Source organism: Tachypleus tridentatus, chromosome 13, assembly GCF_004210375.1.
Source record: "Tachypleus tridentatus isolate NWPU-2018 chromosome 13, ASM421037v1, whole genome shotgun sequence".
NCBI lineage: Eukaryota > Metazoa > Arthropoda > Merostomata > Xiphosura > Limulidae > Tachypleus > Tachypleus tridentatus.
Genome location: NC_134837.1, coordinates 76,214,486 through 76,343,138, shown reverse-complemented (window position 1 = coordinate 76,343,138; position 128,653 = coordinate 76,214,486). Strand labels below are relative to the sequence as shown.

The 128,653-nt window shown below is 33.3% G+C and overlaps 3 protein-coding genes across 7 annotated transcripts; 2 read left to right on the top strand and 1 right to left on the bottom strand.

Moving 5' to 3' along the window:
* Nucleotides 1–10,280: 10,280 nt before the first annotated feature.
* Nucleotides 10,281–58,570, top strand: LOC143238722 (uncharacterized). 3 transcript variants are annotated; one of them, XM_076479201.1, is made up of 9 exons: nucleotides 10,281–10,503; nucleotides 38,103–38,289; nucleotides 43,393–43,571; nucleotides 45,540–45,704; nucleotides 47,236–47,321; nucleotides 48,826–49,027; nucleotides 50,553–50,674; nucleotides 53,716–53,870; nucleotides 55,880–58,570. In XM_076479201.1, the coding sequence occupies exons 1-8, from the start codon at nucleotides 10,485–10,487 to the stop codon at nucleotides 53,842–53,844; spliced, it is 1,089 nt and encodes a 362-aa protein (XP_076335316.1). In that variant the 5' UTR covers nucleotides 10,281–10,484; the 3' UTR covers nucleotides 53,845–53,870; nucleotides 55,880–58,570. The 3 variants fall into 3 exon arrangements, with proteins under 3 accessions (XP_076335316.1, XP_076335315.1, XP_076335317.1); XM_076479200.1 differs by having other exon boundaries at nucleotides 10,283–10,503; nucleotides 38,100–38,289; XM_076479202.1 differs by lacking the exon at nucleotides 10,281–10,503 and adding an exon at nucleotides 13,263–13,406 and having other exon boundaries at nucleotides 38,100–38,289.
* Nucleotides 58,571–71,645: 13,075 nt separating this feature from the next.
* Nucleotides 71,646–102,353, top strand: LOC143237014 (uncharacterized). Of its 2 annotated transcripts, none has more exons than XM_076475808.1 (8): nucleotides 71,646–71,725; nucleotides 77,499–77,614; nucleotides 77,847–78,134; nucleotides 90,037–90,121; nucleotides 91,269–91,320; nucleotides 91,761–91,963; nucleotides 93,708–93,878; nucleotides 99,721–102,353. In XM_076475808.1, exons 2-8 carry the CDS (start codon nucleotides 77,538–77,540, stop codon nucleotides 99,811–99,813), a joined length of 969 nt encoding a protein of 322 aa, XP_076331923.1. In that variant the 5' UTR covers nucleotides 71,646–71,725; nucleotides 77,499–77,537; the 3' UTR covers nucleotides 99,814–102,353. The 2 variants fall into 2 exon arrangements, with proteins under 2 accessions (XP_076331923.1, XP_076331922.1); XM_076475807.1 differs by having other exon boundaries at nucleotides 77,835–78,134.
* Nucleotides 102,354–103,878: 1,525 nt separating this feature from the next.
* LOC143237013 (glycerol kinase 5-like) lies at nucleotides 103,879–128,443 on the bottom strand. 2 transcript variants are annotated; one of them, XM_076475805.1, is made up of 17 exons: nucleotides 128,207–128,443; nucleotides 126,416–126,584; nucleotides 125,366–125,459; nucleotides 124,765–124,840; nucleotides 123,222–123,315; nucleotides 122,139–122,228; nucleotides 120,075–120,116; nucleotides 119,434–119,571; nucleotides 116,965–117,038; nucleotides 115,603–115,663; nucleotides 112,018–112,144; nucleotides 111,307–111,411; nucleotides 109,473–109,523; nucleotides 109,136–109,179; nucleotides 108,844–109,007; nucleotides 106,966–107,099; nucleotides 103,879–106,520 (listed from the first exon to the last, which is right to left on the bottom strand). In XM_076475805.1, the coding sequence occupies exons 2-17, from the start codon at nucleotides 126,533–126,535 to the stop codon at nucleotides 106,366–106,368; spliced, it is 1,569 nt and encodes a 522-aa protein (XP_076331920.1). In that variant the 5' UTR covers nucleotides 126,536–126,584; nucleotides 128,207–128,443; the 3' UTR covers nucleotides 103,879–106,365. The 2 variants fall into 2 exon arrangements, with proteins under 2 accessions (XP_076331920.1, XP_076331921.1); XM_076475806.1 differs by lacking the exon at nucleotides 128,207–128,443 and having other exon boundaries at nucleotides 126,412–126,551.
* Between the last annotated feature and the right edge of the window lie 210 nt (nucleotides 128,444–128,653).

The following is a 128,653-nucleotide window of genomic DNA, read 5'->3' as shown; positions in this document are numbered from 1 at the left end:
ACACTGCCTGCTGTTTTTTTTTTTTAAATATACTATTAATATAATTTTATTTTATATGTATTTAGGTGTAAAATAAAGTTTGTCATAATGTTTACACACAGTAATTTCAATATGAAGAAATTATGTTCACATTAAAATATCACAATAACTAGGAGTTTAAAATATCAAGCCATCAAACAGAAAAATGCAAATTTCACGTCACTGCTGTAAAACATTTTGTTTTGGACACGTCAATATGAAACTGAACATAATTAATAAATCTAATGTCATTGTCCTTTTTACTAAACAGACCTTATGACATTTTCTTTTGACTGAACAAACATAATGGTATTACCGTTAATATAAATATGTTTACCGAACAAACCAAATGACATTGTCTTTCATCTTAACAAACTTAATAACACTAATTTTTTACTGAACAAATCTGGTGACATTATAAAAATAAAAATAACTTAACTTTAGTACTGGTCCAGTTAGTTAAAATAGTTGCTGTCATTTTATTAACAAACGGTATATGAAGATTTGCTGATAAATTAGTAGGCAGTATGTGATCTCTCAGGTACAGACAACGGACATTATCTTTCAACTTAACAAACATAATAACACTATTTTTTTACTGAACAAATCTGGTGACATTATCGTTTTACTCAACAAAAACCAAATGACATTGCCTTTTTACTAAATAAGTCTAATTGTATTATTTTTTAATGTACAAATTTAATAACATTATTTTTCTTACTGAACAAATTTAATGACAGTTTATCCGTACTGAACAAATGGCATTGTCTTTTTTACCGAAAATACCAAATGACTTCGTTTTTCTACTGAACGAGCCTGATAGCATTGTTTTTAATGAGCAGGTTTAGTGACATTGTATTTCTTTTGAGCAAACCCAATAGCATTATATTTTTTATACTAAGCAAGTTTAATGACATTGTTTTCCCACTCTACAAACCTAGTGACATTGTTCTTTATATTCACAAAACATATGATTTCATCTTTCTACTAAACAAATTGAATGGTATTATCATTCTTATTGAATAAATCTAATGATATTGCCTTTCTTGTTTGTTTGTTTTTCAAGTTAAGCACAAAGCAGCACAATGGAATATCTGCGCTCTGCCTACCACGGATATCGAAACACAGATTCAGAGATATACCGCTGTGTCACTGGGGGGCTTTTATTAACAAAGCAAATTACTTTGTCATTCTACCGAACACACCTAATGGTATTATCGTTTTTACCGAACACATTTAATGGCATTCTTTTTGTACCGAACAAATTTTTAATGACATTGTATTCTTCTAGTTAATACAACATTGGCAAAGCTGAAACGTGTAAGTGCTACATAATATAGAGTCTAAACTGAACTGTGAAGGAAACATTTACAATATTTGTACTTAGGCTTGAAGTCAAAACAGTACAAATCTCTAAAACTCTGGATTTAATTTAAAAGTTTAAAATACTGAAACTTGTTGTTCTGGTTACTAGTTCCTTTAAAATTTATATTTCGAATTGACTTCGGCCCAGCATGACCAGGTGGGTTAAGACACTCGACTCATAATCTCAGGGTCGCGGGTCCGAATCCCCGTCCCACTAAACACATGGGGCGTTATTATGTGACGGTCAATCCCACTATATTCGTTGGTAAAAGAGTTGTCCAAGAGTTGGCGGTGGGTGGTGATGACTAGCTGCCTTCCCTCTAGTCTTACACTGCTAAATTAGGGACGGCTAGCGCAGATACCCTCGTGTAGCTTTGCGCGAAATTAAAAAACAAAACAAATCGAATTGATTTTAAGTTGTGGAATTCTGATTTAAATGTGTATCAACGATATTATTAACCCTATTTTTGTATACCAGTCTTCTTGTTTTCAAACCAGCGAAGGAAATATGACTGAGTTGGTTTTCTTACTAGGTCAGTGTTGAGACATCCGAGGCAGCGTTCGAACTTCAAAGGGCATTTTCAAAAGATATCGCGCGAAAGTTAAATCAGTCAAAGTAAACCGATAATGAACCTGAAAAGCTCGTAAAAAGGATGGTTTTTGTTCGTTGAATTTCGCGCGAAGATACACGTGGACTATCTGCGTTAGCTGTCTTTAATTAAGCAGTGATAGACTAAAGGGAAAGCAACTAGTCAACACCATCCACCACCAGCTCTTCGACTACTTTAATCGAATTGCTGGGCTCAACTTCCACACTCTTTTAGCCAATGGGTAACTTTGATTCTTTTCTTCTTAATTTCAAACTAACATACATTGACTAGATATGTTTCATCAGAACTTAGGAGTTATATAATGAAGGGAGTTAAAGTTGAGAGTTTTAAAAGTTTTATATCAAGAACTTCCAGTTTGACTTCAATGTGTCGCGAAACCGATATTTTTAAAAAAGGCAAATAAAAAAATAATGAAATAATAATGGCGACTTTTAATAATTTGATTTTAGCGAGAACATTTCAATTAGAACCATATTTATATATTCTGTTATAGGCCTGAAAATGTGCACTTTGCATCTTTTATACAATTAATAAGATCCGTACTTTTACTTTTTACTTAACTGAGGATATTTCCCGGGCCGGTTTCCTTCTCATGACATGGTTCTAAAATTGGATACTGTTTACTAAAAATCAATGTCATATGGTAATTAAACATAATCTGAATGTCTAAAGTCACTAACTTATACATATATATATATCTTTGTAGTTTAATGCATTAATATTTTGTTTAAAATTCACATAAACAAATCTGTGGAAAGACCGCATGAGCACAGCCATCCCTGATTTGGAGCTAACAAAGTAGAGTGAAAGGGGTCTGGTTAACAGGATTCACCGCTAACTCCTAGACTACCCCAATCAAATAGTGACATTTGATTCATTGTCCGAGCACAATAATTACTTATTCACACCCTGCCCCGTTATAAAGATATACATTTGTGAAAATAAGTAGCAACTGAAAATTGGAATACATTTTAAAATGTTTCAATCTAATGATAATGCTGGTTACATATTGTTCATAAATATTATCATACCCTTTTTAAACACCTTTCTCAGTCATTCTCAATATGAAAAACTAATAGCTAACACCATGTCAAAGTTTGGTATATTTATACTTTGTTAACAATTGTTTAAATAATTTACATTTTTTGTAATTAGCCTTTGATTCTTCTTACAACTCTTTTCATACGAAGCTTAAAAGATTTTGTAACTTGTCGAATTTTTTATTCAACCCCGAATTAAATCGAGTTATTTTCAACGTTTTATCAAAATAAGGTTGAAATAGAAGTAAATTGTTAATTGTCCAGTTTTAGGTTAACTATAGTTTTGTCCCCCCGTGGCACAGCAGTAGTTTTACAACACTAAGAACCGGGTTTCGATACACCCGTGGTGGGCAGAGCATAGATAGCTCATTGTGTAGCTTTGTGTTTAACTAAAAAACAATCAACCTATAGTTTTGTTTTAAGTTTCTCAGTAATCTTATGATCCAAGAAACCAGTGAAAAACAAAATTTTCTCAGTAATCTTATGATTCAAGAAACCAGTGAAAATCAAGATCTTCTCAACAATTTTATGATCCAAGACGCCAGTGAAAAATAAATATCTCCTCAGTAATCTTATGATATCATGATTTGTTAAACAATACTTAGTTTTCAAAGTTTGTTTCCTGGTATTAAGAAATAAAATAATCTTAATTTGTATTCTCTTATGGTTCGAGGCACAGTTTTCAAGATTAGAATAGTGGGCGGTGACCTAGCCTTGAAATAGATGAGTCAGTGTGATATAGTTAACCCGGAAAGATGTATAACTTCTGTACTATAGGTAGGCGTTCGGGCAGTTAAAGAAAAAAGTTTACTGTGTTAACTGAAGGAGTCACACAATTGTTAATAAATAAAGAAGTACCATATCAGAGCGGAAGGGCGTTAGAATGTTTTCTTTTGTAATTACAAGCCTAGGCTTATTATAGAAATTGTGGGTAACAAAAATATTTTGTATTAGGATGGAAAGTTTGGTATAATAAGATCGCAAGTACTGAGTGTTGATTACTTGTAGTTATTGTAACACTTCTAAATGTAGAAGTAAATATTCAATGACGTGCGCTCAAATGATACAAGTAAATTAACGAAATACCAAAAGTCTTGACTGAAGTGAAAAGGAGTTTTCTTATAATAAATGCTTCGTATTTTTGTTGTTTCAGCGTCTTCTTTGTGGTGTATAATTCAAAAACGCATGCGTACAATAATTATTAGTATATTCAGGATTGAAAAGAGTGAGTAAAATGAATATCAAATGCAAAGACTTTTGAAGTCCTCGCTTTCGTGTTACGAAAATGAGCTGTATCAAAATACAGTCATAATTTACACTTTAACTGACTGTTATCCGGACAATCAGACAATGCAATCCCAGCACAATGGCTATAAAAATGCAAGCAGTAATACTATTCCCAGTAGCAATGTGGTGCTCCATTCATCGCTCCCATCGTAGTAATGCCATATAAGAGACGTGTGAAAATCAAAATTTTGCTTGGAGAAGTCTAGACCATGTGACACATTGAAACTAAATTTTATATTTCGTAAGAAACTGTACTAAAACTCCGAAGAAGATACATGTAACTAGTGCTGTTGGTATGTAGAAAGTTCAAACTCTCCCAAAGTATTGTTAAGCAATTCAGAACATGATCTTTAGGAGGTACACGATGAAATAGTAGACATATTGTCAGTAATCTATATATAAGTGCACATGTGAATACTGCCTCCATTATAGTAAGATACCCATATACACGAAGTAGCCTCAGTGGATATGTAGTTGCTTAAAAAAAAAAAAAATACGTTGTTTAAGGGAGGTAATCAAACCAAAAGTTTGAAAGCAGCAATAGATTGCAATCAATGGAATGAGAAAAATCTTGAAGAAGGTGCTAGTTAAAGATAAACTCAAATTCAGTCTGGTAAAAAAAAATCACAGATTGCTTCATAGCAGAGAGAAGAACGGTGTCACGGTCAACGTGCAACACTTAAAGTGAATCGTGCTAAGAAACCAATATAAGTATGGGGTAGTACTGGAAGTCTACACAACATCGATGGCACTTTAAATGCTGGCAGGTACAATCAAATTCTTATCGACCACATATTCACTCAAGAACAATACCTTCCAGCAAGATGTGATCCCAAATATACAGGAAGTGAGTTGAAATAATACCAAGAAAAAAAGAAACGAGGTAGATGAAACGTCACAGCCATGGATTGGGTGTAAAATGTCCCGATGTTAATATTATTAAAGCTATTTTGATATATATGGAAAATGAAAAGTTCAAACGCCAATAAAACAAAGTGGATAAATTGTGGTTAGAAATACATGATATTTTAAACTGTATTTCACAGTACATAGTACTAAAATTAATGTACAATAATAAACAGAAGTTTATTGCTCTGTTTAAAGAAAATATAAAATCTTAGTTTAATCTACGATTTATTTCTTTTTACTTTGTATTTTCTGCAATAATGCACTGAATTAATTATAAATTGACAACCTATTCATTCATTATTACTTCGGTAGGGGAATTATTCATGTCTTTCCGTAATTATTTGATGTTAAAGCTGCAAGCATTTCGGGTTCAGTTTATTCTCTCTCCATGAACACATGAATTTTACATGTGCCTAGATTGTTTTAAACAGTTTATTTAACTAAATAAATTACCCCCCCCCTCGCTAGTACAGTGGTTAGTCTACCGATTTACAACGCTAAAATCACGGGTTCGCTTACCCTCGGTGGGTTTAGCAGATAGCCCTATGTGGCTTTGCTATAAGGAAAACACACACACACTAAATAAATTTTCTCAATTAAAAGAAAAAAAAACTTACAAGAGATCTATAAAAAGATCAATAATAATTAATTACAATAAATATAACTGATGTATTAATAATACTTAAAGAAACATAGAGAGCTTAACACAGAACACCACAACTTTCCAGCTTCGATTCATTTTTCATTTATAACAATTAGCTAAGAACCCAGGGCTGAAAATTTGAAAATGAAACTCTCTGCTGCAGTTTGTAGGCCTGTGATTGGTAAAATGTTACACCCAGAGAACTAGAATCAAGACACCTGCTCGAGTGGAACTCTTAGCTTACATAAGAATTGAGGTTATTTAAATAACACGATACTGAAAAAAAAATTCAAAAATAATAATGAAAGTTGTTGTTTTTAACCAATTAGCTTTAATTTTGTTTTAACCTTATTCATACTGGTTTATCTCTAAACCAACTATTTGTTCAGAATGATCCTAAAATTAAGTGGTTAGGTATAGACAAGAAAATGTACAATAAACGTTTAAGTTTGTTTTCCCATACGGAATGTAAGAGGACCTCTCAAAGCCTAAACAAAAATATACAAACTGAAGACGTGAGATCATAGTTTTGTTCTTTAAGACTGTACAAACAAGTACACGAATGAAAACAAATAACTAAACAGAGCCTTCCGACTTAGGACTTCATTTTTATAAATAACACTAATGAAAGAAACGTCACTTCTGTGGAATGTCAATGAAACAATGATGTCACGATTCACGTATAGTACAAGTATATATTCTTTAATTGTTTTATTTACCTCTTACAATAAAATTCACCAAACTAAGTATCGTATGTTTTAGATAGTCTTAACTGTTGATCCTACCAATACGTGTTTTTTTTTTACGTATTGTTTCCCGATCAGAAATCTGTGTTCGATTTTGCTGAATGTAATAACTAAAAGAAGACTTACGTACTCCCATTATTGATTATCGACAAAAACATGCATAAGAAAAAAACAACAACAAGAGTGTCTTTATTTCCAGGAGAGGAAGTCGGGACTTAGGCAGCCATGGCAACAGAGTTCAAATTAAAGCTTGTAACCTCGCTGTCGTTGGAGGTTCGAAGATATTGAAACCAGAGGGCGAAAATGTATGTGCATTAATACTTATTTTATTTATAAGGTTAGATTTTCGGCGAAGCAGGTTTTCAGTTTATGTCACAATAGAGTTTGACTTTTCTAAAACAAATATCCAGAACTTAATATTCGACATAAAAAGATGGAAACTGCTTTGCTGTTTAAATACTACTCTTCAGTGTCAAGATGAGCGGTAAATTTTATATCACATGGAAAGATTTTTTCCACAAATCCTAACAGATAAATTAATTATTGTGAAACGAAGATAACACATATATACACGTATAATATAGAAAACTTAAAATGTCGTAATACAATTCAAGACAGGAGAATTCTGTTGCAACGAACGTCACTCTTACTGAAACGCCATCTCATGGTTAAGAAGGGAATGCTATTTAAAATTTCCATTAAACTATTTTTCTGTAAATATTTTATTATTTATTTGCAAAAAAGTTAATAGGTAGACAAAATCAAAAAAAAAGAAACATTAGTAATTAAATTGTTAAAATTGTTTTTTTCCGTTAATTTGCCCATTTAAAATTTAATCTCGCTTCTGAAAATAAATATAAGTGTATGTACATATAAGATGAAGAACGCTAAATCTGAACCTGTCTGGTTCTTATACACTTGTACGAGTACATACAAACTTTTTGTTGCAAAAAACATTCAAAAAGCTTACATTATGTTTAAATTTGGCTTGATGTTTATCGAAGATAAAAATAATATGATATTCAGCAAAACAATCGCAATGACATATTAGCTTCAGGTTAAGTAAATTCTGACTCGTAAAATCTATGCAACACTTTCTAAACAAATTGAAATACGTAACACACATGCCAAAGTTTAACGATTTGTATTAATTTTATGGGTTTTGAATAACATAGGAATTTTTTACATATACGTGATGTCAAACCTAATTCAGTTTTCAGTTAGACTTACGTGGACTCACCATCTTGTTTGTCTAAGTTTAATGAATGTGCGCTATTTTTTCACGTGTTCCTTAAACTTATATGCTTGTTTTATTGACAGTTTTGCATAAAAAAACGATATTTGCCACTGTTGTGCTCTCATAATGTTCTCTAATCTGTAGCAATTTCAAGTTGATCTCCACTTCATCTTGCCACTGTTGTATGCTCATGATGTTGTCTAATCTGCACCGATCCAAAGTTGATCCTCACTTCACCTTACTTTGATAAGACTAGTCAGTACACATATAATCATTTTCAAACTGTAATTTTAATGTTCCCACGTGTTTTATCTTACTGTACGATCTTAACTTTAAGTCATTCACAACTTTGATACATCAATGAGAGTATTATCAGCCAGATAAAACTGAAAGTTCTCTAACAAAGTTTATATGTCAGTGAGTAATAAACGTTTCTTGAAATAAAACCTTATCCAAGTTAACTTCTTCACAATTATCCGATTTTAAAAATATAGAAACGATTCATAGACTTTGTTCTCTGGATAACATGAAAGTTTATTACACATTTTTTAAGCTAGACGTAGGAAAAAGTTAATGTGTCCATCAATTAGTCTATTGTTCGCGACTCTCTTCCGCAAGAAAAATTATTCCCACCTGGGGTTGTAGATACGCCATGAGAGCAATTGGCAAATCTCATTGCTTTGCCAGCCAAAGAGTTGATATTGAGTGCTCTTCCTTAGTGCCTTTCCTCTGGACTACCGGAGTCCTAGTTTGCTCAGGAAGAAAAAAATGTCCACCTTTAGAAAGCGCTCGCGTTATATGGTTTTGTCATTTAATGCAAAATTAAGAACTGCTATGAACAGAAAACCCCATGTATCTTTGATAAAACAACAACAAAAACTCCCTTTCCCCAGAATGGCTCAGCCGTTAGTCTGCGGGACTTATAACGCTAAAAATCGGGTTTTGATGGCATCTGTGAGCACAGCATAGGTAGCCAGCCCATTGTATACTTTTGTGCTTAACAAGAAGCAAACTGATTAAGTAACTAACTTGAAAAACAACAGTAGGTGTCTCTATTATCATTGTTAAAGTTAAGGGGTCATTATTGTCTGACTGTTATTGGAACATTTAAATTTATATTAACTGTATAGTTTTCTGATAGTGAAGTCTTCTATTAAAGTGCAAGGTAACTAAAGGAAACAATTCCTCTTCAAGACTGATGTGGATCTCATCTGAAGCACGATGCCACAGTTATAAAATTCGTTTCTCAAAATTGTAAATGTATATATTTTGTCCAAGAAAGAATTAATCCGAAAGTTTCAAAATAGATATTTCTTTAAATGACATAAAAAAACAAAAAAAAAACGAGCTTTTATATTTCAAATGTAGTGTTTATTAAGGTATTAAACATTTATTATGACGTATGAATGATTAATGAGAGAAGAAAACTTATTTCATAAAACTGTGGTTAGGAAAGTTGACTCAGATATCATTTTAATTGTCCACCATTGAGACAACGGTAAATTCATGAACTCAAAACGCTAAAATCGAGAGTTCAATTCCCACAGTCGATACAGTAGACAACCTGATGTGGCTTTGCGCTAAAACAAACAAATTTGACACAAGACTAAACAAGTAGCGATGGCCTCTTAAAAATAATTCAATGTTCTTCTCTGAATTCGTGTTCACATTCTGCTTTCTTATAATAGCGCTGTCTGTTTAGCTAAAATAATTAAAATATGGAGGAAAAACTGTTTTTAACAAATTGTTTCATTGGTATCTTGTGCACTGGATCTCCATACCCCTGGTTGGCACACCACAAATAATCAATTCTGTAGTTTGATACGTCAGAGAAAACAAACAAAGACGCTGTAGCTGTTGTAGAGAGGGAAGTTTAATGGACAGCTTCTGATCTGCATATTCTAGTGAATCATATTTCGAATTTAAGAACTTTTATTATAAAGTCTGAAACGTCATCTATTACAAGTTCCATTATATTGGTAATTCTTTACATTTCCAACTCTATGTTATCATAACTGAACAAGTTACCCACTAAATATATGTGGCTTGTGTATCTATATTTCTAATAATCCGAGGGTCACATCAAACATGCTCGCCCTTTCAGCCGTGGGAGCGTTATATTTAATGGTCAATCCCACTATTCGTTGGTAAAAGAGTAGCCCAAGAGTTGGCGGTGGGTGGTGATGACTAGCTGCCTTCTCTCTAGTCTTACACTGCTACAGTAGGGACGCTAGCGCAGATAGCACTCGTGTAGCTTTGCGCGAAATTCAAAAAGAAACAATACAAATAAATATCGATATTTCAGAGCGCCATCTATTTACGGATATATTTTGAAATTGTTATTTGATTGCAATCTAACATTTTATGCATACTAAATGCATCGCCACTGATATAAAAAAAATGTTCGGGTTTCTTGACGAATTTACTAGAACTTCTGCTCGAGAGAAAGAACTAGATTAACAAGTGATGCTCGAGTGTTTTAAAAAAAGTCGATACTGGTAGAACATCTATCAACTCGACCAACTACGAGCTTGCGTTACACGCCACACTCACTCATCCCTAACGTTACATTGGTTTGCGAATTATTTACAAGAACAGGACTGGAGAGAAACGCAGCAGAAAAAACTAATGGCGACCAACAGTTTGCGTAAGAACTTTTATGTATTATTACAAAATAGAGTGTGTAACTCACACCTCAGTCGAATTTCTAACAGACAGATAGCCGAGTTGAAAACATGCTGTATGTGGTAGTCATACTGTAATCTTTAACAGCCAGTTACCTGAATTGAAACGTAATGAAAGCATGTTGCACGTGGTAGTCAAAGTGTAATTTCTAATAGATATATAGCTGAGTTGGAACAAAATGAAAGCATGCTGCACGTGGTAGTCAGACTGTAATCTCTAACAGATAGATAGTTGAGTTGAAACAAAGTAAATGCATGCTGCACATGGCAGTCAAACTGTAATCTCTAAAAGACAGAAAGGCGTGTTAAAAACTGTAAAATTATGTTCCAGTCAAAGTGTTTATGTTTTCATAAATTTACTTTTTACGTAATATTCGACTAATAACAGTATAATTCCAGTAGTAATCTAAAGTATATTATAAATTAGTTATTTTTCCCTAATCAGTGTTTATTACATCTAAATCTGTTGAGTGGTTGTGGGAAACATACATCAGTAAAATCTGTGGTCCATAAACAATAGATACAGACCTGGTTTTAACTCCTCTCCCTTGGAGTGAGAACGGAGGGCTAGTAATATTTTGTGGGGACAGGGGCACCTTACTGCAATACGTTTTTTAAAAACTGATAATGCGATTTTTTAAACCCCCAAAGAGAACGAATATGGTGGACTAGAACAACATCTCAGTATGTATTGGGTTGAGGAATAATTCGTGAGCGTTTTTTCAAGTTAAAAAAAATATTCATAAATGAAACGCTTTCGAAAAATATTTCATGTCATTTGGTAGATAATTTTTTGCTCTAATAGATGGTGTGTTTGATTTTCATATGTCTTTAATTTTTGCTTTCATTTTTAGCACATTAAATGGAATGTCAAGTGGACAAAATCGAGCGTTTTCGACACCATCTGCTTTTCGCATTTAATTTCTTGCAATTTCGTTTACAACAATGCATACTATATACCTAGGTATTACATGAAATAAAGTATCATTATAAATGTTTTGGGTGTAATGTGTTCATGCATTGAAGTATTGTATAGTCTTGCATGTAATGCTTGAATGAAATTATTTAAAAACGCTCACGAATTATTCCTCAACCTAATACAACCCATCATAGCATCGCCATAGCAACAGCCCTGAATATCATCCTATCAGCATCTCACAAAAGCTCTGACTTGAAGTGCTTAATGTAAAAATTGGGCCTGTACACCCATAGATTACTAGTGCTCTGTCAACTGATCTCATTAGCCGTACAGTACTCTTCTAGCCTGTCTTCTGACCGTATGGTCAAATGTAACTTATCTTCAGTAACAAGAAAAATCAACCACCAGCGATAAATCAATGAGAGATCGTGTATAACTGATACTCTCTTCGTATGACTCAGTTCATAATTCTGTTTTAAACCGCTTTCCATAATATTCATGTTCCACGAGTTTTAAGATACGCTATCATTGCCGATAATTTGTAATGTTAACAGAATGTGCTTCATTTTTTTATATTTCTCTTTATCAAATAATTTCAAGGTTGCTTTACTGAGAGGAATCGAACCCTCTAATTTGAATACGTAGCCTTAACGCTATCCCAAGGGAAGAATTGTTAAAAGAAACTAAAGATTTAAATAACAAACTGATTAGAAATGGATTACTGATAAGAAGTGAAGGGTAGTTAGAAACTTGTAGTTAAGTAAAAATCGGGGAATATTTGAAGCGATAAAGCAAATGAAAATAGAAAGGTGAACATAAATAAATAATTAATTTAAAATGCGGAACTAGTCAGAAGAAAAGAAACTGAATAAAAATAAGAAACTGTTTAGAAATCAGGTGATTGATTAGAAATAAAGACCAATAAAAGTATGAAGCTGAATATATGTAACACTGATTAAATATAAGGAACTCAATAGAAGCAAAAACAAATTAAATATAAAAAATATATTAAAATAGGGAACTGATTAAAAATGGGATTGTTTTGAATTTCGCGCAGAGCTACACGAGCGATATCTGCGCTGGCCGTTCCTAATTTAGTAGTGTAAGACTAGAGGAAGCCAGCTAGTCATCATCCCTCACCGTCAACTCTTGGATCACTCTTTCACCAACGAATAGTGGGATAGACCGTACATTATAACACCCACACGACTGAAGAGGCCAGATTCAGTTTAATGACTGGTTAGAAATAGAAAAACCGATTGCATAACCAAAGGAAAAAAACACAAATGTTCTTTGGTTTTATCCATTAAAAAATAAAAAGACGAAAATTGTGGTGACTGAAAAAAAAGCCATAGAAATATCACGTTCGTACCATCCGGTATGGCTAGGTGGTTAAGGTGCTGGACTCGTAATCCACGGGTCGCTGGTTGTAATCCCCATAACACCAAACATGCTCCCCCTTTTATCGGTGGGACCTTATATTGTAACGGACAATCCCAGTGTTCGGTGGTAAAAGAGTAGCCCAAGAGGTGGCGGCGGGTGATGATGACTAGCTGCCTTCCCTCTAATCTTACACTGCTAAGTTAGGGACGACTAGCGTAGATAGCTCTCGTGTAGCTTTGCGTGAAATTCAAAAACTATCACATTAATTTTTTAAGTATTTTTTTTCTGACACCAGACAAAAAATGTAGAATATTATGTTATTTTAATCCTAAAAAAATATAAATTCAATGCGAGTTTTTAACATAGAGTTAACTCAAAACTTTATAATAAAAACATCAACATAACGATTTCCACGTGCTTCTGCTTGGCGTCTCTCAAAACCACTCGGTCAGTCGTGCTTGAGTAATTTGCTAAGTCTCACGTGGTTAGTGCTTCTAGTTCGACAAGTGGATTATGATGCATGTCCTCTCAACGGAACATAATCGAAATTCATGAAGACCAACGGTAAGTAATGGATGTTCTTTCTATAGACATATTTACAGTAAAGAGCCACATACTTCAGTTTGAGGATAAAGCGGCCTCAAGCAATATATATTTTGTCATCTGTTATAAAAAAAGTTGTCCTTTCGTCAACGAGACTTCGAAACAGATCAGTGTGTGTGTGCAAAAAACAACGAAAGTTCTCCGTTGTGTTTAGAAATATACTTTCAACGCAGAGATGTCAAAGTCCGTGATTTCCAAATAGACACCAAGCGCTGGCGAAATTTACTAACGGTCATAAAATTGATACGGAACCAAATTATTGTCAGTCTTTTCTTTTATTTGAAACTATACGTGTACAAAGTGTTTCCATTTTATAAATAGAATCATATTTTCTACGTGATACATATTATGTCATGTTATCCAAACAATAATGTTTTATTTTGTGTCATGTCGTCCAAAAAATAATGTTCTTTCCAGAATTAGTTTGTCATGGCATCCAATAAGACCCTAGTGGTACAGCAGTATGTCTGCGGACTTAAAACTTCAGAAACCAGTTTTCGATACCTGTGGTGGACAGAGCATGTGTAGCATTACACTTAAATTCAAACAACGACCGTCCAATAATTAATGCTCTTTATAAAATGTGTCATGCCGTATATAAAATAATGTTCTACATTATGTCATGCTGTTCGATAAGTATAGATTTACATTATATCATGTCATCCAACGAATAATGCTAGAAAAAAAACAATTAAATTGTGAGAGATAACAGGAAAATGTTCTACATAAAAAAATACTTCATTCTTTCTAAATTTTAATTATTACCAGTGTTTTTTTTCATAATTCCTGTTATACGTAGTTTTATTCTCAGTGAATGACACACCTAGAATCTTTTATTTTTAATATTGTGCTTGTTAGTACACGTGTCATTAGGTAGTCAAATAGTCAACAATAATAAATTACAATTTCATTCTCAACAGTTTGGACACAGAATCAGATATACGACTAAAAATCACGTGGTTCTGTTCCTGATTGAATACCAAAGGGCTCTTCATGTAATTTCGTGTATGTTTTAACTATATTACTATAACATGAAAACGTTTAAGGTCATTCACAGCAGGTAAAGAAATGAATTAAATATCTAGAAACCGGATTTCGATACCTATGGTGAATAAACCAAAGATAGCCCGTCGAGTATCTATGTTCTTAACTTCCGACAAACAAATGAAAAGAAATCAAACTTCCACTATTTGAAAACAATATCTTAGAATAATTCATTTAAACTAAATGGATCACAGGGAATTTCACCCGATAAAAATTTATTTAGTTTTGGGTGTGAAAACAGGCTTAGTGCGATATTGCTTTAAATGTAAAAACAGATAGTATGTAATATTATTTTAGGTGTAAAAAACAGGATTGATGTAATATTGTTTTAAATGTACAAACAGGCTTGGTATAGTATTGTTTTAGGTGTAAAAACAGGCTTCGTGCGATATTGCTTTAAATGTAAAAACAGATAGTATGTAATATTATTTTAGGTGTAAAAAACAGGATTGATGTAATATTGTTTTAAATGTACAAACAGGCTTGGTATAGTATTGTTTTAGGTGTAAAAACAGGCTTCGTGCGATATTGCTTTAAATGTAAAAACAGATAGTATGTAATATTATTTTAGGTGTAAAAACAGGATTGATGTAATATTGTTTTAAATGTACAAACAGGCTTGGTATAATATTGTTTTCGGTGTAAAAACAGGATCCGTGTGTAAATGGTACAGTTGGACAATAAAATAGGTTTCTATTCTAAATCTCGGCGGATAGTGTTCGGCTTCGCAGAGTATGTTAATGAAAAAGAGCCAATCACTCCTCGTTAGACGTAGCCATGGCCACGTCCTCTCTGCAGTTGATTTATTGATCAAGTAACCATATAACTGGGATTCGCTTTGTAATGCTGGTAAGTATGTATAGCGTGATCTTAAAGTCATGACACACCCAAATATGAATCAGTATACCGAAATAATTATCACACGATGATTGAAACTAAAAGTACAAACAAGTTTTCTCAAATCGACTTATTAGAGTGTGTAATACAGCAACCACGTGACACTTATTGTGCAGCAAATAATAGCGAGAGAAGCCCAAACAAATTACATTGTTTATAAAAGGTGTCGGACAATATCATTGAAATTTAACAATGATATTGTTCGACACTCTAACAAATCAGGCCTCGCTGATATGTTAGTATTTTCTTTCGCTATGAAAACACGGCAAAAATTAATAATCACCTTTTCTTTTCGTTAATTAAACAAACTTGTAAGTTGCAAGATATCTTAGGAGAAGAAGTCAGCTATTGGTTTCTGAACTAAAGCACCAGTTGGGAACTAAAAATTAAGTTACATTAGAAATATCTTATCGATATTATTGGTTTTTAATTTCTGAAACCCTACCAGTGAAGGTCGTGATTGAAACGTAGTGTGTGAACGTACAGCCATGTCTATATGAAACGTAATGTGTGAGTATGCATGTATGAGTGACTACAATATGAATAAATGTAAACTTTTAGTGTAAAGAAAATTACGTACGCTTAATGGGTTTTACTTTGATATATTAAAAATAGTCCAGTCAATGTAATGCAAAAATGGTCCAACATGTAGAAGATATGCAATAAAAGCAATTTCAAATACGAAACAACATATTCAGGAAGAGAATTATATACATGGAGGGTTACAAAAATGTCATAAATATGATATTCGTACAGATCTTTCAGTAAATGCTCACCCAAAATTTTATCAGAAAATCTCATGCATGTAACACATTAGAAAGACTTTATTCTAACAGATAACACAGTGTGTAGATTTTATCGTAAATCAAAGCATTTAACACAGTCAAATATTCATTCGGAAGTCCCTAACAGCTCATTTCCACCATCGTCTCTGTCCATGTTGGCTGTTAACATAGTACTGGTCACTCTTTGACACTCTCCACAATCTAGCATTATAGTTCACGTTTCTACTAGAACTTCCTAGCGTTCTAGTTCATGTTTCTACTAGAACTTTCTAGCGTTCTAGTTCATGTTTCTACAAGAACTTCCTAGCGTTTTAGTTCATGTTTCTACAAGAATTTCCTAGCGTTCTAGTTCATGTTTCTACAAGAACTTCCTAGCGTTCTAGTTCATGTTTCTACAAGAACTTCCTAGCATTTTACTCCATGTTTTTACAAGTATTCCTTAAAGGTGAACCACTCTAGTCCATGTATTTTACAAATACTTCTTAAAGGTTAACCATTCAAGTCTACCTATGTACAAGTACGTTTTAAAGGTGAACCACTCTATTCTAATTTTTTACAAGTACGTCTTAAGGGTGAACCATTCTAGTCCATGTTTTTACAAGCATATTTTAAAGGTGAAACCTTAATTTTACAGCTGTAAAGGGTTAAGCTGAAGAATTTTATCTGGTGCACGCAAGAAATCTGTGTAAAATAAGTAAAACCTTGGCAAACCTGCATCCCCAGTTATGGGGTACATCTCTGAAGGTTTGTTTCCCAGCTACTCTATATCTTAATGATATAATCTTAAATTTTGCTGCTGAAGACAGTAGTAGCATTGGTGGTGTAACTTGAACAGTTCCTCATTCAAGTGTCCATATCACGTGGTAACAAGAGCTTCCTTTCCCAGCTGATACGACCTCTTGTCTGCTGAGTCCCTTATCAATACAATTGTTTGATCTCTGAAGTTCTGGTTGATCTGTGCCGATGCCAGAGAGATATTATATTATACCTTCCAACTGCACGTGCACATATATATATAAAATTACAAAATACCAATTTCAAGTACAGTTTTTTTTGTCCCTTTCATTTTCCAGTGCTTTGTTTTCTTCTTCTTAATATTGCCAGGTTTTGCGTGGTGGAACAAAAGCACTAAAAGTCAGCACCTTCATGAGATCATTTGCTGATTCTAAAGTTTTCTTTGTGCAGTGGAATATTTTGCACTAATCCCTTCAGTAGCTTCAGTCAACGTACACATTAACCAGTTTCGAGAAATGTCTAATGAGAACCAGATAAATTAAGATCACAGCCAGTACCTTATTGCTTCGCCTAATAGGAGTGATGCCTTTTACTGGTGGAAAATTGCCACGAGTATCAGTACGACATACTCTATAGATGGGTGAACAAGGGTAATGTATGTTGATCCATATTACCACACAACACAATGAATTAGGCAGAACATCTTGTTGTTGTTTTCCTTGTGGCAACTGACAATTTGGATTTTCCTGCACTAACTACTTAATTAGCCAATGCAACCGTAATATCTTCTCGTGGATGTTCAAAAGAATAGAATAATTTTGATGGAACACTGTAAAGTTCGTGTTTGAACGGTTATGGTGTTGTTTCCGTCGTGTTTTGAGCAGCAGTAACCAAATGTCTGAAACCACATTTAGGACTTTCTGTGAAGGATCTCATGATCAGTCGTCACTACACACTTGTAAGCAACTTGATAAGAGGTTTCGAACCAGCAGTTTCATCCTTCCTTATAAATGAGAATTCCGTGATTTTTGTTGTGGTTGTTGACGATATCTACGATTTTGTGGCTGAATTAACATTTACCATGTCGCATAAGCGTGCAAAATATACACTCCTAACAAAAACAAATTAAAAAAAAAAAAGCGATCATGGAAAGTCAATATGGCAGACAAATCAAAACGTTACGTTCTAGAAATTTCCACTGAATATATTCCCTAAATTTATATATTATTTAGTAATCTTTTCTCAGCCGAAAACTGTTAGGTTTAGTTTATTAGCGCTTGCTTAATGTCAATATTTTTATTAGAATTATTAAACTAAAACCGTTTTAAAGAAACTATAGTGAATGATAGTGAATGATTTGATTCTTTCTTTGCGAATTTTGTACAAAGACATACAAGGATACCTGCGAATAATTGCTCCTAATTTCGAACTGATAGATTAGTAAAAAGACATATAGTTAACAGCACATGCTACCAATTCTTGGCCTTCACTTGTATAACCAAACTATGAAATTGGAGAGTTATTCTTATAGGTCATCTACACCCAAAAGTACCAAATTCGCTTTTACGACAGCTTATCGCGAACCATGAATCATCCCTTTCACAGTCCACTCAAGCTAACCGCTAAGCCACTCTTGGTCCAGTAGATAAAGAAAGGCAACTAGTTTCGTAAAAGTCAACGATGTTTATTTATTTGTTTAATTAATCATAATAAAATAACGATGTAGGAATTTTGAATAATTTTTAGTGATACAGGAAGTAAATATTAACTTTTATACTCATAGCCCCTTGATGGGTTAGCCATAAGTTTATGGGCTTACATCGCTATAATTCATGGTTCGATTCCTCACGGTAAACAAAGTGCAGGTTTCTAATTGTGTTGCTTTAAACTACAATAACGGCAACAGTTCATGCCAGATTTTTTTTTGTAAAAACTTGAGCAGTTACAAGAAATGGACCCCTAGTGGCTTAACGGTATGAAAGCATATGAAGATAAAACCCAGGCTTCGATACCTGTGGTATGCACAGCATAGACAGCACACGGTATAGTTTTGTGCCTAACTAGAAACAAACAAAGTGAAAAAAACAAATAACCTTATTTCAATGAATTAATCTTTGCCTGAATCATCCATTTTGCTACTTCTCAAGACACAGTAGTCCACTGAAATAGGTGACATAAAGACATTTTACGACATTCTGGCTGGAAAAAACATTCCTAAGATGGTTTTGTGAGACACAGAAGAACGAAGTGGCTTTTATATAACATTCATTTAATCACTTGTGTAGAACTGCGAAGTCGTTAGGTCACTAAAGATAACAAACAAGGAAATTCCATTGGTGTTTCCAAGAGTTTTTCAGAACAATTATTCGATTAATAAAAATATCACTTAGGACACTGGTTTCTGACAAAATGTTTATTTACTGTGTTTGCTTTTATAACAAAGCTACATTAGGCTATATGCTGTTTCCACTGCGGGGAATCAAACCCAGGATTATATTCTTCTAACTCTTGTAAACTCTCATAAAGCAACATGAAACACAGAAGACTTTTACATCGTTTGTTTGTTTGTTTTTGAATTTCGTGGAAAGTTATACTAGGGCTATGTGCACTAGCCGTCTCTAATGTAGCAATGTAAGACTAGAGGGAAGGCAGCTAATCATCATCACTCGCCGCCAACTCTTGGGCTACTCTTTTACCAACGAATAATGGAATTGACCGTCACATTACAACATCTCCACAACTTAAAGGGCAAGCATGTTTGGTGTAACGGGTATTCGAACCTGCGATCCTTGGATTCGAGGATGCCGGGCGAGACTTTTTCATCAATAAAATATCTTATTTTCTTGAAAAGAATACACACACACGCACACAAAAGAAAACCACAATATTTTCACACAGGATACATTTAGTAGCTTCTACTTGCCTTACATATTTAACCTTCATTTCAGCTTTGTAAGCTATAAAGAGAAAAAAAAAAAAAGCGAGGTACACTGAGTTATATATACAAATATTCCATATCGCGCTATGTTTATTTCAATTGATACATTTTTCTCTCATTTTCTCTTTTTCGGATACCACTCGTGTACATATTATTCACTTTAAATAAAAAACGATATAAAACGGTGATGAAACATTTTTGACAGATTATTTATATATTTCCCACAACTGTAATATTATAAAGAAGCAGTATGGGGAGCTTTTAATCCTGAACAAAGGTGGCGCTGCTGTCAACTTTCTCCATAAATTCAATATAGTGTGACTTAGCAAATCCATCATTCCACTTTTTATATCACACAGTAGTAAAAGTTTGCTCTCCAGTTGCTACAATCTCTTCTCTTCTGGTCTTCCTTTTCAATACACTGGCTTTCTTTCTAAAGTGTCTGCTTGTATTTAACTTCTTACTAATATCGAAAATATGTTGTATCACACTTTCCATCTGTGATTACAAATATCAGTTTCTAGTTCACTTTTGTCTCTTTGATGTTCCACACCTTTATTTTATTATTATTTATGTTGATACCACCCACCCTTATATACCATTGGTTAAAAGGTAGATGTTAGGGCTAACACGCTAAAAACCGGGTTTCCGATACTCGCAGTGGGCACAACTCACACAGCCCATCGTGTAATTTTGTTTTAAAAGACAAACACGATGTTGTATTATTTTACCACTATTATAAAACTAAAAATAAATATGCAAAACGTTATAAAAATTAAGGAGAAAATATCTGGATTTCTCTCGCTTTGTTTCTTCGGCCAATTGTAACCCTAACAGATGTTCTACAATATGAGCTGGCGTTACACTTGATTTCTGAAATAAGCTTTCATTTTGTCTCATGTCGTCGCTCCAAATGAGTATCTTTATAAAATCTTTGTATCATCATACGGTAAGAGAACTTATGACATGAAACTTATTGTAAACAAAAGAGACGTTCGTTATTTCAACACTAAACTATGCTTAAGTCCTGTCGAAACCAGATAAGCGTGGCCAGCTGGGTAAAGCGCTCGACTTGTAATTCTACGGTCGCGGATTTGGAATCCCCGTCACGATCGCCAATTCAGACGTGGAGACTTTATAATGTGATGGTCAATCCCACTATTCGTTGGTAAAAGAGTAGCCTAAGAGTTGGCGGTGAGTGGTGTGACTAGCTGTCTTCCCTCTAGTCTTACACTGCTAAATTAGGAACGGCTAGCGCAGATAGCTCTCGAGTAGCTTTATGCGAAATTCAAAACAAATCAAGCCAGATAAGTCGTAACAAGTAACAACTATTGAGAGTCGCCATGAATGTGAAATCAAAGCTCTTTTCTTGATGTTTGTTTCTCGCTTAAAAGATGCCACCTGTACACAGATTATGCCGTAGGTTAAGCTATCTGCGCTTTGTCCACCAAGGGAAACCGAGTCCCGAATCTAAGCATTACAAACTCTTAAAAGTTGGCGCTGAACTACCGAGGATAATACAGTTTACAGTTAAACTTCGTGTAATATTCGAGTTATCTATGCTATATTTTTATTTTATTTTTAATTTCAACAAGTTTAAAGGTAACAGAAATACGAACTGAGCTTACGGCTGCTCACGACCTCTTTCCTGATTAGTTAGGTTTTGTTTGTTTGGAATTTCGCACGAAGCTACTCGAGGGCTATCTGTGCCAGCCGTCCCTAATTTAGCAGTGTAAGATTAGAGGGAAGGCAGCTAGTCATCACCACCCACCGCCAACTCTTGGGATACTCTTTTACCAACGAATAGTGGTATTGACCGTAACATTGTAACGCCCTCACGGCTGGGAGGGCGAGCATATTTGGCGCGACCGGGATGCGAACCCGCGACCCTCAGATTACGAGTCGCACGCCTTAACACTCTTGGCCATGCCGGGCCGATTAGTTAGGTAACGTGATATTTTGCTAAAACGGCCATTTAAAAATACACCCAGACGTCTCTGAAAGGTATGACTCCAATAACGTTGATTTTCTTTAGTTAAACAGTTTAATAAAAGATTTAAAGAACGAAACGGTTCTCTAACATCATTATCCGGTAAAACTTGGCGCCGTTCATCATAAAGTTTGTATTGATTCAGATGTTGGCTAGACAAGAATGCCAGCACTGTCCCGACAAGTGGATATCTAACTGAGATGTGCCACTGGTTTTTGTCATTGTTGTGCTTAGTAAGAGATTTTTTTCTAATACTATTTACTGTTCTGAAGTTTTAATCACCCGCTAACATTCACATAAATTTCTCTTTGACTTTCATGATATCTTTAACGGAAGACACCATAAAAGAGGCGGTATACTTAAGAAGTTTATGGCTTTATATTATTATATTTATGACAATTGCGTCGATTCAGAAGATTCATTCTAACCGTCACGTCGAGTTATGTATTGTACGGCTATGCAGACTTTATTTTGTGGAAAATAGTTTGGAAACCCCAGACTCTAGGCAATCTGTGCGTTAGCCACGAAACGAGCCCCAAATCTAATGTTATAAACCATCAGGTTTGCTGCCAATCCAAGAGAAGGTGTAGAAAATTAAAGAAGGGAATTAGTCTAGATCACTCCAGAACTTATTCTGTTCTACGTTTTTAATTTAGCGGAATACAAAACAGTCCAAACAATACCGTTCTTCTATTATTTTTGTTACTTTGAAAAAAAAAATCGTTTTTCCAAACAAACACTAAGAAATTTAAAAAAAACAACGAATTTTATGAATATAACAAAAACATATTTCCCAACCGTATATTGTTTAAGAAATTAGAGAGTTGAAATTCTAAGTTCGATTCTTCGCAGTGAACACAATAGACAAACCAGTGTAGATATGTTCTGAAATAAATAAGTCCTAGTTACTGAGACAGAAGGTTAAATCAGCAGAAATGTTATCAAGCATTAACACTTTAGTACTGTGACGTCACTTCTAAAGGATTTTTTAAATGCAGTTTTTGTTTTGTTTTTTTTTAATTTCGCGCAAAGCTACACGAGGGCTATTTGTGCTAGCCGTCCCTAATTTAGCAGTGTAAGACTTGAGGGAAGGCAGCTAGTCATCACCACTCACCGCAAACTATTGGACAACTCTTTTACCAACGAATAATGAGATTGACCGTCACATTATAACTCCCCCACGGCTGAAAGGACCAGCATAATTGGTGTGACGGGGGTTCGCACTCGCGACCCTCGGATTACGAGTCGACCGCCTTAACCATCTTTTAATGCAGACATAAAACACGTGCACACAATTAGGAATACTTTGCGTTGATATGACAACATGATGTTTGTGTTTGTTCAGTCGTTTTACGTAACCTCTATGAGGAACTGTTAGCTCTTATACAAAACAGTCACTCGGTATATTTATGTTAAAATTATTAGCAACCAGTATGTGTATGTGTGTGTTTCTTATGGTAAAGCCACATTGGACAATCTGGTGAGCCCACCGAGACGAACCGAATTTTAGTAAATTTATTTGTTCTTTTTCAGTTCCTCAATTTTGTAAAGTTCAACTTTGTTTTGTATCATTTTAGTCGTACAAGAGTTGTGTAATGTAAAAAAGATATTGCGTGTACTTATTAAATAAATTACAAAAAACACACTTAATAATCTTGAGTATGATATCTTAGAGAAACAAGATAAACATTAACAACGCTCCTTGGTTTATCCTGATAATATAAATCGTTACAGATTTGTCCATCTTAAATAGATGGGAAAATTATGGAACTAAATAGCGTAACAATTAATTTGTATATAACAATGAGAATAAACATTTTATGTAGACAAAACAGTATAAGAGTGCATTTACATCATGGAACGGCAACCCCTAGCGTCATTTCCAGAAATTAGTGAAATGCATTACCCGTGACACCTTATGCACTTACACCTCCCATAGGTCTCAATGCTCACCTTACCACCGTGATTCCTCATGAATGTACACTAAATGTGTCACCCATGTGTGACACCTACATACTGTCCATACACAACTTATATTTATCTTCTATAGGAACAAATACAGTTTAACTTATCCTTGTGAAAGTCAAGTACATCATGTGCAATGCTTTTCAAACATCACTAAAAATGTTATAAGTCATTGGTGTGAATTGTGAGAAACTTCACTCCATTAATGTTTTTCGGTCATTGGTGTGAATTGTGAGAAGCTTTACTCCATTAACGTTTTTTTTTTTAAGGTGAGGTTTCACACCAATCACTTAGAAACTATTTATTGAATTGAGGTCTCTAATTTGGATTGTTAAAAAAGGTCACTCCAATAAACAGTTTTCAAGTTACTGAAAAAATTGTTAGAAACCTAATTTCACTTAAGTTTTCAAGTCACTTGCATACTCTATCTTTTTAAACAGTGTCACTAATTAGTCCTCGGTCCTTTATGTATATAACATAGTAAGTAGGTGATTTCACTCATTAACTTTGGTCAGCTGTTTATTTTGCCTCTTGTAACGAGTAAAAACACGAAAGTATTTAAAAATAACATGGTCCAGTATGTGGACTTTAGCTGTAGCGTTAGAACAAGTTGGTAATTTGAGGAATAAAACATAACAATACATTGTTAAGTTCAATCACACTATAGCAATATTTGATAACATTTCAATAACAGCATAATACAATAAACACGTTTCAGTAGCAGGACGTCTAAAACTGTGTAGCATGTAACGCCAGCTATAACACAGTTAACACATATCTCCGAAAAACCACCTAGCCCAAACTCATTTCTGACTAAATCATGTTATCCATTACCATACCATTGACAGCAGAGCCATGGCGTCCAAACATTTTCTACTCTAGTATGTAAAGCTACTGTAAACCAATAAGTGCGTGCGACACCATAAATTTCAAAGCCATGCAGATTATATATCTCACTTTGATCGCTTCTACAGCAGTTAGTAAATTCACACTCCTTCAGTACACGAGCTGGTGGAAATAACTTTAATAAAGTGGGTACATAAATGATGGCTTTAATAAACGAGCTGGTGGAAATATCGTTAATAGCTTGAATATATAAGTTATGACTTTAATACACGACCTGGAGTGAACAGTGACCAATGACACATTGTCTTCACTTCAAATATCCAGTGCATAGGTTGTCTCATAGTGATCCGTTCACACCAATGGTGTGTTTGAGTGAAAGTGCTTAAAACTATATTAAGTTCTTGTCAGCTAGTTTTGAAAACTATAAACGGAATGGAATCAGTTAGAAAGTAAAATTATAAAGTAAAATCTCATTAAGAAAAGCTTATGTTAAATTGCGAAGACTTTTGGTTTCTTAACTTTATGATTCCCACAAAACTGCCCCTCGTTAGTAGAGTGGTAAGTCTACGGATTTACAACGCTAAAATCAGGGGTTCGATTCTCCTCTGTTGGTTCAACCGATAGTCCGATGTGTTTTTGCGATAAAATAAACACACCCTTAAAACTTTCAAGGAAATAATAACTTTAGGGAAGAAGTTTGAGTAACCCTAAATTTTATACACGAGAAACCTACTCGTTAGAAAATATAACATTGTAGAAAATTTGAATGGGTAACGAAGAAAACTATATTATAAATGTACATAATTTTGTCGAAACTCTGTACATTTATAATAAAATTTTATTCATTGCTCATTCAAGCCTATACCAAGATTTTATCTGAAATTCTCCACAGACCTGTTCAATCTGTTTAGCGTTTCAAACAAGTTGCAATATTGTTCTGTAGGTTTCAGAACATAGAAAAAAATGTTCCTAAGGAATTCTAAAGACACGTAAGCACTTAAGAATCTCTAGTTTGACATAGGTGTTATGGTGAGATGTGATGAAAACATAAAAGGATGCATCGGGTAGACCATCTTAGATTTAGATTGATGTGATCTCTCTTTCCAGGAACTCACTTTTCTTCATTTGTACTCTCCTTTATGCCGTCTCCTGATTTCTATTGTTCTTGCTTCAATATTCTATCCAAATTTATTCTTTTTATTTTTTGTTTATTACAAATTAGCTTCGAGCAGTTTTCTTCTTTTCATTATAATTTCCCTCTCTCAGCTTTCTGCCTTAACTTTTTCTTCCTTCTGAACAATAAAGCTTGTCGTGGTGTAAGACAATCCTGTGTAGTATTCTTCTTGTACAGTTACGGTCTCTGTTGAATGTATCATTTATTTCTGGACAGTTCTTATCATTTCCTAGATAAGAACAACAATAAGAATGACATTTACTATCACGTCTGGAGAGAAGAGAAACATTAAATCGTACAGTTTGATTTACTGTCTAATCTATTCCCAAAGGTCCGCATAGTTTTTGAAACACTTAGTGTTTATGATGATGGACTCTCCGTCATAGGATATTCACGATAAGAAACTTCTTTGCTGACAAGAACTAATTTGTTTTCCCTCTGGCATAATTTAACGTCTTTTTTTCCTTCTACAAACAAGTTCTTCCTTTTCCATCAACAGCTTTGTTTTCGTTGCTGAACAGACAGATTATAGCCCATTGATCAGTGTACTGAACCATGAAACTCATGTTCTGAGCAGCCCATTGGTTATCAGTAAGAGACAAATCGCGCTTCGCAGGTTTGGGGTTGCGAGTTCCTCATAAGAGTGACTGTTAAAACCCACTATTCAGTCTGAAAATATTAATCCAAAAGTTGGCGGTGGGTGGTATTCACTAACTTCCTTTGCTGTAGTTTATCACTTCGAACTAAGGGACAGCTGACGCATACATCAAGCAAACAGTTTGTGGTAAAGCACAAAGCTACACAAGGCTATCCGTGCTCTGCCCACCACGCGTATCAAAACCCGATTTCTAGCGTTGTAAAACAAAATTCACTTCGGCTTCGTGTAACACAGTATTATACAGTAAAGAGCTTAACACAAAACATCCAGTACTAAGTTTATCAGTTCCAGGTTATCATCTACATTTGGTATAGTTTATTCAAGTGTCTACTATATTTTGTTCTTTTTCTAAAGTATCAAAACCTACAGATATACAGTGTTAAAACCAGGGTTTCGATTCCCCTTGGTGGACACAGCAGACAGACAGACTGATGTGGCGTTATTATATAAAAGCAAATTATTTTTCTAAACGTGAAGCATCGTTGCAGGAGCTCGAGTGATTGAATTATTTTCTTTGATGGTAATTTTTAAAGAAAAGTTAATCTGAGATCTTGATAAACGATTTTTTTTTACGTTTTTCATGTTTCTGAGCAATCTAAGTTGTTGATGTTTTAGCCATCGCTGAAACTAAGACTTTAGTACGTTAAATCATCCATAAATCTTTTGTTTCATACATATGTGGTTTTATCTCGTAGATTAAGAGATAATTAGTTATTACTTCCACTTTAATTGCAACGTGTTTTTTCTACGTTTTGATAGTTTTAGTTCATTGGAATGTTTCGTATCCTGTTTTGAATAAACGCTTGTTTTTCAGACTCTGCGTCATACACGATATAATTTGTATTTGCTATCTCGTTTGTTTCGAATATTCTTACAAAGCAACAAAAGAGCTATCTGTGCTGACTGTTACTAATTTAGAACTGATGGATCAAAGAAAAGGCGGCTAATAGCTAGTCAACAGTGTTTAAAAGTTCATTCTAGGATTACGTTAATCAGTTTAATGGGGATAATGCCGTCACTCTTGTAACTCATTCACAACCTCCAAGTTGAGGGACGAGATTTGGCTGCAACAGGGTGCGAACCATGAACCCTCAGATACACAGTCCGTCACTCTTATTAATATGCCACGTTTTTAAAATAATTACCTTATGTATTGCTGCGGATAAATATTTGTTTAACCCTAACACAATCATCTTTATTAACCTTAGAGTGAAGTCAAACGCCTCTTGGAAAGTGTCTAATTATGACGGTTACTTTTTTAAAAAAATTAATGCACCTTATACTAAACTAGGGTGCTGACTTCCTGTAATATATTTTTGTCACTTCAACACTAGAAGTATTAGCTATTCTACAGATTATTTTTGTTCGTTTCTTTCACACCCTGTTTGTTTTGTTTGTTTGTTTTTTAATTTCACACAAAGCTACTCGAGAACTATCTGCGCTAGCTGTCCCTAATTTAGCAGTGTGAGACTAGAGGGAAGGCAGCTAGTCATCACCACCTACCGCCAACTCTTGGGCTACTCTTTTACCAACGAATAGTGGGATTGACCGTCACATTATAACGTCCCCACGAGTGAAAAGGCAATCATGTTTGATACCACCGGGATTCGAATGCGCGACTCTCAGATTACGAATCGAACGCCTTAACCCACCTGGCTATGCCGGGCCTTCATACTCTGTTATTTAATTTTAACTCTTTTAAACACCGATAGGTCGAATGTGTCAAGTACACCATTGTGCAAATTAATTGAAACAAGAAGGAAAATTACGATTTTTTCATTTTTTTTGCGTTTTATTTCTGAGAATCGAAAAATTACTCACAAATTAATACATGATATGACCACCTTTATTTTTCAGAAGATCATTAATCCGCTTTGGCATCGAGTCCACGAGTTGACTGCAATCTTTACTGATTTTTGGATCGCGGTACCACACCTCAGTTATGGCCTCAATTAGCTTATCTTTCGTAGTACAGTCTTTTCCCCGAAGTCTTTCTTTACAAAACGCCCAAAGATTTTCAATAGGATTTAAGTCCGGAGAGTTTCCAAGCCAGTCCAGCACCTTTATTCGCGTTGTAGTCATAAAATTCTTCACAAGTTTCGATGTGTCGCACGGAGCCAGATCTTGCTGAAAAATGCCAGATCCATCTGGAAATCTCTTTTTCAATTCTGGAACGACTCTTCTCTGCAAAATTTCGATGTACTGTGGTCCTCGCATCATACCTTCTACGATATGTAAGCCTCCGACGTCATAGTAGCTGAAAAACCTCCAAAACATCTTCTTCAAGGGATGTTTTACGAACTTACTGATGTGAGATTCTCGAAGTTTCTCACCTGGAGATCTGCAAACATGCAGACTTCTTTGACCTTGTACGAAGAAATGAGTCTCGTCACTGAATAACACCTTTCTCCATTGTTCTTTCGTCCAGTTCTTGTATTTCAGACCCCTCTGATACCGTTTTTTCTTCACTGAGTTGGTAAGAAGTTGTTTTTTGACTGGTTTCCTTGCCCTTCTAACGCAATTTTGAATGACGTAATATTCCTCAAATTTTCGTCATATATCCCAAAAATAGATCGCCCGTACTGCAAAACACAGCCAATGACGCCGTCTGTGTAAAAAAATGACTATTAAAGGAAATCAGCGCGTCCAGCGAGCCTACACCGGCCGCCAATGCTGAAAATATTGTAAAATGGCCATTTGTTTCAATTAATTAACACAAGGGTGTAAACTACTATCAAGGTCGAATGTACTAAGTAAACTACTATCAAGGTCTAATTTATTTATTTAACGGCGAAAAAAAAATCTAAACACCGTTATGTAGCTTCGTGCTTAATTACAATCAACCAATCTGAAATATTACATTCAATAAAATATAAGATAAAAACCAGTATTGCTGGAAACTCAAAAGATTTGCATTTATTAAGTAGTATTCAGTTTGGATCTTTAAACATTTTTCTGTTAATCTTCTACTCATTATAACTTACATTATAATTTATTTCGGACGAGTCTGCAATTTATTACGTTCCGTATGTTAACATATTACAATACAAATTAATCGGAAATTTTAATTTAGAAGTTAATTAAATGTTAATATGTATTAAAGTCATGACACTTATCAACAAGACTGATACACGCAATTTCCTTTCTTAAACACAAAGATATTTTAATATACAAACAGAGAAACCATACAATTTATAATAACGGTTATTACTAATAGTTATTACAATGATGTTTTATATACAACAGGTTTACAAACTTACAAACAATACTGAGTTTTTATCCGATTTAGAACTGAATATTGTATCGACGATCTAGGTTCACGACGAGCAAATTAATTCAGCGTTGATATTGTCACACCTCGCTTAAGTTGGCGGTTTCTTTTCTTCGCTAGCCTCACGACGGGTATAAGCTGACTCTTTCCAGCGAAGATATTTCATTTCCTCGTAGAAATAATAACATCCGAAGTAATTCACTGAAGTTGAACGGTTTCTAATGCTCAAAGTCTATAAACGTTTCTGGTTAAATTCTGTAGATCTCCAATCAATAGGCGTCAATCACAATTATAGCTTCCGAGGCTCATAGCATTGACTGCAGCTGACCAATAATAATCTTCCTATATTACTGTCTCCCAGCTAGCTGCTTTTATACGAATAACGCGAGTTTCTCGAACGGGATAGAATTTTCATAAAACAAATATTGTCGATTCTTACTTTCAAGAATCTTCTACAAATTTAAATAACAGGCGGGACATGCGCAACACATTGTCAAGAAATACGTAACATGCAAAAAAGAAAACTGTACTAAAAAACGTAGGTATTAAATAAAAGTATAATAGCAAATCTGTTAAAAAATTAATTATTGTAGTGCTGCCAAATTTTTCTCACCCCCCTACTTTTTGTCCTCGTTCATTCATAACTTATACAAGACAATCCTCATTCTATTTCGTTCAACATTACAGAGGAACATCACTATATAATTAGTTTTCGTTTATTCCATTGTTGTAAAGTTTAAACAAAATTTGTCCTGGAAATATGATATATGATTCGTGTCCCGTTGCCGCAAAATCACGCTCCCAAAGTTGGGGACGTGGGTGGGTTATATAGGAATGGCGGAGAATTCTACTATACAAATATAATATCCAAAGAGTTGACCAACGAGCTTAACTGTAGAGTCTTCTAGTTCAACGTTAGGGCAGCTAACGTAGACAGATAATGTGTAAATTTACGCGAATATCCGAAGCAAATAAATTATTAAGACATAATATTTTATTACCTCTGTTTTTTATTGTCTTAGAGACATTTAAAATACTCTGTGGAGTTTACAGTGCGTAGTATATTTGTTTTTGAAACAGTAGCATCAAAAACTCATAATGAAAAACGTTTATTTCAAAGGACGTAAGGAACATAGCTAAGCCTTTATTACAGAATGTTTCTACCGACGTTCACCATTATGCTCACGTGCGTCTGTTGAACATTCAAGGAATAGACTTTATTGCCTCAAAAAACCAAAAACCAACAACAGTTTAACAACACAAACATAGAATACAAACTAATTAGTAATTACCATGTAGCAATAAAATTATATGTAATTAATATTTAGGCTTAAACATATCCCATCGCCACAACGTCTCAGTGAGTGCTAGAAATTTTAAGGCTTAGTCCAGTTCACGAACACTACGTAAAGCTGTGAATTATCTTCCATCTTATTTCGTATAATGATTAAGAGTTCAAAATCTCTTGCAAAACTCTTCTGAGGAAATGTTTATTCTTTAGAATATACCTGGCTAAGTTGTAATAAACACAAATATATGATTTTTTTTACAAACGCTAAGGGTTCATATTCAAATAAAAACATTGCGTAAGATGTTTTAAATAGATGTTATTCGAGTAGTGACACGGCTTCTTACTATACCAAGTCCTTCGCGCTATACAGTTAGCAATCTCCGAGAAACAATAGGCCGTTTACTCTCTTGTTTAACTCGTGTCTTAGGGTGGCATGTATAATGGAGAAATAACTCCATCAAAAGCTAGAAAACATCCCTAGATGCTAAGCCTAAGGAGTTAAAAACAAGTTTTTTTAATGGCTGTGTTGCTTTCCATATCCTGAAGGAGCTAAAGAATTGCGCGAAACATGTTGCTTTCGCAATACTGCCTTGTATCTGCTGTAGAAGAGTTGAACGAAACACGTCACTTTCTGTGTATCACTTTGTATCTGCAGGTTAAGAAGGGAAATTCTGTTTGTTTGTTTTTGAATTTCACTCAAAGCTACACAAGGGCTATCTGTGCTGGCTGTCCCCAGTTTAGCAGTATAAGACTAGAGTGAAGGCAACTAGTCATCACCACCCACCGCCAACTCTTGGGCTACTCTTTTACCAACGAATAGTGAGATTGACCGTCAGTTATAAGGCCCCCACGGCTGAAAGGGCGAGACTATTTGGTGTGACGGAGATTCGAACCCGCAACCCTCAGATTGCGAGTCGAGTGCCTTAACCACCTGGCCATGCTGGATCCGATACATTGTGATGAGAAAACTTTAACTCGTGTGTTTGTATCCTATCCCTCATAGTTACCCCGTGGGACAGTGGTAACTTACAACGCTAAAATTCGGGGTTCGATTCCCCTCGGAGGATACATCAGATAGCCCATTGTGGCTTTGCTCTAGAACAAACGATAACAGCAACAACTACCTCTCGTGAAATTCGTACAGTAACTTTAAAATTAGAATAATAAGATAACACATGGTGAAAACATTCTTAACCAGTGTAACCTAGTATATTTGAAATTATAGTTTACAGAGCTGGAAGGCGAGGGTGACTAAAGTGCCTCTGGGTATTACTGGAAAACTTGGCCGTCTTAAACTTTCTACCGAAGTAATAGAATAAAATACGGTGCAAAAAGAAACTACACCAAACAGTAAATATAGTATCTAAATAAAAGAGGTCGTGACCTTAAAACTGTGTTATTTTGTGCCATTACAAAATATTATAAAAAAATCGTTTAAACGAAACCTACATTTGCTTTATTTATATGCTCACGTGGTTTCTTAGAATACGCAAATATTTGCTGTAAGTGTACTGACTGTCAAATATATATGTATTCATCACTTAACAGCCTTAGTTCTCAAACAGTGAAATAGAATTACTGACTCTCTTGTTTACCTCCGATAAACATACCACTCGCGCGACATTCATTGTTAATCTACGAGGTTTCCTCACGCCTGTCTCTGTCGGATATGCATATATTTATCCTTTTTTTCTCTACACGTCACGTGACTGCAACTAATTCCACAGATGTCCTGGGCACTAACCTGTCACGTGCCCTGTAATGAGTGAAGATCTCTTATGTATACTTTACATACATGAAGTGTTTACTCAAGGGAACTGGCCAGTATCATGAGAAATAAAATATGCAGTAGAGTGCATCCTGCTATACATATATTTGTGCACGTGTAGAAACTTGGAACTAGTCATATATAAGTCTTAATTACATATACTTGGTATAAAGGATCTATCCATACGATTTTGTTTCGGTGCACAACGAGCTATCTCCTTTGTGTCCGCCGTGGAAGATCGAATACCGGATTTGTTCTAGAACATGTAAACGTTTAGGTAATGGAATAGATTTGTTAAACCATTATGAAGACTAATTTGAAGTTTCCATTTTAGAAAAAAAATCTCCACAAAACTTTTTAAAAGTTACATAAAAGTAGTAAGTTAAGTGTTGAGCTTTGAGTAACCTGACTAACCTTAATATCTTACCACTTGAGTAACCTGATTAGCCTTAATATCTTACCACTTGAGTAACCTGACTAGCCTTAATATCTTACCACTTGAGTAACCTGACTAGCCTTAATATCTTACCATTTTAGTACTTGTAGCATGTGAGTCCAGGCAGTTTGGGGAATTAGTCCACACGAAAGTAAAATGAAATTAACCTAGTAAAAGTTATAACAGTTGGTAGTTAGAGTCCTGGAAGTAATATAGTTAAAGTAAATAGTACTGAAATACATGAAGACTTGTATGTTATTTCACAGTACCAAATGTGCTACTAAACAAAAAATGAAACCAAGATATATGCTTAGCCAAGCATTAAATCAGAAAAAGTTGACGTAAAGTACAAAATATCTCAAACTAATAACTGTACACACTACAAACATTATTAGAAACAATAATTTGGTAAATTTTACAGTTCGTACGAAACATCATTGTTATATAATGTAAGATGTGCTTAAATAAACAATGAACCTGAAAATATTATTACATAATAGAAAATGTGCTTAACCAATCGTTCAATTAGAAAAATATTGTTCTACAGTAGGAAATGTGCTTAATCAAATAACTGACTCAGAAAAAAAATTAATGTACAGAATGAAGAATGCTTAAACAAACATTGAACCAGAAAAAAAATTATTACAGAACAGAAATGTGCTTAACAAACGTTCAATTAGAAAAAAATTGTTGTACAGTACAGAAATGTGCTTAATCAAATAACTGACTCAGAAAAAAAATTAATGTACAGAATGAAGAATGCTTAAACAAACATTGAACCAGAAAAAAAAAACACGTTATTGCACAGAACGAAGTGTGCTTAAACAAACATTGAACCAGAAAAAAAACACGTTATTGTACAGAACGAAGTGTGCTTAAACAAACATTGAAGCAGAAAAAAAACACGTCATTGTACAGAACGAAATGTGCTTAAACAAACATTGAACCAGAAAAAAACACGTCATTGTACAGAACGAAGTGTGCTTAAACAAACATTGAACCAGAAAAAAACACGTCATTGTACAGAACGAAGTGTGCTTAAACAAACATTGAACCAGAAAAAACACGTCATTGTACAGAACGAAGTGTGCTTAAACAAACATTGAAGCAGAAAAAAACACATTATTGTACAGAACGAAGTGTGCTTAAACAAACATCGAAGCAGAAAAAAAACACGTTATTGTACAGAACGAAGTGTGCTTAAACAAACATTGAACCAGAAAAAAACACGTTATTGTACAGAACGAAGTGTGCTTAAACAAACATTGAAGCAGAAAAAAAATTACTGTATAGAATGAAGTGTTCTTAAACAAACATTGAACCAAAAAAAAATATTATTGCAGAGAATAAAGTGTGCTTAAACAAACATTGAACTAGAAAATAATGCTGTACATTGTTGAAACAGCCGAAACAGGAAAAACATTATTGTACAGTACAAGATGTGCTTATAATTACTGTAAAATACATGTGTATTAAATAAAATAAATCTTAAGGATACACATTAAGAGTATTAAATTCCCCCTGATAGTATATGAAGCTAAAAGAAAACGAAGGTAAAAAATAAGTTTGTTCTCTTTGTTAACGCTGTCGTCGTACAACCGACGATGCCCCTGCATGGCCAGGTGGTTAGGGCCATGATTCGTAATGTGTAATTCGTAATTCGAGTGTCGCGGGCTCGAAATCCCATCACACTAAACATGCTCGCCTTTTCAGCCGTAGGGGCGTTATAATGTGAGAATCAATCCCACTATTCGTTGGTAAAAGAGTAGCCCAAGAGCTAGCAGTGGGTGGTGATGACTAGCTGCCTCTGTTAAACTTATAAATTTGGTGTTGTTAATTAGTCACTAATTACTAATTAACGAGCAGGCTAGCCATTCGTTCACATTCCCACTCTACTGAGTCTTACAGGTTTGTTTGTTTTTTTGTTTTTTAATTTCGTGCAAAGCTACTCGAGGGCTATCTGCGCTACCCGTTCCTAATTTTGCAGTGTAAAACTAAAGGGAAGGCAGCTAGTCATCACCACCCACCGCCAACTCTTGGGCTACTCTTTTACCAACGAATAGCGCCCACATTATAGCGCCCCTATGGCTGAAAAGGCGAGCATGTTTGGTGCGACGGGGATGCAAACCCGCGATCTTCAGACTACAAGTCGCACGCCTTAACCCACCTGACCATGCCGGGCCCAAGGCTTACAGAGATCAATGCTGCAGGATTTCTCGTATGGCTATCGTGGTCCTGAACTTTGACTTCTTTAAAGTCTACATTCGCAAGGGATATTATAAATTATATTTTTGCTCCTTATTTAATTTTTGAGTAGACTGCTATATACAGCTGAAGTTCTGTTCTTTTATGACTTCTATATATTGTTTTGATCTATGTTCGTCTTTGAACAGATTGGTAACAACAGAAACGTTGTTGCTTCATAGCTTCTGAATACCGCTTTAATTTATACTAATCTTTCAGTAGATTGGCGCATACAATTGTGTTACTTTATGGCTTCTAAATAATATTCTCATGTACATTGTTTGAGAATGCTTTGAATATTTTCTGAGAAAGAATTTTGACAAAGAGAATAAGTTTGAATTGGTCTATTAGTTTGTGCTTTATTATTGGCCTTGTTCTTATTGTTTCCTTCGTTAACAAGTGTTCCAGATATTCACTGTGTACATGTTTTCTTATAGCAAAATCATATGGCGCTATCTGCTGAGTCCCCCGAGGGGAAGCGAACCCCTGATTTGATATTCACTGTCAAGGACGGTCCTAGTAATATTATTTATTCATTCATCTTTCTGCCCTCTGTATTACAAGTCGTCCGAAACAATTTTTGACGCTCGCCTTTACGTTGCTGAGACGTTTTCATTTATTAATATATAATCAAGGTGTTTACAAGTATCTATGTTTATTTGTTTTTTAACCCCTGTGTTGTAGAGTTATATACTTTCGTTTCCATTATGTCTGTAAGTGGTAATTTGCTATATTTTTCTGTTAATCGTATAAATTATATTTTATAATCTTTTCTGCTCACATTCCACATTCTTCACATGTTAAACTTTTTTCTGTTCACATTTTTGTGATGAATTTCGCGCAAAGTTACACGAGGGCTATCTGCGCTAGCCGTCCCTAATTTTGCAGAGTAAGGCTAGAGGAAAGGCAGCTAGTCATCACCACCCACCGCCAACTCTTGGGCTATACCAACGAATAGTGGGATTGACTGTAAAATTATAACGCTCCCATGGCTAAAAGGGCGACCATGTTTGGTGGGACGGGGATTCGAATTCGCAAATTAGGAAATATACATATAATTAAAGTATTAATATACATATAATCATTAATATACATATAATCAGTGTATTGAATAAACTGTAGAACGTTAATCCTGTGAACACAGTTGATAGACCGATGCGGCTTTGAGCCAAAAACAAACACAAAAAACACACCATTTGACACACACACCAGTTTAAAAAGAGGCAACCAGAATAAATAAAATTAAACTCTGATATTATAGAAAAATATAAGGTATATTGAAATACAGAAGTGATAACACTAATAAATTGGTTTAATAAATGAAATATTAACAATAAATATAATTAATTTCGTTGTCTGTTGAAAGTTGCGGAAAGTTACTCAAGAACTATCTGCGTTAGCTGTTCCTGATCTTAAAGTGATTAGAGTAGACGGTAGACAGCTAATCAATGCCAGTCATCGCCAAGTGTTTTAATACCCTAATACCCTTTACCAACAAAAAGTGAGATTTACCATCGTATTCTAATGTACCCGAAACGTGAAGAGCGAACATGTTAGTTAAACTGAAGGGTTTCAGTTCTGCGACCTACAGATTACGAGTCGAGCGCCATAATCATAAGATCATACTAGGCCAAATTCTATATTGTATTAGCAGATACAAATTTATTTAAACCTATAGTGTCGTGCAGTGCTATATAATAAAACGTTGTATAACATTCAGTAGCTACGATGGATAACAATAACAGTTGTCATTGAAAAACGATAGTTTTGAAGAGTTCGTACTACGCTGTACGTTTTTAATCCATTAAATAATGGATCACAAACTTATGTGATATTGCCCCCCCCCCCTAAATACCTATTTAGTTGTTATTGCATTGCACCTTATAACACAGTATATTACCGATATTTGTACGGTTGTTGCATTGCTCATAAAACCCTTTTGGTAATTTTCCTATATTAATTGTTGTTACAGGCCCGGCATGGCCAAGCGCGTTAAGGCGTGCGACTCGTAATTCGCGGGTTCGCGTCCGCGTCGCGCTATACATGCTCTCCCTCCCAGCCGTGGGGGCGTATAATGTGACGGTCAATCCCACTATTCGTTGGTAAAAGAGTAGCCCAAGAGTTGGCGGTGGGTGGTGATGACTAGCTGCCTTCCCTCTAGTCTTCCACTGCTAAATTAGGGACGGCTAGCACAGATAGCCCTCGAGTAGCTTTGTGTGAAATTCCAAAACAAACATGATAGTGATATTTGTACGGTAGCTCATAAAAACCCTTTTATCGTAATTTTGAATTTTGTATTTTGAGATATAATTAATATCCACTGATAGTCATAGTTGTGCACCACTCATACCGACTCTCCGCAGCCACCTTTGAGGTGGGAGGGTTCAGCATCGTTTACCCACCATTACCATAAACAATGGAAAATACCAGTGTCGAATTAACCGCAAAGTTTAATACACTTGAAGTTTAAAATACGCTATAGGACTTGCTTATGAAAAATCATAGCATAAAGTAATGGAATTATTTTACGTATATAAGCTGGATTACTCATTTGTCCAATGGCATTGAGCCTGCTCAAACAGATTTGGTGATATTGTCTTTTGTTTTCGTAGCAGTGGTTCTTGTGACAGAAGGGGCAGGATTCACGGCAAGTCACGTGATTAGATTACTTCTTAAAGAAGGTTATCGAGTTCGAGCAACAGTTTCAGATTCACAGAAAGAAGAACATCTGCTTCGTGCTTTCTGTTCTGATGATCTGGAGGTTGTGAAGGCTGGTTCTTTTCAAGACCAAGACTTGGACAGGTAGGTTTGTTCCATAAGTAATCATAATTTTGTTCACGAAACGATATTTTAAATAGGTTTTTCTAATACGGTGCAAGAACTTCCCAGTAAAGTCAGTTTACCATGCATCCAAACAGTTCAAATTAACATCATTTCTTATCAACTGTTTTGTATGTATTTATAAAGACAAACCCTTTATTTGTAATGTTTAGAATAATAAAAGTCTACTGTTGATAAAGAATGTATTATGTAGCCGACTGTTGCTAAATTCAACCATAAATTCTAGAATCTAAAAAATGCCAACAAGAGGTGATGTCAGCCTTGTTTTTATGAAAGAGATGAGATGAATTAGACAAAAAAATGAAATGGATGTTTGTTTTTAATTTTGTGCAAAGCTACCCAAGAGCTATCTGCGCTAGACGTTCCCTAATTTAACAGTGTAAAACAAGAGGGAAGGCAACTAGTCATCACCACCCACCGCCAACTCTTGAGCTACTCTTTTACCAACGAATAGTGATATTGACCGTCACATTATAACGCCCCACGACTTAAAGGGCGAGCATGTTTGGTGTGACGGGGATTCGAACCCGCGACCTTGAGATTACGAATCGAGTGCCTTAACCACCTGGACATATCGGGTCTGAAATGGATGAACTGTTTATCTGACAGACATGTGCACTGAAGTGTTTAGGAAGCATTATGCTTTAAATAATCAGTGATGTCGAGAAACCCACTTGTTGAGAAATTTATACGCAAAAACGGCTCGTTTGGGTTGAGAAAATATTTTACATAGAAGAGCGAACAACGTTTCGACCTTCTTCGGTCATCGTCAGGTTCACAAAGAAAGAGGTAACTGACCGGAAGCTGACCACATGTTTGAAGTCGTATCAATGTCAAATATTACTTATTTCAAATATATAAAACACGATGTTTATATCAAATATGATACATGTTGAAATATTACAAGCACAATTCACATTTTAAATATAAAAACAAGCACAAAATGTATGTCAAATATTAAGTATTTTAAAATATATGCATGCGTTTTAATAAATATCAAATATCAAGATATCACTATTAGTCACTTTGTAAACATTAGAACATCGGAATAGCAAATAAGCAAAAGAGCAACAAGAATGGTTAATAACGTATTTTTAAACTACCTGATGAAAACTACATCCAATCTAAGAGCCAGAACCGTAATCTCTAACCTACTGTAGTCCTTAATCAAAACCAGATGAACGGGCCTCACGGAAAACAAAAACCGAAAGATTTAAATGATAATTTAATGAGTTTAGAAGAGTAATATGTCGAGTACTATGTTTTACTATATATATCACTATGTTAATTCCCCATTATTACGTTCCTACTACAACTGTGTTTCAATTGCATTAGGGTAAATTAATAATAGAGACGACTTTATAAATTCCACATGTTCGTCATATTTCCTTCCATGTCAAACTCTTTCCGCTTACTATCACATATTTGAAATTTAGAACAAGCTATCCTCCTTGTTTACCTACTGTTAAACATTACAAAATTCCACGACGCAGTTTAAATAAAACAGTCATTTGGGGTAAAGAAGATGTTCAGGTTATTGCTGAAGAATGACGAAGAAAGTCTTGGAAAAATTATGTTCAAATAAAACAGCCATTTAATGTAAAGAAAATGTTCAGGTTATTATGTTTAAATAGTAGGTATACCCTTAAAATTAAGGATTTTCTATGATCTTCAAGGTTAATAATCGCTGCTTTTCAACTTCATCACCAAAAAAGAAATTAGGTACTAAATTTACTTGTTACTATTTAGGACAGCATAAACTTAAACTGGAAACTATTCCTACCTTCCTTTGTTTTTCTCAATCCACAAATAGCTTTCATGTATGTTTGTTTGTTTAATCAGTATTTATTTGATTCTAACACCGAACAGTCTAAATTCTTGAAAAGTTTGAAGGTCCAATCAATGAGTTAAACGATAATACAATTATTAATTAAAAACATCGTTATAAAGTTGAAATGTCTGATTCTTGAATAGTGCGTTAGTTTCCAATGTGCTACTGATCTTGCAACTGTTTTTTGTCGATGTATTCACATATGTGCAGAACAGGGGAGTAGCCAGAAATGGCTACTCGGGGGGGGGGGGGTTAGTTTGAGTGCTTGCTGCAAGCGCCGCAGGCGCGAAGCAATACGAGGGGGTCCGGGGGCATGCCCCTTTTAATAAAAAACATATAAGAAAGCCTGAAATATGCATTCTGAGACAACGTTTTTGGTAAATTTCAGAATGGCACACTGAGGTGTTTGTCTTATTTTTTAAATCATAAGTAAATATATAGGCCTATACATATAAAGTAGGCCTCATTATACATTCACTGTGATATTAAAGTTGAACCAAACTGTGTTGTAGATGTCCTGGCAAGAACGAACAGACGTGTGAGCCTTTCATAGATATTCAATTGTATTTCTCTAGTTCTGACAAAACTTACTGTATTAAAAGAGTGTTCAATCAAAAATTTGCATTTGACCATTTGTTGTGTGTGAGATTATCTGTCATGCAATCACGGATCTTTATGAAACTTCACACGTGGCAACTGAACTTGTCTAAAAAGTTTGGGCCCATGGGGGGTTTTAACACCCAACCCCCTTGGCTACGCCCCTGATGTAGAATACCACTTCTCCTTGTAACAAGAAGACAATCTTCTACCATCATCACTCCAGGGACCTATAACATGTTTCAACACATTGAGCTATATTAAAAACAAAGATATAATCTCCTAACATTTTTGTTTTGGAATTTCGCACAAAGCTACTCGAGGGCTATCTGTGCTAGCCGTCCCTAATTTAGCAGTGTAAGACTAGATGGAAGGCAGCTAGTCATCACCACCAACCTCAAACCCTTGGGCTACTCTTTTACCAACGAATAGTGGGATTGACCGTCACATTATAACGCCCCCACGGCTGGGAGGGCGAGCATGTTTGGCGCGACTCGGGCGCGAACCCGCGACCATCAGATTACGAAGCGCACGCCTTAACGCGCTAGGCCATGCCAGGCCCTAATCTCCTAACAGACAAAGTGTTATTAGCTTCTGCAGTCGCTTAAAGTATTGAGATCAGAGAGAAAAGACACACTGAGAAGAAAATCCGAACTTGCTATTCATATTATAAACATACTTATTTACATTCAAACAACGGTTTTGTTCGCTATCACACGTGTTCTTCGTTTATAAATACATAAAAACGTCCATAGTTCATAATTACATAAATGTGGAAAAAAATGGAATTTTTAAAGAAAGTAGGGATCATTGGTTAGTGGAATAAATGTTATAAGAAGTATCCAAAACCAAATACATAGTACAATAAAAAACAAGTAATAATAGTTGAGCAAATTGAATTTCACTTCCTACTTTGGTTGGCAATGCGATCCATTAGCTAAACAAAGCAGTCTCAATTTGTCAACCGATACAGGAATTTAAAATCGCTTTAAAATATATTCAACTCGTATCACTTGTTTGTGTACAGTTTATTACATCAACTGTTTTGATTTCAATACTACTTATATAGCATTTCTACGAACAACCAACGATACCTACTTTCATTAAAATTTGGATTTTTTTCCTTTTTATTTGTTCAGTTTTTGTATTTCCAAATAATGGACACAACAACTATAAACTTTCATTATAGCCGTATCCCTTGTAGCTATCATTTTTACAGGAATTTAAACCAAAATCACAAATTTATAAGATTTAATCCGTGGTTTGGGTTACAGATGAGTGTATAAAGCTGCCAAAATAAAGATCAGATTTTATATATTTACGACTGTGGTTTTAATTATTGTTTAATTACTTTTTGTGGCAGGATCCCCACTTCATTTTAAAACTCATAATTTTTAATACTCTTGTTTGTTTACTTTTATGTTATACCTGTATAAAGTGTATACTTCACTTTTAAAAATTTTCACGTGCCTATCCATCGATATGTAGCATCGTCTGTTTGGTTTAATTGGATTTAAAAAATATTTAGTTACATGCATGATATATCTGTATATATATTTATTAGAATATTAAAAGCGGACTTACAAGTCAAGTAAGCTGGAGAAATCTTGCAGCGATAATTGGAGCCCTCTAGGGGCTAGTCTCACTGACTTTATTAGGTAGGTAGTAAACAAAAATATTGATGAAATTTTGGAATTATTATACCGCAAATATTAGAGGCATTTTTAATGTATTAGTAGTATATATGTGATATACGTGCATAATATATCGTAATCAATACTTTGAATGGTCGGATTTTCGCTTAGGAATTTAATAGGGTGGTTTTTTTCGGTGCGTGAATTTATATGGAAACCTTATCGATCCATACTACTAATTAGAACTGTACTCAATAATATTTTTGTTGAGCCTTATTGTAAAAAAAGATATGTTTTATTAGTATGCCTGCACATATTCTAGCGCGTCTGTTTACATATTATGGTCGTCTATAAATGTTTCCCCCTTCCGGAGGTTCGTGAAAGTTAATGAATAGACTAGTATTAAACCCTAGCTCTCAACAAATGAAAAAAAAATTTTTTTTCTGAAATTAATAATTGTAGACACTACATTATGTTCTAACTTTAAAATAAAAATAAGTAAAGCGAAATATCACACTAAACCGTCTTAGGTTTTTTCTCGTGATAAATATTTAATTACAAATTTATATAAGACAAATAATTTCTAACCAAGTGTGAAATGTCTTTAGGTAGCAGTAGACCTTCAAGATAATAATAAAAAATGGATGTTTCGCAGTGGAACCAGTGCGAATATGAAGTAAGATTGGCGGGTGACTTCAGTTTAGCGTTTATTACTCCCATCGTTTGTAACGACTGCAAATACGTGTACGCTACTTCAACTCGCAAAGATCCCGATTTATAAAATTTATATCTAGAGCCGTAGGTCAGCTAAAATCCAGAAGTCGTTTACCCCTGGTGAACACAACGCAGATAGCTTATTTCGTGTGTTTGTTGCAGATATAGTACAAACCAATTAGTAAGTAAAATGCTCATGCGATTATATATGGTTCAGAACTTTTAGTAAAATGTAAGTACTTTATACCACTTTTAAAGATTTTCATATATTTATTATCGTCTGTATAGAATAGTCGAGGGATGCAGATATGTCATCCACGAGGCATCCAACATACTCATGTCAGAATCTCTTGAAGAGGACGTCCTCCAGCTTCACGTTGAGTGTACAAGACGAATACTTCAGGCTTGCGCAGATGATGGCCGTGTAAAAAGGATCATACTGACGAGTTCAATCAGTGCCATTCACGGTAGAAAAAACAAATTTGTAACGAAGATGTTAGTTATTTAATGCATCATTTAAATCAACATGTTATTTCATATTTAGGAAGGGCATCGAGTGGTTTTATAGAGTTTAATTTTCACCAGTGTATTGTCTTCTTGTTATTTTATATATTAGCGCAAAGGTCAACAACGAGTTATCTTGGCTTTGTCCAATGTAGAGAATCGAACCTTGGATTTTAGTATTGCCACCTTTATAACTAAAGACTAAGTTTTTATTTTCAGTGACTCTTTGTTTGGTAAGAATGACTATTATTATGGATTTTTTTCTTAAAAACTTTTGATGGATAAAGTTTTATCATGTCAGAGATCCCTCGCTAATTTTACGGACTTAGAACTCTAGAATTAGAGGTTTGATTCCCCGTGGTGGACAGAGTACAGAGAGCTTATTGGTAGCTTCGTGCTTGAAAAACAAAGAAACAAAAAGATGAAAACACTGAAGAAATGTTCAAATAGAACTAATATTAATTCAACATTTGGTCTGTGATTCAGGGAGACGTAATTGGCTGGTTGATTCTCAAACAAGATTTCCGGTACCATTATTAACTCTGAATAGATATTTGAACTCCTTGCAACATTTGCAATCTGAACTACTTAACAGCGTGGCTAAACCATGAGTTTTCATGCAGTAAGGAGTAAACCCTTGCCCTAATCTGAAATACCCCACAAAGCATGTGTACAAATTACACTGCACAAGATCTGGTTCCTCAGCTCTGTAAAGCCATTGTATCAGCGGTTTTCGTGTTTTCTCGATATAAAGTGTCAAGAAAGGCTTAACGAGCCTACTTTCCTCTATTAACTGACTAAGTGTAGATCATGTCTGAACATAAACACTTCTACTATTATATGCAAAAGGAACACAGTTTAGCCAACCACCTAAAATTCATATTTTTCTGTCCGAAAACTCTTAAGAGGTAAACTCTTTTGGCAATAAAGTGTGTTTTTTCAGGTTAAAAGACCGATTTCTTTGACGAACTATTTTTTTTTTTACTCACTTCCACTCTGGATGATAAAATTTCATTTCTAACTAATCTTAAACGGGCTATAGCCCATATACAATGTTTACTGAGAAACCGTAAAAGGATTGTTAAAAATCATCTATGGTCTCATTGTTGTAGCACACGAACAGAAATAATGCAAGTCTCTTTTAGAAAAGATTTGAGAGATTTTGTTGTGATAAATTAAATAAGCAAAAAAGGGAAATATAAAGAAATTGGAAAAATTAAATTAGGGTCACATAAATACATAAATGATATCACTAAAAGCTAGAAGCCAAGAATTGACTCAAAGTTTTTAAAAAATACAAAGACGTGCAAAGAGATCTTAAAATATTCCATCATTTCTACTAGTTTAACGAACAACAATCAGGCAAATCCGGTTAGTGACAACTCTATATTGAGTTACTATCGTGACGGTCACCTCACAGAATCAATTTTGTGGTCCATAAGATTTGACAGACCAACGAGGAAACTAAGAGGGCCTTTATCAGAAACAGTTGGAGAGGTTGGAAACTTAATGTAACTTTTTGAAGGTAGGACATAGCAGACTTTCGTGAATGAAACCAAAAATAGGTGAATGTATGAAATAGTTGATCAATTTAAGTCCACATAAGAGGGTATACTGCATGGTACAAGACACCACATAGTGATATTTAAGGCTTAAATAGCCTCTGTGGTTCACTTCATTTACAGTATACACCACATAAGTTGTTTAAAATCTTTAATGGGCAGTTGAAAGTTGTCATTCAATAGAAGTGATGTAATAACCTTCCTAAGCACCTTCTGTCTTTAAAAGAAAGCATTCAATAGGCCTAACGACCTGCAGTTTCTCTATTCATATATGTACTGAAGATAAATGACAAATAATATTGATGATTTTTTTTAAAAACATCGTACAACTGAAACGTTAAATAAAGTAATTGTAATAATGGTTAACAGATCAGAGTTCTCCAGAACTGCCACCATTGACAGATGAAGAAGGAGAAAAGAAAGTATACAGTGAAGCTGACTGGAGCCACGCGGACTCGCCAGGTCTTCAGGTATTTGCCAAAATCATCACAATGACCGAGAGAGCAGCGTGGGACTTCGTGAGAGAACTACCAGGTAGAGCTGGTTTGTTTTGAATTTCGCGGAAAGCTACACAAGAGCTATCTGCGCTAGCTGCCTCTAATTTAGCACTGTAAAGCAGCTAGGCATCATCATCCACCGCCAACTCTCGCACTACTCTTTTATCAACAAATAATAGAATTAACCGTATAACATTATAACGCCCCTACGGCTGATAGGGTGAGCATGTTTGGTGGGACGGCGACTCGAACCCGTGACCCTCAAATTACGTGTCGAGTGCCTTAACCACTTGGCCATGCCGGGCCTCCAGGTAGAGATTTTTAAAACAAATGTTTCATTTTAAACAATAGATTTACGTAGTTGTTATAAGATGGTGAAGAAAAATTTTGACATATACCGTGATATAAGTTTAAGCGTACAAAACAGTCTATACTTTGATAGATGGTTCAGGCAGAGTATCTAAGATCAAACTTATTCAAACGGGTGACCACTGTTTGTTGTGGAAACATAAATATAGAGGACGAAGTTTCAAAAGTCTTCCGAAAGGCGGAAGTTTGATGTGCAAAATTTCCTTCAAATTCTGATTTTGTAAAATTCCAATAAATGAACTTGATTATAAATTATTATACTATTACATAAAAAAAAAAGATTCGCCTTTAACATATTAACCAAAATGGCAATTTTAACTTTTTTGGTTTGTTACAGATTAAAAGATTTATTGAATACAGATCACTGAATCGTAGCGTAACTAAACAACTAAGTTTATTGCTATTCAACTTAAAAGGCTGCATTATATTTTCCAGAACAGATGGTATTCTAGTAACACATCTATTCTTATTAAATATTCACAGATATCTCTTGACAAACTAATAATCCTGTATAAACTATTTAAGATAATACATCTAAATACTTATTTATATAAGTCATGTTTTACTGCTTGAAACTCAGAATCTTAGAGATTACAATGTTGACAGTAGTATTGCACCCGGTGGCTCAGCGTTAAGTCTGAAGACTTATAAACGCTTTAAAAAACAGAGTTTCAATAGCCGTGGCAAACACATCACAGATAGACAGCCCATTGTGTAGCTTTGGGCTAAGTAACAAACAAACAAACAGTGTAGTATTCTTTCCATACCTGCAGTAAAAACTTACTTTCAGTGACAGCTTCAATACTGGGAAACTTTAAGCTCGTAACCAAACCACCTATCTCGTCACACCACACATACTCGCTCTTTCAGCCGTGGGGGCATAATGTTACGGTCAATCCCACTATTCGTTGGTAAAATAGTAGTCCAAGAGTTGGCGGTGGGTGGTGATGACTAGCTGCCTTCCCTTTAGTCTCATGCTGCTAAGTTAGGGACGGCTAGAACAGATAGTCCTCGTGTAGCTTTGCTTGAAATTCAAAACAAACCATCCACCTATCGTAAATGGATCTTTGCACATTTTTACTGTTGTTCTTGTTATAAGTTTCATAAGTTACAGATATAATACACATTACCAACGAAAACATGGTTAGTGAATTCATGACAACTTGATTGTTTCAGTGGTGATTTTTTATATTTTACAGAAGAGAAGAGGCTAGAACTTGCCGTCATTAATCCAGGTCTAATTCTAGGCCCTCTGATATGTGCCATTCCTAACAAGGATTTAGAGGTAAGTAATTCTAAAAGTCTTTCTCGAATTTCTGAAAATCATAATGTTGTGTATACTTGACAATACGTAAATCTGCAATGATACATGTAAGCAGTTTGCTATATCGTTTAGTATTTCAGATTACGTTACTGAATGTTAGTGTTAACGTTTGCTTTGTTAGAAACTAAGAAAAGAAGAAACACTGTTGTAAACTGTATTTAATATTTTAACGTAGACGTTTTATATTGGTTACTGAAGAAAATTTTGGTATGACGTAATGATGAATTTTGGCGCCTGGAAATGTCATGCATGTCTAGAGATAATGCAACTTCTATAATTTAGGGATATTTCGGGAAAAAAAAACCACAAATGAGTTGGTTACTGATTCAGTAAGTCAGTCAATGAATTAGTTAGTTATTCAGTTCAATATTGCAACTTTGTGTTTCAACAAGGTATAAAGTTTATAAGTACGTGACAGTTTATTTTTATTTTTAAGTTACGTCGTAACTTGAATAATTCGTACATTAAATACACGCCTAAATAATACGTTGAAACACGAAAGAAAGACCAATATTTACAGCTACCATGTATACCATACTCTTACTTTCTAGTAAATAATACATGTAGCACTTTTTATATGCTAACTACAGAGTGCTCGGAAAGTCACTGTGCACTTATATATTTAATAACAGACATGTTTCAATATAGAATACAGGAGGTAAATATGAATGACAATTATAAACAATGTTGAAAGTGACCCCTGTTGGCATCAATACAGGCCTGGATCCTTTTTATTTTGTTTCTAAACATCGCTATCAGTTGCTGGCTTGAAATAGACTGAATGAATGCTGTTATCGCTAGTTTCAAAACTGCACAGTGTCTTTCCGAACACCCTGTATAAATATTATATATATATATACTCTTAAATGTTTTAGCAAATGATGTTTGTTGTACTTTTGATATGTTATTTTTAAATATCACGCCACACATACACACATATTAGTTTTATGCTAAGGCACAACTATACTCCTAGTGCACAAATTCCAAAAACTTAAACCTCAAACCAGTGGAGATTATAGAACTGGACAAACAAAATCTAGTTTTACAAACTTATTCTTCTGGTTATATAAATCGTAATTCAGCAGGGGCAGAAGACATCCTACTGTTGATTAATAATGTTTGTATTATTACAAAAGTTGCATTTTACAATAACTATTATTTCTGGTGCATTTTCAGGTTCTTGCTTTGCTGGATATATATATATATACATACACACACATATATATTGTTTCGTCTTTTAAATTGTGCTATAATTATTCTCATTTCTTTGCCATGTTACATACAATATAAAAAATCTCCTTAAAGTGTAATTCTGTTTTGCTCCGCTAAACGTTTCAACACTATTATAAATTTACTTGTTAAGAGAACAGAGGTGATGGTTATTTTGACACTAAGTGTTTGTTAGAAATTTTGAAAAATTGTAATGTAGAAAAGCTACACGTTTTTCATTTCATAAAATTTTCAGATGGTGGAAAAATTATTCGACCGAACTATACAACTAGTTCCCAATATAAATGTCTGTGTTGCTGATGTGCGAGATGTAGCGCAAGCTCACTTAAAGGTCATGACCCTACCATCTGCTGGCACACATCGCCACATCATATGCTCTAAATCTGTCTGGTGGACACAAATTGCCCATATTTTAGCTAAAGAATTTCGGCCTTTAGGTAACTGTGATAATTTAATTACTAAATGTTTAGTCTATGTATGATAATGTTCTACTTGTTTGTTTGTTTTATTTAGAGCGATTGGAAAACCCTTATTCTGTCTTGATGAACAATTTAAAAGTTTTTTATCGTTAAAGTATTGTCCATAAAATATATATAAAAAATTATTTTAAATGATTTTGCTACTTCACTGTCTATAACGGCTTTCTTTATTAAACCATCTACCGGTCAGACATTCGAAAATCAGTCCTTTTATTCATTTATTTTTTGTCTAAACGACGACCAATTCAGAACCTCTTTTACCGTTTTCTGATGTAAGTGAAGTAGTAGATATAGTATCTGGATGATAAATAAATGGTATTTAAAGAAAATTTGATGTCTGTTTAAAAATTACAAATAAATTACCGAAATAACAAAATAAGGTCGCTAGTGTTTATCCGTGCTCAACGAAGTCGACACCATCATTGGGTATGACATTTTTGTAAGCCTCGTAAATCTTTTTTTTTTTATTATTGGTTAAAATACTTACGTTGGCTCATATTTCAACAATCTGTTGTAGGCGTTTCGCATATTTTCACCTACATATATAGTTCATTCGATTATATGGTTTGGATTATCGATAAAAAGCAGTTTGTATTAAATATAATTTACGTCCATAACAAAATACTATTTACATTGTATGTTCTTGTAATTATAAGCATGTGTAATTTACATAATTTTCTACAGACCTGTAACAAAAATGTTAATGTTCTGATTTAATATTTTACAAACTGATGATTTCAATGTCATTGATATTTAAAATAGTTGCGCCAAAAATAATATTCTCAAGAGATTTTACTTATAGAGTACCGATTTTTTGAACGAACATCCCTGCAGTTAAACCAAGCTACACCCCTCATTCTCCTTCTACTTCCTATCTTTGAGAAATATTTATTGTATTTCTAGATATCATTGTAACTCGATCCTCCAGAACTTTCAACTGTATGGTGGCATCAACAGAGTAATGACGTCTCGTGATTTGTTTGGGATAAGTTGTATATATCCCAGATACCCTCTATGATTCTGAGAAGTATTCAAACATCAGTTCTGAAAATATTCTATATTTTATACTTAGACTACAAGAATAATTCTATAAATATTCTATATTACATACTTAGACCACAACAATTGTTAAGTAATTATTCTATATTCATACTTAGACCACAAATGTGGTTCCCAAAAGGATGCTTGTGTTATAAAGTCCTTAGCGCATTGACAATATTTATGCTTTTAAACCACAAAATTAGGAAGAGCACGTTCCTTTTAAAGTTAAAAAATATAATTTTAATTATTTCTTTATCCATTAATTTTATTATAAAAAAATAAATATAGTTTAAGTACTTTATATAGGTACAACACATGTGAAACTGTAAGAGTTGTAAATATAATGATGGGATATTATCGGATCAATTAGCATGTTGTGTGTGTTATATATAATACATTTCTTGCCTTTTGTAAACTTGATTTTGTCTCTTTGTGTGAACAGGTTATCGTATCCCAACCGTTGCAGCTCCCTATTATCTTGTCTGGATAAGCAGTTTTTTCAATAAATCCAACAACAACATTTATCCACGAATTGGGAAAGCGTGGTTTTTCGACAATAAAAGGGTAAGAAAAATAAACAAGTCACGTTTTATAATAAATACATGGTTCTTCTGGCGATCAAAGACAGAAAACAACGTATAAGAGATTTCAGACTTTCAAAAGAGCACGTATAGCACAATTTTAATCCAATTTTAATATAATTTTAATTAATCGAAGTTAGAAAGAAATACAAGTTGATTATTTTGCATAGACGTAGTCCCTTTGTTTTTTTTCTTGAAGCAACCAGAACGTTCGAACCCTGCTTTCTAAATTGGTTTTGTCCTATTCACACAACTTACTTTTAATATGTTGATATAACACTTAAGATGATGACAACACTGTAATTTTGTATGGAACAGCGTGAATACCCATTTCATTCTCCAGCTGCTTGAGATATGCGTTGATTAAATGAAGGGTATGACTTGAGGTGTTATCTTGGTATGTTCTGTTAGCATATTTTCCAGACGAAGATCGTTCTTCATTATGCAATGTACTTTTGTCTGAGACCATGTACAGTTTGTGCCTTAACCTTTAAGTTCGTGGATTCTCCCTTGTTTCAAAACGTCACACTTTACTTATACCACAACAGGGTTACGACTTGTTGCAGGTCTTTTTCTGGATAATCTTGGTGTTCCCAGTTGATCCACACTCCATTGCTTTCCAATGTTATTAGATACAATTGGATATTGTTAAATGCAATGAATATCCCAATCTTGGAAATTCTAAATGTCCCTGATTTGAACGCATCTTTACGATCCGAATGTGCGAAAACATTGTGTGAGAAAGAGCTGTTCAACAACTTATTTATTTGAATATGCATTTTTGTTAATATAACGTACTAAACCACTTGTATTGGTAGTGAAGAATGAGCCAATAAACCACAGATAGCTAAGATTAGGTAAGAAATACGTGTAAAAACAACAACATTTATTTCTTTTCATCACCAAAACGTGAATATCATGTACAGATCTAATACAGCCTTTAATTTTTTGCTCCAAATGCACTAGAGTATCTTCACCAAATTCATCAGTACCGCAATCTTCAACTAAATGATTATAACGCCAAAATTCGGACTTTGATACCCGAAGTGAACAGAGCACAGATAAGTCTTTGTGTAATCTTGTGTTTAACAACAACAGCACACAATTGCAAATAAATAAAGTAGGCTTTGTGTAGTGACGGTAAAATTACATGTTCTCCAAACACCTGAGGTATTTCAGGCTATTTAAACCAAACAGGTATGTAAAACAACTTCTAAGTAATGCAAAACTTTTAAACTTTCTGGTTAAAATTAAAATTTTGACCGTTTATAAGTTCTAACAGAGATTCAATCAATATCCAAATGAAAACGTAACCGACTGGCTTTCACATTTTTAGTTCAGTTTTTCCCACACTATAATGAGTTTAGAATTTAATACGGGACTATTATTGGCCATTGACAAAACATTTGATCAACCTATTTACATAGAGCGATAGACAAGTTTACATATGATCATAGACTCAATGATATAGACCGCTACCCTGAAAATAACGATACAATTAATTCTAGCCGGGTGTAAGCTGATGTCACATATAAAGGAACGCAAGAGACAGCTCATCTAAATTATATGAACATGGACACAAAAAACAATATAAGAACAAAGTATAAAAAAGTAAAGGATCACACTTTACATCCCTCCTGTTCCTCGGCGGGACATCGGTAAGTTTGCGGACTTACGACGTTAAAAGCCGGGGTACCATTCCCCGCGATGGACACATCAGATAGCCCAATGTGAGTTTGCTCTAAGGCAAAGAAAAAACACAACTCTCCTTTATCGAAGATCTTCCGGTAGGACAGTGGTAATCATATAGACTTACAACGCTAAAATCCGAGGTTCGATTCTTCCGCGGCGACACAGTTTTGATCTAAATCAAACAGACCTTTATCAAGGTGAAGTGAATGTGAAGGCTTAACTGTGTTTCATTTTATCCTCGAACGAAAATAAGTGTTTAATTTTCGAAAATGTTTCATTATCTTTCTGACTTTCTTTAACATATATTTTGTTCCTGTGTCATAGCATGTGCGAATCATCGCGCGTTCTTAATTGCTTATAATGTTGTTGGTAAAATGACTAGCTGCCTTCCCTCTAGTCTTACACTGCTAAATTAGGGACGGCTAGCACAGATAAAGCTGGCCATTATTTCTTAATTGCTTATGTTGTAAAAGTACAGAAAATGGCCATTATTATAATCAGCTGTGTTGGGAAACTTTGCACAGGTTTAAACACGTTCTATGCCCACGCTTTCTTCCACGACCAGACACACTAGATAATGAAATTTAACTGAAATTAATTTATTTTCTATATATCAAAACAACAGAAACCAGAAAAATCATAAGGACGAACGAAAGCACTAGGCTTAGGTTAGCAAATAAATTCTTCACTGTTTTATCACGTCTATACTAATAACATTAAACTATTCAACACAAATTTTATTCCTGAATAGTATGTGTTATTTCAATTGCTTATGTTGTAAAAGTACATTTATTCCCTTCAAACTTTGCTTTTGTGACCTGGATAATGAAATTTAAAAATTAACCTATTTTCTATGTAAAAACGGGCAAATTTGCACATTTTCATTTGCATAAGGTCCGAATAAAACAACATATGAATCAAGATTTACGTGTATTTATACTAAAGTTATACAAAAATCTTCAGAAGTGAGTAGTTTTTCGACATTTGCAACTATAATGTAAATCACTTTCACGTATCAGCCCCTAAATATAGTCTCCCATCATGTTTTCGTTATACGCTCCTTGGTAGCGGCGTTCAAAGTCCACTGTATCTTGGTGGAAGCGCTCGCCTTGCTACTCTGAATATGCTTCATAACAGTTACAGTAATGGTTTGTACATGCATGTAAATATTTGTAAAATGGTCCTTCCAGCATTTGCAAATATATTTGCATCCTCAGTATTATCAACTTGTGTGTATAATTAATTTTCAATAACTGTTGCGTAGATTAAACGTTAATATTCAGACAAAAATTACTGTATTTCAATGGCTATTTTTCTTTCTTCATATACCAGATGAAAGAAATATTAGGCATCACACCCCGCGATCTCACGCAAACAATTCTGGACACTGCCTACAGCTTGATTGAAAACGGTTTTATACGAAAGTCTAAGAAACATAAAGGAATAACTGAAAAACACTAATGAATAAAGAAATTAAAACTATGAAGGTAAGTTTCAATGTTTTCATCTTTCAAAGTAGTGTAGTACAAATATTAGACGATCCATTGTGTTTAACTATTTCCACTCGGTTTTTAGTTTTACATTTACATAAATCGTTTATTTGGAAAATATACATAAGGTATATACCTTTCATCATAAAGTTTATATTTTTGTTCGACTGGGCTTGGCTTAGTGGTTAACGAGCCGAGCAGTAAATCCATGGATCCATGACTCGCGTTTCATTGCCACAAAATCGCGCTCTATACCTAAGAGCCTTAGGTGCGTTATAATAATAACAATTAAATCCTACAATTCGGTTAGTGTACTCCAATACTTGGCAGTGAGTACTAGCTATTTAGGGATGCTAATGCAAATAGGCCTTGTGTAGATTCTGTGCAAATATCTAAAGAAACAGATCAAACGTACTTCTGCTACTGGCAGACGGTCCATTGTGTAGATTTGTGCTTAACTACGAAGAAAAACCATTAACATATTATTAAATTAAATAGGAATTTAATTCCATGACATAAATAACTTAAATATGTTAATAACAACGTGAAGTATATTGTTTACAAAATCCAGCTAACTAAACAGATCAGTTTGTTAGTTGATAATTTACTCTTATGATGTTTGCAGCTCCTATCTTGTCAACTTACTTAAAATATAAACTTACAACCATTCCAGTTTTATCAAAATAAAAGGAAACCCCTATAACCGCGGTACTTGAAATTCTTTTAGGCAGGATTGGAGTAAATTAATCTATGAGACTGTTGGCGTGATCAATCGAAAGGGTTTTACCCCTTGAGTTCAAAACTTTAATCAGAACTCAAATCGATCAAGAGATGACAGAGATTTGAGCTAAAAACAGAACATACAAAAAAAACATTCAGGGCCATTTTGTGAACCACCATGCCGCGGCTAAAAAGACTTGAAATGTATTGTTGTTTTACTATTAATAAATATTTAACTCATAAACAGAGATTCGGTATTTCAATTTCGTTACCTGCCTGGTGATAAACAGATGGGTTAAGTACTAGCCATGTAACGTACATGATATCTCGAGGTTAGAATACTAACCTCTGACTGTTATACAGTGTCGCAAAATATCAAAGGTTAAATTGTGGTCATATACAATGACAAAATGACTTATGATGGGGTCACTAACCTTTTATCGTTGTAAAGAATACTAATTTCAAAGAGAAAAATGGCTTATTTGAAAAAAAACTTCTATCATTTTTTAGTACCTTTATTTTTTACTTTCGGGTTTCTATTACTCTCGTGCATGTGTCAAAGTCGTTGCTCACTAAAAAACCTGGAATTAGTAGGTAATAAATTGCATTTTCTTGTATCGAATAAATGCACGGTTGATATTAACGTGTACTGTAATATTTGATGTTTTCAACCTAAATGATATCTTGTACTGTATGACCAGATCATTTGCACTTAAAGGTCAGATGTGATAATCTCTAATTCAAAACCGAAGAAAGCAAACAAGCAGCAACCACCACCTTATGCGGCTAACCCTAACCTAATGGCAACAATGAAGTTAAAGTTATGACTTGAATAAAACTGAGGGTTCAGAGCGTAATTCAGAGAAATAACGAGGCTTGAACCTTGGACCTTAAGATACGCACCCTACTACGCTAACCACCAGACTCTACTCATCCATTATAAAAAAATAGATGAACATATTTGTTTATATGCACCTAAAAAGTGTATTTTATTAAACAAATGTAATGTAGAATTATAACAAAATACCTAAATACATTATGTAGCTTTAGAACGCCCCCCAGTGGCACAGTGGTATGTCTGCGGACTAACACACTAAAAACCGGGTTTCGATACCCGTGGTGGGCAAAGCACAGATAGCCCATTGAGTAGCTTTGTGCTTAATTCTAAACAAACAAAACAAAGCTTTAGAAATACCAGCTAACCATTTCCACTGTTTGTGTTTTTAGTATTTTTTTGGTACATTACATACGATAATGTATTGTGCGTTACATGTATTTTCTTTTAGGGCCACAACCAACACAAGAAGTCGATGACGAAAAGAAAAAATAAATAAACAAAGAAGAAGATCAAATAATGTTGTCGTCAACTTTCATTAACAAAATAGTCCAAAAGTTTCGGGTTTTGGTCGAAAGGAAGCCTACAGCGAACTAAGTATTTTCAAAACATGTTACCGCAAGCTATTCCATTCTTCTAGTAAATGTGAAAGTCTACATTTTTACTTTAGTCATATATTTACCAGTGTGTGAGAATATGTAGTTTATATAACGCACTTATCGCCAGCAGTGCTTCTGCCAAACATTAATACACCTTTCTATTTTTTTTTTGTTTTATTGATTTGAAACAAAAATTAAATAATGAAATGTTACTTTTTCCTTCCAAGAATGACTAGCCTCACATAAAAGGAAGTCGTAGTTTTGATTTTACATAATCCAAAACTGTTTTGTATTAAATATTAAACATGTGTATGTCATATGTTCTTTTAAAATGTGAATTTGTTTACGGTTGTGATTATGATTGCTCCGTATATTTCGTGTTTTAATGGTCTTGGTATGAAAATATCTATGTCCGATAATGCAAGCCTGGGAATTTAAACTTCATAAAAACTGTTTTAGTTTTAATAACGAATGTTCCAGAAATTTCCAGAGATTTCGAAAATAATTTTTATTACGATTTATATATATAAACTGTTTTCTTCTTCCCGATTTATATATATATATAAAATATATATAAATCGGGAAGAAGAAAACAGTTTTACTTAGATCAAATTTACCACAAACGTATGTTTGGGCCATTTACACAACCTATTGTTGCCATAGCGACGAATAAATAATATTCAAAAGAAAAATAATGCTTGCACAAACAAATACTATTCAGGAATAACGGCCCGGCATGGACAGGCGGTTAAGGCACTCGACTTGTAATCTGAGGGTTGCGGGTTCGAATCTTCGTCACACCAAACACGCTCGCCCTTTCAGTCGTGGGCTGTTAGAATGTGACGTTCAATCCCCCTATTTGTTGGTAAAAGAGTAGCCCAAGAGTTGGCGGTGAATGGTGATGACTAGCTGCTTTCCTTTTATTCTTACACTGGTAAATTAGGGACGGTTAGCGCAGATAGCCCTCGAGTAGCTTTGTGCGAAATTCAAAACAGAATAAACAAACAAAAAAAAAACAATTCAGGAATAACTCATTATGTAGTCTGTTAACCGTTTATATCCTAGTGGTGTGTTTCTCGTGGGTTATAGTTTGTTTGGAATTAAGCACAAAGCTACACAATGAGCTAGCTGTGCTCTGCCCACCAGGGGTATCAAAACCCGATTTCTTGTGGCGCGTGTCTGCAGGCATACCACTGTGTCACTGGGGGACTCGTGGGGTCCAAAACGATCGATAGGACTCTTACGTCGCGATTGGTCTAGAAAAATCTATACCCAGTGGTTGTCAACATTTTAAGCATAGTAAAATGTGACCTGATTTCAATGAAAATGATTCACTTACAAAAAGTACATATTACCTTTTTGGGAAAAAATCTGTACGTCATGGAGAAAAATGGATATTATTTTCGGATTTATGGAACATTTTACACGGAACATCGTTGATATAAATATCGACTCGTTAATTAGGTATTAAATGTGTTTTTGGAAAATATTAAATGTATTAACATAAAGTGTTGAATCTGTTAGCTAAGGCATTTGTTCATTTTTCTTTATGGGGCGAATCTACGCTCACAAATATCGCCTTCGTTGTGGCTCTAGATTAGAAAAAAATCAAATAAATTGTAATAATAATAACGTCTTGTTAAGCTTTTCATTTTTTAAATGATGAAGATACAACAATACTTTCAATTATTTATTCTTATTATGATTAGTAATGGATAATAATTACAATTCACTTAGATAATCCATTTCACATCATAACGGTCGTTAAATTGGTGATATAAATAACGCCTAAACCACCACTATGGAGTGGCCTGATAAGTCCTGTTATTAACGAAAGGCCTCATCGGCATCAGATGCAGTAGATGTAGTGTGGCTGATGTGTTATCCCTCATTCGTCTTTGCTTTTACTCATAATTTATTATAATAATTCTTCAACAACTGTTTGTAGACCCGTTAGCCATAGAAATGGTTCTATTTCCACATCTTTCAATCAATCATGTTTCTTTAACTTATTTGTACTAGCAATGAAAATATAGATATTGGAGGTATTAAAACGCGATGTTTTATAAATTATTCCAATGGTTTTATTGTTATAAAGTAAAAGGTTATAAAATATAAAACACTGCTTCTTTTTTTTATAGTAGCTTTTACAGGAACATAAAATATTATGTGAGGTACTTGTGACACCAACTCAATCCACCGGTAACCCACACTTTGGAAAACCCTGAAATAAAGTTTTAGATATTTTAATATGAACCATTGGATATATTGACATAAATTATGGAATCTATTAAGGTAAAATGTTGAGCCAGCTAACACAAATTGTTGAACATGTTAACGTAAAGTATTTGATGTGTTGGCATGGAGCATTGAATGCGATAACGTAAAGAACTGGATGTATGTTAATGTAAAGCATTGGTTGTGTAAATACAAGGGAGAGGTATTCCTTCTATATGACAAGAAGAGATGCTTCCTTTCCCAATTAGATTTTTCCACATTTGAATATTTTGTTTCCAAATAATAAATTCTGATGTGAAAAATCCAAGTACCCTAAAACTGCACCATTTTAAATACGCTTGTAAAACCAGTTTGAGGAACACAACTAGATCACATTTTAAAAAGTAAGGATAATACAACCAGATTACAGCTCATAACTTCCTAATGAATTACTTGATCAATCATATAGAAGCTGGACACTCTGACATCACAGTATTTTGACAGAGTACCAGGTGAGTAAGTTTTCGGACAGTCAGAAGAGGAGTTTTGTCAGTTGCTAAAAAAAACAAAAACAAAACTATGGGGTCGCCAACAAATTCTGATATCAATTTTCTACTTAGAAAACATCACACTGCAATTTTTGTTTTCAGATATTTTTAGGGGTCACGTCCCGAAACCCACTACAATGGAGTTCTACCTTCGACACTCAAACAACCAGCGCCACAACAGTCACCAAATAAAATCCTTCTCGCAAAAACTTTGAATAAAACCCCTCAATTTCGAAAGAACACATCCGAATATTAAATAAACAGTCGAATGTTATAAACAAAATTAATGGCCATGGTAGTACTAATTCGGCTACAGAATTTCAAAAAGAAACATTCTAAGTTTAAATATGCTTAGTAGTCAAACTAAACAGTTTATGTTTGTTGAAAATTGCGCAAAACATACACGTGAATATTCACAAAATTATAATATTTCATCTCTTTCGAATTTGCTGCGGTGTTTTATCACGATAAAACGTATAGCATGTTTTAAAAAACAACAAAAAACGTGGGATAAGGAGAAACTGATTACTTATTCCTTGTCTGGAAAGAAAAGTTGGATTTGAATTTCGCGCAAAGCTACATGAGGACTATCTGCGCTAGCCGTTCCTAAGTTAGCTAGAGAGAAGTCAGCTAATCATCACCACCCACCGTCAAATCTTGGGATACTCTTTAATCAACGATGGCCTGGCATGGCCAAGCGCGTAAGGCGTGCGACTCGTAATCTGAGGGTCGCGGGTTCGCGCCCGCGTCGCGCTAAACATGCTCGCCCTCGCTCGCCATCCCAGCCGTGGGGGTGTATAATGTGACGGTCAATCCCACTATTCGTTGGTAAAAGAGTAGCCCAAGAGTTGGCGGTGGGTGGTGATGACTAGCTGCCTTCCCTCTAGTCTTACACTGCTAAATTAGGGACGGCTAGCACAGATAGCCCTCGAGTAGCTTTGTGCGAAATTCCAAAACAAACAAACTTTAATCAACGAATAGTGAGATTGACTATCACATTATAACGCCCCAACGGTTTAAAGGGCGAGCATATTTGGTGGGTCGGGGATTCGAGCGACCCTCAGATTATTAGTCGAGCGTCCTAAGCCAGGCCTCAGATAGAGCAAAAAGCTTTTATTTAGAACATGCAAACACTAAAGCTCTAATGAAAACAGGCTTAGACATGTTTCTATTTCAATTGTTAATTTGTAAATACCACAACTTCTTTGGACTTGTATCTAGTGCTGACATTCCCAGAGTACGTGCTAGATGTGTACCTTACCTAACGTTTTATGATTATTGAACAAGGTAATTAGATACATTAAATTATATTAATATCACGTTTTTCGAACCCACGACCCTCAGATTACCAGAACGCGCCTTAACACCTGACCATAGTGGGCCTGGAAAGAATAAAAGTTAAAACGTGACTCATTGCTGTAAAGAAAGAATTTTTTTTTTAACAATTGGTTTGTGCTCGTACCAGATTTACAATAAAGTTTGTAAACTCTGTGTAGAAAAAACTACCAGTCGTTTCCAAAAAACTATTAAATGTAACTGAATCATCAAAATGACTTAAATATATTCAAAGTTTTAGTCCAATACATTTTATCTACGAAAATACGTAGTTAAATACGCATAAATTCCTCTCAGAATAATCAGTATATCTCGGAGAAATCAATATAGCAGCAAAACTTTTTACACCGATTGTTGTTATCTCATCCAATTAGCAGAGCTTGTCATTAAAGAAATGTTAGTAAGAACAAACGCATCCATGGTTCTGTGATCAGTTTACGGAAACAAAAGTTTTTGGTGTTTTTTTATTTGCCTGGGGACTTGAGAGGAATTTATCGGGTAAACAATCTTTTTAGAGTCAGTATCCAGTTATATGTTGCGCAGTCCTTTGGGTATACTTTATGTTTATTGAAACTTAGCCTTGCAAGTAGCTGTTGGACAAGATACAATTTAGCTCTTTGGGACTGCTTTATAACTCGTGGTTTCGTGCACCGTATGCATATATATATATTTTTTTTTCTGTTTTTTTTTTCACGAAGTGGCTCACAACTGCTGCTTAGGCAGGATGTAACCTGGTGGTTATGGCGCTCGACTCACCATTTGCGAGTCGCAGATTGACATCTGCGTTACCGAACATATTCTCTTTTTCAGTCGTGAGCAGGGGCGTAGATCCTGGGGGGATGGGGTATACACCCCCTTCATTTTAGGTGGGGGTATGGTGCATACAATCATCCCCCCCTACACTTTGGTCTGTTGAATTGTTTTATTGCATCACAGGCCTACAAATTGTGTGTTTGTTCTTGTGATTCTCGTGTTCTTACCAATCGAATTACATAATTAGGCCTAGATTTAGACTTTTTCAGTTGCCGAAATGTACATCTTTAATATAGGCGTGTTTCTAAGCTTTTCGATCTAAGCGATAGTTCGTAAGTATCAGTCAACAGGCATGCAAGTATACATGCAAGTATCGTGGCAACAAGATTACTCTGTGACTGCATGTTTACAGTTTTCAGGTTCACGTAATCAGAGATTACCAATTTGCAAATTGAACAGTCCACATAAACGGTTGCAAAAATCATCCCCCATCATGGGGAGTAAAAAATCTATGCCCCTGATCGTGAAAGCATTATAAGGTGAAGGTTAATCCGACTGTTCATTGATAAAATGGTTGGTAAAAGAAAAGTACAAGAGTTGGCGGTGGTTCATGTTGACTAGCTTGTCTTCCCTCTAGTTTATCACTATCAGATTAAGGACGACCAGCGAGCGCAGATAGCCTCTGAGTAGGTTTGTGCGAAATTCAAAAACAACCAAAGTAGCTAATGCGTTAAAGTATATTTTCTGATGTATTTGGGATATTTTCCACACAGCTGTCTATTTCAGTATTCAAAGCTTGTGTTTCATGCGTCTGTTGCATTTTCGTATTTTAATTGCCTGTTGCAAATAATTTCTGCTTGCAAGTTCCATATGACATATTTTATGAAAATAAACATTAAATAGGACCTCAACCCAATTAACAGTATCGTGTCTAGTTCAAAATCTATCCACGTCCTACCAGTCCATAGTAGTTGTGTTTTAAATGTCCTTGTGAATCAGTCGCAAAACTATTTATTTCTTCGTATTCACATCTGTCTATTCTCTGTTCCTCTTGTTCCATTCTGACACAAGTTTTTAAACTGGAGCAGATATTTTGTCCTTTTTGTAGTTATGCTTGCAAACAGATGGAAACAGGCTGTAATAGATATCATATATACGATGGTTTAAAACAGATATATACGATACTTAAACTGATAAAACACGTGTTAGAATACTTATGGTTTTCATACATGCTTTAATAGATACGTAATCACCCTCTATAAAACTGTGTCCTTAATTTATAACTAAGCAGAGGCAACCTCGATAACGATGTTTTGGTGAAATATTTAACGCTTTTCTTAAATGAACTCCTTAACTCCACACACCTATGTTTAGGTCTTACGACAATCATCATCTCGAGTCCTGTGAAGCATCTAGACCTCATGGGATCCTTGGAGTAAAATTACAACTACTATGGGGCTTCCCAAGAAGCTGCGGACTTGATCCAATTAGTAAGACAGGTAGTTGCGTCCATATCTACGATATTCAAATTTTTATGGCGGACATCTTGGATTTAACCACCTAGCGGCTTCCGACCACATTTTTGAAAATCTTGTTTTTGAATTTTACCCCAAGCTTCACGAGGGTTATCTACGCTAGCCGTCCCTAATTTAGCAGTGTAAGACAAAGGGGAAGGCACCTAATCATCACCACCCACCTCCAATTCTTGAGGTACTCTTTTACCAACGAAAAAATAAACACTTACCCACGGCTGAAATGGAGAATGCTTTTGATGTGACAAGGATTCGAACCCGCGTGAGTCAGATTAGAAGTCGAGGGCCTTAACCACCTAGCCACGCCAGACTTAAACAGTAAACGACTTTGATAGCCTCCTGTATATCTAACACAATAAGAAAAAACGTTTGTTTTTGAAGATTCCTCTATTAAACACACTCGGGAATATCACACCCGTACAAACACACACACACACACACACACGTATATATATATATATACATATAATTTAATATTATAGAGAAATAATAATTAATAAATAACCGAAAACTATACATCAGACAACAATATTTAGTTATTCATTCTCTTTTCTTTTTATTCTCTAAAATTTACGCTCTCTTTTTTGTTTATACAATTTTTGTACCTTACATATATATATACATGTTTATTAATATATTTTTTTTAGAATCCTGTGTTGGAAACAATATAAATTTGTAGTATTTTGTGTATAAAAAGTAGGATAATATTATATGTCTTTTTTAACATTGTATATTAAGGCGTTGCAGTACATATATATCCACTACTACCTTTTTATATGATATGTAGGTGGTGTTACAATATATGAATGACGCTCTTGGTCTTCCACTAGTTCATATTATAATACACCCGCCATCGGATATTGTAATATAACCAATAAAAAGCTAAAGTGTGTTACGTCACGTTACACTTGATATCTCGAAATAGAAGGAGTCATAAAAGTTAAAATATATTTATCCATATGGAATAGTTCGATTACTATCTGCTCATTACGATTTTAGTGACGAGGAAGCACGAGAGCCGTGAAGGTGTGTGTGTGGCATGAAACCTTATAAGTGAAGTGAGTATTGATATAATAAGTCTAAAGTAAAGACGTAGTGTGGGATCACCTAATCAAAAGCAATAAATTTATCATGAAAGTAAAAATATCGATTCAGTTTTAAACTTAAATTATTTCTGAATTAAACTATTTTCTGTTATATCACCAACGCTTTTGATGAAAAAACAAACTTATTTAATCAACGGAGACACTAAATTAAAAAATCAACAAAACATTTCCAGTTATTGTTGTCTGTATGTTTCATTTTATACTTTCACTACATAGATTAACAACAATATTAAATAATAGGTTTGTTGCTAATCAACATGATATAAAAACAACGTCAGAACATAGTTTTACTAAAACTAACTGCTTTGTTTTTTTCGTATATTAGAAGTTGTTACAAATAATCATTCTGTGAATACGCCACGAATTCGTAAATATTCTTATTTGATTGGCTCACATAGGAATTTACTCACGTTTGACTACCTGAGCTGAACTTTTTGCAAGCTTGAGTTTGCAAAATTTATTTTTTCATTTAGCTATACAACGTAAGGTTAAAGTATACTACGTAGTGGGAGACCTGCCCCGTCATTTTTGAGGGGCTTTACCCTAATCATAAATAATTGTCTAAATCACAACTTGATTTTGTCATAATGAATAATGCTCTGAATCATCTACTGGATTCTGTGGTAACACCTTAGATTCATCACTAGCTCTTGTTACAATGGATAACGTTCTATATCCTCAACTGGCTCGCATTATAATGGGTAAAGCTCTATATCCTCGACTGGCTCTCATTATAATGGATAATGCTCTAGATCCTTCATTGGCTCTTGTTATTCTGGATAATACGTAAGTCATATTTATATCTTAAGTTTTGAAACCGGTTTAATTTCCCTTAATTTCATGTACAACTTCATCTCCAGACTGTGTCATTCAAAACTACAAGCATGAACTAATTTTATTATTATCATTCTAAACGCTGAAAAGGTCATATTAATTCTTGTTCACATGTACAACAATGTGTACATTGTTTGTGTCCCACCAGTGAAGAATAACATTCAGAGTATTCTTCATATTCTGTTCACTTTAACCACCACTTTAACTGAAAAAAAGATCACCATTTTTTGGCAAGTGTTCTTTATAAAGGTTATAAAAATTCTATTTTATTTAGGTGGATACCAGAAACCCGGCCCGGCATGGCCAAGTGGGTTAAGGCGTTCGACTCGTAATATGAGGGTTGCGGGTTCGAATCCCCGTTCCACCTAACATGCTCGCCTTTTCTACCGTGGGGGGAGTTATAATGTGGCGGTCAATCCCACTATTCGTTGGTAAAAGAGTAGCCCAAGAGTTGGCGGTGGGTGGTGATAATTAGCTACCTTCCCTCTGGTTTTACACTGCTAAATTAGGGACGGCTTGCGCGAAATTCAAAAACAAACAAAACCAGAAAACCGAAGTTTGCAGTATGTGTTGTTAAGTGGTAAACTGGTACGAACTTTCCTTGTTTCGAAAACTGGGTATTTCATTTGCTAGCTCGTGTGCTCCTCATGTCTAAGTGAAGTAAAATAATCTAGAAGCTTTAATACGCAATTATCATCTTTTAGAATAAGCTTGTTTCTGTTTTATTTCAGTTTCAATTAACAGAGCCTCACTCTTCACGAGCCAGAAGAAGTTGGTGTCCAGTACCCTTTCAGTATAAGAGTCGCAAAGTTGTAAATACGTACATGCGGCAGCATACAGTTAAAAGCATTGATAAAAAACAATTTATCCTCTCCAACAATATTATATATGTTCTATAAAAATACAATTAAATTATCGAGTGCTTTTATGTGCTAGTCTGAATTGCATCATTAAATACGGAATATCAGTACAAGTAAGATGCGTCGAAATTCCTTACAATAGAGTTTGCTGAATAATTAATACCAGTTTTTTATAAAACTACAATAAAAATAGATTCAAGAACGTGGAAAATTAGTATTTATTTTATTTTTTAAATATTTTAAATTACAGTATTAATGAATTCAAGATAAAAAATTACAATAATTGTCATAAGTACAGAGTCGCAAAAACGTTTAGTTCTGCCATCTGTCAAAAGCATCGAAAACAATATTAAAGATTCTCACATATAAAAACTGATAACGGTAACTGGAAAACCAATCAGTGTTCAAAATTTCCAAAAACCATATCTATCTACAGCGATTATCTGAGTTCTGCAAAACAAAATTGCCTAATTTTTGTCCGGAATTTCATAATCCTTAAATTATCAAGATTATAACTTTGTCGTTAGGTTGTTTTAATGCCAAAAAAAAAAAAGTCTGATAAACAATCACATGGTAATTTAGTTTTAACTTTCAGTTTATGTATCTAACAGATATTGGAAATCATATTATCATATAAAATTAGTGCATATCCCAACTCACGTTTAACAGGGCCTGCATGGCCAGGTGGTTAAGGTAATTGACTGGTAATGCGAGGGTCGCGAGTTCGAATCACCGTCCCACAAAACATGCTCGCCCTTTCAGCCGTGGGAACCTTATAATATAACGGTCAATCCCATTATTCGTTGGCGATGGTGGTGATGACTAGCGGCTTTCCCTCTAGTCTTACACTGCAAAATTAGGAACGACTAGTGCAGATAGCCTTCGAGTAGTTTTGAGCGAAATTCAGAAGAAACAAACAAACACATTTAATAAGTTATTTATATATTCAAGTTAAGATCCTATTAAAATAGAGTTAAAAATTACAAACATAATTCTATTTACTTCATAGATAATTAATGACCTACTTCTGCATTTCTTAAAATTCCGTGTTCTAAACTGAAATTATATTATATTACATTTAACTGACAACTAGACTCTTCACCTCTAGCTTTAGAAATGTGAGTATTGAAAATTACTACACAATTTTGTGACAGCGGTAAGTCTACGAACTTACAACGCTAAAATCATGGGTTTGATTCCCCTCGGTGGATTCAGGAGATAGCCCGATGTAGCTTGCTATAAGAAAAAAATACAATACATAATTTTTATTTTCGAGTTTTCGAGGTTCAACTTTCATAATTCAAAGAGTCTATTCGAATGCATTTATTTGTAAAATAAAGTATCTATAGTTTAAATACATCATTTCAGAGGTTCAGTCTATTGAATTCGAAATGTAATAATAAAGATATACTTAAGACATATAGTGATTTGTTTTTAAAATTTTATGTTCAACTTACCATACTTAACTCATTGTCAGATTTTATTTCCAAGACTATTTGTCTGATAAAAAGATATATTATTTAATATAGTACTTTAAGTTTAATAACAGGTTAATCCATTTGCGAGATAAAATGTCTGAGTAGTCATCCAAATAATTTTAATTCAATCTACTAAATTAGAACATTAATGAATCTCACCAAACATATGATTTCCTGTTTAATCTTTAGAAAATCAACTTATTGAATTACAAATAATTTGCGTGACTTAGGATTTCTGCAAGGCAAGGTAACTGGTGATCTCAAGAAATACAGTCTATTGAATTTAGAATATAATAATATGTGTTCCGTTCGTAACTTAATACATCTGATGATTTATTTGAAAAAAGTTTTATGCTAAACCGTTTCTTCTTTAAAATAAACACTACATATAAACAACGTTATTTATTGTAATATATCAGCCAGTTATGATTACTGCGATATATTGTATTTTCCCACATGTCACTATGTGCTATAAAATAGCACATTATAACGCCCCCACGGCTGAAAGGGCGAGCATGTTTGGTGCGACGGAATTCGAACCCACGACCCTCAGATTACGAGTCGGGTGCCTTAGCCACCTAGACATGCTGGGCCAAATATTAACTGTGAATTGTATTTAAAATTACATTTGAAAATGTTACAATAAAATAAATTAATTTTATCTTACCATTAGGTTTTGAACAACTGAATAACATATTAACAGAACTTCCAAAATTGGTCCGTAGTGAGTTCCTTCGACTTAGCTACTTTTGTTCGTATATCATTAACTGAACAATGACTCTTAAAACATTTGTATACATAATCGTCTAGTTTCCAGTTTTGAACCAAAGGGCCGTAAAATTTAATAAATGTGAGATTTATTACATGGTTGATTAACAGCCCAGGTCTTGTTTCTTTAATGATAAAGTACATGCGTTTAATACCTTGTTCATATTTGAAAGAACCACAGAGGATGACTTTTGAACCCCCGACTAAAGGATTCATATCTCATGAAATATGGTGCTCACAGTTGTCTATAAAGTATCTGTATGATGTAATTGCTTTCTGAAAATGGTAATCTGAAACGTTTGCAAAAGGACTTTTTATCCTTTTCTCCAAATCATGGATTTATCTCTGCTGACCACTCATTGGCTTTCAAGATACAAAGCTTAGAAATTATGTTTGGAATGGAATTATAAGTGCCTGGCTTTGACCAAGTTGGTTCATGAGAATAAGCTGTGAACAACAGTTTCAAATTATTTATCTTACAATTTAAAAATTGACTGTGACTGATTGAAATAATCTCGTTGTGAGTGTTATTGACGCACACTTAATTTCATTAATGGCATTCTCTGCTTATAAGACATATTAACCCTTGATTAATTCTAAAAAATAGTATGTTGCGACGAATTAGCTTGTCTGAATAAACTATAGTAACATCCCTTCGTCTGCAAGGCTTTGGAAAGAAGAGATAGTTCTAATAATACTTTGTGTATAAGTTTCAGATCAAGAAGAAATTGTTTCAATGAAATGCGTTTATAAAGACCCCTGAAGCACATTCACCAAATTTTAAATTATTTCTGTAAATGCCACTACTATCAAACTTGAAATGGTAACACAGAAAAGTCCAAACAATTTTAAACTCACTTGCAACACCCATCTAGTTATTCAATGTTTTCAACCTCTTCCTCAAGCTTTGTTGCATACTGTTGAATTTCACTTTGATTGTTAGGAGATTGATTATATAAAAAATTACAATTTGACCATAAATGAGAGAAAATTATTAACACCACCTACTTCGGAAATTGCATCTCTAACTGACATTTCAAAGTGATGGTTTTAAGCAATGTTATACCGTGATATTAGAATACTTCTGCAACATCCATTGGGTTACATCAGATTTTTCCCCCAGCATTACATTGGCATCATCACTGGTGAAATCAACAGGATAGTTCTCAAGATAATTATGATCAAACCCATGCACACCAAGACAAATAGGTAAATGTTCACTTATCGTTTTCGCCATTTTATAAGGCTTTTGTGCTAAATCAAAAATAAAATAAAATGTCTATCATTTGACTTGTCTGTTTCCAACTTTAAACAGACTACCAAAGTAGTGCTGCTACTAAGAGTGGTTGATTCATCTATCATGGCCCGGCATGGCCAGGTGGCTAGGGCGCTCGACTCACAATCAGAAGGTCGCGGGTTCGAATTCCTGTCACACCCAGTCATACAAAAGTCACCTGAAATCCTGGAAAACTTGGCTCTGCATTATACTTGTACTACCGTTTCTAGAGCGCTCGGCACTCGATTCGTAATTTCAGGGTCGCAGGTTCGAATCCCAGTCACATCATACATGCTCGCACTCTCAGCCGTGGGGGCGTTATAATGTGACGATTAATCCCACTATTTGTTGGTAAAAAAAGTAGCCCAAGAAATGGCGGTGGGTGGTGATGACTGGCTGACTTCCCTCCAGTCCTACAATGCTAACTTAGGAACGGCTAGCGCAGATATCCCTTGTATAACTTTGTGCGAAATTCAACAACAAACACACACACTGATCTATCAAACTAGCTATTTTTTCTTTTATTTCAAGGATTTCATTTCTCGTTCAACGTGATCAACTCTATTAGTAACACTAAATCGCAAACGCAAATCATGTGTAATTTCTGTGTCATTTAATTATTGTATCTGCAACAGATCAAAATGGTCAGAATATGGTTTATCATTTTGTAGCTATATAAAATGCAGTTATAAAAATATTGCAAGTAACTTCTACTTCAGATTTATTTAAACGATCCACAGTAGTTTGAAGCTGTTATTCCCTTGTGTTTTGAATGGTTTTTACAGTATTGTTAAGTGACTGCGTCTTCGAAAAAAGTAAAGCGTTTTTTTGTTGTCGTTGTTTTCTTTCTCAAGCATATTAGTTGCGCTGATCGTATGCTGCAGTTGAAAGAAACTGAAACTAAACTTCATTCTTTGGAAAACTAGCACTTTATTATTTAAATGGGCTTAGATTTGTCACACTGAAACATGCCGCATGTCCGATTTTTCAAGAGTCACTCACAAGTCACGGGTAAGCCTTTTTCTTATTTTCCCATATCTCAGCAGTTCAAACTGCAGACCATGTAGACTCGATTCAAAATTTTTGCATTCAGTTGTTTGTTGTCCTGTCAATGTCATCTCACTTAAAACTGATATATTACTAGAAGTAGCTTGTGGAATTACTTTTTACACATTCAGTACCGCAAGTACAATCAAATGCACAAGTTGCACTTTCTTCTTTTTCGGCCTGGCATGGCCAAGCGCGTAAGGCGTGCGACTCGTAATCCGAGGGTCGCGGGTTCACGCCCGCGTCGCGCTAAACATGCTCGCCCTTCCAGCCGTGGGGGTGTATAATGTGACGGTCAATCCCACTATTCGTTGGTAAAAGAGTAGCCCAAGAGTTGGCGGTGGGTGGTGATGACTAGCTGCCTTCTCTCTAGTCTTACACTGCTAAATTAGGGACGGCTAGCACAGATAGCCCTCGAGTAGCTTTGTGCGAAATTCCAAAACAAACAAACAAATTCTTCTTTTTCTGCTGTTAGTTTTATTTTTAGTGAAAATTGATTGCGGGATGTTTGCTTACGTTTTTCACTCATTTTTAAGGACACGGCGTATTTATTTATTTTAAAGATAAAATAAAGTGATTAACAAGAACGATAAATTAAAAATACTAGCTCAATCAAAATGGCCCGTATTTATATTACTGGAAACAAAGCATTTATTGTGTACTGTGTAAGTATGGTAAAATAGGAAACAGGATGTTCATAAGTTTTTACACGCTTTTAAACCTGTACCGCTAAATCCCTATCACCCCAGGAGAATAACTATAATTCAAATACCTAACAAGTTTATTGGATCGGATCAGACACTGTACAGAGCCATATAGTAATATTTTCTCTCATTTATATATAGTACTTTAGAGAATTACTGTACTACTAATAAGCCGATAGACCTTACACTGTGTTTTCTAAGACAGAAAAATTATGGTAAAATTGCTGTTGATGATGTCAAGGTACAGTGTCACATAAACAGTCTAATGCCATAAATGGTGATTCATTGCTTCATTTTGGAAAGTTTTCTATTTTAGCCGCTAACGATAAAATAAACATAGGAAATAGATGTGAAAAGGTTAAAAGCAGAAATTCTCAGGGTTTATTCTGGAATTTCGCGCTTCGTAGTGAAACAGTCCCCGCAATACTATTCATTTTGTTTCGTCGAGTTTCCAAGTGAATTGCTAACAATATAACAACTACAGAAATAAATGTGAAAAGGTGATAAGTATGAACTGTAACCATAATATCTTTAGAACGTTGTGATCAATACCAACAGAACTACACATTTTATTTTGAATTTTGCAATCTTTCCTTTCATTATACTATGATTACGGCCTTACACTCTGGATGAAAGGGCTAGTTACTATTTCTCTGCTATCTTCTAAAGGTGGACAAAGCTTCACGAAGTTAGAGATTTGTAAGATCTTATTTGTTCGAAGGAAACACCTTTCCCACACCACTGCTTATTACTACCAAAAATTGAATCATACTTTGAAACGTTTGTACCTTGGGTAAGTTATAAGAATTACGGTCAAATCCTATTATTAGACCTGTCAAAAGTATCCCAAGATTTAGCAGTGGGTGGAGTTGAAAAAATGCCTTCCTTATAGTCTGTCACTCCAAAATTAAGAACAGCTAGCTCTCGAGCAGCATGTACTTAAAGTCGATAACATACTGTTTGTGTCATTATTTAAAGTAAAATTATTCTCCTGCAGCTCTTAAAGTTGTTACAGAAAGTATTCCAACTACATTGCAATATATATATAAAGTTTTTGTACTTTTATATTCTATTATCTTTCCTTAACTGTTTCGTTATTGAGTTGTAATGATACAAATACACATTGATTTATTACTCTCAAATTAATATATATAATTGTTTCACTATATTGACTACAGATGGCGAAAATGCTTTAATGGTTAACGCTACAGTCTAGTGTACATGCTTATTCAAATCTGTGGTAAGTTCTTATGTTAATATTATTTATAAGTTTATTTAAATAAAACAAATTATGCTCCACAGAGCTTTACTGATATATCGTATTACGACAACTACTTTTTGTTGTAATATGAGAGAGTAGTAGTATATGATATACTATTTATCGAGTTTTAGACTCCTATTACTATTACTGACGTGCAACTACTACTATTACTTGCAACGCTAAGTTTTTGTTTGTGTTTGTATGAATTTAATGTAAAATATGATCCTAACTTTAGTACCACTATAAGTACTAGTGTGTTAATAGTAGTAGAGCCAACACTAATACATGTAGTATTTGATGTATAATTTGGATCGTTCTCTATACTACAGTGTTAACTTAGTATACATTGCATAGAAACACTAAGAAACACTAGGCCTTATACGTGGTTAATTACTCAATCTATTGGAGTGTGCTAAGTATTAGGTTTTTGCAGATAAACACTAGAAACTGTATGGGGTTGATACAGGTTTTGAATTTTAATTTTGAGATTAAAAAAGTAAAAAAAGAAACGATCGTTTTAGGTATAAACTGGCTTTAAATGAAGTTCAAATGAAGTTGAAAAATTGTATACCTAAATCAAACTTTAACGAATAAAATTCATTCAATACAAACTTCAATTGAATACCATTGTTTATTGAATTACAAAAACAAACCATAATTTTTTTCAGTAGAATGATTTGCAAAATAACTAAAAATGATTAGTCAACTTACTCTAAATACGTACTGAATTTAAATTAATCAATCAAATTCTTGCTGTTTACAAACATTTTTTTTCATTTGACCAGTAACTATTTTTGCTGCATACGTTGTTTTAAAACTGCTTTCCAAGCTAAATTATTAAATTTCCATTATAAACGTGTTATATAAAGGTCAACAAGAAGTCTTTTAGTCCATTGTGGCTATCCCATTCATTTTATCAAACACCTATCTGCTTATTTTTAGCCCTGACTTCTCAAGTACCTGTTAATTCCTTTCTTGAACTCTCTCAACCCTATTGATGTTACCTAACTTAAAGGTTTCTATTCTGCCAAGTCTTACACCTGTACCCCTAGTCCCACCTAAATGAGGGTTAACCAGTGATCTCTACAAATAAATAACCTTCTTTGGCTTATATTCATTATTCTTATAGGTACAACCCAAAGTCATGTATTCTCAAGACAGCTGATATGGGTATTAAAACTTTAATTAAAATAAAGTACAGAACAACATTTAAGAAGGTCATCTTGAGGTTAATACAAATTCATGTTTGCTTTCTGGACTTTCCCACTGCCTGAAAAGCCCATAACACCAAGATTAATTTCTTCCAGGCCCGAAATGGCCAGGTGATTAAGGCACTTGACTCCTAATTTGAGGATCGTGGGTTCGAATCCCTGTCACACCAAGCATGTTGGCCCTTTCAGCTGTGGGGGCATTATAATGTGATGGTTAATCCAACTATTTGTTGGTAAAAGAGTAGCCCAAGGGTTGCCAGGGGTGGTGATGACTAGCTGCATTCCCTCTAGTCTTACACTGCTAAATTAGGAACGGCTAGTGCAGGTAGCCCTCGTATAGCTTTGCGTGAAATTCAAAACAAACCAAAACCAAACCATTTCTTCTTTAATACTGTTGAGTTGATTTTTACCTAAAAAGGGCCAAATTAAAACTTTTGGTTGCCCTGGGCACAGAGGGTCAAACCCCACCATCACTGCCATTATATCTCTTTATAACTGTTACAGTAAATATTGACTATTTATGCTATTTTGGGAAGTTTAGCTCAATTTCTTTTCTTTTTTTTTTTTTCAAGTTATATTCCCATCTTATTACACTGGATTATATATAAATCAAACTGTTTCTTAAAGGTGTATTAAAATGGTTGTAATCAAGAAATTGATCATTATTTGAACAAACTTTTGATATTGCTTGTCCTCTTCCTGTACAAGCCAAATCTTTCTGGATAGTGTAGCATTTGACAGCCTTTTTTCTCTGCTTGAATTTGCTATGCCTTCCCCATTTCTTACTGTTGGTTCCATTAGGCCTAATACATTTTGTGTTTTTTTTTGTTTTTCCTGGCATGATTTCCCAGGATTTTTCTCTTCATCCTCTTCCCCAATTTCCTGTAGTTCTCTATCTTCTTTGTTATATAATACTCCTTCCTCTTAGTCTTTTGGTTTCCACCTTATCGTGGTCTTCAGATCAGTTTGCTTCAGACTACCATCAGACCAATATTTTGTTTCTTGATTCTCAGAAACTGGTATCCATTTTATCTACTATAGAAGGATACTTTGGGCATGAGGCAAAAGATGAATACAATCAATTTTCTCACCTCCTTTCCAACTTCATGTCTATCTTTTATGGTAATTTTCCACCATACTTTTCCTCTTTGAGATGCTCCACTGAGATTCTTAGTGTTTCAGGGGATAAATTTGCTAAAATTACATCTTTCATAGCATGTTTGTTAACTCCAGCTCTTTATATATACACATGGTTTCTCTGTTATTAGGAATTATTGGAGGAGAGATCCAGTTTTGTCCTGTTTGTTTGCCATCTCCTTGTCTTTGAGACTTACGTCTTATCTATTTCCTCTTTTTGTTGGTGTTTGAAGATCTTTCAGTTATTTTGGAATCTGTCAGAGAGCAATTAACTCTTTCCTTGTTGATTGATCATTCGTTGTACATGGAGTCTTGACCATTCCCTGTTTCTGTTCTGCATTCTAATTCTTCCCAACCCTTACTTTCCTTCTACATGAGGATCTACTCATCTGCCAACAGTATTGGGGACTACTCTGTGGGTTCCAGTCCAGTAAGGATTCATTTATCCTAGTTTTCACATCTGCGGGAATATTTCGACAGGGACACATGGGTCCTTCAGGTTTTATCTGAGGAACTCATCATCAGTTTCCTTTCTCATTATCTATAGTCTCAGAGACCCATTTCCTATCCATTGCCTTGGAGTCCTGTCATGTGTCAGCATCTCTCTAAGACAATATAAGATATTTTTTCTTGGAACCTGTGGTTCTAACTTCTCTGGGGTTTTATTCCAGTCTCTGTTGCCCTAGAAAAACTGGAGGCTGGTGGTCTGTGATCAATATATCATGTCTCAGTCACTTTTGGTGCTACCTCATTTCACCGTGGAGTCATTTCACACTTTTTGGTTGGCATTGTCTCTGAATTTATGGATGACCATGGTCAACATCTCAAATGCTTATCTCCATATTGTCATATTACAGCAGTCAAGATGCTACCTTTGGTTTGTTCATCACAGGATGGCTTATCAATTTTGCATTGTTCTTTTTGGCCGTGCAGTAGCACTGTATGATTTTGTCAGGTGGTCAAGGCTTTTGTTTGACCTATGCATATTGAGGGTTGTGCTTCCACTATTACATGGAGAACTGACTTCTGTTGACGCATTCCAAATTGGAGTTTACTCAACACACTCATCTGCTTCTTTTGGAAGAGACTTTGGTCAGCTGGTTGATTGAATTGGAGAAATACTTCCTTACTCCTACCCAATATCTTATTCATTTGAGTGTTTTATTATACACTTATTTCTTTCAGGCCAGACCTCCTCTTTTACTCCATTTGATGGAGCTATCAGTCATGAAGGTCTTGTATCTTTTGAGAATGTGGTTCTCTGTGTAAGAACTTATCCCCGTAGCTTGTGCTCATATGAGATCCCTTCAATTTAATCTTCACAATCAATGGAACCTTGTGCAGGATCCCTTGGATATTCCTGTTATCTATCCTCCTCCTCTTGTGGACAACTTGCATTGGTGGTTGTACAAGGCTCTTGCTTCAGTGGGGGTTACACTTCTTCCCCTCATCCATATTTTCATGGATATTTAACTTTACTTCTGAGTCGAGCATGAAATTGCTTCTAGTCAGTGGTCTACAACTGAATAGTCATACCATATGAATATCCTAAAGCTTTTTTGTTGTCCTTCAGGTTTTGGATCATTTTCTTTCCTTACCTGCAATCATCTGGTTATGATCCATACAGACAATTCTATAGTAGTAGCACATATCAGTCATAGGGAAACAACCATTCTCATCTCATCAACATCAAATCTTCTTTTTTGTGACTGCACATGCAGTGTCTATCTACTTGCACATATTCTGAGTGCATTCAACCTCATCATGGATCATCTATCCCATCCAGACAAAATTTATCCAATAGAGTGGTATCTAGATCCTCTGGTTTTTCAGTGATTATGCACTTTGGAGGGTACCCTGCACCTGGATGCATTTGCCACTATCATCAATATCAAGTTATCTCAGATTTGGTCTCTGGTGCCTTATCCATTTTCTCTGCTGTTAATGCACTCAGTCAGGACTGAATAGACAAATTTATGTGCATCTTCCTGTCCAACACCTTTCTGGTGTAATTTCTGTTATCCACTTCATATCAAATCCTTCTGATTGTTCCTTACTGAATGGTCCAACTGTGGCTACTTCAGATCCAGTCTGTTCCACTGTTGCCTCTCCTCAGCATTCCATTCCTTCTATGGCAGCATCAGTCCCATGTAGTTCATCCAACCATTTCTACCCTTTGTCTTCACACCTGGTTTTTATCGGGTACTTGGTAAGGAATTCCAGCTTATTATGGTGTGTAACTTTGTTGTTGGCACATTCAGTTTGACCTACTTTCATGGAACACGTAAAACATTTTTTGCTGTTGGTCTCTAAGCCATGAGTTCTGCCTGCTCGTCTGACTGTTTTATTATTACCAATCTCCTCCCTTAATTATTGATCATGGGTTTTAGATCTCCTCAATAGTAGGTTATTGGATTGGCTTTATCCAACACTTTTTTATTTTTCCTGATACTGTACAGCTTTTTGCCTCCTATATCTTGTAACTCTTGTTATGTGCATTCTGGATTAGTTGCTCTCCACAGCATATGGCCCTTCCAGATTGGGATATCAATGTGGTGCTTTACTGCCCTTCTTTACCTCCATTTGAACCTTTGTCTTCACGTTCCATGTTTTGTATATCCCTTAAGGCATATTTCTTCCTCATTTTGGCATGTGGATGTTGTCAGCCAGATTTATTTGGCATTGATGTTTCACATACTTTATATTATTTCTCTTATCTTCTGCTTTACCTGGATCAATCTTTCCTTCCCAAGACTTCAGCAGCTTAAGAGATAATTCCTTCTTGTCATTTTACCTTCCTTCAGTTTTGGATTTAGGCCTGAACCAGTCAGCATAAGTCCTCACACATTTGATGAGGCTGTCCCTGGTCCCTCACTCAATTTGCCTTGGTAGTTGCTCCACTTCTTTCTCTTGCCATACCCTTCAATGGTTTCATGCCGATGATAATATTGCATTTGATGTGATTACAGTGTGTTTGTTGTGTAGGATATCTGTGTATTTCCTTCTGCTCACATGTCCTTTCACAGATTGGTGGCAGGATTTCTCCTTCCAGAGAGTTGAACTTGAAATAAACATGGTATGATCCTCTTTCCTACTCCTTCTTGGATATCAGTTCCTGATGGCTGAGTTTTGAATGCAGTTGACTTGCCATGTATGGTCTGTCATGTCCTAGCCACTACACATTGGAGTACATCTTTTCTTTTACCTGCATTGAAGACCTGTCCAAGCTTTACTTTCTATCCAGTTTTTATCTTGTTGGAAATATTTATGAGAAGTGCAGCATGAATGTCACTGTATTACACTTATTTCTAATTTCAAGAAATGGGTAACTAGTGTTGCAGCATATTTAAGTTCATTAATACTCATTTCATGAAATCCTGTTTGGGGCTTTTTTTTCTTTATAGAAATGTACATTTGTGGATTCTTTTGTCATTTGTTCTAAAATGCCACGAAGAAGCAGTAGCTCAGACAGTGATCGTACTTCCAGAAGAAAGAAAAAATACAAAAAGCGAAGTAGTAGGTAAGTTGGTTTTGTAAATTTCTAAACAAGTGTATGTTACATAACTAGCACATCTTTCTTGCAACATTTTATTCAAAATTGTTTGTTTTATGTTCACATTAGCCATAGGTTTGCATTTGTGTTTATAAAAGCATGTTTGTTTTATTGTTTATGTTACGATGTATTTATGAATACCTTCTTTAAACAGTAAATATATAATCTCTAACTGCTATTTCTTTAGTTCCTCTTCTAGTTCATCTTCTTCAAGTGATAGTTCAGATAGTAGTATAGAAAGATATTCTCGGAAAAGAAAGACTAGTCGCAGAAGTAGGTCATTATCACGAGAGAAATATCGTCGGAGAAAATCCCGTTCACATTCTGGTTCTCGAAAAAGTAGCCCTTCAAGGAAGTCTCATCGGTCACCATCTCCAAAATATTCCAAAAGTAGAACTCGTAGATCTAATTCAAGGTCCAGAAGCATGTCCCGTAACCGTTCAAGTAGAAGACTTTCAAAACGATCAAGATCGAAGTCACCAAATCGGTAAGCTTATTTTTCTTTATGATTTCTGTATGTATGTGTTTATATATACTTAAATTAAATAATATTTCAGACATTAATTGGCACTACTTTTATATTATGAGCCAAACTTAAAGCAGTGTACAGTGTAAAAATGCATTATAATAAAATAATTTGGCCTTTTTTTCCTTGCATTGCATTTTAATGTAAAATTTATGTAATCTTAAAGTACATTTGTTGTGTACATAAAAGTGACTTAACATGCATTCTTCATAGTTGGTTAGATGATTTTGACATAATTAGTGAATTGTATTGTGTTGAAAAACGGTTTGTACATTCCTTATATTATACCAAGCTTTTGTTACCAAAATCAGAAATAATTTCCAAGGGTTGTAAGTCTTTGAAATTTCTTCCTATTTTCTTCTTAATGATGGTACATAACTGCTTCTTACATAAACTAAAATATTAAATCATATTTGTAAATAGCTTTGTCAAATACAGAATATCCATCCTACAGAATCCTTAAGCATTCAGTAATTTCAATAAAAGACAGTATTTAATATAACTTTGGCTAACAGATGCTTGTATTCTAAATATACTTAATGTCTAGTGACACATATTTATTTCTCAGCCATTACTTTACCCATTCATCTGCTCCAGTCTTTTAAACCCCACTTAAGTGCCCTTGGCAATTTTTAGCCTTTTGACACACTCCACCTATGTCAATGTGCCCTCTATCTTGGTATCACTTGTAAGCACTTCTCGACAAAGTGTTGGATCGTGCTTTTCTCTGACAAAGTGCTTTGCTTTATTACTTTCTGGATGTCCATACTATTGTCACTTTCTAAAAAACATTATTTTGGGGTATGAATTTCTGAGTTACTATTGTCAACATGGAGGCTAATCAGACCTCCCCTATTTCTTTGTTATATATTGTCTCTCTACAGTCAAGGAGAGGGTGGGGTGTCACTCTCAGTTGAGGCTGACCTTGATTTGATCCATGTTGAGATGCAGGTGTATATTTGGCTTAGTGGTTTTTCTCCTGTGGGTTCTGAAGCTACTTTTTTTGATCCAGAACATCCTGGAGAAAATTTGGACTAGGTTTTTCTGCCACCTTTCTTTACTAAGTCATTTCACAAAATCTGTTTAGGTCAAACATCTTCTGCTCCTTTTCTTCTAATAGTCACTTGAATTCATGAGATTTTGGGACTTTCCTCAGTTGCCTTTGAGTCTCTTCCATCATTGATGATGGAAAAGGTTGGGGAGGAATAATTAGTTTTCCTCCTCCTGATATTACTGGTTTATGCTGCAGGTTTACTGCATTATTATCACAGATATACCTTGTACCCTTGTTTGTTTGCAAGCTTTGACTTAACACCTCCAAGTGCACATATATTTCGATTCCGTAGACCTGATCTGCATTTGGATACATGGGATTCCAGACTGTGGTGTTCACAGGCATCCCAGAGGTGTTGGAATTTGGAAATTATGTCACTCTCTTTTCCTTATTGTTATTGTTGGCCTCTATACATTTTTGGGTCCTACTGGCAGTTAGGGCCCAACTACACTTTGTGTGTTCCAACCCCTAACTTCTATTCCCCACTTTATGGATACTTAGAATAGATCCTATTCTTAGTTTCAAGTTTCCTCCATTTGAGCTGACTGATGCCAACAGCAGTGGTGTCTGCTGTAAGTGGGTGAGGTCTGTAGGAACGAGGGTAAAACAACTGATGGACACATGGTATTTCTTCACTGTATATTCATGTGTACTACAGGTTCTGACATCAGGATTGGTCTTTCCATTCACTGATCCACCTCATTTGCCCTCCCAATATGTTGTACTCTCCCAACTAATCAGTATAGTGTGGATTTTCATTCCAAGGCTATCAGAGTTTTTGTCATGGGTTGACATTCCTCAACAGGTTTGTGTATGACCAATTTCAATGTTGTTGATGCATTTCTAGTGAATTCGTCCTTTTGGCTTAGCATCTGCATCATATGTTTTTTGCAAGGTCTCTGTGTTCTTCAACATGTTTTAAGCTGAGCCAATCCAACTCCCATCTGGTTCCAGGCTATGGAATAGGCAGTCATGTTCTTATTTATAGGGATAGTTCTATCTCTTTTTGGGGGTATTGGCATCCCCCAAATCTCTGATTTCTTCAAGACAACACACATGCAGTTCATTCAGTTGTCAGCAAGAAACAAATGGATCAGCAATTCCAATTTACTTATTGTCCAGGCTACTTCATCAGGTGCTACATTTTAGTTTTCAGTTGGTGATTTAACTGGTTCAACACTACCATTGATGTACCTATACCATCCTTCTGTCTTGAGTTTCATCTTTTCATAAATACCTCACCTCAGGGATGGGGTGTGTGTATTGAAGGTCATGAATTCCAGGGTGTATGAAGGAAAGAGAAATCTTCCTTCCATTCATGAATAATTTATAATTTCTTATTATTCAACAGATTTTAATTGAAACTCTAGATCTTGTGCAGTGGTATGTCATTGTGATTCTTTCCACAGTGGCTTTTAAGTTTCCTGTCATGGGAACATGCATTCTCAGGACCTTCATTTTCAAATTTTGGTTAGTTCTCTACAAGGCTAACTATCATCATATCTGCCTCTTGGGTTGCCAGTTTCCTGGGATGATGAATTTCATGACAGATCACCTGTCTCAGCTCACTCAATTTTTCCCAACCAAATGGATTCTCCATGTCGAGGTTTCCCAATTGATTTGTTCTCAATTTAGGTCTTCAATGGATTGATGCATTTGCCATTCTTTGAAACTCAGCTTCAGGTGTTTTGGTCTCCAGTACTTCATCTTCAGTCTTTGGCAATAAATGCATTCAGTCTACATTAAATAGGATTGCACCTCTATACTTTACCCCCAATTCATCTGTTACTCAGAGTTCTGGCTTTGATTGAATCCTCTACTTGAGAGCTGTTAGTAGCCCCAGATTGACTGGCCTAACCATGGTTTCCTGTTCTACAGTGTCTTCAAGATGGTCCATTTCCTCTTTGGCTGTCTTTGTTGAGGTAACCTTGATTCAACATCCTACACCCAAGCTTTTCCAAGTTCCATGGGATTTAGCTTCTCAAGTTACCTTGTGTGGGCCTTAAAAGGAGTTTGAACTTGCTTCACTTAAACATGCCTACCATATCTCACTTTTTGACAGAGATCTAGCTTCACTTTTTGTTGTGTTATATAAAGGAGCTTTCTTAACTACTTTTATTATTTTAAACATCGGAAAGTTTGAATATTCAGTACTAGCCAGCCTTCTCAAATCATCTAGAGTTCTTTTTCTCAGATGGCCTTTTCAGTTACTTAACTGGGATATTAGGCTGGTGTTATGAGTTTTGTCTCAACATCTATTTGAGCATTTAGCTTCATATACTATGTGTTATAACCTTTAAGGGTATTTTTGTCACTACTTGCATAAAAGTGTCACAGGTTAGATTTATTTACACTACATGTTAACCTAACTCTTTATCATTCCACTTTGGTCCTGCTATACTTTAATAGGTCTTTTCTTCTTAAGTCTCTGGCAGCCAGAGAAGGGGATAAATCCTTCTCATAGATTTTTTGGCCAGCTGTTTCCTACCTCTATGACTGATTGAACACTTATTGTTTGTTATGTCCTGTCGGAGAACTCGTGTTATGTGGTTTGCATTAACTCCTTTTGAGGTTGTAGTACTCATCCCTGTATTCATTGGAATCCTTTGGTTTCCTAAGATTTATTCTCAGTTACTTTGATGAGATAGATTTGCAAATATCCATGTTACTTATTCTGTACTTTCTTTATAGGCAAGGAAATTTCTGAGAGTTATGTCTCATCAACTTCATCAATATTTCTGTGTCTTTCATTGCAGTTTGGTTAGAGGATAAAAGATGGACTGGTATGTAGCCATCTCCCAAAACTTCTGTCATATTCTTTGTACAATATGGTGGTGCAAGGAGTTAGTATTTTTGCCCTCCTCTTGTCTCCTCACTTTCCATGATGCCTTAACTTTTTTTCCCACTGGATCCCACCTTTTTGGCTACTGTTATACAGATAATTGTACTTTTATCATTTTAATTCCACATTCCTGCCAATCATGAACAAATCAGGGCTGGTTTGATTTACAAAATTTAAGGAACTTGGTTCACCTATTCCCCTGTTACCAAAATACTGCTCCTCAGGACTCCCCAGTGCACATCACCCCAACCCCCCAGATTCTACTAGCAGAACTAAGAAGTCCTTATCATATCAGTTCCAGTCACTGGGGTGTTGGACAGAGGCGTTTTCCCCAAAGTGTTTGAGTGTGTTTTCCTCCACTCTTGGAGAAACAGGCAAAGTTGAGGGCCCTCCTTCCTTGATCCATAGAGTTTAATAACAAAGAAAGTTTATATTGAAAAGATATGACAATACTTGAAATATACTTTTGGTCTGTACTCAAATAATAATATAACTTTCACTGTGTTTATTTATTCTGCAATAATATTTTTTTATTTATCATACACAAGAATGTAAAACTTCATAAAGAGCTGCCACATTTCAACTGATAAAGATCACAAATACAACATCATAGTAACTGAATTGAAGCAAAATAAGCTCTGTAGGAAGTAATTCACTGCCTTTTATTCATATAGAAGATTAAAGAGCCATAAATTTTTTGAGAATTTTTCACCAGTGTTAATAGTACATTGTTCATATAGTAGGTTAAAGAGCCACTGGTCCTAGCAATGTTTCAATTGTATTAACAATAAGTAACTTATATTAAATTTTATAGGGTGTCTGTTTTTCACTTCTATGGTCCATTTCACAAATTAAAGGCTAAGTGCTGTAAGTCCTGGCAGTTTTCCACTTGTATTAACAGTTTACCTTGATCTAACAGAAAGTAGTTTGGATATTATAAAGTAAGTCCTCTTAAAAAGAGGAAACAAAACCAATACCTTAATTATACAAGGGAAGGCACAATTATATACCAACCAAAAATATTGTCCAATCTGTACATTACTTGGATATGTTACTTTACAGGCATATAAATGCAGGTTTTTGAATACATTTTGTCACAAATTGAATGCATCTAGGAAAATAATTCCTGAATGTGACCTAAGGTTTTAGTCAGCTCAATGCTAGCAATGAGTTTCTTTTGCTGCTATAATGGCAGTAAATGTACCATTGTTCTCTACTTGTTTGAACAGAAAAGTTAAACAGATTAACAAGTATATCGCTGTAGAAATAAAATTCTCAGATATCATCCATATTAGGTCATATTTCAGGTGAAAACATAATTGTACTCCACTCTGTTTATTAGTAAACCATTTTAGGTAAGTTACCTGTATGATTCTCCAAGAACTTGTAGGATGTTTCAAGTTCATAGTCAAGAATTGTGATGTAATTCTAAATTCTTTTGAGTTTATAACAGAACTTGAAGGTAATAATCAACATTTAGCAGTAACACTATAACAAGGATTAGAACTTGATCATTCTGTGATATAACATTTTCAACTGTGACATCCCATCTCAGTTTTACAGCATATATAATTAGAATGAAATATTTTTGTAGACAATTTTTTGTTAAGTGTAGGTTCATAATAAACTCAAACTAGTATAGTTTCCAAAAATCTCTCCCCTCTGGATCAGTTACTCGCAAATATGCATACATGATCTCTTTAAAAAGATTTTCACTGATGAATTTTCTGAAGGGTGTTACCTAATTGTACATAAAGGGTGATGTAGGAGTTGTGCATCATCATTCCAAAAGTCTTCATTTTCATTTAGAATTGATCTCAAATAGAACCAACCAATGTGCTTGACCTTGCATATTAACCTAAGCCTAGCATTCAAACATAGTGGTATCCTTATAATTTTGTTCCCCTATCTAAGTCTTGACTAGTATTCCTGACAGAGATTAGTTATTGTAGCCCTTTTTGTAATTCCTCTATCAATACCCCCTTCAATGTGGATTCCTGTACGTGGTGAGGGGACCTCCCAGGGAAGGTTCTGTTCTTTCTGGTTACCTCCTCTGGGATCTAAACATCCACCTACGTGTTTGCCATACATGGTGACCCGTGAAGGGGAGGAGAGGATCCTGGTGGTTGAGGGGTCCAAATCTAACACACCACTTTGGCCTTGAATTCCTGTAGACCGGCAGCCTTTGGGTGGCTCCCCTTGGGTCAATCGACTGGTCCACTTGGGCTAAAGTCAACCAAGCACCAGTGTTGGAAGTTCTCAACGGGTGTTGTGGACATTGTATCTGATGCTGGTGTTTGGGTATAGTGCTCACAAAACCTTGGTGTTACTGCTATGTCAGTGCATGAAATTGTAGTGCATCCCCTCGTAGGGCTTCATGGTGGGTGGAGTCAGTGGGTACCAAAATTTTCCTTTTTTCCTATGGATCCTCCTACAAAAATTTAAATAAAATAGTGAAAAAACAGTCAATAGGTAAATGACCACATCTTGAAGACTCTGAGCAGCAATCTTCAACAACTGTAACACACGTACCTCATTTTCTTATATTACATTCTCTTTCAGAAAATTTTAGGGTAAATGTCCCCCTTTTTTATTCAAAAGGGACTAGAGGGACTTGCTGGCTCTCCAAAGTCAGTAAAGAAGCTTCAATCTGGAGACATATTGGTTGAAACATCCACATCCCAACACAGTGAACTTCTCTTGAATTCAAAGGCAATTGGGGATGTACCTATTGAGGTTACCCCTCATGCTACCTTAAATTCATCATGAGAAGTTATTGTTGAGAGGGATTTGAAGAATGTCCCCGAGTCAGAGATTCTTGCTGGTTTCTCCACTCAAGGAGTTTCTGCAGTGAGGTGCATCTCCACTCGCAAAGATGGAGTTACACTGCTGACAAATATCCTCGTTTTGACATTTACATCACCACGTGCACCTGCCACCATCAAGGCAGGTTATCTAAGTTGCAGGATACAGCCATACATTCCAAACCCTCTCCAATGTTTCCAATGTCAGAGGTTTGGCCACTCAAAGACGTCATTTCGTGGTTCCCTGACATGTGCTCGTTGTGGTGGCAAGGACCACGATGCCTATGAGTGTGACACAGACCCCCATTGTGTCAACTGCAATGGTTCTCCCCTTACTACTTTCATTCTTGCCCAAAATGGTTGGAGGAAAGAGAGGTGCAGCATTTGAAAACAACTCATAACTTTAGTTATTCTGATGCTTGGAAATTGCTGTCCACCACTTCATCTCGGACATATGCTGCTGCACTTCTTTTCACAACTATAGTGGGAGTGCATACAGATCTCTCTGTGCCTCCAAGAGAATCGTTTTCAAAACAAATGAAAAGCCTTTTGACCTCCATGGTTAAAAAGGTTGATGAATCAACTTCCACACCCATCTCTGTTCCTCCCATACATTCCAACAAACCCCAAGATCCACATCCTTTGGTTTCAACAACAGGCATTTCTTCAGATACATATTTTTCTCCCACATCAAGATGCAAAACAATCATTCATTCATGTCCTCAGTCACTGGAATCCTCTTCCAACACAAAGACCTGCCTAATCGACCCAGGGCAGGATCCATGGAGGTCGATAGACCTCCTCTGAATAAGGAGAGTATGGAAAAAGACGTGGTCATAAACAGAAGGGTTTTCCAGCCACTTCGCCTATGTGTCATTAAAAATGGCCACCTTGATACAATGGAACTGTCGAGGTTTACGTTCTAATCTGGATGACATCAAAACACTGATTGCTTCCTACCATGCTGTATGTCTTTCCTTACAAGAAACACTTCTGAAACCTGCCAATACAGTCACCTTTTGGTAGTTTTCTCTGTACAGAAATGACAGGCTGTGTGATGGATGAGTACATGGAGAGGTGGCACTGTTGGTTGATCAGCATGTGCCCACCCTGTCTTTGTCACTCAACACACCCTTGGAGGCCGTAGCCATCCGTGTTTCCTTGGGTCATACCATTGCTGTTTGTTCTCTCTACCTGTCCCCTGGAAAGACATATAATCAACTTGATGCTCTCATTGAACAGTTGCTGTCTCCCTTTCTAATCCTGGGGGACTTTAATGGACATCATCCCCTCTGGGGAAGTGCTGATACTGATGGGAGGGGTCGCTCTGTAGAGCATATGCTCTATGATCACAACCTTTCTCTTTTCAATACTGGTTCTTCCACTTATTTTCATGCACTTAGTCAGTCCTTTACCGCTATTGATCTCTCAGTTTGCTCCCCTTCATTATTCTCCCACTTTTCATGGAGGTTTGACAATAATCCACTCAGCAGTGATCATTTTCTTATACTTTTGAGAGAAACTGGCTGTGGTCGATGCCACCCTACCCATATGCCCCTGTGCAAACTGGATCAGGTAGACTGGTCCAATTTCACTGCTCTCACAGAACTCGATCCTGCCATCGTGAGTCAGCCATCAATAGATGACTGTGTGGCAGCGGTAACTGACTGTATTATACAAGCGGCTGCTCAGTGTATTCCTAAAACCTCGACAATTTTTCCATGATATCCTCTTCTGTGGTGGAATCCTGTTTGTCACATGGCACAGAAGGCTCAAAAATGGGCCTGGGATACTTTCCGTAGATTTCCCACACTTTCAAACCGCATCGCTTTCCAAAGGGCCGTTGCACATCCGATAGGTGGGTAAGACGTCAAAGCCAGAAGGAATCTTGGATTAAGTTCACAACTAGCATATCTTCTACCAGCGTTTCCAAGGTCATATGGGACAGGGTTCAAAAGGTAAATGGGTGCTACAATTCTGTCCCCCTCTCAATCTTACTCTCTGATGGCCAAAAGGTGGCTGATGTCTGGAGCATTGCTGATACTCCAGGTGAAAGTTTTTGCCGGGTATCTAGCACTTCTGCTTGTTCCTCCACCTTCTTGGCCATCAAGACTCGGGCAGAGCGTTCACCTCTTTCATTTTGAACTGACTGTCTCTTTGACTATAATTGTCCCTTTACACTGGTGGAACTGAAAACGGCCCTTCATTGGTATGGCAGTACATCTGTTGGACCTGATGATGTACACTATGACATGCTGCACCATCTATCTCCTGCTTCTCTTGATGTCCTTCTAATTGTCTTCAACCGGATCTGGCAGGAGAATGTTTTTCCTGATGCCTGGCACCTGGCTATTATTTTACCTTTCTCTAAGCCAGGAAAAGATTCCAAGATTCCTTCAAACTACTGTCCAATTGCTTTGACGAGCTGTCTCTGTAAGACCTTAGAAAGGATGGTTAATGTTCGTCTTGTTTGGTTCCTCGAATCAAACAACCTCCTCTCACCCACCCAGTGTGGGTTCCGACGACAGCACTCCACCACAGACCACCTAATTCAACTTGAAACATCAATCAGAGAAGCCTTTCTCAAACACCAACATCTTGTATCAATATTCTTTGACATTGAGAAGGCTTATGACACAACATGGAGGTATGGCGTTTTTCGAGACCTCCACACATATGGGTTACGTGACCACTTACCCATGTTTATTAAAAAATTTTTAATGGACAGGAGATTCCAAGTTCTTGTGGGTTTGACACTTTCCCATTCTTTTGTACAGGAACTTGTCCCTCAGGGCTGTGTTTTGAGTGTCAGGAAAATGCCATCTTGGAGTCCTTGAGTTCAATTTGACAAAATGACCATACATTAAATAACTGGCCATAATGACATTATTTTACATAACCCCGGAACCAGGACTGGAAAGGCCAACTTCAGGTGACTGATGGTGGTTCTTGTACATACCTGTTAGTCTTTCTTGTGGGTTATGATCATTACCATTATGCTACAGAAAGTCCTTTACAACTTTGTAGACTCGATGTTAACATTGGTTTTATGCCATTTATGTTTTTAATTGCTGTTTTGTTTTTACCTTCATTTCCTTTTATGAATTTTACTACATTTATTTTACTTTTACCTTTTAACCGGACATTTGGCAAATTATTATTACAATTTTGCTACATGTCTTTTAACACTTTTATTACTTTACTTTTTGATACTGGCCATAATGACACATAATCCGAAACTAGGACTGGAAAAGCCATCTTCAGTTATATGACAGTGGTTCTCGTACTTACCTGTTAGTCTTCCTGGCAGGTTACGATCATTACCATTATGCTAGAGAAAGTCCTTTACAACTTCTCTTACTTTGCTTTCTCTCTTAACATTGTAGATTAGGTGTCAACATTGGTTTTATGCTTTTTTTGTTTTTCAATGCTGTTTTGTTTTACCTTCATTTCCTTTTATGTATTTTACTACATTTAATTTATTTTTACCTTTTTACCGGACATTTGGCGAAGATAATCTAGCTGCTTTGTGCTATAAAACACTAAATCAACTAACCAACCAATCTATCAATACTTGTACTTATAAGCTTCTTGATATTCCTTACCCTAAGTCATTAGTCCCTAAAATACACTACAAAGACTGCTTCACTACTAACACCTTTTATTGTTCCACTTGCTTTGTCAGTTACATGTTTCTACCCTGACTACTAGATAACATAAATCTAATTATTTTGTCCTAAAGAACCTCCTGTAATAATAACCTTGCATTTTTCACTCCCTTCCTTATTTTTCCCCCTTTTTTTTTTATCTTTTCATTCCTGGTTCATTATTTAAACAAAGTCAAAGGATAATCTGTGATGACGAGAAAACCCACTTGTGGCAAAAATTATATATATGAAAAACAGCTGGTATGGGCAGAGAAAACACTATGTTCGCTCCTCTACATAGTGCTTTCTCTGTCCATACCAGCTGTTTTTTATATGTATAAAGTTAAAGAATGAAATCTGGTACTTAATAAAACTTGTTCACTTTAATTAAATCCACTACTACCAGCACTATTAGTTATGTTTTTAACACCTTGAAAGTCATTGTATCCTTTACATGCTTAAGTTCCTGTTACCATTTCTCACAGTTCACCCTTCTCTTTCCATTGCCTCCATCCAGTTTAGGATAGATTCATTTTTTCCACCAATCTACAAACTCTGCATACACATTACACATCTTTATTACTAGTTTCCTTAAATACACGTCAGCTTCAAATATAACCCACTCCTTATACCTGTTACACCTTACAAACCATTATGTAGTAATTTTCAACAATACTTAGATTTTAAACATTTTAATGGTTTTATAGATACAATTGTGGCTAAAATATCAAAAAATAGTGTGTATGTCATCTGATAATTTGTGTTATATGTAGTCAGGTTAAAGCTTTAATGATCCCAAAGGAGAATTCAGTTTTTGATTTCTAGTTTTACTTTCCAACATTTGTTTGTTTACATTTTTTGCATTATACTTTGTATAGTTTTTCAGTTGTCTCATCTGCAAAAAAAAAATATTAAAGGGCTTTTGCACTGCATGGTGGAATACAATTAATACTTACTGACTTGTAACAAAGAATCGAAACTTGTAGTAAATATTGACTATTGTGTTTTATACAGAACTGAAAATTTGTTGTAACATTACTGATTTTAGTGGCTTCCACTGAAACAATAGGAATTTTGAGTTTCACAGTATTTACAAAGTTTTGAAACTAAGCATACAGTAACAGAACAAATCTACATATTTTTGTATGTGTGTGTTATTTACTTAGCTCAAATTTCTGTATGGCAAAAAAGGATAATATATATATACCTATATTTGTAATTTCTACCTTGCTCGTGACTATTATTAGTCGTGTTTTTGTATCAGTAACTGTTTCTCCTCCTTGTGTTATTTCTGGTTGAGGGTGTTATTAACCTTGCAACACATGTAAATGATTCTACCACTACTTTATATTAGGACACAGGACATGAACAGTTGAAGTTTCTGACTTCTCATGGTTGAGCATACTTTTCATTATCCTCTACATACACTTAATAAGGAAAACCAAATCATGTAATCAAGTGCCACAGGTCTTGTCTGAATGATTCTGATTTTATATTTTTCTTTATTTTTTTTCAGTAATAGAAGAAAGTCCTCAACCAGTAGAAAAGGTTCCAGTAGTAAATCTATAAGAAATTCCAGTTCAGGAACAGGTAATCAGCAGGTAATGTATGTTGTTGTTTTTTCTACAAAAGCACTAAAGTAGCAAATGAAACTTTCTTTTGTAAGTTAAAATATTCAATGTTTGTTAATTTTTGAACCATTCAGTGGTATTACTCCTAATCATTTTCAGTTTTACTTTCTATCCTTATTCTGTCATGAATAGTCCACTTGTTGTATGATGGTAAATTGTCAGGCTTACAATGCTAGAATCCATGGTTCAATTCCTCGTGGTGGACACAGCAGGTAACCTAAATCTGGCTTTGTTCTAAGACTAAATGAACCATTGTGAATAATAAACAATATCTTTCATTCACACAAGAAACGTTCTGAGTTCACAAGATTAATCCTTCCCCTTGATGGACTCAGCAGATAACCTGATGTGGCTTTGCTATAAGAAAACACACACACAAGACTAATTTTAGAATAATTTGTTATCATTGGCTTTTTAAATGTATTTTTCTTAAACTTTCATGCACAAAATTGTTTGTGGGCCCATAACTCTGCTGGCTATGGTGGTGACCTTAATCACATATGAATAGCACAATAAAGTTTAGACAAAGATGCATCAGTATTCCAGTTAACCACATAAGTTGCTGCTAGAGCTTCCTCTTAATATTCTCCATGGAAAATTAGCTATTTTTACATGACTCTCTTCGTTTTAAATAAATTCTCTATTCCAAGTCTTATAATGGCAAAAAAAAATTATAAAGTACTTAGTATAATGCAATATGTGGTTCCCACATGCAGCAAAGGGTTTTAAAGTAATTTAGTGATATATAAAGGATAAAGGCTTAAATAATTGTATGCAAAGATAGTTGCATTGAAAATTTATACAGCTGGAAAAAGTTACTGGAACAAACTGAACATCAGAAACTAGAGAGGAACAAACTACATAGAAATAAATGCTCATCAGTACTATGTATGTTGTTGTTTATGTGTGTATTTAAAGTGATTTTCAAAACTTTATGCTAAAAATACATTAATTTACATGAAACATATATGAGGTGTAACCATTTGCCAACATAGTATGTTAGTTAACATTTTTCAAAATTAAACCCAACGATACTTTTTTTTGCTTTATTTGTTGTTTATTATTTGAAATGTTTACAACACAATTAAAAATAACCTTTATTATTTGTTTCCTTAAGAATGAAGATGAAGTCCTGAAAATAAAATTACAACTAGCTTTAAAAGCTGCAGGTAAAGTGTTTTTTGAATGAATTCGTAGCTGTTTAAAACATTAATAACAAATGTAAATCAGTGAGGAAGATGTGAAAAATTAAACTTAATAAAATATATAGAAAAATGCTTCAGGCTTAGGAATTATTAGCTAGTATGTTAATGTGTGACATTACAGTTAAAAGATTTCAGATTAGAGCTATAGGTTTAAATATGAAATTTACATAATTTTACTTGTATCCAAGTTAAAAGAATTCTTAATTCCAAAGTACAAAGGGGTAAAATTTTGTATAATAAATGTGAAGCCTTCATGGAAAAAAATGATGTAAAAATTACCATATATCATTTTATCAGAGCTGTTCTTTGCAATTTATTATGGTATTTCAGTCTTTTTATCATTGTTTCACCTTTCTGGCTCAATCCAAACACAATGGCTTTATTTTATTTTTGTAATTTTTTAGCTAATGCTGATGCAGAGCTTCGAGAAAAAGGGTTAATATATGGGACCAAGGGCACAGGTGATTCAACAAAAACTCCTCTTTCAACAGCTGTATCAGTTTCAGAGCAGTATAAGAGAGCTCAGGCAATTGAGGATATCAATTCACCGTCCTTCACTCAACAGTCTTTTGTCTCTAGTAAACAAGGCCAAGATCAGTCAAATAAAGTAAAGTGCTGGGGTTATTATTTATTTCTATGTCATCTTTATTTAATGTAATTTGGTTCAATTTCTGAAGTATGAATAACCATATGTATAATTTGTTTCAATTTTAACATCAGAAAGAAGCAAACATAAATTAGTTAATTTACAATTTGTGAATCCTGGGTAGTCCCTGTATGGAGTTCATGTTTTTAAAGTGACAGAAATATAGCATGTATACATCTTAATTTGTTTGGAATTGATAAATTTAAAAGAAAATATTTTATAAAAAAGATGTACTTTTTCAGAGTTTTCAATACATAATATAATACAACATGATGATATATTTATTATCTTGATTAAGTTAGTTTGACATGTGCTATGCTGACTCTGATAAGATAATTCCGATATTGTATGTTGCCTTTGCATGTTTGTATAGCTATTCTTGTTTATTGATGTTTTCTATGTACAAAAATGTTTTCACATGCCCCAATTCTTAATCTGCAAAATATGCCGTGATCAACATGGATCAACTGTATCTCAGGATGGCTGGTATGGGTATTAACACCTTTACTAATAAAGCAGAGAACAATGTAAAAGTGTTAATACCCATACCAGCTGTCCTGAGATATATTTTCACTTCAACTGGGTTTCTCATCATCACAGATAGTTCAACTGTCTTGAATGTTATTCATCATGTGACAGCCCTCTACAAATAGGAATGCAACACATCCACCCAATATGAGTGACTCCCTCTATTCGATTCTACCAAACTATCAGTTCTTCTTAGGCAGTGATCAAGTGCAAACATTTTTCAATTATGTTCTGTTAACATATTTATTTTTTTTAGGATAGTAGCAATTTACTTCATATATTCATTTGCTATCTATTTTACATTATCATATCCTTACAGCTTTCCTCCAGTACTTATCCAACTAACACCTCCCTTCTGGGGCACTCTACCTGAAGGTTTGGTTTTCAGGGAATACTTTTCCTCTTCAGCCCTATCCCTTTAAGTGTGATTTTGTTGCTGCTGAGATTGTATTGGAAAAGATGTTATTTCTTCCCAGGATCCTTTATCTTCCTCTTTTCTTTGTTACTTCTGGATGGTTCCTTTTCTCCATCAGTTTGTTGGAATTTTTTTCAGTTTTTGGAATCATGTCTCATCTCCATTATAAATCCACATTCTACCCTTTAGTCTTTGGTTACTCATTTGGATACCATGACCTCTTCCATAACTGTTTCTAATTCTACAACCATCTGTCCTTTGCACATAGAGGGCAACACTGAAGAATAATAATTATACTTACGAGAATAGATAAGTGCCTATAAGAAAAATAATAAATTTGGCACTTTTTTTTCGGAAAGTGTCAAACACTGTAAAATATTTGTATTGATATAATGTCAATGTTACATCCAACAATGTATGTAATTGTTAAATGATGTGGACTTGGATATTTATTGTACTTTTCTTGACAAAAGATGTACATGTTATGCACTCTTCATTAATGTATCTTATAAAAAAGCTGTTGGTTTCATATGACAGACTAAAGGGTGTGAGATAAAGTAAGATTCATTTTGAGATATCAAATTGTACAAATAATAAATCATAAATTTAAAGTAATTTTCTTTCACTATCATACCAAAAAGCCTTATAAATTATGTCAGATATTAAGAGATTAATTTTTTCTATATTTTCAAATCATTGTGGAAAACTTTGAGCATATTAGAGATAAATGCTTCATGTTAACATAAAAAATTGTTTTTATAGGACATGAATGATAATTCCTTCAGACTTGATGATCATACTTCAGCAATCTATGGAACATACTCGATAAAAAGTTCAACAGCCAATCCTAATACTAAATCAAGTACTTCAACAACCAGTACTTCTCTGGGAAGAAACTGGTGGGAAAACTCAGAACTGCTCTGTCATGAGAACGTAAGTAAACAAGTAATACATCTTCTTTGAAAATGTTATTTAATTAGTATTGAACTAGTATTGCATTAAATTATGTCATTAAGTTTCGTATCAAACTGTAGATTATAATTCAAGTTTCTACATTATACATTATTTATTTTCTTAATTGAAAAGTACTTCAACAACTTGTACTTCTGGGAAGAAATATTCCTAAACACCCATTTTTGTATGTCACATGTTTTGATGAATGCAGCTGTAGTTTAACTTAGATATTTGTGATGTCAAAATATAAAGTCTGTAATTTTGTATGTATTACAAACTTAAATTACTGATATTGAAAATGGTCCCTTATCTATATCAATTTTTGTGTGTCATGGTTTGTTGAATGCTGCTCTGGTTCAGATTGGATAGTTGTGATGTCAGAATACAAAGTCTGTAATTTTACACGAATTAGGAATTCAAATTACTGTTATTGAAAAGCTAGAATGTAAAATAAAAACCTTTTATGATTTCTATTTGCTGAGCTATCACTATATTTAGTGAATTTCCAGTGAAATAAGCATAAAATATAGTTTTTTCTTGAGAAATGTATGATAAACTTATGTGGATGTTATAAGGATTTTGTGTGTGAAATTTGAAAATTACTTTGCATGTTGGAAGACAGCATTGCTTAACAAACCTTAAGACTTAATCTGATATTTTGCATGTGAAAGTATCATAATGTTTACTAATAACCTGCCAAACTTCATGAACGTAAACTTGCTAATTTAAAAGTTATAGCATGAAAACTTCAAGCACAGTTGTTACAAAGTCAGTCCTATGGACCTGAGCCTGTTAATGATAGCTTCATATACCACGTGTATTGCCAAATAGGTGTTCAAGGTTTGAGGTATTAACAGTATTATCAAATTAGCAAAAGAATCATCAATCACCAGTGTTAGAAGATGGTTAAATCAATATAATAATGAAGTAATTTTGGTGTTTGAATGAAGTTGTTACACTTGTGTATAACAATTTTGAATATGCAAGTCAAATCACATGTAAACTACATCCAAAAAATATTTGTAGGTAGTTTGATGCAGTGAGGTGGAATTTAGGGACAGTATACTTCCCATTGGAGAGTTCTGCCCTTCAGCAACCCCTCCCCTATCTGATATATGAGGGTTTAGTCTCTTAAGATTTTAAAATTCTCTTTATATTGTGACTCCCATTAACATAAAAGTATTTTGTTTTGTGAGGTATTCATACTATGTAATTTGAAACACCTTCAGACCATTATGAAGCTGCGTAAAGAGAGCTCGAGATAGTTTTAGATTGTTCTGATGATTAAAGAGATTAAATAAACACTTCTTAACAGTAGAAAAAAAAAAGGATTTTTTTCACTGTTTATTAATGCTACAACTCCCTTTCCAACTAACACTTTGCTTTTCTGATGAAAGCACTTAGAAACACTGTTGATAAGATTAAAATGCAACTGGAAATTGATCAACAGTCATCAGATAGAGCATTATCAGATGTAGCAACATGAACTGTAACTACAAGGTGAGATTGCAAAATCGTTCTGATATAATGTACTCAACTTTTCTATCTTTACAAGTCTCCATTCTTGATTGTTTATTCTAGTGAATATCTAGTTTACCAGGCATAAGAAACAAGTAGTTGATAACTTTGGTAGTCAAAGTAATTTGTATAGTTTATTGTAGTGGTACAAATTCTTTTGTACCTGCTAATTGTTAAAAACATAAACAGATATATAGTTATTGAATAATAGAGTATGTTAAACTTCATTAACTAATAACAATAATGTAGTGTTAGGGAATCAAGTAAACAAATTAACCCTTACACAACCCTTGTAACTACCATGAAAGTGTACATTTTACAACTTGTAAAAGTACTTAATTTAACTTCATGAAATTCAGCTTTTGTAGACAAAATATCAGAATTTTTAATTAACTGTTTTTCACTGAAAATGTTTATATGTGGAATCAGCTTGTTGAATACTTTGAGTGAAAAGTAATTTTCATGTTAAAATCAAAAATATCTTTTTTGATCTCACAATTTTCATATTTCATTTGTTTTATCTCTAAAGCCTCCTAAACAAATATAGAATGTCTTCTTTTTTCAGAAAACCTTGTGTTTATCTGTTGTTTTCTCTACTATAACAGTCCGGCATGACCTGATGGTTAAGGCACTCAACTCATAATCCGAGGGTCGTGGATTTGAATCCCCATTACACCAAACATGCTCGCCCTGTCAGCCATGGTGGTGTTAAAATGTAACAATCAATCCCACTATTCGTTGGTAAAAGAGTAGGCTTAGAGTTGGCAGTGGGTGGTGATGACTAGCTACCTTCTCTCTGGTCTTACACTGCTAAATTAGGCATAGCTAGTGTAGATAGCCCTTGTGTAGCTTTGCGCAAAATTCAAAACAAACCAAACTATACCATAACTATGGTATAATGGTTTGTCTTAAATAGCTTAAATATTGTAAGAGTATACATTTATTAATACCTCTTTTTATTGGTTAATTGACATTTGAACCATGTCTAACTAATAATTCCCCAATACAAATGGTAAATCACAAAGTGAACATGCAGCTCACATTACCATATTGAATTACATAACGTGAAATGTTTGCAAGTGCCCCTTATGAAGGTTTTCTTTCTTTTTGTCTTACCTCATCTAACCTGTTAACTTTCTAATTTTTGCATGTTAGTTACTTTTACGATAACAAATAAAGAATGCACATGAAAAATAAGAATTATAGCACTTACTCGGGTCATCTTTTTTTCACTGTTGGTGAAACTTAATCCTATTTCTTATGCTATTTTTCTTTATTTAATTACATAAAGTATCTAAGAACAGGGAATAATAATACAAAACAAGCAATCAATGGCTTATAACTATCATAATTATTTTGGGTTTTTAAGTATGCATTAAGAGTCTTCAAAAATTCATCTGAGTTCATCAGTGTGATTACCACAAGAGAAAATTTGAAATTGAATGACCAAATACACAATGTCATGTATGGAAAACAATACTATATAATACATAATTTCATAGGTTCAAACTCTTGGCAATTTGTGAACAAGAGGATATGGCAGGTGGGTATAGCAAGTGGGTCTGATTTTCTAGTTTATGGCTCTGAAAATAAATAAGATTGTAGGCTATAAAATGTATGCTTTGCCTGAGCAATATCTATATTATAATATAGATTTTGGTGTCGAGCATTTTCGACACCATCTGCTTTTCGCATTTAATTTCTTGCAATTTCGTTTAAAACAATGCATACTATATACCTAGGTATTACATGAAATAAAGTATCATAATAAATGTTTTGGGTGTAATGTGTTCATGCATTGAAGTATTGTATAGTCTTGCATGTAATGCTTGAATGAAATTATTTAAAATGCTCACAAATTATTCCTCAACCTAATAGTTTGTGGGTTTTTTCAAATAATCAAACATTTTATTAACTTCTCAAGAACTTGTACATTTATTGTGATAAGATGAAACACCTTCCACATCAATTTTTTATCCTTGTTTATGTAGTGTAGAAGTACAGGTTACCTTACTACTGATGGACATTTCTGTCACAAAACTTTACACATTTTAGTTCATTGTGTTTATTCATAAGACAATCCTGCAGATATAAAAAAATTGACTATTCACACCACAAACCTGAAGTACTGAAGTGTAAATAATGTTTAACATGGTCAATAATAGAAAAATGGTTGAGACCAAGTAATTTTCCTTAAAGAATTGTATCTTATGATACAAACCTATACATGTTTCACTACTTTTTACTTTGTGGTTCTGAATCATTTTAAAGAATGGATATTCTCTAATGTTTTAAAGATTTATAAAAGCACATTATTTTTACTGATATGTAATCTATATTTAACTTTAATTCTGTGTTTTGGAAATGGACTGCTTAAGCTTATATGTTTGATTATCTGATACTGTGTTGATTATCCTTATTTCTATTTGTTTTGTTTAGTATAATATGTAATATCTGTTTTTATATCATTTCCTTTAATAGTTTTATTTTGAATTTACTCATTGATTATAACTATTTTATTACAAGTTAAAGCTTGTAAGGTAAGAAAGAATATTTTTAAAATAGATACAACATTTTGATCACTAGAGCGATCATTCTCAAGTATACAAGTTTTAACAAGAAAGAAGATTTTAGTATTTAGATCAATATTAAACATTATAATACTGTATATAAATTTTAAAATATTTGTATCAATCCATGTAAATTGACAGAATGTTTATTTACAGCTGAACAGAAGAAAAAGTGATTAAATATGAAAATTTGGGAATATTGTTCAAAATATTTGCATAAGGTTAGGAATGTTTGGGGACATATTTATCAGACACAGAAATGTTCTTGGGTATTTGTAACTATGGAATTGTTTGATGTTATTAATAAGGCTTCTCTGATTTTTTGTTCTGCTAATATTAGGTTTCTGTAGTTGATTTTCTTTATGGGGTCTTGTGAAATAATTTCTGCAGTAAGTTGAATTACTTCATGCAAGGGGTTTGTGGGAATAGATTTATAATGTCAAAACTAGATATAACAGTGTCATTATGTCAAAAATGCAACCTTTATTTATTACACTGTAATAAAAGGTAAGTGAAATAACTGTCTCGTTAATATATCATACAGTACAAAAAAAATATGACAACCCAAATTCCAGGACCACACAAAACAAAGACCACAACTTTTCTTCAAAACTTAAATCACTTACTGTTCCCCATTCAGTTATGAATGAGTGCAGTATTATCTCACTACTTTTATTGGCTGTGATTTTGATTTGAAATTCTAATACTAAGGAAACTTTCAACATTGTATTTATAATTTATAAGATTATTTTTTTTATTTACCTAATTATTTAATAATCTTTGGTTTTAAACAGACACTTCGTCAGGTAATGAGATTTGCCTGTTTCATAAACAATAGGTTGTGTTTTTTAAGATTTGAAGGTTGTTTGGGTTGTTATTAATTTTTTTGTTGATAATTTTTATTATTCCTATAATTTCTTTTGTATATATAAGTTGACTTGAACATAACATTATTTAACATGCAACTGTTATAAATCATCAAATGTAAGTTGTTATTAAGTCAGAAAAATTTTGGAATTGAGAGCTGGGTAACATTATTTTAGAAGTCATAATTTTTAACCACTCAGTTGATTATTGAGAAGAGCTTATATTTGTGTGTGTGTGTTTTCTTGGTTTATAGGAAATGTCTTGTTTTTTTTGGAACATCAGTGACTTAAAAACTGCTCACTGGAGAAACATCTCGATTATAATCCTACAAACATCTTAATTTCAATTGATCACTGCAGTGAAACAATTGAAACTTTGCTGCAATGGTGTTTTCAAGTTATTGAATGTTGTTGAATTTGTTGGGTATACTAATTTTATTTGTATGTCTCTGTCCTAAACTGGTGTCACATTAGGATATAAATATGCATTGCTAAAAGTTTAGGCTTGTGTGAAAACCAAAACAAAATTCCATAAGGGAACTTAAAATACACTAATTTCTATGATAGTTTAACTTGATATATTTTGTTATTCTAAAGAAAAAATTATGCCTACACTTCAATGATCTCAACTCTTCAGTGAGTTTGTTTGCTTTAACCAAATCAGTCTTGTTTCCATACTAAATTTGTCTTACCTTAAAGAACTAAACTGTCTTAACATAAATGGCAAAAACATTATTTTGATGATGTCTGAGGAGTTTGTTGCAGTTTAAGCCTTGGGAATTTAATATTACAATTACAAAAAATGTGTGTATGTGTAAATGTTTTTTACATTAAGACATAAAACTCATTGCATGAATTTTTTCACAGCTATTTGAAGACCCAGAAGTGAAAAAGGAGAGATGGAAGAAGAAGTTAGCAGTACTGAAGAGGAAGAAATTAAATGGAAGAGTTATGACCTGATAAACATTCTTCTCATAGACTTATAGTGTGATGTTCACTCAGTAGAAAAACAACAGTTGGTAATGATCAGTAATTACAAAGGACATAACTCTCACCATACATGCTATGCCAGTTGTCTAGCTAGATATTTTGACTGTGGTGAGCTGAATGAATTCTCCACACTGTTGGAGTTATAAACGTTTTAGTAACTTGGAGCCATTGGCAAGTTAAGTCATTGAAGACTAACCAGCTTCACTTTAAGACTCTTGGACACTGTTATATCATCTGTTCCAGTGTATTGCAGGAAAATTCTTGTTCTTTCACTTGTGGAGGCAGTTTGATTGTATTAAAGTAGACATTTTGTGGAAGTAGTTCCACCATGTTGCAGGAGATTTTCATCTGTTGTGAATAATAAATTGGTCATCACATCTGATAATTCTATTTTTTGTCATTGTTTTGCTTTTCCTACCTGAATTTCAGTTATTACCTTTCTTTTTTGTCAAAGTTATACATTGGATTAAAATTTGGCAAGTGAACTGATATGTGTGTACCACATGTGACAGTAATCATTCATGGATATTCGGCAACACCCTTCTTTGTAAGCTTATGGCTTTATATTTACCAATTTAATAATATTGAGTTAACTAGTATAATCAAATGTTCCTTAGAATTTCAAAACCTACAGGCAGTGTCTACAAAAAGACCTTGTTTTGGTGTCTTTTGTACTTATAATTTATAACAAAAAAAAACTAATTTAAATGGAGATGAAATTATACATATTTTATTTTTGTCATTATTAACATCATTTTCATTAATAATTGAAATAATTTATCAAATACTGTTTGCACATTTAGAATATGTAATAATTGAAATGTGGTCTTTACATTGAAATAGGTATAAAAGATTAGAACTGTTAAGTATAATATAACTTTTATTATTAGACATTGTGTTAACATGTTGTGTAACTAGCTTTTTTTTTTAAACATACTATAGGGTGTTTGGAAAGTCACTGTGCACTTATATATTTATTAACAGACATGTTTCAATATGGAATACAGGAGGTAAATATGAATGACAGTTATAATGTTGAAAGTGACCCCCGTTGGCATCAATACAGGCCTGGATCCTTCTTATTTTGTTTCTAAACACCACTATCAGTTGGTGGCTTGAAATAGACCAAATAAACTATTATTACAAAACTGCACAGTGAGTTTCTGAACACCCTGTATCTTTTCTTAATTGTAATGTTTTGCCAAATGTTAGTTGTTGGGTTAACAGATTGATATTGTGTCTCAGGTTATTTGACTAATTGGTGTAATAATTATCAATACAAACTCAAAAACTTGCTACAGTCTTTGTTAGAGTTACCGTATCCCAGTTGTTACTTAATATGATATACTAGTTTCAAGTAATCAAAAGTGGATGGTTTGACTGATTCATCTGCAGAACAAGAGTCTAATTATTAAGGACACCAGCTTATCTGACAAAAAGAAGGAAACATTTTTATCCTTGTTTATAATACATTATAAACTTTATGAAATTTCTATAATGATCAAAATATTTGGCTTACAACAGTTTCAACATTTTGTAATAATTTGTGCTGGTTACAGCATTGTGTCATTTGTAAAACAACTTTGTAATTAATTTTAAAATGAACTAAAAAGGGGATTTTAATAGAAATAAAAGCATACAGTGTTTTACCAAGTTAACTATTCATTTTAAATTGGTAATTTTTTTTTAAAACCTCAAAAGGAGGAGTTAATGAACATATTAACTAACCAATCAGGTATTAGTTTAGTTCCACAATACTTTTAAAAATCTACAAATGAATGGTGAACGACTACTTGTGCATTACTTTTTAACTTAGTAATTAACATTTCGTTAATCAAGTTTAATTTTTTTCAGTCAGTTTTAAAATTAATGTGAGATTCACTCAAGTACTTGAAATCATAAACAAATATCTGCATTCATTTTAGGAAGTGCTTAACATTTGCATTTTTTCCTAACGTGTAATGCATTTACATTAGTGCAATTTTGGTTTTTACTTTTCTTTAAAGTTTTATATCAGGAGTAAACTTTGGTTTGTAAATGCATTTTAACATTTCAGAACCTGCAATAAATCACAACATTAGGGATGATGAACTGTGTTTTAAGGTAAAACAATACTTGTTTTGTACATTTTATTGTCTCTGAATCTGACTTAGTAATTCTTCATGGCTTCCATCATGATTAGCCTTATTATTAACATTTCTGATCAAAGCAAACTTTTAGCTTGTTTACTCTAATGAAAGTTGTTTTAACCAAGTAACTTCCTTTCTGAAAATATTTAAGTATGAAATCTTGTAACATTGAGTAACCAAAGATGTTTTTTTGATAACCTGCATTAAGGATCCTAAAACAACAAGGTTTGTACAATATTTGTATAGGTACATCTTAGATCACTGGCATTGGTGTAATGATAAGGCAAAGTAGAATTTATTTCATTTCCAGTGGTACGTTTCAGGGTTAGCTCATTAAAATATTGTGTATGTTTTATTTCCATTAAATTCCTGTTTTAGTCATTCTGTGTAGCAGTTTTTTGAGCATTACTAGATGTGCTCATATGGTTACTAAAATTATAAAATAATTCTTAACTAAGAGAACTCTGTTCCTGAAAATATCTTATCTTAAATTTCTTAAAAACTACTCATCTTTATTTAATCTCATGACTGTTACAAAGTAACATTAAGGAATTTATCATGGCCAGTACTTACGACATTTAACAAACATGATTTCTTCTTCTGCCACTCTATAAAGTACTCGGATACACCAGTGTCCTTACAGGTAAGCTGTAACAATTAGTGCACAGTCAAAGTTGCTCAGATTATGCATATTCCCAATTTTTTATGTTTGATTGAACAATAGCTGAACCTCTTGACCATGTCTACTCATGTGGGTTACAACCACATGAGTTGCTCTCTGGCTCGTGTTAGAGTGGGTGTACTTAAAGTGAGCACTGACTGTATTTTCAATACACAGCAGACTTGGGAAAAGTTTTGAGTGAAAAAAAAAATGATCACAAGATTGCAAAACAAAAACATTTCATATACTTACAAAGAAAATTGAAGTTGAGATTTTCTGGCCAGTGTATAAGCATGTTGTATAATAATTTGTTGAAGCCAGAGAAAAAAAGTTTACACCAAAGGAACTTGAAAAGAAATTGTGGAACATTGCACAAGTCAAAATTAACATTCCTAGTGCAAAACCCCAACATCTTAGAAATTATCACTGTAAGTAACTTGTTATACATGGTAAAGAATGATAAATTCCCACCTCATACTAATTTGTGCATGACTCATTAAACGGAAATTATACATAAATAATGTGATCAAAAATTGGAAGTTTATGAGTTGATATCCTTGTATACAGGATATGAAACATAAGTACAAAACACCTTTTATATTTAAAAGGTATCTGAATAAAAAGTATTTTTAGTTATGAAAGTTTTGCACTGCTCCATGTGTAACATGTGATAGTAATTATTCACAGATATTTGGCAAAATGCTATTAAGTAAACTTATGGCTTTATGTGTTCAAAATTTGTAATATGGAGTTAACCAAGGTGATCAAATGTTTCTTGATTTCAAACTCTACAGCTGCTATCTACAAACCAACTGTTTTGGTGTCCTTTTGTACTTATTTATAACAAAGTAAATAGAGATGAAAGTAGAAACATTTTCATTAATAATTGAAATAAACATTTTTTGCACATTTAGAATATGCAATTGAAATGGGGTCATTATATTGAACAGGCCCTATTATATTAAAGATTTAAAATACAATATGGTTGAGCATTATTCATATGTCAATTATAGTTTTGTTTCACCTAAAGATAATTGTAAAGGAAAAAGGTAATACAACTTTATTGAGTTACTGATGACTGTTCATATATATATAATGAAGTTATATCTGACTGTAAAAGTACATAGAACATCTTATTAATCAACTAATACTTGAAAGGCAGAAATGACATTTAGACAAACAAAAAGAGAGGGCTGGTTGACTATTTTGTGTGGTATGCCTTACACTAAGTGAAAACTATTTAAGAAACAGCAAATAGAATAAATTTTATTTAACAGTTTTAATTAAAACTTTATAAATATATTGAGCACACAAATCACTTTAGATATACAAAACTTCATATTTATCATTTCTAGCACTACTTAAGTACATTCTGCACTTTAATGTTTACCTTTCCGAACAGAAAAAATTGACAAATGTTTTTAGCTTATGCAACTTTGAGATACTGGCAATAAGAAGATAGTAATTACCCCTATAATCATACCATATATTAATTACATGTTCTCACAGACACCATTACTTTGCCAAGTTAAGATTCTGCCTCTACAGTTTTGGTAAACTGATAAATTTATTGCCCTGCTATTTTACTAATTCCAAAAAATATACAAGCTATTGCTTTCCTAAACAATTTCTATAACACTTATATTTACAGAATATCTGACATTTCAAATAACACCTTTAGTTCAGCAAAAATATTCTGCTATCACAGTAAGTGTGAGTATTTACTTTCTTAAAGAAACTTAAAATTGTATGTTATAAAATCGTTAAAATTACTTGCTGATAAGACTGTTAAACATACAGTTTTCTATCTGCTAAACTGTTGAATATGAACTTATGAAAAACCTTCAACTTTTCTCTGGCAGTGGGAAGGAAATTCTATATTAGTGTTTCACTGTTTTCAATGATGCTTTCTCCAATAATAGAAAGAGAAAAGAATGTAAAATGGCTTCTAACTTGTTTCACCAGAAGTCATGGGAGACTAGAAGCTGTAATCCCAGAAATCATTAATGGGGATTTATAGCAGAGAAGTTAAGGATTTTGGGATTCCATTGATCTATAAGAGTGGAGAAGTGATACTGATAAACCAATTTCCTCTAACAGTGGCAATATTAAACAAAGCAAACGAAACTTCAGAAAAAACTTGCTCAATAGCAGCTTGTTTAGGCTTAAAATATATTTGATTTATTATTTTTTCACATTGAAAATTTTTGTAGCAAGACACACACACAATATATTTGCGTCTTCAATTTCAAATAGTTCTGCAATAATTCACTGAATGTGGTTTGTTTTTACTCCTTTATTTGATGCATAAAGTAAGTTGTTTTCTGCAAGTTTTGCTGACCTGCCCACACTTGCAGAGCTTTAACCAATGCAGTTCCTAACCTATTTGTATGGCTCTTAAGTTTTACCAACATCCTATGTCAGAATAGTTTTTAAAATCACTTAAATTTATATAAGGAAGCATATTACTTAGTTATTTTTGATTTAGACAAAACAGAAAATAAGTAAACAAATATGAAACTCTGGTGGGATTTAGAAAAACTTCAGGATTGCAGCTCCTGCATGTGATAGAAAGCTCTCTCTCTTCCATTTTGATTAAGCAAACAAATGTAAAAAGTAGTACTGCACAAGCCTATTAACATATTTTTCATCTGTTATTCATAAACTGAGGAAATAAAAACTTCATGTACGAAGTACTTTAATTTCACAAGAGAAGTTAAAGTTTTTCAGTAGGTTATTAAGCTGGTGGTTATAAAACAAAAACAAATATTAAAGCATTTTATTTTTACATTACACATTTTAAATCAGAAACAAGCATAGTATGTATTGCAATTTTGTTTTCCATAAAAGTAAAATTAAAAATAAGTATACATCACATTAGATTAAGAAGGAAAGATCAATTAGTTGAAAATCAAATATCAGTACAAGTTATTCACAATAATTTCTGCCTGAGAATAGATGCATTATTGAATTTGTTAAACAAGTGCATAAAAACAAAGAAAACAGTTTTTACCTCCTGACACACTTTCACGACTGCACACACATAAATAAAGGTTTAAATTATTTAAAGCTGATAGCAGATCAAAGTGTAGATTTATCATTTGACTACATAAACAAACACTAAATGGATATGGTTCTTATTCTTACATAAATGTCACTTGTGCTTGTGTGCCATATCCATAATGCTATAGTTTAATTTCAATGAACCACTTAAAGACTGTGGTTACTCTCAGTGGGTTATGCCTTCATAAAACAAGTGTTTCTTTAAATATCAAAAACAATTTAAAATTCAAGATTTAGAATGAAAAACTTGTCAAAAAGTTACTTGTATAATAGATTATTTAACTGACACAAAACATGCAAGATTCTTTATATCTAAATGCAAACACCAAACTTAAAAAAATTCTCAAATTCATACATTTTGCATATTCTAAATCATTTGCAAATTATTATATATTAAACTCCATGAAACTATTTAAACTCTCTCTATGCTCTGTACCCAATGGCAACCAATTTAAGAATACTCCTTTAATTATCATTTTGTAGCTATTATAAACTGATTTTTCAGAACTGGTACATTTATCACCGAAATGGATATAATATACATGTTTGAATCAAAATCACATTTTTCGTTTGCAATATATGCAGTAAAGAGCTTACTATATCTGCAATGAACTTTTTCTCTGTGATAAATGTTTATAATGATTTTAGGAGGTGTTTTTACCGATTGTGCTACATTATCTCCTTGTACAAGCAGAGACATCTATGAACAGCTGTTTTCCAGTTTAAAACAACTTCTCCATACTGACTTTTCCAACTATCACAAGGTGGGAATACCTGGTCTTCATACCTCAAGTGTTCTAATTCTTCTAAAGAGTTCCAAATGCCTAAGTAGAAAACATTTATTAAAACAAGTACTATTGTTTAATCATTTCCAATTTCTTAACAATATCATATGTTCTTCAAAAGAGCAAATATAAATAAAAAAAACGTACTTTAAAAAGAAAGTTGTCAAAAACTATGCTAAAAAGGTGTTTTTAATGTCATCAACCTTACAGTATTGTATTAATTATCACTATTAATTATATACCTTCATACCAAGAATAATTGAACTAGATAAATTACTTTAATGAATAAAAACTTACGGAATACTTAGAAGAACATATATTCCATCTTTGTATATGTTTATTGCAGAAGATCACAGTTCCTTTAATATTTTTTTAAGGCATACTGTTTTAAAGAAAATATTTTTCTGTACACAATTAAATATACTCGTGTTGTTTCTCAAGAGTAATTAACACTGAGCAAAGAAGCTTTTAAAAATTTCTGTACCAACTGTTAGCCCTGCTAGAAATGTAGCACCTAAGCACGACATGTCTCGTTGTTTAGGTCGATTCACAGGATGCTCCGTTAAATCAGCTACCAATTGTACCAAAAAGTCATTGTTGGCAACCCCACCATCAATTCTATTAAGGAAAAATAAATGTGTATATAAAATAAAATAGCTTGGTAATATTGATTATCACTAAATGAAATAAAGTTCCATTACAAATCAAGTAAGCCACTCCTCTAAGAGAAATATTTTTAAAATGCACCATAATAATACACAGATTAAGTTAAAAGAATAAATTAAAACTGCCAAGCTCTGAAAAAACTAACACAATATGATACCATACACAACATTTTAAACCAATTATTAAAGTACACACAACTAAACATATTTTGCATAACCAAAACAGATTTAAATTATTTTCAAAACAATCATTATTCTAACTATATTTTTAACTTCAATTGTCCAAGATACCTTAATCTTACATATTCAGCTAGAGAAAAACTCTCTCCAATGTAACAAATTTGTATTTTCAGGTTAATTTATTACACTACATATATTATTTTCTAGATACATTTCCCTCTGTTCTGCAAATGTGCCACCAAGATTTGGTTTTAAAAAAGACTAAATAAGTGTGAGAAAAGAAAATTAAAAAGTAGAATTAAATATATTTGGAATCAAAATTTAATTGGCTTTATCTGTCAGTAAAATAAATATGACTCTTTATTAGATTATTATGAGTCAAAACTTAAATTTTATCTTTAAAAGAACTAATATTAATGAATGTACATTACTCAGTTAACAAAACCTAATTGGTTTATTAACAAAACAAAATCATAAAAATACTGTGTCTGCATATACATAATGAACTTGAACAACGAAATCAATTGGGTTCTTATCCAACCCTCATGGACTGACCTTTGAAATCTTATTAAAATTTGCTGTTTAGGAATATATTGTATACATGTCTACAGACACATGAATAGACATACAATGTAATCATCACCGCTGTAAAGGGGTAAAGATATTTCAATAAAAAAATATATCAGTAGTTTTATTCATGACAAAGTTTAAGACAAATCTGTCGATGTCCCTAATTTTGGACAAGTGACCAGAGATTAAGCAGCTACTCAGCAGCTGCCCCACCATCCATGCTAAGGGATTGACTGAAACTGTTATAGTGGGCCTATGGCTCCATGTATTGGTAACATTTTGTGGTTTTTCTCAAAGATTAAAAAATATCAGATGAATACATTTACATTGTATTAATATTAGAGGCAAGTCTGGTACATCATTTTCAACATGATCATTCATAAAAACTTGTAGCTACTATACTTGAGATGATTTAGTTACAATGGTACTCCACTAATTGATTAATGCATAATACACCAAAACATTGTTTAAAAAACCTTTAAAAAATAATTTAGTCTCATGTAGTCTTTGTACAACAGTTATGAAATTTAAAAACTTATTTACACATTTTACTTTTTTCAAAAATCGTGCAATTTCCCATCTATTGAAATACCAAATTTTGTATAGTAAAAACAGAACAACAAAGATCTATGGAACACAACTTTGAATTAAGTTTGTTTCAACATGTAATAGGAAATAATCAGCACTACTTTGGGTACTAAATTACAATTATCTAGTTTATGTGCATTGGAAAGAAAAAAAATTATTGCAGTTATTTTGTTACATTTAGAATGTCTTATTACTAAGAAAGTGGTCAACAAGTTGTCCTATGGAATTAAAAACATAATAAAATGCATCTTAAGCTAAACTGTACAATTTGTAAAGGGATTGAATCCAAGAAACTGTCATTTGATGTATTAAAACATCCATGACTGTTAAGTCTTTAAAAAAAAACTGTTGTAACTTACCGTAAGTAAGCAAGTTCAAAGTTTACTCCTTCCAAAATTGAATCATACATCTGTTTGATTCTAAATGCTATGGATTCCAACAAAGCCCTAGCCATGTGAGCTCTCGTACTTCTGTTGGTTAATCCAATAAAACAAGAGCTTGCTAGGGAGTCATTTACAGGAGCCTAGAAAATTATTTTATTGTTTTATACAATTAAAAAGAAATATAGAAACTATGACAATTAATAAGTTTTCTGGTCAAAAAATAGTTAAATAACATCTGTAATACAAACATACTATATTATGAACTTACTTCAGCTCTGCTGAATGTTGGTACAAAATAAAGTCCATTTGAACCTTTAAAGAAAAAAAAACAGTGAATGTAACAATAATTTCAAAGATTTTTTGTTAAAATATCTTATTTATAATATGATGCATCTCTAATATTTATATAAAAAAACAAATTCTAAAAATTAAGGTCATGTGAAGTAAAGAATTAATTAATACATCAAAGAATAAAAACTAATTTTGAGATCTACATACATCTAAATCTAATCCCAAGGTTGATTTTACTACCACTGGATAACTCTATAGAAAGAAATTGACTTTTTTTTTTCCCTAAACAAAAATGGCTAGGTTTTATAACTCACTTGGAACTGATTTTGCTAAATCACTGGTTTGAGAAACATCATCATACAAGCCTGAAATATAGAATGTAGCAAACATGTCCTATAATACACATTTAGTCAAAGCGTAACAAAATTAACAAATAATCAGAGAACCATAATTACAATTAATAATTTACAGAATACTTAACAACACACAAAAACAGTTGTAGTTAATACTGTTGATTAGAAAATGTTGAGAAATGTTACAATTTGATGCATCTATTTCATATTGTACTTCCTAAAAAAATCTATCAACTTTAATTATTAGAAAAAGAAAGCAGTAAGAAGATGAACAAAAATGGAGTGCATTTAAATGATTGTACACTGTGGTCATGAGAGATGACTAAACAAGATCTATCACTTAATAGCAGAGATTTAACATGTCAGCTGGATTAAAACACTCAAGTTCTTAGTTGAAACTAGATTTAAAGTTATATTTTCTGTCACACATCTTTCTAAAAAGACTACATTATCATCTACTTTAACAGTTTAAGCTTAGCTACTGTCACGAGTATCTGCAGAATTTATTTCTGGTGGAGGCAAGTCATTCAAGGCTATTGCTTTGAAATTTTATTGAAATGCCCTGGCTGATTATGGTTTATTGATGTTTACATATTTGTTATTTATATTTAGTTTTAAATACATTTTTAAAAAACTATTCAAATAATTATTCTTCTGCAATTCTATGCAGAATCCTATAGATGCGAATGGCTACTACAGCACAAAACTAATTTTATTTCTAATACTTATCCTCCCATTTTAATATATGGATAAATTAAACTGGGTTTTTGGAACATTTACCACAGACTGAAAAAAAGTTGTAATTCAAAGTCATCATAGGACTAAGTCTTAATTTCTAATTAAACAAAGTAAAAGTATTACTTCAGTGGTTTCCCATCTTTAAAATGGGGGGGGGTAAATAAATTGATTAAATAATACAGCATTTATGTACTGAAGAGAAACCAACATCCATTAAAACCAAAACATTTAAGGGAATTTCAGTAGTTTTGAAAAGAAACATTTACTTAAGAGTAGTATTATTGATGCTCCATTGTTTGTAGAAATCGAATTAGTTAAACATAAAAAATTATCCAATTTAATTGAACACTTCAGAGAAAACCCATGCACATGACACTGTCCACAATTCCCTATTGCTGCTTTCATTTTTACACAGTTTAATAAAGTTTATAAAGCTCCACACACACACACACACACACACTACTCTTGTAGCTATATAGATAGCACATTGTAATAGCTGGTTAACTTTGGAAAGCTAAACTGTTTAATTTTAGCTTTCCAAAATTAGGAAAGATTATACAAATATCTGTTTCCATGGCCTGAAAACACTTCATGAATGCCACAGTCTACAGAAAGTTAGAGTAAAAACATGAATTTCTGAGAAAGAATAAAATGTTTAGTTGAACAATAACAAAATAGAACTGAATAGTGTTTGTGTTATTATTTTCAGATGTTGTATGGAAAATACATTTCCTCCCTTTTATTTAAAGAGGGAAATATTTATCAACAATTTCTATTAAAAAGTAAGCTAATGCCATAGATCAAAATAAAATGTAACTTAAATTTCAAAAAGTTTTCTTTTAACACAACTGCTACGAGTGAAAATACTAGGCACTCTATATTTAATGGACAAATACTTATCCGCTTTAGAAACTTGTGAAACCAATATTATTATTATACAGCAAATATGACAAAGATGTAAGCATTTGTTAAAGACATGACTGTTTGTTCAATGATATCAGTTTTAAATTTACTAGAACAAAAGGTTGAAAGACAGTGAAAGTACCAACTAATATACCTATTTTTTGACCCCAGAACATTACTGCACCAGCACCATAAGAACTTCCTTCAGCCAAGTAAGTCACTTCATCCCCTATCTTCCATCCAATGATTGGATACAAATCTAATGACGAATAAAAACAGTTACTACATCTATGGTATGCAGAACTAATAACAATTACACTAAATTACATCAGTATCATTAAGGACAGGCTTAAGCTATATTTCAAGTGAAAATTAAGCTTAGCAACAACATGAACATTACAGGGTATAGCTTTGCTATTCTTCTGTTGAGATATTGCTTTTAACGACCATAAATAAAAAAAGACAGACATAGAAACTAAATACAATAGTTTACAAAAACAAGTAATGAAATATTTAAAAGTGGTTATCCCAACCAGAGATGAAAAGTTGTAATACAGAAGGTCTAATACATTCCTTTATTAAAAGCCTAACCCTTAATCACAAGGTCATACCTTGGCCAATTTATTCAAATAATTTTTCGATGTTAAAAGTGTATTTAATAAATTTGTTTTCACAAATCTAATTTTTCTTCAACACTTGAACAAAGGCCAAACTCAGCAGTACTAAGTTATCAACATTCAGCAAGATATTAAAAGACAACTAACCTAAATTTTAAGAATTATTTTCTAAAATAATGTTGGTAAACTACATCTTCAGTATTATTTTAAATCAAAAATAAACTTTCAAAATGTCAGAGTAATCTTGCCTTTTAATGATGTATGTGGTTTGTGACCTGTGTTGATATTCATGAATGCACTAGTACCAACTGAACACTTGATGTCACCGATTCTAAAACAACACTCGCCAAAAGCTGATGCTTGTTGATCCCCAACCTACATGGAAAAGTGATAACATGTAAAAACTAGTCATTAAATATGACATTAATGTTACAGTATTATAATCTCACTATCAACATTTTAGGGAACAAGAGAAATTAGAGGAACTTTACAAAATCACTTCATGACTGAATACACTATAAAAAATGCAAGTGTTCAATAGCATCCCTCAAAAGATGTTTAAATATTTTCATAACTCATTGAAAAAGCACAATTATTATATTTCATTAGATTCTTCTCATGAAAAGATAAAAATACAAAATTAACTATCACTTATGTCTTTTTAATAACAAAAATAATCAAATAAGTCAGTAAAAGTGTGGTAGTGTACTACATTTTGACACCATTGGGCATTTTGTAGTTATAGTGATCATTTTGAGAAAGTATGTAACAATCCCTTTTAATTTCAAAATATTAACACACCAATATCATAAAAGATTGGTTTATAATATTAGAGACTTGGAAATTCTAAAATATTTTGCTTCCCAATACAAATAAATACAAGATATGGATCAATATAGTCACCAAGATCAAATGAAACAGACTTTCAACAAGTTTTACCTCAGCCACAATATACAAAGTACAAAGACTTCTGTCAGGTAACAAAGATTTTCCATCTGGAAAAATGACAAGTTGCTACTTCCTTGACATCAGTTCAACCATCACATACCTCAAGTAACTGGAGAATGCGAGGTATTCATACTTATTCCATTGAGAAAAATTGTTAGTCTTTTATACCCCACTACAAAGTTCTCCATCAACTTCAATGTACCCTCTATCCAAGGTACTGTATAAAAGCACCTCATTCTGATAATGAGATCACTTTTTCAAGACAAACTGGCTTTTAGTGGGAGGTAGGTTGAGAGTGGCAGTGAAGGTGCATTATTATAAATACACTTTCAGTTTAGGAAAATGTCAATTTCTAAACATACTTACCATCCATTAACACTAACTAAAATACCATACTGAGGTGGTAGTGTCAGTGTATGCATGATTCATTCAGAATGCACCAGTATAGAACAAGTTAAAAATTATAAGATGGGGGAACTGCACTACATCAAGAATAGGTGTGCTCTTCACCTAGAACTTAGTTACTGTACCAAAGGTGAAACAGAATAAGAATAATCATCAGTATGGACCAACCATACACAGGTTAAGTGGACAATGCTTGATGCAATGTAACCAAAATTACCAACTCAGAAGCTAGAACCTAACATAGCTATGGTTTCCTGTTAAAAGAACTTCAAATGTCCAGGAAGTAATGTAAACATGTTCCCACTGCTCCCCACCCCAGAAAAGTCACCAATCCCACCGTCATCAGTTCAAAGCTGAAGATCCTCAAGAATACAGACAGATCATATTATGGGAACCAACAGAACTGAGAAATTCAGGAAAAAGGTTAAGAAAAAAACTACTAGCCGATGCAAAGTAGAGCCAGAAGTGCAAGAAGCCAATGATAATAAATAAGAATGTAAACAAGCCATATCAATTTGGTTTTCCAATATCTTTAGAACTCCATCAAATAATAGTGTACAGAGAGAAGGAGCTTTTCATAACTCCCCGAGGTCAGAAGATGGTAAACACTTTCTAACAAAGTGTCTACCCAAATATCCCAAAAACAAATTGGCAAGTGGAATGTTAATAAAGTTAAGACAAAAGTTGGAGTAAAGATAAATACCTCAGAACAGTCATGTCAGTAAGACAAGCCCTAGAAAACTTACTTGTTTAAAGTGATTATATGTTCCAATCTAGATTCCCTCAGTTCCAAACAAGGAACTATCCATTGAGAATCTAAATAGGCCTTCTCCCAGCAGTGATAAGCCAATACATGTTGATCCAATAATACACAGGGGACAAGGCATAGCTATCCTATCACACAATTGAGCAGCAAACCTTCCAGCATAAACAGCAATATCAGAAGAAGGAAGATAGCCCAAGTAGTCCCTAGTCTATCTTTCTGTTAACAAGGAAGAAATAGGGTCAAATGCAATAAGAGAGACAAACCTGAGTAACCAACTGTTAAGGTAGGCCTAGTAAAAGAAGGAGCCAGAGGAAAAAAAAAAAGTAAATTCTCAAGTCATTTGCTTCAGAATCCCTCAGATAGACACCCATGGTTCTCATACAAGTTTCCATCCTGCAACAGACCATATCATGAACAATTCCAACTGAAGACAATTCCTCCCATGATTACTGACAAACACCAGTGAGCAAAAGTATGGTTGACCCCTGTAGTACAAACATTAACTTTAGAATTCATACTTGTCTGTCAGGTTTGTTTTTGTTATGTAATTTATAAATATAAAATGAAAAACCATAGAAATGCCAATCACATTCATAATAAACAACACTCTTGTTGATAGAAATTCAGGCTGAAGTCTGAAAAACCAATTATGTTATGTTATTGAAATGAGATTCCATATACAGTACCTAAACAGAGGGCAAGTAGAAGTTAGTGAAGAAATTTGCAATGAGGTATGAGACTGGAACAACCATTCTCAATGCTTAGACAGGCATAGAGTGGAAACCCTGGAGACTGAGAAATAGCTATAAATGTCAGTAGATGGTATGTTTTGGAATAATTTTAATACAAAACAAACTCATCCTAAATACAAAAACTGCAAAAAAAACTAAATTATAAGAAAACTAACTATTTAATATACCCAACACCTCTAACCATAAGGAAGAAAAACAAAAAACTTCATGGTTTTAATGCCAAAAATGCAAGAAAAGTCAAAGTAACTTAAGTCTAAACAGTGAGGTACAAATAAGCCTGAGTGAAAATTAATTTCAAAAATTGCAACATTTTAATCATGCAAAATGATTTATAATTACTCAAAACACAATTGTGGAAGTGATGGAAGAAAAATCCACCAAGGGAAGCATTTTTCAGTCTTAACTAGGGTGATGAAATTCCTAAAGTTGCCTTTACATCATACCCCACAACCCAAAAATGTGGGTCAAGAACATGTACTTATAATAAAATTGAGAATGTAGCATTTTGATAGTAGAATTCTTTAAATACATAACTGATTAATATTTTTTGCAACCAAATGAAAGATATGATTACACTATGTAACAAATTTTGTTCCTGGATATCATGGGTTATTTCTTAATTATTTATGTTGTAAAAGTACAGAAAATGGCCATTATTCCCTTAAACTCTTTGCTTTTGCGACCTGGATAATGAAATTCAGAAATTAACCTATTTTCTATGTAAACACGGGCAAATGTGAACATTTTCATTTACATAAGGTCTGAATGAAACAACATGAATTAAGATTTACATGTATTTAAAATTGTACAAAAATGTTTAGAAGTGAGTCGTTTCTCGAGATTTGCGACTGTAATGTACATCACTTTTACGTATCAGCCCCCAATTGGGAAATAACACTTTCTGCAGAGGAACAAGAAAAAGTACAAGTTTTGTTGCATAATGTTATAGATTACATACTTACTATTGCAGTGATAGGAATGCTGTTGCCAAACCACGTGGGAGACGATTCACCAAACCAGCAACTAGGACAACAATACCAAATCAATGACCATTTTAAACATTATAAACTAGAATGAAAGTATTTATATATGTTATATATTACCTTTGATAAGACAGTTTAATGACTAATTGTATACAACAAAGTTAGGAGAGGTGAAACTGAAACTTAACACAAACACACTTATGAATATTTAGCCATATCTACAGATTTATTTATCCAATCACATTATTTGTCCATCCACAGTGATACAAGGCATTTCTATCATCTTACTTAGATTTCATACACTCCAAAGTGCAATGTATGTCTATTTTAACACCACTGTTCACTAGTGCTTCTTTAAACATTATCTTCTCCCTTTAGCACAGGGGTTGTGTGTGCGTGTACTATATAACACTTCAGAATAAAAACTCTTATCAAATACAGTTTAAAAAAAAAAAAATGAATATCAAACTATCTACAGTTAATAATGACAATCCTTAAAGCAAATAAATATTACAGAGAATACCAAATTTGAACTATACATCTAAAATCAACTTGTTTTTCATAATTGACTGAATATTTGAAATTCCTTTCATATGTACCTTCTTTTTCTAACAAATAGGAAATATTAAACAAAATTTCAAAATAAAAACTATTTCCAAATTATGGCATATTGAGAAAGCATTTTGTTATTGTTTTTTTTTTTTATATACCAAGTTCTATTTTAAGTAAGATGTTAAGCTTGATGATAGCTGACAAAAACTATTCTATTTTGTAAAAACATTAGAAATTGAATGTAATAAAAATACCAACTATACTGGTCTGTCATCTTTTACAGATGAGGCAACTGATAATTCCATTAGACCTCAAAAAAAAAAAATCCTTTTTTTTCTATCACAATAAATCTTTTTTTGTTTTTATAAAGAGATGCAAAAATTGACTGTATAAAGTACAATAAAAAATTTGTTTTTACAAAATCAAATGGGGCATAGTACTGCAGCATTCAAATCACTCCCCTTCTGAACATGAATATTTTATGCTGAATCAAACATGCACATTAAAACTTTCCTAGAAAAGCATTTTTATTCAAATATCCATTGCCCTTATCCATAGTAGCTGTGCAATGCTTTCTGGTTATGCTCACATAATTGTTTAACAAATGCCAGTAACTCAATTAATAAATGAGTGATTCCCTTAATTTATGTCAAATATCTTATAAAGATATACATGTAATTCTGATCTGAAATTTCTAAAGTAATTCAGTATAAAAACATGACAACTGAAGATATGTAAAGCATGAATAGACAATATTATTTAAATCATTAATTTCCAAGTCAGACTCACCTTGTGTCTTTCACAACTGGAAGTAAGGAAGGAGGAATTTTCAACATCTTAAAAACCCAGTTTGCCCAGCACATCTTGAAAGACAGACAATATAGCAATTTAAAACAAGTTAATTATATTTAATCATGTAAAAACTAATTGCAGCAAGAGTAAAGAATAGTTACTTGTCTACTAGTATTATAACAAGATAGAAAACTAAGGGTTAGAATTAAACCTAAACATATTTTCCTTGGCAGATTAAGAAACTAGAATACAATCTGAATTAGAAAGGTCAAAATGCAAGATTACAAAATATTTGTCTTCATGATAACTTGTTTACTTCCTAACCAATAATCAGGACCACTAAACCTGACATGTAATTTGTCAAAACAAACTATTTTAGAGATAAAAAAAGAAGTTCAAAATCAAAGACTTTGAAAACACTAAACTTCATGAACAAAGTGTATTGAATATATTATGAAACTAGAATACAATTAAAATAAAATTGGATTAGGTTTCAAATTAGAAGCTTTATATTTCTCTTTTTAAAACTAAATGATAACAGGGTTCAAATCAATACAATACTGCAATTAAAATTACAAGTTCAAATTAAGTACACATTGATGAATGCAATTTGACCCTATACCTATTATAGACAGTTAAACTTCAAAATTTAGTATCAAAATCATTTACTGTACATACATTTAATTTGATTAGTATTTTTGTTATGGAATAAAATCAATGTCAACTACAACATCATTTATCAATTTTAATTTCAACCAGAGTGAAAACTATTTAAAATTTTTCTCCATTAATAATGATTTACAGTTGCAATATTAACAGTCTTAAATTAAAATATGGAAAAAACTTGCATCTGCTGAAGTAGAAGTTTACTAAAAATTAGATTATACAAAAAGCTAACGAGATGAAAGAATTAAAAACATATTTTAAGCTGTATTACTAATGATTAACACAATACTTTAATTTTTGAGTTAGGTTTAAGAGCTGATACAAGAGATGCACAAATATTATAATAAGCAGTTATAGCTATTATCTAGTTGATTGTATTAATTAAGTCAATCAAATATTTTAGGAAGTTACAAAACCTAAATATACTCCAATGATACTTCTGGAAACAAGCAATTTTAATGTCATAATTGAAACAAAATTATGAAGCAATAAAAGTAAATACAATCAAGTGTACTAGTAATACTTAAACCTTTTTAAACATTACCATTTGAAACAAGTAAATATCCTACAAAAAATTAATTTAAAATAAATTAACTCAGTCAAAAGCCTGATATTAAAAAATCTCAGGTATGATTTATAAATTAAAGCCTAAGCTCTATACACATTACCAGAGTATCTTAAAAAGTTTCCAAACATGAGGAAAAAGTGTTATTGGAAGCAATGAGACAATTTAAGCCTCATACCATATGGAGGAATGTGTAGGAATAGTTCATCTTTGCATGAAGTTCACTATGAATTCAGCTATCCAACCAATACCCAAAATCATAGGCATACAGTGGATCTTTCTGATGAAGGGGATGCTACAAAATATTTGCTCAAATGAGCTCATAAGAGTAAGATACTTATCTTAGTTTTTTCTGAATTAAAGCAAATATTACCAAAATTAAAACTGAAAGCTTTGACCCAAATGGCCATATATAATTATGGCAATGCTATGTGTTTACTAAAGTAAGCTGCTAAACAAATTTATGATTTAATAAAACTTCAATTAATATCTGTATTGGTACACCGAGTTTAGAAGGGCCAGTTAATATTCAGAGCAAATCCACATTAATCCATTATGTCCACCTCGGGGACAAAACCCTTTTAAGTTCATAAATCCATTACTCTCCCATGGTGGAGAATAGTTTACTAAGAACTAGTGTTTCTGTTAAGACAATCAGCAAGTTAGTGAGGTTTTTAAAGTTAATGAAATTTATGTTAAATTTTATCAGTATATTAGGGCTATAGTAGTTTAAAAGTTTAAGTCTGAAAGCTTGTTTATGAACTTAGGCCTAAAACTTGCACTAAAATGTAGCTTGTATCAAACATTACTAAAGAAAATCAATTCATAATCATTACATGGACTGGAATTTGTTTTTTAGAATCAAATAATTTAAATTATTTCACTCAATAGAATACTTTATAACAGTATGAAATACAGTTCCATACATTTTAAAACTTTTTTCAAAAGTATATTGTTCATGTTCAACTAGAAAAGCATAACAATAATTGAAATAAGTGGTATAAATGAAGTACAAAACAAATTTCAAAATGATTGTTATATAAAACAGGTTTTACATAATCCAACATTTATTAAGTCTCACAATCTCACATATTGAGACTTATAAAATTATGTTACATAATAATGAGTTAGATATTTAACTGTCTCCAGCAATTACATGAACAAATTCTCAAAGAACTATTAAAGATTTATATAACACATGATACTGGTTACATGTTCTTTAATATATTTATTACCTGAAATGGGTCATACATTCCAGTAATTGAAGCACATGAGCTGTCAGTGGCATGAACTTTGCCTCCTGTCAGTTTCCATAACAACCAAGTGTCCAATGTTCCAAACATAGCTTGTCCCTCCATTGCTCTTTCTTTAAACTTTGTAGCATGAAGTTCACAAAGAATTAATCTCATTCTTAAATACCATGTTTAAGTTTACTAATATATAGTGTATGAAACTAATTATATATTGTAATAACCTTTTCTAACACAAAATCTTGTCAAATGAGAAAAAAATTATGAAATATGTAAAAGTTAAATGTCTTATCTTAGGACAATAAAGAATTAAACCATTATTTTATTAAACAGAAATAAGAACATACACAAAGAAAACATACCGATTAATTACTTTAGCAAATTAGAACTGTTTAAAATACATACTTAAAATCATATGATAACTGCTCAGTTTCTCTTTAAAAAAAAAATGTGCAAAACAACAAAAAGAAACAAAATCAAGCACTCTTGTTACTTAGAAATTAGATGATTTATTTTTAAATGCTAATAAACAAACAAATATTATCCATTAGGTCTAAAACCAAATAAGGTGCAATTATAATATAACTCTGCAATACATTTTAATACAAATAAGATGAGTAACATACCTTTGACACATGCTGTAATACCCAAAGCAATCTCATAACAACCTGGTTATTAAAAAAAAAAAAAATTTTGTATTATCATACTAAACATGCTTGTTTTATGCAACTTTTAAAAGTTCAAATAAATTACTAACAAAGTAATAATTGGACATTTGTCCACTTTTCTGAGTAGAGTGGAATGATCAGTATATTTATGTTAGGGTTAAAATAGAAATGGCTGTCAAATTAAGATAATGAATTCTTTAGGAAAGATCTTTCATTATTAAAATTGTTTCCATAGTTTCCAAAACCAGTGAAAAATTGTAAAGCTCAGAATCTTCATCAATTTGATAAACTAAGTGATTTATTCAGACATCATTGATGATGATGCCTTATGAACATCTGGTGTTTGTGTGAAAAAAAAAAAAAAATTTTATCTATTAACAGTGGCATTACATCTATATCAGATAGATCCTTTATTCTCTTCTTCCCTATCACTGCTAAAAGGCAAAGGGTCACACATTTTATATGTTCAGACTTAATTTATCTGCTTCATTTGTACAGGAATACTGAGAAGAAACAATATTTTCCCAGTTTTTGAACCAAAGGTTTATCTCCTTTGAAAATACAATCATTTTATTCTTTCAAAGCAAAAATCATGCCATTCGTTTTTCTTAATTATTTTATGTAGGGTTATTTATGATAAATTTCATTTCTGAACCCCAATAAACCTCTTTGTAATACAAAATAGTTCCTTGTTTGACAATACGTAACTATGCTATTAGTTATTGTCTTCAGTGATACAAGTAGCCCCTACCAGCAAGTAATTCATAATCATAGAAATATTCACTTAAGAATTCAACTTTTCACTTTGCTAACATATCCAATTAGAGTGCAATGTGTTATCTGCTGAACTAAATGAATGAAATATTACCATGCATAGTTTCTTATATAAATCATTCTTCATAAAGCATGCTCAACTAAATGCTCAAAACTGTAGGCTACCATTTCTCAAACGTTTAATAACAGCAGTCCTTTTTTGTGCAAGTGCTGTCAACCATTATATCTTTTCACAAACGTTTTTGATTTTTCAGCTAGATGTTTAACACCTATGACAGCAAAGCAAGAGAAATGAGATGCTACATCCCTCCTGTTACAAAAAAACTTAATAGCATTTTTAAATTGAAATTAAAGAAGTGAATTATTTATTACCACAATTAAATTTTATTTCAGTACTCAAAGCAGTAGTTGAAGTAATTAGATTCAATAAAAACATATTCTGATAAGCTTTAACATAATGTGTATTTAATGAAATGAATCATTCACAATTATTTCTTAAGAGTTAAAATACCAAAGTAATGCAAATTAAGTATCACAGTTCAAGAAAGTTTTATGTTACATATGAAACTGAAAGCTACCTAATTAGATATTAAACTTACAGACTGAATAAAATTCAGTCTTAAATTTATCCTGTGGGAGTAATTATGCAAGAATATTTATATTTTCATTGATTGGAAAATTATATATACAAATACAAATTTACAGCCTAATCAGAAATGAGAAAGATCAAACATTTACAAATAAAAGGAATTACATTACGTATACAAACCTGGGAATATTTTTAATATAAATCTAATTATTGAATATCAAAAACTTTTACTTTCCACAATTGGTTTTATCCTTTACTCAGATTGAAAATCTCCAGCTGTCTACAGGAAATCAACTAGACATTAGTAAACACAATTGCTAACTCATAATTAGACTTAGGCGAGTACACAATACTATTCATGACAAAGGTATAATAAAATGTAATAATTCAAACAATTTTATGAATGGAACAAGTAGTTATGTTATATTTCAAAACTAAAAAGAAATGTATTATCATACAAATTGTGACTGATGACCAGACTAGCAGGATGCCATGGTGAAACAGTCTTGCAGTTGGTAGTTTCTATCAATATAAGAAAAGTTTAACAGGTGCTAATACTACAATTACAGGTATACCTTAATTACAGTATTCTCATGTATATAAAATATTGTTAAATCACTTATTACTAACATTTGCAAAACTATTAAAATAGATCTTACCATTTCTGATCGAAAATGCAATGCACTTGCTGCCAAGAAACGTTTTCTTCTGGTGATAAAGTGCAAAAACTTAGCTCCTCCTCTTAAAAACTATGTACAGAAAAAAGCAAGTACATGACTAACAATAATACAGATATAATATTATAATTAAAACATACAATAATTGCTTAGACATTTCTTGATTATCTTTATAAATTAAAAGTACACTTGTGATTTGCAATCCATGAAAATAAAAAAATCTTTAAAATATATATTTTAGAACTTTAGAAAAAGCTATTAAGTATATTTGATAAGAAAAATTATTAAAACCAATTTGAAAAAACTGATTAGCCCCATTATATCAATGGTTTCTTTGAAATTTTTGTCACAAATATTTCTAAAATACTAATGTAACATAAAACTAATAATAAGTTATTTTATAGTACCTAATATTCTAATCAACAAATTAGAATTCACATATACCTAACAAGTTCTTTTCCTTGCACATGAAGCACTCAAGACTTAGTTTTATGCTCAATGTCAATTTCTAAATTATGCATAACAGCACCATTACTGACAGATTCTTCACATGCAACTATCATTTATGAAGATTTTCAGTAACCTTAAATAATTTCATTTCTAGTTTCAAAATACACATTTCTTCAGTGAAAGTTTTTTTTTTTTTTTTTTTTTTTTTTTTTACATCTTACGTTTATCTTTTTCTTATTTTAACTTGGGAGACCTGTCACCTTACCACAATTGAAGGATGATATAGATATGGGACATTGTGAGCTTGAGCACCCAGATCTTGCACTCCTAATGTATAATTTTCTTAGGCAAGACCAGCAAATTGGAGGTTAAGACATAGATAGTGTATCCCCACTGCAGTGTAAGTCCTACTTTCTCAGTCCCCTCCAAAACATAGGATACATTTTATAATCCCACATTTTAGCTTATACCCTAGTATCTTTTTAAAAATATGCAGTGGATTGTTTAATGTTAATGCATTTTGTTTATGGCTTAAACATTTATGGTTATAATAGTATCTTAAATGCAAGCTTGATCAAGTGTTCAGTTATTTAGCTATCCTATAGTTTATATTACCTTCATCTTCAAAGAGCTGTTCCACACTTTACACAAACCTTGTGATCTAATATCCTTCCATGTGATAAAATTGTGAAATGGCTCTCCTGTCTCTCTAAAATTGATAAGACAGCATTTTCAGTAGTCATTAATCATGACTTTCTGGCAATCTTGTAATAAATCAGAGGAGATAATATTTATTCTAATTCTTGGTATACTATGATTCTTGAAAGTTGCCAACAGAATATTAAAATTTTAGATATTAACTACTTTAGTGCCATTTTGTTTCTGAAAAAGCTACAAAAAAAGCATGTAAATTTTTGAAATTTAAACACCAGGTTGACAAAATTACATAAATATTCTAGATACTTAAAACTAACACACTTGTGTATATACTATATAATCAAAGGTCATACTACTAATTTACAAAGTATACTAATTTTTCTGTTAGTTGTATTCCCAATGTATAGTTACTGCCTGAATTGTAGAATTCATAGAAATTCCAGAACTCCTTACAGATCAAATTTGTTTTGTCAATTAATATTTCATCCAGACATTTTCAAACTAGGAGGATGGTAATAGCATTGTTCTTGAATAACGAAAATACATTAAGGGGAACAGACAATTTAAACTGGCTAAAATATTAGTTAAAATTTACATTACAAAAAGTGGTTTGAGTTTAAACTCAAACCCTTTATCAAGTCTTGAGAGCTAGTGTACAACTGATAAAATATTTAACCTTCAGTTAATTAATAATGGTTGGGTCAACTATATCTGTCATATAGAACCAAATTATACTAACAATATCAACAAAATGTATAGATTATGTTTATCAATAAAAATATTTAAAGAAAACATGCTACTATTTATTCATAAATAACTAAATTTTTTAAGTTGAAGCAAGATACTATTTTGTCATTAAGCTTATGAATAGGTAAGTGCGAGGTGGTCTAGTAATGTCAACAGGGTTTTCTTGCAAATCAAAAGGATAATTTTTATATTATGCTCACAGATGCACACACACACACACACACACACTGCAAGTCAACATGATATACTAAGATAATGTTACCTAGTTCAACTAATAAAATGAAACAAGTTTGTGCAAATTTAGTAGTTATTTTCAATGATAATTAATATTACAGAAACTGTGCCCTTGTGAACTATACATCATTTGTTGTTGTTTTTTTTAAATCTCAACTGTTAATACATTCTATACCCTTTGGTTACTTATAATCCCATCATACACCTGTTGTTGACAAATTACGAATAAAAAAGTTAATGTAGAGGGTGGTATAATACACAATTTTCTGAAATGCACCTTAAAGCTAGTCCTCAGATTTCACCATTTGTATCATGTTTTTTTCTCAAATGTATCTTCTAAATTTTTTGTGCAAAGGTTTTTTTTTCAAAAAAAGGCATAAAATAAGCAATGTTTTGAGTTTTAACAGATGCACCGATTTTATATCAAACTAGAGATTTAGTTGCTAAATCAATAAAGTAAAAGCAACCATGGAAATCTGCCATCAACACTGCCATTTTTTTTTTTTATTTATTTTTTTACCTGTCCCAATTTGTAAATGTTCCTCTCTGTGTGCTTATCCCAATACAAGCAATCTCATTAGGTTTTACTCCAGCACCTAATAAAAGAAAACCACTTTTTTTATGAAAAAGATTAATCACTTCATTGTCAGAAATAGCAGTTTTGTCATTCATAAAAATTATTAGATAGTAAAAGTATGCAAGAATATAAAATAGATTCTAAGAAAAAAGTTTATGAAAGTTGCTTTTTGCATATAAATTTCAGATAAATACCACACAAAAACGAATTGATGTTGTAGCTAAATGAAGAATACAAATAAAATTGTCTTAATCAAAATCTATTCTAAATAATCAGAAACAAATAAACATTGTTTTATAAAACATGTTAATGTACTACATAAGTTTGAGTAATGCTTTATTAAAAATTTATAGTGTACTTATCATTAAATAAGAAATACAATTAACTTTACCAATATGTTTATAATTGAAAGTTTTGCTTATGGTAATTAAAATTTCATTCCTATTTTGCATATACAATTCAGTACAAGCATGCTCTAAAATGAGAAATTGGATATATTAAAAAAAAAAAAAAGCACTTGTGTTACAAGATACTTTCAACATACTTTGTATTCCATCATTCATAACTTCAATAAAAGTTTTCCACAAAACACTTGGCTCAAGTTCAACCCATCCATGATGTGGTAATTTAAGTCTCATCTGCAGGCAAAAGAAAAGTGAGTTTTTTTTTTTTGTTTATCTTTCCCTTTTTTTTTTTATGAACATAAAATGTCAAATAAATTACCACTGACTATTAATCATATTGGATATTTCTCTTAATAGAATGCTTTTGAATCACAATTTTAATGTTTCTAAAAATTAACCTGTCAAAGTATTTACAACCAACAACTTATGGAAGGGAACTGCTTGGTTTGTCTGCCAATATAGTGACTGCCAACTTACTTTTACTAAACTACGAATTTAAATCATTAGCTTGTAAAATTCTTTAAGAGCAAAAAACAAAGTTGTAAATCACTACAAACAAATTAAACCATTATGGCATAAAAGAAAAACTTAATTATTCAGGTTTGCTATCTCAACTTGACAATAACAAAAAAAAAAAAAAATATGTACAAGCCAACAGTAAAAGAAAAAAGAAAAACCCAAATGTGTGTGTGTGTGTGTGTGTGTGTGTGTGTGTGTGTGTCAGTATTCACTAAATTTAGACATATTCAAATCACATGTAAAATTTATTACAATAAGAAAAACAAATGGTGTACTTTCTCAATGTAACATTACATATGAGCTATGCACTCAATAACAGTTCATATTTTTAGTAAAACTAACAGTGCTAGAATAATATAACATGCATGTACCATTTCCTTAAAAATTGCATTAACTTTTTACTACAAATATATAATAACCAAAATGTCCAATTGGTAGTTTCTCATTTTAAAATATTACAGGATAACCTAACTGAATGTTAGTTCAAAAATTATGACTATTAAACTAAATAATAAATAAGAATTATATTAACCTCTAAGCCAGGTAGCTTTTGCCATCAAATATGAATTCTAAAGCACGAGTGAAAAAATACAATAATAGATGCATTTTCCTTTTACAACACACAAGTTTTCTTCTTGCATACATATAAATACATGCAAATATATACCTACTATGCCATGTGCTTCCCCTTTGATATTAGCATATTTATCATAGATGTAACAATGAACATTCATCGTGCCAACATCAACAGCAAGAATATACTTTTCAGAGTCCATCACATCACCACTCATCTTTGTACTTTGTTATCAGAGGACAAACATGCCACTTAAAATTAGTGATCTGAAAAACAAAAAAAGAAAATCATTTACAGCAGAATACTAATCAAATCCTTAATAAAATACACAAAACAGATTTTACACACTAACTTCTGTTATAAACTTGCATCAGAACCTGTTAATCATGATCCTACCATATGCTCGAAAGATACTGAAATGCAATTGTGTTTTGCACTACAATATTTATTTTAACATTTCTCAAACATAACAAAAAAGTTTGTGAACAGCAAAAGTAATAAACGTATACAAATAAATTATTCCTAATTTCCACAAAGAATAAAACTAGGAGTCGTTTCCTACTAAGCACTACAAAAATAGTGAATTACGTTTTTACACCATTCCTGCTGCACAAATACGATTTTGATTTGAACAAATCTTATTTATCATTAGGCCATTTGTTTTATAAGACTTCGTTTACAAATGTCATATCTGAATTGACATTAATTTTTCAAGTATAAGGAAAAAAACTTAACACAGATCTCAGCATGATTTTTATTCATCTGAAACTTGCCAACTCAATATCGAGATTTAAAATATAAAAAGTACACTATTAATACAATCCTGATCAAACGTAAATACTGCATTTCTTTTGTAGCTTTTTTCAATAATTTTTGTTTTGTTTCTTTAAATCCAAATAAAATAAGCAATTGAAATCAACGTTTTATGTCTTGTGGGGAAAATCGGCTATAAACTATGTAATACGCATTTTGGCTGCCATGATAATTAGTGTTCAACAGCAATTACCATGTCACATCTGCTTAGCAGTTACTTATCAATTCACATTAAGTATTCCTTCTCCTACTCAACATGAAATTACACAAACCAGTTCAAGTAATTTTTGTTAAAATAATATTATTTTAACTATCACACTTCGTTGTCAATCTGATGGCCAGGGTTTCAGAAGTAATCTTATTTTACAATTTTAGATGATTTACTAGTTCTAGAAAAATAAAGAACAAAACACAGAGACAACAAAATAAAAACTATTTAGTTTTATACGGTTGTCCTTTTTCATCTAACAAGTAAAAATTTAAACCTTCGTTAGATTCACGTCAACCACTTTTTTAGACTAAACTAACAACTCACACTGTTATAGCATAAGAAGAGACACAAAATGCAGATATTAACTATATAACCTAGCAAGCTGTAAAAACAAAATTGGTTATCAAAGTGTTATACCAATAGCACAATCATTTTCAATGAAAATTTGGGTATATTCTGTATAGCATAACACCAGCAAGACATATCACTGAAATCACTTTCTTTTGTACCATTTTTAATTTCATATTTATTGAGGTTCATTACATTAAAGTTTTAAATTTAATACAAATTTCCTATTTCAACAGACATAATACTTTCTTATTATACTCTGTATTGATTATTCTTCCCTATTACCATCCGCATATTGTATAATTCATTGTTAAAATAATGTTCTTATATAAAATAAGTTTTTTACATTGTTATGATAAAATAGCTACTTAAGTATTAATCAAGTTACTAAAAGTCATTATTCCTACATAAGAAATAAGTAGTTTACTTCTTCCGTTTGTACATTTATTGAAACTTTATGACAATATTTAATCCTTCTTTTTTCTTTTATAAACAAAATTATAACTTTTAACTTACACTGCATTCAACGAACACAATATCGCAACACTTGTCAAATCTTTTCTTCTCTCGTATCACAACACTTGTCAAATCTTTTCTTCTCTCATATCACAACCCAGCACTGGGCAGAACATACATGCCAGAAAAACACTTTTGCTATCACATGATCATTCAACCTCCCAGTTGAGATAGTGAAGTATCGTAATATCGCGGTCTATATATTTTCAATAATTTAATACGAATCTTGGCTAGAGGGCGCATGACGATAAACTCAGGAAAGTTTGTGAGAGTAGATATAAAAAATGCTTCATGACGTCACCACAATTACGCACCTTCCGAAGCAACTAGAGACAAGGTTACGTTATAAATAAGACAATAAACGAGAAATGAATAGTGAATGAATGTTACATGTCAAGCAGTCTGGTTAGATCAATGAAATATTTAATATTATGGAAATATCTGGAC

What these genes read in the sequence shown, in the direction of transcription:
- LOC143238722 (XM_076479200.1), top strand. An exon ending in CTTCGTGAGAGAACTACCAG is followed by an intron (nt 45,705 to 47,235) that starts GTAGAGCTGGTT and finishes TATATTTTACAG; the next exon opens with AAGAGAAGAGGCTAGAACTT. An exon ending in TAAAGAATTTCGGCCTTTAG is followed by an intron (nt 49,028 to 50,552) that starts GTAACTGTGATA and finishes TTGTGTGAACAG; the next exon opens with GTTATCGTATCCCAACCGTT.
- LOC143237014 (XM_076475807.1), top strand. Translation starts at nt 77,538, where the DNA reads ATGCCACGAAGAAGCAGTAGCTCAGACAGTGATCGTACTTCCAGAAGA. An exon ending in AGATCGAAGTCACCAAATCG is followed by an intron (nt 78,135 to 90,036) that starts GTAAGCTTATTT and finishes ATTTTTTTTCAG; the next exon opens with TAATAGAAGAAAGTCCTCAA. An exon ending in ACTAGCTTTAAAAGCTGCAG is followed by an intron (nt 91,321 to 91,760) that starts GTAAAGTGTTTT and finishes GTAATTTTTTAG; the next exon opens with CTAATGCTGATGCAGAGCTT.
- LOC143237013 (XM_076475805.1), bottom strand. Translation starts at nt 126,535, where the DNA reads ATGAGTGGTGATGTGATGGACTCTGAAAAGTATATTCTTGCTGTTGAT. An exon ending in TGCATTTTCGATCAGAAATG is followed by an intron (nt 120,117 to 122,138) that starts GTAAGATCTATT and finishes TTTAATAACCAG; the next exon opens with GTTGTTATGAGATTGCTTTG. An exon ending in CCAGTTGTGAAAGACACAAG is followed by an intron (nt 115,664 to 116,964) that starts GTGAGTCTGACT and finishes TTGTTGTCCTAG; the next exon opens with TTGCTGGTTTGGTGAATCGT.